This window comes from Oncorhynchus gorbuscha, linkage group LG02 (assembly GCF_021184085.1).
Source record: "Oncorhynchus gorbuscha isolate QuinsamMale2020 ecotype Even-year linkage group LG02, OgorEven_v1.0, whole genome shotgun sequence".
In the NCBI taxonomy this organism is placed as follows: domain Eukaryota; kingdom Metazoa; phylum Chordata; class Actinopteri; order Salmoniformes; family Salmonidae; genus Oncorhynchus; species Oncorhynchus gorbuscha.
Genome location: NC_060174.1, coordinates 101,093,503 through 101,237,681, shown reverse-complemented (window position 1 = coordinate 101,237,681; position 144,179 = coordinate 101,093,503). Strand labels below are relative to the sequence as shown.

At 45.4% G+C, this 144,179-nt stretch overlaps 4 protein-coding genes across 12 annotated transcripts in view; 1 reads left to right on the top strand and 3 right to left on the bottom strand.

Annotated features, from left to right (window-relative positions):
• The window catches only part of LOC124014299 (RING finger protein 145-like), a 25,177-nt gene extending 18,544 nt beyond the window's left edge, over window positions 1–6,633 (bottom strand). For 2 of the 4 annotated variants that reach the window (XM_046329129.1, XM_046329147.1), the window contains exons 1-2: window positions 6,474–6,633; window positions 4,588–4,804 (exon numbers count right to left, since the gene is read on the bottom strand). In XM_046329129.1, coding sequence (XP_046185085.1) covers window positions 4,588–4,771 — 184 coding nt within the window. In that variant the 5' untranslated portion in view covers window positions 4,772–4,804; window positions 6,474–6,633. Of the gene's footprint in view, window positions 1–4,587; window positions 4,805–4,948; window positions 6,356–6,390 lie in introns of those variants that run through there. The other 2 variants (XM_046329138.1, XM_046329157.1) reach the window with 2 other exon arrangements.
• A 989-nt stretch (window positions 6,634–7,622) lies between these two features.
• LOC123995057 (ubiquitin-like domain-containing CTD phosphatase 1) lies at window positions 7,623–14,847 on the top strand. Of its 5 annotated transcripts, none has more exons than XM_046298346.1 (12): window positions 7,623–7,771; window positions 9,628–9,804; window positions 9,977–10,068; window positions 10,278–10,363; window positions 10,533–10,648; window positions 10,856–10,954; window positions 11,029–11,066; window positions 11,331–11,429; window positions 11,537–11,653; window positions 12,661–12,687; window positions 14,092–14,219; window positions 14,351–14,847. In XM_046298346.1, exons 1-12 carry the CDS (start codon window positions 7,642–7,644, stop codon window positions 14,376–14,378), a joined length of 1,137 nt encoding a protein of 378 aa, XP_046154302.1. In that variant the 5' UTR covers window positions 7,623–7,641; the 3' UTR covers window positions 14,379–14,847. The 5 variants fall into 5 exon arrangements, with proteins under 5 accessions (XP_046154302.1, XP_046154310.1, XP_046154337.1 ...); XM_046298381.1 differs by lacking the exon at window positions 7,623–7,771 and adding an exon at window positions 8,970–9,164 and having other exon boundaries at window positions 9,636–9,804; XM_046298364.1 differs by lacking the exon at window positions 7,623–7,771 and adding an exon at window positions 8,970–9,164.
• Window positions 14,848–16,854: 2,007 nt separating this feature from the next.
• Window positions 16,855–27,540, bottom strand: LOC123995050 (interleukin-12 subunit beta-like). Of its 2 annotated transcripts, none has more exons than XM_046298322.1 (9): window positions 26,806–27,540; window positions 26,567–26,663; window positions 26,082–26,366; window positions 25,705–25,810; window positions 24,326–24,504; window positions 23,951–24,102; window positions 23,584–23,708; window positions 17,278–17,308; window positions 16,855–17,172 (listed from the first exon to the last, which is right to left on the bottom strand). In XM_046298322.1, the coding sequence occupies exons 2-8, from the start codon at window positions 26,661–26,663 to the stop codon at window positions 17,281–17,283; spliced, it is 972 nt and encodes a 323-aa protein (XP_046154278.1). In that variant the 5' UTR covers window positions 26,806–27,540; the 3' UTR covers window positions 16,855–17,172; window positions 17,278–17,280. The 2 variants fall into 2 exon arrangements, with proteins under 2 accessions (XP_046154278.1, XP_046154288.1); XM_046298332.1 differs by having other exon boundaries at window positions 16,855–17,165.
• Window positions 27,541–39,185: 11,645 nt separating this feature from the next.
• LOC124014290 (ubiquitin domain-containing protein 2-like) lies at window positions 39,186–112,300 on the bottom strand. Its single transcript, XM_046329118.1, has 3 exons — window positions 112,114–112,300; window positions 61,504–61,740; window positions 39,186–40,363 (listed from the first exon to the last, which is right to left on the bottom strand). Exons 1-3 carry the CDS (start codon window positions 112,181–112,183, stop codon window positions 39,894–39,896), a joined length of 777 nt encoding a protein of 258 aa, XP_046185074.1. The 5' UTR covers window positions 112,184–112,300; the 3' UTR covers window positions 39,186–39,893.
• Window positions 112,301–144,179: the final 31,879 nt, after the last annotated feature.

Sequence of the window (144,179 nt, the reverse complement as noted above, 5' to 3'; positions counted from 1 at the left end):
ACTTGTCTTTAGGCCAATTGAATAAATAAGGGATCAAAATGGCTAAAGTAATCTACTTCAAAGTGGAGGAAAACTGGTTTGAGTAATCAGGCAGAATTAATTTATCAACAATAAGATGTTTTTTCGAGTAGTTGAAGGATTCAAGGAAGACCATGCTCGGGACAGGGAGCCCTCGGGACATTGATTATTTACAAGTATATATATATACACACTCTACCTTCACAAAGAGCTGCTTACCCCTCAGAGGGAAGTAAGCCTACATGAGAAATAAGGGGTAATTAGCTCTACCCCCCCGTAGCATACAACTAACAAAAACCTGTTCTAACCTGAGCTTTAGAGCCCAAACAGACAGAAGAATTAAAGCTGTCTGGCTTCGTGCCCAGAGATAAGGAAGAAAAACAAACCACTCCTTTGTGTGGTGTATGAAGAGGTTACTGGAGAGATTTGGAAAATGATAAGTGACTAGTAATGTTCAACTCAAGCATTTACACAGCATTAGATTTAACGAAACCATTTCACACCCACAAAAAAGGCAACTAAAACAAGTTAATCTACAAACTTCAGTCAAGTTTCTGGGGAGATCTATTGACATCATGTTAGAAATATTCTGATTGGCTAATGTTGTCAGAATGACATGGCCAATGACGAATTGAAGGGAATCCCAGTTTTCCAACAGTGTCAGATTGTTTCATCAACTGCCAATATGAAGCACTCGAAGGGCGATTCTACAACAGGAGTAGCCTTATTTGGTACTGGTTTATTAATGTTCCTGTTTATCAATTTGCGAGTGCCGGTAGAGAAGTTTAGAACATCGGACAGGACAATGACATGAATAGATGCTGTGAAAACTAGTCAGGGTACACTATATGTTTTGATTTGGCTACGTAGTTAGTCTATGAAACAGACTAGCCGAACTGCTGCAGCAAAGACCATCTCCTCAGGCCCACCTGCACATACAGTGTCTTCAGAAAGTATACACACAAACACCCTGCTACTATTCCCACATTTCATTGTGTTACAGCCGAATTTAAAACGGATTAAACTGACCATCACTGGCCTACACACACACACACACACACACACACACACACACACACACACACACACACACACACACACACACACACACACACATACACTACTCCATAACGTAAAAGTAGAATTATACAATATACAATTATCTGTAAGGTCCCTTAGTAGAGCAGTGAATTTCAAAACACGAAGGCCAGGGAGTTTTTCCAATGCCTCGCAAAGCGCACCAATTGGTAGATGTGTAAACATGTAATATCCCTTTAAGCATGGGGGAAGTTAATTACACGTACAGCAGCCGACGTCACAGGAAGGCCAAAAAGATCAAGGACAACAACCACCACACGAGCCACTTCCTGTTCACCCCGCTATCATCCAAAAGGGGAATACCTAGTCAGTTGTTTAACTGAATGCCTACAACTGAAAATTGTCTTCTGTATTTAACCCAAGCTCTCTGAATCAGAGGTACCGGAGGGGGGGGCTGTCATAATTGACATCCACGTAGTCGGGCCCCCCCTGGAACAATTGATTAAGTGCCTTCCTCACAGGCAAAACGACAGATTTGTACCTTGTCAGGCAGGGGATTTGATCAAGCAACGTTTCTGTTACTGGCCCAACGCTCTAACCACTAGCGAGGTCAGTACAGGTGCATCAAAGCGGGGACAGAGAGACTGAAAAACAGCTTCTATCTCAAGGCCATCATACTGTTAATGAGCCATCACAAGCACATTAGAGGCTGCTGCCTATATACACAGACTTGATATCATTGGCCACTTTAATAAATGGAACACTAGTCACTTTAATGTTTACATGTATTGGATTACTCATCTCGTGTTTACTGTATCTTAGTCTGTCACGCTGACATTGCTCATCCATATATGTATATTCTTAATTCCAGTCCTTTACTTAGATGTGTTTGTATTAGGTATTTGTTGTGAAATTGTTTGATATTACTTGTTAGAGGTTGCTGCACTGTCGGAACTAGAAACAAAGCATTTCGCTACACTCGCAATAACATGTGCTGAACACATATGTGACCAATAAAATTTGAATTACATTTTGGATGGTGTATCAATACACCAAGTCACTACAAAGGTACAGGCGTCCTTCCTAACTCAGTTGCCCGAAAGAAAGAAAACCTCTCAGGGATTTAACTGAGGCCAATGGTGACTTTAAAGTAGTTTGAGTTTAATGGCCGTGAGAAAACTGAAGATGGATCAACATTGTAATTACGCCACAATACTAACCTAAATGACAAGAAGGAAGCCTGCATAGAAAAAAATAAAAAGGTGGCAAAGAAATTAACATCATGTCCTGAATAAAATTGTTGTTTGGGACCAATCAAACACAGCACCACTTCATATTTTAAAGCAAGGTGGTGACTGCATCATGTTATGGGTATGCTTGTCATCGGCAAGGACTATGGAGTTTAGGATAAAAAGAAACAGAATAGAGCTACGCATGAGTTAAATCCTAGAGGAAAACCTGGTTCAGTCTGCTTTCCAACAGACACAAATTCACCCTTGAGCAGGACAATAACCTAAAACACATGACCAAATATACACTGTAGGTGCATACCAAGATGACATTGAATGTCCGAGTGGCCTAGTCACATATTCAACTTAAAAACGTACTTGAAAATCTATGGAAAGACTCGAAAATGGCTGTCTCTAGCAATGATCAACCACCAACTTGACAGAGCTTAAAGAATTTTAAAAAGACTGTGCAAATATTGTACAATCCAGGTGTGCAAAGCTCTTAACCCAGAAACACTCACAGCTGTAATCACTGCCAAAGGTGATTCTAACATGTTTTGATTCAGGGGTGTTAATACTTAAGTAAATTATATCCATTTTATTTTCAAGACATTTGCAAAAATGTCTTAAAAACACTTGCCACTGTCATTATGGGATATTGTTTGTAGATGGGTGAGAAACAAATCAATCCATTTTGAATTTAGGCTGGAATAAATGATAGAATAAGGGGTATGAATACTTTCTGAAGGCACTGTACTCAGGATTCACATACCATGACCGTACAAACTCAGTTCTCTGACCAAAAAGTAACCTATAACTGGTCAAATAACTTACTAACTAGCAAGTAATATCAACACGTGCACACGTGGCGACACACGGGTCTGCGCTTTGATTGTAAAAGAGCATTTTGAGACTGCAGGTGATTGAAAGACTGCCCGTCCAGGCCGAAATCTGAGGTGAGCAACACTTGGCATCTGGAGGACACTTCTCTAATGATGATGTAATTGTTTGATATTGTGATTTCAATCTATATTCCGCTTATCCAATTGTTATTCTGACTTGCCCCAGACAAGTAATATGAGATGTCAAGCCCTGCCTCCACTGAGCTCTTAGTAAAAGGCCAGGCCCACTCAACCAGAACATAGCCATACTGCATTTGTTTTTTTAAACTAGGCAAGTCAGTTAAGAACTCTTACTTACAATGACGGCCTACCCCTGACCAAACCTGGACGACGCTGGGCCAATTGTGCGCCGCCCTATGGGCCTCCCAATCACAGCCGGTTGTGATACAGCCTCGAATCAAACCAGGGTCTGTAGTGACGCCTCTAACACTGAAATGCAGTGCCACTCGGGAGCCCAAAATTAGCAATATTGTGTGTCTGTGTTAATGTGCCATTATAAATACAAAAGTCACCTGTATAAATTGCAGAGGTGATGCTGACATGCATGAATCATAGACATTACAGCAATTATGCAAATTCGGAGTACAAACAATGTCAGTCATCCTTTGTATCATTCATTTTATCCCGTCTCAGCTTTGAACCTGAAAACATTTATAAACACAAAGCAAGACAATTCAAGACTTAGTAGGTTCAAAACTGCCGAACATAAACTATATTAATGTATTCCATAAATTAAATTCTATGGATGAGAACCAAGCATGAAAAACAGGCACCTAGTTACAGGCTACAACTGCAGTGTTTTTCTTGGTCAGGGCACACTAGCGATAGATTATTTTGAGTGTAGTGCTGAACTATTGGCTAACACTGCAAGCCTGTTTGATAGTTTGGATATGATCATCGTAATGTACAGTGTTTGTTAAAGCATGTGATAGTTTTTATTCTTCACAATGTCACTGGAGAGTTCATCTACTCTGAGGTGAAAAGCCCCCAAGCAGTCTTTTTAAAAATCACTGCATGTCTAAATCCCATTTTGTGTAAGAGCCATCTATCTACAAAATCACATTAACTGCACTGCTCCTTTAACAGTTCATGGCCACTCAAAAAAGTGCAAACTTCTGTTGTAGCCAAGAAAATTCACAACTAATCTGACATTTACAACACCATTAAATTAATTAGTAAGCATTACATTTACCTTGGGGGGGGGGGCAGTTTAAAATATGTTTATCATAAGATGAACCAATAGAAATGTCTTGTAAGTGTATGGGTGCATTTGTCAAAATGTGCTGCTTAAAAATGTACAGTTGCTATAAAATGAGAACTTAAAGGGCTGCAGAAATGGCATGACCAATTGCAGTAAAAAAAAAAAAGGTGAGGGGTGTGTGTGCGCGCGAGATACTGACCTACATAGTGCAGGTAGAGAGCCAGGTACTTGTACTGGAAGAGGGGGTTGTTGTTGAGACTGCTCCTCTGGATCTTCTGGAAAAAGGAGCTGACATCCCAGCGGTAGAGTATCTCCAGCAGCATGATGCTGGGGACACGCAGCCCCACGTTCAGCACCGCTTCCAGCTTGTCCTTCAATGCCATGGCCCTGACACAGCACACTACAACCTACTAAGACTGGACAGGGGAGGGATAAGGAGTAGGGAGAAGAAAGCAAAACGGTGAGATGTCTCAAGTGCTATAACATGTAGGCTAAATACTTGTTTTTATCAAACAGCAGCAAAATTCTGTTTTCTCAGAGTTCCAATTCCATAGATTCACCGATGTGGTGTTTCATAAGCCCATTCCCAGGTAGACATGCACAAGTTGCTGTAAAGGATAGAAACACAGTTGCATTTGACCAAGAAGAACTGTTAACACTTCAAGCCTCTGCCTGCATGTTCAGACAAATCGAGTCGAACGAGGCAGGAAGGAACTATATACACTAAAAGTGCCTGCACAGAATGTGTTGTAATTCCACAAGTCAAGCCTGAAGTACAGGAAATGAGACCATATTAGGTAACATGGGGGCAGATGTCACTTTCACAATAAACTATTTTTTTTAAAGGAAAAATACTTATGGGAATATAGATGTAGTAAAAGTAATTTGCTGACAAAAAATGTGTGAATTTCTGCATTTCATTTGTCGTCACCTCTCACTATGGGTCTACATTGTGGCTATTTTCCCAAGAATCCTACATGCTTGGTTGAGCAGGATCAATGTGAATGAAAATTAAATGTTATCCATTAGCCAAACATCCCAACTGGTCCCTGCATCCACCTGAACTACTGTAAACATTCCTTCCCATAGCCGGAAGTTATCATGATGCTGCTTGCCTTCACCCTTTCACACGATCTGTATTACAGATTGGTTGTTGACCCATCAAGTAAAAAACATTATAATAAAGACAGACACTGATGTTGAGTATATTCCATAGAATTAAATATAGAACTGATTCAATGTAGATCGGAGATCCCATCCCCCCGGCCCTCATTTTCAGATAGTCCACGGTAAAAACAACAACAAAACAATAGTTTAAACACTGTACTTGTGAGTAAACTGGCTAGCTAACGTTAGCTACATCACTTTGTAATTCACATTTATCAGTCATGACTGACTGTCCGGAAACGTTTTATTAGCTAACGTGACCACTTCTAATTATAATGACATGACTGTATCACATAATTTCGGTTATACCACCACCAGTTACAATTACAACCAGTTACAGGATCACGTTTTGTTGAGGGCGTCTAACTACGCTACATGAATGGCTTGTTGTGGCTTGGCTCTGAGCGTCATGACATTAACTTTAGTTACATCGCCTAACGTTAGCCACGGCTAGTTAACCCCGACACCACTTGTGCCCCGCAAGAAGGGTGCTGAATAAACACATCTTTATCATAATCTTATGTAACTTAGAGATCTACAATCATGTAAAAAAAAAATCGGGTCGTAAAATGAGACAATATGCTAAAAGTGACTGCATGGGATGGGCAGAGGTAGGACTCAGAAACGACACGTCAATAGCTAACATTAGCTAGCTGCTAAAAAAAAACATCCTAAACTAGCTAGTTAACGTTAGCAATACCATAGGTTTGTAATGGAAAGTACCACCATGCATAGTTAGCAAACTAAAAACGTAACATCAACAGCTGCTCACGATTAAAAATGGATCTAAGTTAGCAACAGTTGGCTAGAAGCATTGCTAGTTACGCCTTATTACCGCATGTGACGTGTAGCTAGCTAAGTTAGCTTGCTGTCGCGTTATCAACGTTGTCCCCACGGGAAAAAAAGCAAAGAACCTACATTGCGAGAACGACGTTAAACTCAATTTGATGATGTTTCTCCGGTCTAATATCAAACATTTTTTTTTAACTAGGCGTCTCCCAAATGAACGGTTTAAACGATGTCATTTTGTCGGTGAGTCGAACCGTCAGCTCTCCTCTCACTCAGCCAGGTAACGGCTTCGTAATGAAGACGTGGCTATTGCGCATGCGCCGCAGCTCTTAATTAGAGAACAACTCCTGGCTGGGCTGAGAGAGATGCTGTATTTTTTTGGGGGGGTTATTTTTAAAAAATTGTTAACAGCATCTAAATTTGTTCGTTACGTTTGCAATGCTCAACAGAAAATACGATATGAGCGCAAGCTTATTCCAGAGGTCTAGGCGTCTCATTTGGGATTACGCCTAGACAGACGTCTGGAATCAGGTAATTACAGGGGGAATATGCTAAAGTCGCTCTGCCATTTAATTGAATGTTGTTCTTATAATTCGCCTAATTTGACCAAAAATGTTGTATATTCAGCTGTTTGAAGCCAAAAGTAAAATACGCAAAAACGAAATGTAAGTAAGGGAAGTATAGGAATAGCACCCATATAACATATCTACTGCTTCTTAGACTTCCTTTCATTGATAATTACAGTTCTTATAACTAATATTTCTATGTGGATTTTGTCCGGGTAAACTAAAAAGTTACATATTGCAGTTTTAAACATGGTATTTTACATATTCCTCACTGTTTGTTTGATGTACACATGATGTGAGTATATAAACATTCAGCCCTAGTACCTTTACTCCGAGGGGCCTGGTCATTTACAGAGGTAGACTTCTCTGTTAGCCAAAACAGCCAAAAACTCCATGTAAACATGAATTTATTCTCAATTGCAATTAGGTTCTACAAACATCAAGCCCTTTTCTTTCATATCAAAATAAAATAATTCATGAATTTAAAAAAATCTAAATATACACTCACTGTATTCTGTTTTAATGGCTTTATCACAGTTGCAGTCAACATCATTTTTCAGTGACAACACGTTTCTGGCGGCCTTCTTCCATTATGAGCATGCTACAAAAATGTAAACGCAACATGTAAAGTGCTGGTCCCATGTTTCATAAGCTGAAATAAAAGATCCCATACATTTTCCATATGCACAAAAAGCTTATTTCCGGTCCGGACCAAAAATCAATGTCCGTGGATGTGGAAATCAAGGCCGTTCTGGACTCAACCAAAACAAAGATGTCCAAAAGGCGTCAGCGTCGTTACATGCTTACTAAGATGCCTAGAGTGTTGGCTGAAATTGAATTGTATGATCGCCCATCTATATGGTAAGCCTACCTTTTGTCAAACACCAGAAAACGACACCCAAAAGACATCGGCTCGTGCTTACTGGGGTGTAGCCTACCATATCTGCCAGAAATTGAATTTTATGAATGCCCATCCATGTGGTAGGCCCACTGTTTGTAAAACGGCCCGTTGCATTGGTTTATTAGTCCTGATTCCTATAATGAATCAATTTGGCAATTTAAGCACTGAGTATCAGCTACCCAACTGTATCAGGAGTTATTATGATTATATGTGCAATGTGTTTACACAACGGGAAATGCAGAGGTATATTATGTTTCACTATGATCAGCTTGTCAAAAATGGATGGATACAAACTTGAAACCACTGATCATGACAATGGGGTGAAACTCCTGGACAACAGTTGTGATTGTCCATTTCATATGGTCCATTTTACTTCGACCTGTCCAGTTTTTAGGATATGTTTGATAACATGACTTCGCATGTTTGTTTGATTGAGCGTCATTTAGGTTTGACTATTAGATCGAAGAAACCTGATGTAAAAAGTGTCCGTCTCATTACATTGTCATCCATTTTATCTCTAACCTGTAAGCTACAGAAAAGGCCACATACTATTTCTGCCATATCCTATATGTGCTACAGGATTTATATTAGGTACATTTTTTTGACAAAACGTTGGTGGAGTTGCAGCGATGAGTCTCTCCAACATCACCCTAGAGAGGAGCACTGGGAATGGACAAGCACAATATTACCCATTCCTGCTTTTGACAAAGTGGGCCCTGCTTATCACAGGGCGGTATCAGCTCTCACCTAAAAAGCCCATATGCCACTGGTTAAGAGAAATTGTCATTGTTTTTGGACAGCATATGTGAGGTTGTATGTGTTGTTGGAGGTGCGTCTTTGGTCGGTTTAGCTCAGAAAATACCTGTCTAATGAGCGGTGAGAAGACTCCTTCTGTCCAATGACTCTTATGTGTAACGTAATGGAACTGAGAAGCATGATTGAAGGGCTCTAAAATACTTCAATAGAGTTGAAAATAAATGTAACTTTTTAGACTAAATAAAATTACATACTACAGCACAAAGCCTACATTTAGGTGAATAACTTCAAGTATATTATTCGGTGACTGTGTAGTTACAAATGGGATAAATCAATGCATTTGCAAGCGCTGGCTATTATCCCTTGCTATTTGTCTCCATCTGTCGGTATTTTAGTAGTACACCACCCACAGGAAGTTATAAACGAAGCGCGCTTGGTAACAAACCGGGCGACAGAAACGACTGCTGATTATTAAACAACACTGAATCAAACTGAGTTTTAAGAAAGCACTTACATTACACAGTTATTATACTTCGTAGCACGTGTTCCTGCACACCACAGAAACGAAGGGAATTGTGGCACACCGCAATTTTTTAGGTATGAATGCGCATCTGATTGTCTTGACTCTTGTATAAATAACAGGCCATGGTTGGCAGGCCATTGATGTAGCTCGCTAGCTAGCTCGATCTGGATGAATGAGAGACACGCAAGTCATTTTTTTTTCTTAGTAATGCCAGACATGATGTACAGTTTTTCATCATTTGATCAGATTGCATCTGAGTGATTTGATAAATTGCGGATAATAACTAGCTTGCTAACGTTTGCTAGCTAGCTAATTTACTGAGTGGCGTGAGCTGAATCTATCTACGAAGATAATACTATGCCAACCCTAACCTAGGTAGCTAACTAACAAACCATATGGTAGCCATATTCAACTTTAATTTATAACTTGTTTTCATTGCAAAGTACTGGAAGCAATGACTCTCCAATAAGATTGCTTTGCTGTTATGTTTTCTGGATGTGTAGCTAGCTGGGAGTTATTATTCTGATCTCGTACAAGTGTTGCAGGAGGTTCGCGCCAGCATGTCTGTGTCTGTGATCATTAAATGGGGAGGGCAGGAGTACTCCATCAGGACACTCTCCGAAGAGGACACTGTGCTGGACCTCAAGCAGTCCATCAAGTCCCTGACAGGGGTTCTCCCAGAGAGGCAGAAACTCCTAGGTTTAAAGGTCAAAGGTAAAAAGCCAATAACTGTTTTACTGCATTTGAGAGTTAATTGGCACGTGCAGCACAGATTGTATGGAAGTATTTTCCCTCTCACGCTTCACACCGTTGTGGATTTCTGCCCTTTTCTGAGTTGTCTGGATATCTGATTCATCACGTCTTAATGGTTCTGTCTCTCTCCCAGGCAAACCAGCAGAGGACCAAGTGAAGCTTGGTTCACTAAAGCTGAAACCCAATACCAAGATCATGATGATGGGCAGCAGGGAGGAGAGTCTGGTGGGTTCCTCTTCCTTCTGCTCTTGTACTAAACAGTACAGTTGAACCATTCCACACCTAGGACTGTGATTGGTGGAGCCTGCTTCCAGCTGTTTACCAGAAGCAATGTCACAACAAGCACAGACTTGTAGAGTGTTGATGTTTCTAACTTTAGCATGTCAAAGACCTAGGCCTCATAACACTCAATCGCTTTGTTTTGTTTTGTGAAGGAAGACGTTTTAGCACCTCCCCCAGAGAATGATGACGTTGTCAATGACTTTGACATTGAAGAAGAGGTGATTGAAGTACAGAACAGGTGCAGTAGGACTTTGCAGATCCAAATCATTTCTAGCGCAGTTTCAGTCATACAAGTAATGAATTGATTCGGCTCCAACTTCGCTTTGCACTCTACGATATGTTTTCTAAGATCACATAGTCAGTCCAATGTCTTGTTTTAACTTAATGCCCTTTTTTGTTTTCTTTAGAGAGGAGAACTTGGCCAAGATAGCCCGCCGTGTGAAAGACTACAAAGTGGAGGGGATGAACCCACCCAGGGTAGGAAAGAGTCTGTTGGTACTAGATGTGGACTACACGTTGTTTGGTGAGTAAGAAGACTATTAAAACTGCACTGGGCACTGCTGTTTGCCTAGTTAAGTGATTTAATAATTTCACCATTTTCTAAATATGAAACATATTTTAGATTTTTAAGAATGTAGAATATTGTTGAAAGATGTTATACACTTGTCCTTATGCTGTTCTTTTTTTCCACACGTTTGAGCATGTTTCTCTGTGATTTGTTTCATTCCAGATCACAAGTCATGTGCCGAGACGGGACAGGAGCTCATGAGGCCTTTTCTCCATGAGTTCCTGACCTCGGCGTATGAGGACTATGACATCGCCATCTGGTGTAAGTACCAAACTGCTTGTTTTGATGTACAGTTGAAGTTAACTGGCCCTAATTTGTGTTTTAATTTGTTCTAGCTGCCACGAGTATGAAGTGGATTGATGCTAAAATGAAAGTAAGTATTCTCTTCTGATAAGTTTATTATTATGATTTTTTTTATCAGTCTCAATTTGTTGACTCTTCATGGCCAGAAAGAGGCAGTGTTCCCCAAAAATATTTTTCACAACATGTAAACTTCCATTGAGAGCACTATACACATGCATATTGAGCAGCAATGATTTAATATGCGCTATTGACCTGTAGTATAGAATGTCAGATCAGATGGTGCCTTCCTGTTGTGGTGTATGTGACTGTCTCACCGTGCCCTCTGGTTTCTCAGGAGCTGGGAGTGACAGACAACCCTAACTACAAGATCACCTTCATGCTGGACAGTGCAGCCATGATCACCGTGCACACGCCTAAGAGGGGTGTAGTGGAGGTGAGTGGGCCTACACTGGAGCAGACAACCTCCTCAATCCCACTGATTCGTGTCCCAGTTGCCTGAACGAACTGTCTCCAGACAGTGTTGTGATGGATGTGTTACAGGTCAAGCCTCTCGGGGTAATATGGGGAAAGTACAGTGAGTTCTACAGCAAGAGGAACACTATCATGTTTGACGACATTGGCAGAAATTTCCTAATGAACCCACAGAACGGACTGAAGGTAAGTTCTGGTGGAACTTACATTACATACATGGTGTTACTTTGCTTCACTTGCGGTTGTTTGAGACACCATTTATTACCATTGGAGGTGGGCATTTAAAAATATATATTTAACTAGGCAAGTCAGTTAAGAAAAACATCTTATTTACAATGACATCCTACCAAAAGACCTGTGGGGACGAGGGCTGGGATTTCAAATAAAAATTGTGTGTGTGTGTGTGTGTGTGTGTGTGTGTGTGTGTGTGTGTGTGTGTGTGTGTGTGTGTGTGTGTGTGTGTGTGTGTGTGTGTGTGTGTGTGTGTGTGTGTGTGTGTGTGTGTGTGTGTGTGTGTGTGTGTGTGTGTGACAAAACCCACATCACGACAAGAGAGACAACACTACATAAAGAGAGAACTAAGACAACAACAGAACGGCAGCAACAGATGACAACACAGCATGGTAGCAACATGACAATAACATGGTAGCAGCACAACATGACAATAACATGGTAGCAGCACACATGACAATAACATGGTAGCAGCACAACATGGTAATAACATGGTAGCAACACAACATGGTAGCAATATGACAATAACATGGTAGCAGCACAACATGGTAATAACATGGTAGCAACACAGCATGGTAGCAATATGACTAACATGGTAGCAGCACAACATGGTAATAACATGGTAGCAACACAACATGGTAGCAGCACAAAACATGGTACAAACATTATTGGGCCCAGACAACAGCACAAAGGGCAAGAAGGTAGAGACAACAATAAATCACGTGAAGCAGCTACAGCTGTCAGTCAGAGTGTCATGATTGAGTCTTTGAATGAAGAGATGGAGATAAAACTGTCTAGTTTGAGTGTTTGTTGCAGCTCTTTCCAGTCGCCAGCTACTTTCAATAGTCTTGAGTAAAATCTGCTCCGTTTCTGAGGTCGTGGTACTTTCTGGATGGAGGATAAAAAGGGAGGGCGAGAGACCAGCTCACCCCGTTATGATGAGTTTTTTTTTTACTCTACAGGTTGATAACCACATTGTCGTCCATCAGGTCAGTTTGATACTTAGAACATATATTGCATTTAGAACGCGTTGCAAAAATGTCACTAAGGGAGAGAACTAGTCAGCTCTCCTCACTGGTTACATGGACAGACGTGTGTATTGACCGAGGTGCTGTGGAATCCATTGGAGCAGACCAGTAAAATGTCACTAAGGGAGAGAACTAAATCAGCTCTCCTCACTGGTTACATGGACAGACGTGTGTATTGACCGAGGTGCTGTGGAATCCATTGGAGCAGACCAGTAAAATGTCCACACGTGTAATTACTCTTCTATGGACCCTGACACTAATTAGAGACTGGCATAATATTTGCTCAAATGTGATGGCCGGCCATTCTAAGAGACCAGCGTTTGTTTGAGAGTCTGGGCTATTTTAACAAACCTAACGTAATGCTACCGTAGCGCAGTAAGTCCAGCCATCGTTACCACTAAGACCACATTTTGGTTGGGTTTTAAATATCCGCACCAGTGCTGCCTGAATTTGGTGTGATTTTTAAGAACACACCTCAGATATGACCACCCCTCCCACCTCCTCAGATATGACCCCCCCCTCCCACCTCCTCAGATATGACCACCCCTCCCACCATCTCAGATATGACCACCCCTCCCACCATCTCAGATATGACCACCCCTCCCACCACCTCAGATATGACCACCCCTCCCACCACCTCAGATATGACCACCCCACCCACCTCCTCCCACCCCTCCCATCTCAGATATGACCACCCCTCCCACCACCTCAGATATGACCACCCCACCCACCTCCTCAGATATGACCACCCCTCCCACCTCAGATATGACCACCCTCCCACCACCTCAGATATGACCACCCCTCCCACCACCTCAGATATGACCACCCCTCCCACCACCTCAGATATGACAACCCCTCCCACCACCTCAGATATGACCACCTCACCCACCACCTCAGATATGACCATCCCTCCCACCTCAGATATGACCACCCCTCCCACCTCAGATATGACCACCCCTCCCACCACCTCAGATATGACCACCCCTCCCACCACCTCAGATATGACCACCCCTCCCACCACCTCAGATATGACAACCCCTCCCACCACCTCAGATATGACCCCACCTCCCACCACCTCAGATATAACCATCCCTCCCACCTCAGAGTTCCTATAAGAGAGGTACATTATCAATCCTGGGCTAGGGTTGGAAAACAGACGTGTGAAGGCTTTAACAGGTCAATTGAAAACTAGCATATGTTTTGACAATAGTGATGGCTTAAGGCCAGATGAAAATAGAGCCCTCTGCGTTTTAATGTCAGTTTTCAATAAGTAACCTTACCAAAGCCTCCTTGAGTCTTCGAGTTGTCAGCTGTCATTATGGTGTTTATTTTGATACAACTCATTTTCAATGTCTCCCCCTTTAGATTCGTCCATTCATGAAAGCGCACTTAAACCGTGAGAAAGACAAAGAGCTCTTCAAACTCTCTCAGTATCTTAAAGAGATTGCCAAACTGGAGGACTTCTCAGGTCTCAACCATAAGCACTGGGAGAGGTAAGGTGACTGATTCTGCAACTAACTTCATCTTAACGTACGTTTCTGTCGTTTTTCTGCTTCTGTCCTGACCTTTTTCTACTAGATGATCATAACTGTGACCATTGCTGTGTTGTGGTGTATGTCTGCAGGTATCGTGCAAAGAAACAAAGCCAGTGAGAGCAATGTTGTGGATATGTGAAGGGATGGTCATTCCTCAACCAGGAACAGTGCTGGACACTCAAGCCCTCACAAAACTACTACTGCCTGTTTCTGACTGGGAGCTGTTTCCTATTGTTTGGCTTTTAAACAAACTTCTGTTCTTCCCTCATCTATGTCTTTCTCTGTTGACTTTAGTCTGAGAGACAGTAAATACTATACACCCATCAGTACTCGGTTTACATGCAATGGTTTTTATGTTAGGTTTCACCCAATCGTTCTTTCAGATCAGTGACTGTCATCTGTAGCTATGAAACTTAACCTCAGAGTTATACGAACATGAGTTTGTTCTGTACTGATAGTGTTCTGTATTCTCTATTCTCTCCTCTTCCCCCTGCGGCTCTCTCCTCTTCCCCCTGCGGCTCTCTCCTCTTCCCCCTGCGGCTCTCTCCTCTTCCCCCTGTGGCTCTCTCCTCTTCCCCCTGCGGCTCTCTCCTCTTCCCCCTGCGGCTCTCTCCTCTTCCCCCCCCTCCTGGCTCTCTCCTCTCTCTCCCCTCCTGGCTCTCTCTCTCTTCCCCCCTGGCTCTCTCCTGGCTCTCTCCTCTTCCCCCTGTGGCTCTCTCCCTGGCTCTCTCCTCTCTCTCCTGGCTCTCTCCTGGCTCTCTCCTCTCTCTCCTCTCTCTCCTGGCTCTCTCCTCTCTCTCCTCTTCCCCTGGCTTGCAGCTCTCTATGACACCACCATACCAAGTAGATATAGCGAAGCTGGCACAGTCACTGAGTGAAGCTGGCACAGTCACTGAGTGTTACCGAGTGCACGGTTTGACACTGAGGTGTATTAGGCCTTTATTAGGATGCTGCTGCTGGTCAGAGGTCACAGAGGTCATTTCAGAAGGAGACGGGTGACGACATCCATCAGGCAGTCTTTAGTTTTTCCTCATTGTCTGTTGACATCAGCTATGCCTGGAAACCAAATATATCTCTGCACCTGGTTACACTATGTTTTTATATTACTCATTTGACACAACTTTGATTTGAACTGAACATTTCTTTCATATTCTCAGGCAATTGTTAGGTCCACTGAACCAAAAAATAGGTGTTGTAGTGGAGTGACTGAAAATAAATGGGGGAAAGGCACTTAGTTTTTTTTGTGTGTGTGTGGGGGGGGCAATTAGAGGCATTGTTTGGCATACTCAGCCCAAGCGCTAGACACTAAAGTCAGAACAGAGTTCTCCGGTTTTATGAGGTTTATTTGTAAATAGAATTGTATATTTTCAGTTGGAAGAAGGGATATGGTTCAGAGCCAGACAGCTTTTTATCCCTTTCTCTTTAAAAGGAACAGCGATTCAGTATTTACTTCCATTTGCTTTATCCATTGGCAGTAACACTAGAGTGTTCATTCTCTCACGCCATCTTGCAGAGTTATGCAATAAGCTGAAGATCAACTGCTATAATAATAATAATATCAGAGGAAATTAATACATGTCGGGGTTTACATAATATTTTAAACTGTCTGTTTTGGATTGTCAAATATTTATTTTACACCGACTTCCTTACAACTTTGTTTTCTTGTAAACAATGTTTTGTTACCTTCTTGTCGGGTATCAAAGGTGAATGAATAAATATGCTTTCAGTTGTTAAATAAAGGTACTATCATTTATTTAACTAGACATGTCAGTTAAGAACAAATGGTTATTTACAATGACATTTAACAAGCTGTGTATATCTACCCTTGCATCCCAGACACACGTGGATGACTGACTATAGTAAATCATGTCTGTTGTTTAAGCAGCAGCACTTAAAAACATGTTTTTATTGTTTCTATTTTTTATTGTTGAATGTTAAAACGTACAACCCACCTGCAGTGAAGCCGCTCAACATTGTCATCTAACAGACTCAACCTATTATTGGTTTAGGTGTCAGTTTTGTCATATTGTTACCTCAGTTTTCTTCACAATAACTTGGCTCCCTCATCTTTTACAAATAACTTGGCTCCCTCATCTTTTACAAATAACTTGGCTCCCTCATCTTTTACAAATAACTTGGCTCCCTCATCTTTTACAAATAACTTGGCTCCCTCATCTTTTACAAATAACTTGGCTCCCTCATCTTTTACAAATAACTTGGCTCCCTCATCTTTTACAAATAACTTGGCTCCCTCATCTTTTACAAATAACTTGGCTCCCTCATCTTTTACAAATAACTTGGCTCCCTCATCTTTTACAAATAACTTGGCTCCCTCATCTTTTACAAATCAACACATTAGTTGTGTCCTGTTGTATGTCAGACAACATGACCATGTTTTAACAAGTGGACACTATTGTGAACATATCCCAACTGTAAATTAAATATTTTCTACAAAAGCTCCTTTACCAGTCTGATTATTATACAGGCAGTTACATTAGTGTAACCATTATAAAAAATGAACTAATTCTAGTGCCTTAAAGTGATCATTAAAAAACATATACAAATGAGGATTTGCTGATTCAGACGTATGGCTAACACATGAGCAGGGGCATGTATCTGAGTGCAGGGCTTTTATTTTTGATCTATTTGATTATTTAGACAAATCTTCATGCTACAGTAATGAAACATACAAGATAAATAACATAAACCATGGTTACATTTGAGAACTATTGCAAATTAATAAATAACTTTCCTTACATTCGAATTACAACAATCATAATATACTACATTGCATTTCATTCTCTTCGGTATAATGTAAAACCAAACATCTGTTCAGTGACGAGACATTTGGATGTGATGGTTGAGGCTGAGTGATGGTAAGTTGTCTCATCTGGGTGGGTTTTCCTTTTTATTATAAAGAGAAAGAAATTAGATAATTTTCTAGAAACTTCACATTAACTGAAAAATTATGATGAAATAACATGCAATTCAAATGTTATAGGTTGAGCCATCATACCTGTCAATGTTTCTTATGTTGATGCTTTACCCTGTTGTACAAAGACAGTCACAAACCTTTCGTCTATGCACAGTTTAACACTGAAAGTTTGACACTCCTAAACTTCTCACAAAGCTGTGTGTTAGAGCTAATCAAATGGTATTTGTCCAATGTGCCGAATACAACAGGTTTAGACCTTACAGTGAACTTCTTCCTTACAAGCCCTTAACCAACAAAGCAGTTTTAATAAGAAAACAAAAACGTTGTAAGAAAGTATTTACTAAAACAAACTGAAGAAATAAAGCAAATGAAAAAGCTAGAGATCTGGTGAAAAAGATAGAGATCAGGTGAAAAAGCTAGAGATCAGGTGAAAAAGCTAGAGATCAGGTGAAAAAGCTAGAGAGCAGGTGAAAAAGCTAGAGATCAGGTGAAAAAGCTAGAGATCTGGTGAAAAAGCTAGAGATCAGGTGAAAAAGCTAGAGAGCAGGTGAAAAAGCTAGAGATCAGGTGAAAAAGCTAGAGATCAGGTGAAAAAGCTAGAGAGCAGGTGAAAAAGCTAGAGAGCAGGTGAAAAAGCTAGAGATCAGGTGAAAAAGCTAGAGATCAGGTGAAAAAGCTAGAGATCAGGTGAAAAAGCTAGAGATCAGGTGAAAAAGCTAGAGATCAGGTGAAAAAGCTAGAGAGCAGGTGAAAAAGCTAGAGATCAGGTGAAAAAGCTAGAGATCAGGTGAAAAAGCTAGAGATCAGGTGAAAAAGCTAGAGATCAGGTGAAAAAGCTAGAGAGCAGGTGAAAAAGCTAGAGATCAGGTGAAAAAGCTAGAGAGCAGGTGAAAAAGCTAGAGATCAGGTGAAAAAGCTAGAGATCAGGTGAAAAAGCTAGAGATCAGGTGAAAAAGCTAGAGATCAGGTGAAAAAGCTAGAGATCAGGTGAAAAAGCTAGAGAGCAGGTGAAAAAGCTAGAGATCAGGTGAAAAAGCTAGAGATCAGGTGAAAAAGCTAGAGATCAGGTGAAAAAGCTAGAGATCAGGTGAAAAAGCTAGAGATCAGTGAAAAAGTGAAAAAGCTAGAGAGCAGGTGAAAAAGCTAGAGATCAGGTGAAAAAGCTAGAGATCAGGTGAAAAAGCTAGAGATCAGGTGAAAAAGCTAGAGATCAGGTGAAAAAGCTAGAGATCAGGTGAAAAAGCTAGAGATCAGGTGAAAAAGCTAGAGATCAGGTGAAAAAGCTAGAGAGCAGGTGAAAAAGCTAGAGATCAGGTGAAAAAGCTAGAGATCAGGTGAAAAAGCTAGAGAGCAGGTGAAAAAGCTAGAGATCAGGTGAAAAAGCTAGAGATCAGGTGAAAAAGCTAGAGATCAGGTGAAAAAGCTAGAGATCAGGTGAAAAAGCTAGAGATCAGGTGAAAAAGCTAGAGATCAGGTGAAAAAGCTAGAGATCAGGTGAAAAAGCTAGAGATCAGGTGAAAAAGCTAGAGATCAGGTGAAAAAGCTAGAGATCAGGTGAAAAAGCTAGAGATCAGGTGAAAAAGCTAGAGATCAGGTGAAAAAGCTAGAGAGCAGGTGAAAAAGCTAGAGATCAGGTGAAAAAGCTAGAGATCAGGTGAAAAAAAGCTAGAGATCAGGTGAAAAAGCTAGAGATCAGGTGAAAAAGCTAGAGATCAGGTGAAAAAGCTAGAGATCAGGTGAAAAAGCTAGAGAGTGAAAAAGCAGGTGAAAAAGCTAGAGATCAGGTGAAAAAGCTAGAGATCAGGTGAAAAAGCTAGAGATCAGGTGAAAAAGCTAGAGATCAGGTGAAAAAGCTAGAGATCAGGTGAAAAAAGCTAGGTGAAAAAGCTAGAGATCAGGTGCTAGAGAGCAGGTGAAAAAGCTAGAGATCAGGTGAAAAAGCTAGAGATCAGGTGAAAAAGCTAGAGATCAGGTGAAAAAGCTAGAGATCAGGTGAAAAAGCTAGAGATCAGGTGAAAAAGCTAGAGATCAGGTGAAAAAGCTAGAGATCAGGTGAAAAAGCTAGAGATCAGGTGAAAAAGCTAGAGATCAGGTGAAAAAGCTAGAGATCAGGTGAAAAAGCTAGAGATCAGGTGAAAAAGCTAGAGATCAGGTGAAAAAGCTAGAGATCAGGTGAAAAAGCTAGAGATCAGGTGAAAAAGCTAGAGATCAGGTGAAAAAGCTAGAGATCAGGTGAAAAAGCTAGAGAGCAGGTGAAAAAGCTAGAGATCAGGTGAAAAAGCTAGAGATCAGGTGAAAAAGCTAGAGATCAGGTGAAAAAGCTAAGCAGGTGAAAAAGCTAGAGATCAGGTGAAAAAGCTAGAGATCAGGTGAAAAAGCTAGAGATCAGGTGAAAAAGCTAGAGATCAGGTGAAAAAGCTAGAGAGCAGGTGAAAAAGCTAGAGATCAGGTGAAAAAGCTAGAGATCAGGTGAAAAAGCTAGAGATCAGGTGAAAAAGCTAGAGATCAGGTGAAAAAGCTAGAGAGCAGGTGAAAAAGCTAGAGAGCTGCTAGTGAAAAAGCTAGAGATCAGGTGAAAAAGCTAGAGATCAGGTGAAAAAGATAGAGATCAGGTGAAAAAGCTAGAGATCAGGTGAAAAAGCTAGAGATCAGGTGAAAAAGCTAGAGATCAGGTGAAAAAGCTAGAGATCAGGTGAAAAAGCTAGAGATCAGGTGAAAAAGCTAGAGATCAGGTGAAAAAGCTAGAGATCAGGTGAAAAAGATAGAGATCAGGTGAAAAAGCTAGAGATCAGGTGAAAAAGCTAGAGATCAGGTGAAAAAGCTAGAGATCAGGTGAAAAAGATAGAGATCAGGTGAAAAAGCTAGAGAGCAGGTGAAAAAGCTAGAGAGCAGGTGAAAAAGCTAGAGAGCAGGTGAAAAAGATAGAGAGCTGCTAGTGAAAAAGCTAGAGATCAGGTGAAAAAGCTAGAGATCAGGTGAAAAAGCTAGAGATCAGGTGAAAAAGCTAGAGATCAGGTGAAAAAGATAGAGAGCTGCTAGTGAAAAAGCTAGAGATCAGGTGAAAAAGATAGAGATCAGGTGAAAAAGCTAGAGATCAGGTGAAAAAGATAGAGAGCTGCTAGTGAAAAAGCTAGAGATCAGGTGAAAAAGATAGAGATCAGGTGAAAAAGCTAGAGATCAGGTGAAAAAGATAGAGATCAGGTGAAAAAGCTAGAGATCAGGTGAAAAAGATAGAGAGCTGCTAGTGAAAAAGCTAGAGATCAGGTGAAAAAGATAGAGATCAGGTGAAAAAGCTAGAGAGCAGGTGAAAAAGATAGAGAGCAGGTGAAAAAGCTAGAGATCAGGTGAAAAAGCTAGAGAGCAGGTGAAAAAGCTAGAGAGCAGGTGAAAAAGCTAGAGAGCAGGTGAAAAAGCTAGAGAGCAGGTGAAAAAGATAGAGATCAGGTGAAAAAGCTAGAGATCAGGTGAAAAAGATAGAGATCAGGTGAAAAAGCTAGAGATCAGGTGAAAAAGCTAGAGATCAGGTGAAAAAGCTAGAGATCAGGTGAAAAAGCTAGAGAGCAGGTGAAAAAGATAGAGATCAGGTGAAAAAGATAGAGATCAGGTGAAAAAGATAGAGATCAGGTGAAAAAGCTAGAGATCAGGTGAAAAAGATAGAGATCAGGTGAAAAAGATAGAGATCAGGTGAAAAAGCTAGAGATCAGGTGAAAAAGCTAGAGATCAGGTGAAAAAGATAGAGATCAGGTGAAAAAGCTAGAGATCAGGTAAAAAAGCTAGAGATCAGGTGAAAAAGATAGAGATCAGGTGAAAAAGCTAGAGATCAGGTGAAAAAGCTAGAGATCAGGTGAAAAAGATAGAGAGCTGCTAGTGAAAAAGCTAGAGATCAGGTGAAAAAGATAGACATCAGGTGAAAAAGATAGAGATCAGGTGAAAAAGCTAGAGATCAGGTGAAAAAGCTAGAGAGCAGGTGAAAAAGATAGAGATCAGGTGAAAAAGATAGAGATCAGGTGAAAAAGATAGAGATCAGGTGAAAAAGCTAGAGATCAGGTGAAAAAGCTAGAGATCAGGTGAAAAAGCTAGAGGTCAGGTGAAAAAGCTAGAGATCAGGTGAAAAAGCTAGAGATCAGGTGAAAAAGCTAGAGAGCAGGTGAAAAAGATAGAGATCAGGTGAAAAAGCTAGAGATCAGGTGAAAAAGCTAGAGAGCAGGTGAAAAAGATAGAGATCAGGTGAAAAAGCTAGAGATCAGGTGAAAAAGCTAGAGATCAGGTGAAAAAGCTAGAGATCAGGTGAAAAAGCTAGAGATCAGGTGAAAAAGCTAGAGATCAGGTGAAAAAGATAGAGATCAGGTGAAAAAGCTAGAGATCAGGTGAAAAAGCTAGAGATCAGGTGAAAAAGCTAGAGAGCAGGTGAAAAAGATAGAGATCAGGTGAAAAAGATAGAGATCAGGTGAAAAAGATAGAGATCAGGTGAAAAAGCTAGAGATCAGGTGAAAAAGCTAGAGATCAGGTGAAAAAGATAGAGATCAGGTGAAAAAGATAGAGATCAGGTGAAAAAGCTAGAGATCAGGTGAAAAAGCTAGAGATCAGGTGAAAAAGCTAGAGATCAGGTGAAAAAGATAGAGAGCTGCTAGTGAAAAAGCTAGAGATCAGGTGAAAAAGATAGAGATCAGGTGAAAAAGCTAGAGATCAGGTGAAAAAGCTAGAGATCAGGTGAAAAAGCTAGAGATCAGGTGAAAAAGCTAGAGATCAGGTGAAAAAGCTAGAGAGCAGGTGAAAAAGCTAGAGATCAGGTGAAAAAGCTAGAGAGCAGGTGAAAAAGCTAGAGATCAGGTGAAAAAGCTAGAGAGCAGGTGAAAAAGCTAGAGAGCAGGTGAAAAAGCTAGAGATCAGGTGAAAAAGCTAGAGATCAGGTGAAAAAGCTAGAGATCAGGTGAAAAAGCTAGAGAGCAGGTGAAAAAGATAGAGATCAGGTAAAAAGATAGAGATCAGGTGAAAATATAGAGAGCAGGTGAAAAAGCTAGAGATCAGGTGAAAAAGCTAGAGAGCAGGTGAAAAAGCTAGAGATCAGGTGAAAAAGCTAGAGATCAGGTGAAAAAGCTAGAGAGCAGGTGAAAAAGCTAGAGATCAGGTGAAAAAGCTAGAGAGCAGGTGAAAAAGCTAGAGAGCTGCTAGTGAAAAAGCTAGAGATCAGGTGAAAAAGCTAGAGATCAGGTGAAAAAGTTAGAGAGCAGGTGAAAAAGCTAGAGATCAGGTGAAAAAGCTAGAGAGCAGGTGAAAAAGCTAGAGAGTAGGTGAAAAAGCTAGAGATCAGGTGAAAAAGCTAGAGAGCAGGTGAAAAAGCTAGAGAGCTGCTAGTGAAAAAGCTAGAGATCAGGTGAAAAAGCTAGAGATCAGGTGAAAAAGTTAGAGAGCAGGTGAAAAAGCTAGAGAGCAGGTGAAAAAGCTAGAGATCAGGTGAAAAAGCTAGAGATCAGGTGAAAAAGCTAGAGATCAGGTGAAAAAGCTAGAGATCAGGTGAAAAAGCTAGAGATCAGGTGAAAAAGCTAGAGATCAGGTGAAAAAGCTAGAGAGCAGGTGAAAAAGCTAGAGATCAGGTGAAAAAGCTAGAGAGCTGCTAGTGAAAAAGCTAGAGATCAGGTGAAAAAGCTAGAGAGCAGGTGAAAAAGATAGAGATCAGGTGAAAAAGCTAGAGATCAGGTGAAAAAGCTAGAGATCAGGTGAAAAAGCTAGAGATCAGGTGAAAAAGCTAGAGATCAGGTGAAAAAGCTAGAGAGCAGGTGAAAAAGCTAGAGAGCAGGTGAAAAAGCTAGAGATCAGGTGAAAAAGCTAGAGAGCAGGTGAAAAAGCTAGAGATCAGGTGAAAAAGCTAGAGAGCAGGTGAAAAAGCTAGAGATCAGGTGAAAAAGCTAGAGATCAGGTGAAAAAGCTAGAGATCAGGTGAAAAAGCTAGAGATCAGGTGAAAAAGCTAGAGATCAGGTGAAAAAGCTAGAGATCAGGTGAAAAAGCTAGAGAGCAGGTGAAAAAGCTAGAGATCAGGTGAAAAAGATAGAGATCAGGTGAAAAAGCTAGAGATCAGGTGAAAAAGCTAGAGATCAGGTGAAAAAGCTAGAGAGCTGCTAGTGAAAAAGCTTAGAGATCAGGTGAAAAAGCTAGAGATCAGGTGAAAAAGCTAGAGAGCAGGTGAAAAAGCTAGAGAGCAGGTGAAAAAGCTAGAGAGCTGCTAGTGAAAAAGCTTAGAGATCAGGTGAAAAAGCTAGAGAGCTGCTAGTGAAAAAGCTTAGAGATCAGGTGAAAAAGCTAGAGATCAGGTGAAAAAGCTAGAGATCAGGTGAAAAAGCTAGAGATCAGGTGAAAAAGATAGAGATCAGGTGAAAAAGACGACTCACTCGTAATCGGTCCACTGACCCCAGGGACGGTCAACCAGTTCATCCTTCGCCCGCAGGCAGAAACGATACCTCTTGGAGCTGTGAACGACGGTAAACTTTGTTTCTTTGGTTTCCTTTAGAAGGACCTATATATCAAGAGAGGAGAGATGGTACCCTCATCTTAGAATTTCATCCCTGGTGACAATGTTCTTCTACACATTAATACATGTATGAAGTCACAATTACAGAGTGCCATGTTTTAAAAGTAATGATTGTAAAGATTGACATAGTATCACAGACCAGATTAAATGGTTAATCAAGACATTATCACAAATCGCAATATTGATGATTTCAAGAACAAAATTGTTGTATAAAAATGGGCTTATACCTGTTTTTCAGAGTCACAGCTTTCCCTGGCGTGGACCACTTTGACCTGGAATGTGAGGGGGTAGTAAGAGCATGGGAGGCTCCACGTGGCAGGGTACCCCCACTGAAAGGTGTTCCCCTCCACCTTGGTGATGTGGATCTTGTCTGTCTCCACTGACGAGGGAGAGAAGGAGACCAGACAGAACCAATATTACTGAAGGTTAAAATTTGAATGAAGCGGTGGCCATATGAATCCCATGATGTACTGCACAACAGAAAGCATGTCTACATGAAACAAGGATGGAATGAGATGTAGGGTATATTAACCTGAATGATGTGACGATGCTAATTCCAGTGAATGAGTGTGGAGGACATGTTTTCCTTGGCCTTACTGTACCTATTTCTCGTATGTAGAATGGTGTAACGGTGTAGTCCTCTAGGAGGTAGTTGCTCCTGAAGTAGACGGTCAGGTCGATACGGGACACCTCCTCAGCAAAGGAACAGCTGTCCAGGTCCTCACAGGTCAAACCTGCACCATCACTGTGAACGGAGCAGGAGAAGTTTCTGCCAGAGAACCTGGATGAGGGACACAAATCTCCTGGTTAGCCTTGGGCCTTCTCACTCTCTGAAAGAAGACTCATTTTCAAACATAACAACAAATCAAAAGCTCTTCACGGAGAGTCAGTAGAGAGTCAGTAGAGAGTCAGTGGAGAGTCAACGGAGAGTCAGTAGAGAGTCAGTAGAGAGTCAACGGAGAGTCAGTGGAGAGTCAGTGGAGAGTCAGTGGAGAGTCAGTGGAGAGTCAGTGGAGAGTCAGTAGAGATTCAGTAGAGAGTCAGTGGAGAGTCAGTGGAGAGTCAGTGGAGAGTCAGTGGAAAGTCAGTGGAGAGTCAGTGGAGAGTCAGTAGTCAGTGGAGAGTCAGTAGAGAGTCAGTGGAGAGTCAGTAGAGAGTCAGTAGAGAGTCAGTGGAGAGTCAGCGGAGAGTCAGTGGAGAGTCAGTAGAGAGTCAGTGGAGAGTCAACGGAGAGTCAGTAGAGAGTCAGTAGAGAGTCAACGGAGAGTCAGTAGAGAGTCAGTAGAGAGTCAGTGGAGAGTCAGTGGAGAGTCAGTGGAGAGTCAGTGGAGAGTCAACGGAGAGTCAGTGGAGAGTCAGTGGAGAGTCAGTGGAGAGTCAGTGGAGAGTCAGTGGAGAGTCAGTAGAGAGTCAGTGGAGAGTCAACGGAGAGTCAGTGGAGAGTCAGTGGAGAGTCAACGGAGAGTCAGCGGAGAGTCAGTAGAGAGTCAGTGGAGAGTCAGTAGAGAGTCAGTGGAGAGTCAGTAGAGAGTCAGTGGAGAGTCAGTAGAGAGTCAGTAGAGTCAGTAGAGAGTCAGTAGAGAGTCAGTGGAGAGTCAGTAGAGAGTCAGTAGAGAGTCAGTAGAGAGTCAGTAGAGAGTCAGTGGAGAGTCAGTAGAGAGTCAGTAGAGAGTCAGTAGAGAGTCAGTAGAGAGTCAGTGGAGAGTCAGTAGAGAGTCAGTAGAGAGTCAGTAGAGAGTCAGTGGAGAGTCAGTAGAGAGTCAGTGGAGAGTCAGTAGAGAGTCAGTGGAGAGTCAGTAGAGAGTCAGTAGAGAGTCAGTAGAGAGTCAGTAGAGAGTCAGTAGAGAGAGCGTTTGCACTGTTGTAGTATTACCTTCGACTAGCATCACTCCTGTGACAAGATCAAATAATGTAACCATCAGTACATGAGATCAGCCCATTGGTCATACGTATTTAATCTACTGTATGTTTGATGACTTACTGTCCTACTTGGACCAGAGCAACAACAGCTGACGTCCGATAGGTGGTCTTCTTCCAAAAACAATGAAATGTTCCATTGTAATTTTTTGCCAAACATCTTAAGTACTCTGGGTAAAAAGAGAAACAGAATGAGAGAGGGTGGAAACTCTCTCTCTCTCTCTCTCTCTCTCTCTCTCTCTCTCTCTCTCTCTCTCTCTCTCTCTCTCTCTCTCTCTCTCTCTCTCTCTCTCTCTCTCTCAGTCACACACACACACACACACACGCACACACACGCACAAACGCACACACGCGCACACACAAACACACACACGCGCGCACACACAAACACACACACGTGCGCACACACACACGCACACACAAACACACACACACACACACCATCTTCATCTGCATCACGTGACTTCTCCAGGACGCGTCTCATTCTGTTGGGTGATGGTATGTCCTGCACCAGCACCAGAGTGTGGTTGAGGTAGTCTCCAGCAGTGTTGTGGCAGCTGTAGTTCGCTCCCATCATCTCCTCCACTTTCACCTGGATCTGGTTCCCTTGTCCTTCACGCACACTGTCCTTCAGCCAGATCACCTCTGTGTCCTGATAGGAGTCCCCACAGAGCAGAGGGACCTGCGTCTCAGTGAAGATCCTCAGATCCACCTTCACCACCTTCACTGGGAACCACATGGCCACCACTCTTTTTAGTACATCGTTCATGTCGAACGTTTGTTTTACACAAATGTTTTGAATTTCATTAATCTCCCGACATAGGAATATTATGACGTCGTAAGTTATTCAACCAGAAGTAGATAGTGTATATGTCAAGAGGAGAAGATGGGTAAAGATAAGATTATATATAGCCTGAAACATTCACCATTTGGCATGAGAGTCTCGATGGTCTCTGTCCCATACTGGCTGCTTGACACCACGTGAAGGATGAGACACAGGACATGGTGTAGTAACATGTTCATCTGGCAGACAGAGAAAACAACAACAGTACTTTAAAGTTCATTTCTATGTATTGTATCTAAATGTTAATGACCGCTCTCCCGAACCAGACAAAGTTAAATAGACTTTAATCAACAAGGTTGTAGAAGTACGTTTATGTCTTACCTTGATAATGAGATGTGAGCAGAGAGTTTCTCCTGGCTGTAGTATTGTCAGGTGGACCCAGACAGTATTTATAGATCAGTGGAACAGAAGTGAATCCTGACAAGGAAGAGGAACTGATCACCTATCAGTCTCATTTTTTTTGATGATCAGAGTTTGAGAATGTATAGTCAGTCAAGGTAAGCACTAGACTACTGAATGGAAGGCCCTGTTTTCGGGACTTCTGTGGAATGGTGACTGATGTCACTACCAACGTAGTGGTGATGCAATCCAGAAATCAGCTAATAACCTGGTCACAAGTCCCGTGACATCAGCAGTGGTATGGGGGAACTCATTCCCACTTTGGTCTAAGATGGACAGGAGAGCATTGTTATGTGTGGTTAGGGTTCCACGTGGTTCAGTATAAAATATGTGTGCACACTTAAATCCACTAAATACATTTCACTAGAGCAGGATTCAGGAAGCATGTGCTTTTTCTTTTTAATTTCTGCATGATCTGTCCTTCCTTATAATGAAAATATGAATGAAGGTCAGTTCTTTCCTGATGGAAATGTACTTTGTCAGCACATACAAAACCTCTATTGACCTCTGCTCCGCTATACAGTACTGCAGCGTGAATACATCATCCCAATATCCCACACAGGCTACATTAACCAGCTAGGCCAGTTGAGAACAAGTTCTCATTTACAACTGCGACCTGGTCAAGATAAAGCAAAGCAGTGCGACACAAACAACAACACAGAGTTACACATGGAATAAACAAACATACAGTCAATAATACAATTTAAAAAAGTCTATATACAGTGTGTGCAAATGGAGTAAGGAGGTAAAGGCAATAAAAAGGCCAATAGTAGCGAAGTAATTACAATTTAGCAAATGAACACTGGAGAGAAAGATGTGCAGATGAGGATGTGCATGTAGAAATAGTGTTGTGCAAAAGAGCAACAAAAAAAGTAAATAAAAACAATATGGTGATGAGGTATGTAGTGGCCTAGCTGTGCCATATAACACGACAGGTTTACACCCAGACTTTACAGAACATTTGTGTGAATTGAGGTTAGGATAGCAACCCAGGAAGTAGAACACTGAGACTAAGCAATACAAAGAGACTAAAGGGAACTGGAAATGGGTGGGTTGAAGTGAGAATCATGTGCCTACCTAGTATCTACCAACACTTGAGTCGTGTAGTCTGCATTAGGGAACTCTGTGTGAAGGGGGTTCTTAGATGTGTAGCTAATAGCTGTATATAGTACATTTGGTAACTATACATGTGGCTAAGAATTCATAGATTGTGAGGAAAAAGAGGAAGTAGATAAAGAGTGTGAAAGTGGATTGGGAAAGCGGATTTCCATTCAGGGGTTTACTGTACCACAGGTGGAAAACCTCCGTCTAAATGTCCAATTTATGAAAGACTATTTTCAGGGATTTCCACAAAATGAATTGCCCTTTAATATATTTTGATGGAGAATTAATCAAATCTACATTACCACACAGTTCCCCTTCAGTTCCCCCTCATCTATCAAACTCTTTAGTCACACAGCTCTCACATGGGTTACATCAGCAAGGGATACTGGTTACAAAGATTCCACATCCACACTGATAATATCTCAAATATGTTCATTTTAGTTTTCTTCACTTAAACACGCTTTTGAGTGATTTATTTTTGAATATCTTATCCAGTGACATTCACCCATTTGGAGTCGAATGAACTTAATCCAAGTTTGTGTTTTTACAGTAAAGACCCCTGACAAATAAAATCGTAATTGTTTCATAAAATAATCTGGGGAATTAATATCACTCTGTGCTTCCTTTGACTCTTCCATTATGGCTCTATGTTGGAACCATTATGGCTCTATGTTGGAACCATTATGGCTCTATGTTGGAACCATTATGGCTCTATGTTGGAACCATTATGGCTCTATGTTGGAGGCTGTATGTTGGAACCATTATGGCTCTATGTTGGAACCATTATGGCTCTATGTTAGAACCATTTTGGCTGTATGTTGGAACCATTATGGCTCTATGTTGGAACCATTATGGCTCTATGTTAGAACCATTTCGGCTGTATGTTTGAACCATTCTGGCTCTATGTTGGAACCATTATGGCTCTATGTTGGAACCATTATGGCTCTATGTTAGAACCATTTCGGCTGTATGTTTGAACCATTATGGCTCTATGTTGGAACCATTTAGGCTCTATGTTGGAACCATTATGGCTCTATGTTAGAACCATTTCGGCTGTATGTTTGAACCATTCTGGCTCTATGTTGGAACCATTTCGGCTGTATGTTTGAACCATTCTGGCTCTATGTTGGAACCATTATTGTAAGGGTTTTCCTGTGGTGAAGGAGAAGCGGACCAAAACGCAGCGTGGTGGTTATTCATGTTCTTTAATAAAGGAACGATACATGAATTAACTAACAAAACAATAAATGTGCGAAAACCTAAATAGTTCTATCTGGTGCAAACACAGAAACAGGAACAATCACCCACAAACACACAGTGAAACCCAGGCTACCTAAGTATGATTCTCAATCAGAGACAACTAATGACACCTGCCTCTGATTGAGAACCATACTAGGCCGAAACATAGAAATACCCAAATCGTAGAAAAACAAACATAGACTGCCCACCCCAACTCACGCCCTGACCATACTAAATAATGACAAAACAAAGGAAATAAAGGTCAGAACGTGACAATTATGGCTCTATGTTAGAACCATTATGGCTCTATGTTAGAACCATTTTGGTTCTATGTTAGAACCATTATGGCTCTATGTTGGAACCATTTTGGCTCTATGTTGGAACCATTTTGGCTCTATGTTAGAAACATTTTGGCTGTATGTTGGAACCATTATGGCTCTATGTTGGAACCATTTTGGCTCTATGTTGGAACCATTTTAGCTCTATGTTGGCACCATTATGGCTCTATGTTGGAACCATTTTGGCTCTATGTTGGAACCATTTTGGCTCTATGTTGGAACCATTTTGGCTCTATGTTGGAACCATTTTGGCTCTATGTTGGAACCATTATGGCTCTATGTTGGAACCATTTTGGCTCTATGTTGGAACCATTATGGCTCTATGTTAGAAACATTTCGGCTGTATGTTGGAACCATTATGGCTGTATGTTGGAACCATTATGTCTCTATGTTGGAACCATTATGGCTGTATGTTGGAACCATTATGGCTCTATGTTGGAACCATTATGGCTCTATGTTGGAACCATTTTGGCTCTATGTTGGAACCATTTTGGCTCTATGTTGGAACCGTTTTGGCTCTATGTTGGAACCATTATGGCTCTATGTTGGAACCATTTTGGCTCTATGTTAGAAACATTTTGGCTGTATGTTGGAACCATTATGGCTCTATGTTGGAACCATTTTGGCTCTATGTTGGAACCATTTTGGCTCTATGTTGGAACCATTTTGGCTCTATGTTAGAACCATTTTGGCTGTATGTTGGAACCATTATGGCTGTATGTTGGAACCATTATGGCTCTATGTTAGAAACATTTCGGCTGTATGTTGGAACCATTATGGCTCTATGTTGGAACCATTTAGGCTCTATGTTAGAACCATTTCGGCTCTATGTTGGAACCATTATGGCTGTATGTTGGAACCATTATGGCTCTATGTTGGAACCATTATGGCTCTATGTTGGAACCATTTTGGCTCTATGTTGGAACCATTTTGGCTCTATGTTGGAACCGTTTTGGCTCTATGTTGGAACCATTATGGCTCTATGTTGGAACCATTTTGGCTCTATGTTAGAAACATTTTGGCTGTATGTTGGAACCATTATGGCTCTATGTTGGAACCATTTTGGCTCTATGTTGGGACCATTATGGCTCTATGTTGGAACCATTTTGGCTCTATGTTGGAACCATTATGGCTCTATGTTGGAACCATTTTGGCTCTATGTTAGAAACATTTTGGCTGTATGTTGGAACCATTATGGCTCTATGTTGGAACCATTTTGGCTCTATGTTGGGACCATTATGGCTCTATGTTGGAACCATTTTGGCTCTATGTTGGAACCATTTTGGCTCTATGTTGGAACCATTTTGGCTCTATGTTAGAACCATTTTGGCTGTATGTTGGAACCATTATGGCTGTATGTTGGAACCATTATGGCTCTATGTTAGAAACATTTCGGCTGTATGTTGGAACCATTATGGCTCTATGTTGGAACCATTTTGGCTCTATGTTAGAACCATTAGGATGCAGGGTAGAGCTCAGTAGCAGCAGTAGAATCCTCCCCCAGATGAGATGGCCTACTAATTAGCCTAGCGTTGGAATGTTGATTAGATATGGCATCCGTTTACAAAGGAGTGGATTACACCATCAGACTAATTGCAAGGAAGAGGCGAGCTGAGAGCATTATAATCTTTCCCAATGATTTCCTCTGAGGTGTCCCTGTAGCTGTCAGAGGGCCTCTCTCAATGTCATACAATCCAATTAATGTCACATTTGATAAATTCATAATAATATAATAATATATGCCATTTAGCAGACGCTTTTATCCAAAGCGACTTACAGTCATGTGTGCATACATTCTACGTATGGGTGGTCCCGGGGATCGAACCCACTACCCTGGCGTTACAAGCGCCATGCTCTACCAACTGAGCTACAGAAGGACCACCGTAACAGACTACATTGTTCGGCTTCATATAGCCATATTCAGGGACATTTGACCTGTCGCCCCATTGTTGCAGAGGTGTCATATGGGGTGAATGTGTTGTGGCACGTGTTGTTTTGGGTCTCCTGAGAAATATAAAATAGTTTTAATTGTGAGCTCAACACCCCTGACTGTACACTGAGTGTGCAAAACATTAGGAATGCGTTCGTAATATTGAGTTGCAACCCCTTTGCCCTCAGAACAGCCTCAATTCGTCGGGCCACGGACTTTACAAGGTGTCAAAAGCGTTCCACAGGGATGCTGGCCCATGTTGACTCCAATGCTTCCCACAGTGGTGTCAAATTGGTTGGATGTGGATCTTGATACACAAGGGAAACTGTTGAGCATGAAAAACCCAGCAGCGTTGCAGTTCTTGACACACTCAAACCAGTGTCCCTGGCACCTATTACCATACTAGTAGACATAAACAACAGGTGTGGAGCCAGTGGAGGCTGCTGGGATGGGGGACGGCTCGTACTGGAACGAAGTTCCAACATACAGCCAAAATGGTTCTAACATAGAGCCAAAATGGTTCTAACATAGAGCCATAATGGTTCCAACATAGAGCCATAATGGTTCCAACATAGAGCCATAATGGTTCCAACATAGAGCCATAATGGTTCCAACATAGAGCCAAAATGGTTCCAACATAGAGCCAAAATGGTTCTAACATAGAGCCATAATGGTTCCAACATAGAGCCATAATGGTTCCAACATAGAGCCAAAATGGTTCCAACATAGAGCCATAATGGTTCCAACATAGAGCCATAATGGTTCCAACATAGAGCCAAAATGGTTCCAACATAGAGCCATAATGGTTCCAACATAGAGCCATAATGGTTCCAACATACAGCATACACATGGAAACCATGTGTTTGATGTATTTAATACCATTCCACCTATTCCGCTCCAGTCATTACCACGAGCCTGTCCTCCCCAATTAAGAAGCCACCAACCTCCTGTGTACCATACTCTGTTCAAAGACACTTAAATCTTTTGTCTTGCCCATTCACCCTCTGGATGGCACACATACAAAATCCTTCTTTAACCTGTCACTTTCCCTTTATCTACACTGATTGAAGTGGATTTAACCGGTGACATCAATAAGGAATCATAGTTTTCACCTGGTCAGTCTATGTCATGGAAGGAGCAGGTGTTCCTAATGTTTTGTACACTCAGTGTAAGTATGTACCAGATCATTTATATATACACTAGATGGATAACAGGGGGCACTGTTTTGAAGCCACTGCACCTCCATCTTGGAACTCCCCCACCGTTGTAAAAAAATATTCTGGAAGCTCTATCAATGCATTTATTAACATCTACATTTGTTTTCACAGACAACTGAACTTTAAAACTATTTTATGTGAGTGAAATTGAAAGTTCTAATGTTTCTGTCCCCACTACAAAAGAATACATGTCATTTTGTCCTTGAAACATTTACTTGAAATACTGTAGAATTCCATTCATTACTATGGAACACTGCTCCTACTGGGGAGTACCAATATGGCCGACCGGTGGTTTCAAAGCCTCTTAATGGCCAATACATAGCATTACCAATCCAGGGCTTATTTATTGTACATCATTGGTATGTGCCAGTACAGCGTGAAAAAAAACATAATCATTGACGAGAACAAACCTCCAACAATATTGCTTTAATATATAAAAATGTGTTTGTTTTTTTACATCCTTGCATTTTTGTGAACTAACACTCACACTTTCTTTCCCCACTAGCACTGACTTTGCTGATAGCTACTTTACTTACTATGTCCCACCTAGCTATCTTAAGATGAATGCACTCAGTCGCTCTGGATACGAGTTAAATGACTGAAATGTAAATGTAATATCAGATCATGTTCTCTGGTTTTCCCTCCACCAATACATCCTATCAGGCTTTCACATGGGCAGGGGAAATCCCTGAATGCATTTCATCTGACAAATAATAGGATGTATTTATAAAGTATGAAAATATTATGAGGGCAGGGGTTCACAAGCTAAACAACTGATAATTTATAGCTGACAGCTGAGTTCCTCTTGCAGGAAATTACCTGACCTTATTACTGTAAACGATCAAACATAAGCCAGTTAGATTTGTAAACAGTTTGGTATAGTTCAAACCTTTTTTTAATATCCAGAATTACAGTGCTTTCAGAAAGTATTCAGACCCCTTGAGTTTTTCCACATTTTGTTACGTTACAGCCTTATTCTAAAATAGATTATATAGTGTTTTTCCCCTCATCAATCTACACACAATACACCATAATGACAAAGCAAAAAGGTTGTAGAAATGTTTGACCAAATAACATTTAAAATAAACTGAAATATCACATTTACATAAGTATTCAGACCCATTGTTGAAGCACCTTGATATCTGCAGATCCTCTCCAGCTCTGTCAGGTTGGATGGGGAGCGTCGCTGCACAGCTATTTTCAGGTCTCTCCAGAGATGTTTGATCGGGTTCAAGTTCGGGTCTCTGGCTGGGCCACTCAAGGACATTCAGACTTGTCCCGAAGCCACTCTTGTGTTGTCTTGGCTGTGTGCTTAGGGTCATTGTTCTGTTGGAAGGTGAACCTTCGCCCCAGTCTGAGGTGCTGAGTGCTCTGGAGCAGGTTTTCATCAAGGATGTACTTTGTTCCTTTCAACTTTCCCTCGATCCTGACTAGTCTCCCATTCCCTGCAGCTGAAAAACATCCCCACAGCATGATGCTGCCACCGCCATGTTTCACCGTAGGGATGGTGCCAGGTTTCCTCCAGACGTGACGCTTGGCATTCAGGCCAAAGAGTTCAATCTAGGTTTCATCAGAACAGAAAATCTTGTTTCTCATGTTCTGAGAGTCCTTTGGGTGCCTTTTGGCAAACTCCAAGCGGGCAGTCATGTGCCTTTTACTGAGGAGTGGCTTCTGTCCCTCCACTCTACCATAAAGGCCTGATTGGTGTCGTGCTGCAGAGATGGTTGTCCTTCCGGAAAGTTTTCCCATCTCCACAGAGGAACTCTGGAGCTTTGTCAGGCTGACCATCGGGTTCCTGGTCACATCCCTGACCAAGGCCCTTCTCCCATGATTTTTCAGTTTGGCCAGGTGGCCAGCTCTAGGAAGAGTCTTGGTGGTTCCAAACTTCTTCCATTTAAGAATGATGGAGGCCACTGTGTTCTTGGGAACCTTAAATGCTGCAGACATTTTTTGGTACCCTTCCCCAGATCTGTGCCTCAACCCAATCCTGTCTCGGAGCTCTACAGACAATTCCTTCGACCTCATGGCTTGGTTTTTGCTCTGACATGCACTGTCAACTATGGGACATTATATAGACAGGTGTGTGCCTTTCCAAATCATGTCCAATCAATTTAATTTACCACAGGTGGACTCCAATCCAATAGGATGTACCGGAGCTCAATTTCGAGTCTCATAGCAAAGGGTCTGAATACTTATGTAAATATATTTAAATTATGATAATTTTTAAAAATACATTTGCAAACATTTCTACAAACCTGTTTTCGCTTTGTTATCATGGGGTACTGTGTGTAGATTGATGAGGAAATGAATTCGATCCATTTTTGAATAAAGCTTTAACTTAACAAAATGTGGAAAGAAGTAAAAGGGTTTGAATGCACTGGAGGTCCACAGGCAGACTCATGACCAGCAGAGTGGATGGGGGTTTACGTGCCTCGGGTATCCAGGCTAATGTGTAAACAGGCAGACTCATGACCAGCAGAGTGGATGGGGGTTTACGTGCCTCGGGTATCCAGGCTAATGTGTAAACAGGCAGACTCATGACCAGCAGAGTGGATGGTGGTTGGCGTGCCTCGGGTATCCAGGCTAATGTGTAAACATGCAGACTCATGACCAGCAGAGTGGATGGGGGTTTACGTGCCTCGGGTATCCAGGCTAATGTGTAAACATGCAGACTCATGACCAGCAGAGTGGATGGGGGTTTACGTGCCTCGGGTATCCAGGCTAATGTGTAAACATGCAGACTCATGACCAGCAGAGTGGATGGGGGTTTACGTGCCTCGGGTATCCAGGCTAATGTGTAAACATGCAGACTCATGACCAGCAGAGTGGATGGGGGTTTACGTGCCTCGGGTATCCAGGCTAATGTGTAAACATGCAGACTCATGACCAGCAGAGTGGATGGGGGTTTACGTGCCTCGGGTATCCAGGCTAATGTGTAAACATGCAGACTCATGACCAGCAGAGTGGATGGGGGTTTACGTGCCTCGGGTATCCAGGCTAATGTGTAAACATGCAGACTCATGACCAGCAGAGTGGATGGGGGTTTACGTGCCTCGGGTATCCAGGCTAATGTGTAAACATGCAGACTCATGACCAGCAGAGTGGATGGGGGTTTTCGTGCCTCGGGTATCCAGGCTAATGTGTAAACATGCAGACTCATGACCAGCAGAGTGGATGGTGGTTGGCGTGCCTCGGGTATCCAGGCTAATGTGTAAACATGCAGACTCATGACCAGCAGAGTGGATGGGGGTTTACGTGCCTCGGGTATCCAGGCTAATGTGTAAACATGCAGACTCATGACCAGCAGAGTGGATGGGGGTTTACGTGCCTCGGGTATCCAGGCTAATGTGTAAACATGCAGACTCATGACCAGCAGAGTGGATGGGGGTTTACGTGCCTCGGGTATCCAGGCTAATGTGTAAACATGCAGACTCATGACCAGCAGAGTGGATGGGGGTTTACGTGCCTCGGGTATCCAGGCTAATGTGTAAACATGCAGACTCATGACCAGCAGAGTGGATGGGGGTTTACGTGCCTCGGGTATCCAGGCTAATGTGTAAACATGCAGACTCATGACCAGCAGAGTGGATGGGGGTTTACGTGCCTCGGGTATCCAGGCTAATGTGTAAACATGCAGACTCATGACCAGCAGAGTGGATGGGGGTTTGCGTGCCTCGGGTATCCAGGCTAATGTGTAAACATGCAGACTCATGACCAGCAGAGTGGATGGGGGTTTACGTGCCTCGGGTATCCAGGCTAATGTGTAAACATGCAGACTCATGACCAGCAGAGTGGATGGGGGTTTACGTGCCTCGGGTATCCAGGCTAATGTGTAAACATGCAGACTCATGACCAGCAGAGTGGATGGGGGTTTACGTGCCTCGGGTATCCAGGCTAATGTGTAAACATGCAGACTCATGACCAGCAGAGTGGATGGGGGTTTACGTGCCTCGGGTATCCAGGCTAATGTGTAAACATGCAGACTCATGACCAGCAGAGTGGATGGGGGTTTACGTGCCTCGGGTATCCAGGCTAATGTGTAAACATGCAGACTCATGACCAGCAGAGTGGATGGGGGTTTACGTGCCTCGGGTATCCAGGCTAATGTGTAAACATGCAGACTCATGACCAGCAGAGTGGATGGGGGTTTTCGTGCCTCGGGTATCCAGGCTAATGTGTAAACATGCAGACTCATGACCAGCAGAGTGGATGGTGGTTGGCGTGCCTCGGGTATCCAGGCTAATGTGTAAACATGCAGACTCATGACCAGCAGAGTGGATGGGGGTTTGCGTGCCTTGGGTATCCAGGCTAATGTGTAAACATGCAGACTCATGACCATCAGAGTGGATGGGGGTTTGCGTGCCTCGGGTATCCAGGCTAATGTGTAAACATGCAGACTACTTAGTCTTCCCAACATGGACAAAAGGTCCATCTCTCTCTACAGTGATGCAAAAAAAGGATGTATTCTCTGTCAGCAGATGAGAGGAAATATGGAACTACGCTCACAAAGCTGCTTCCCTGTTTTTCATTGTCTTTCCAAAGGGTGGAAACCCCACAAAGGAAGTGTAGAGCACATGTTCCTCCTCTGCTACAGACTAGGGCCAACATCCTGTAAAGCCACAACAACACAATGCCAGTGTGCTTTGACTCTGAACTCCAAATAGGGGTCATGGTCAGTAGGTACAAAAACAGGAGAAAAATATATGTTTTGTTCCTTCTGAACATGACTGTTCTTCACATCTGTGTTTGTATAGAATCTATAGATAGATTCATAGCCGAGGGAAGTAGGGGTACTGACACCCTCTGAAAAATCACGATTAAAAAATATATAGTATATAATTATTTTTACAAAGGTAGTGCACTGTAATAGTCTAATATCAGCAGATATATCCATCTATAGCACCAGCGCGGGCAAAAATACATGCCCCCCCCCACTCCCCATTGGCGAAATAAATGACAGCACCCCCACCCCCAATACTACTTCCCTACTTCTATGGTAATCAAGGTGTTTTTGACTGTACAGTAACCTCTGTATGGGACAGGTTATACTACAGATGGAATTCTGCTAGTTCACTTTGCCATTCCATTTATCCCCGACTGAAACCCCAGCGCCACTTCTATTCCCATCAACTGGTCCAATGAAATGAGAGAGACACAGAAATTGTGGCGTACAAATGTTGGTCAATTTAATTAAAAACATTCTATTTCATCAAAATATGCAACTGGGTTTCTGAAATTCATTTTTTTCCCCCCATGAATACGTCTCAATGTACCTTAAAAACACACTCAAACACACCGCGAGAGATACAGAGGAAGTCAGCTGCTGGAGTAAAGGTCAAGACGACTGGTGTGACTTAGTCTGTCCACAGTACAACCTCTCTCTCTCTCTCTCTCTCTCTCTCTCTCTCTCTCTCTCTCTCTCTCTCTCTCTCTCTCTCTCTCTCTCTCTCTCTCTCTCTCTCTCTCTCTCTCTCTCTCTCTCTCTCTCTCTCTCTCTCTCTCTCTCTCTCTCTCTCTCTCTCTCTCTCTCTCTCTCTCTCTCTCTCTCTCTCTCTCTCTCTCTCTCTCTCTCTCTCTCTCTCTCTCTCTCTCTCTCTCTCTCTCTCTCTCTCTCTCTCTCTCTCTCTCTCTCTCTCTCTCTCTCTCTCTCTCTCTCTCTCTCTCTCTCTCTCTCTCTCTCTCTCTCTCTCTCTCTCTCTCTCTCTCTCTCTCTCTCTCTCTCTCTCTCTCTCTCTCTCTCTCTCTCTCTCTCTCTCTCTCTCTCTCTCTCTCTCTCTCTCTCACACACACACACACACACACACACACACACACACACACAAATGATTTCGCAATGCTAAATACATTGCTCTGATAAGTATCTTAAAGTACAGTGAAGCAGAATTTCTAAACATTAATGTCATTAAAAACTTTGCAATGACACTTCATCCCAGCACATTCAGTTTGTACAACATTGTAGTTTTTTAAGTTCTGCGGAAACCTCCAGTAGTTCATCTCAAGATAATATCAGGTATGAATAGACAACAGGACATGATGGGATGTTTACTGGGGAATGAGAAGGGAACTAATCCGACGCAGTGGCGGCCTACTAACTTCACAAACCAAGATCACAACTAAAAGGTAGGCTCCCGGGGGAGGAAGGAGGCTCCCGGGGGAGGAAGGCTCCCGGGGGAGGAAGGAGGCTCCCGGGGGAGGAAGGCTCCCGGGGGAGGAGGAGGCTCCCGGGGGAGGAAGGCTCCCGGGGGAGGAAGGCTCCCGGGGGAGGAAGGCTCCCGAGGGAGGAAGGCTCCCGGGGGAGGAAGGCTCCCGGGGGAGGAAGGCTCCCGGGGGAGGAAGGCTCCCGAGGGAGGAAGGCTCCCGGGGGAGGAAGGAGGCTCCCGGGGGAGGAAGGCTCCCGGGGGAGGAAGGAGGCTCCCGGGGGAGGTAGGCTCCCGGGGGAGGAAGGAGGCTCCCGGGGGAGGAAGGCTCCCGGGGGAGGAAGGCTCCCGAGGGAGGACGAGTTGACTGGCAGAGCGACATGTAACGTCTGCAGAAAGAGGCTACAGGTCAGGTCAAGGCTACTACGGGGGGGGGGGGGGGGGCAATAGAAGGACTGACAGCTGGTTGACTAGAAGCTACAGAGGAGATGAAGAACAGGCAGGGGGTTCTGGAACATGGTTTGTAACAACATGGGCTGTTACTGTATATTCCTATAGTTTCCTCAGATCTTATTTTTTGGTTGTTCAGTTTCCACTAAAAACAAGACAAGTTTTTTTTAAAGAGTTTTTGTAAAAGGTAGATTTTTGAAATGACAGGTTAGCAGGCGTTCCTGTCCTGTGGTGGAGTCTCTTGCTGCTCCTGGTTAGTTGTCTTCAGTCACGGAGGCGGAGTCCTCCTGCTCTGGCTGAGGCACAGAGACACCCCTGCTGCTATCCCAGCATGCCTTGCAGAAACACCTCCCCGTCTCGTGGAGGAGAGAGGAGAAGAGAGAGGGAGGGCACACAGCTTAACAAACCCTCACACAACTCTAAACAAACACTTTACATGACCACCTAGCTCGGCTCGGTTCTCCAGGACTGTTCCTTCACCTGCTGAGACACGTGTCTGCCTCACAACCGCACCCAAATCTCCACTTGTCAAAAGCTGGTCTTCCCTTGGTGGTCTGTCTTTTCCTGCATGCGTGCCCTCTCCAGGTGCCAGGCACTAGTTCTCTACGGGCGTGGGGTCCTGGGGCAGTGTGGCGGGCATGGACGTGGGTGTGGTTGGGGTGAGGACGGGCGGTGCCTGGGTGGGCAGGGGGGCGGGCGGCTGGCTGATGATCACCTGCACCACGTAGTCCCTGGAGATCTTCAGCTCCTCCAGCTTCATCTTGTCTGTGAGCGGCCGGCCTGAGAAGAACCAGCGCTGGGTGGCCGCCGACACGCCCTCCACCGCCTGCAGCTGCCTCTTCATGTGCTGCACCGTGTCCGTGGTCCTCACCGCCAGGCGCAGGTCCCGGCCCGTGGACAGACGCAGGCGTAGCTGGCACTCCTGACCCTCGCCGGGGGGGGGCTCGCTGACCTCAAGGCTCTCAAGGTCACTCTTCTCCTCGATCATGTTGACGGGTGGGGACAGGCAGTAGACTGGCAGCTGGTAGCGATTCCCCAGCTCATCATAGCACTCCGTCAGCGCGCCTGCAGGGACACACACAGAGGGACAGAGGAACAAAGTCAATTACTAAACAGGACAGACCAATGACATCTGGTTAATTACGCAGTCTGACCTTCTAGTCATTTCAATAGATTCCCCAATATTCAGGTCTGTCTACTACCTCTGCTCTGACTCTCTCTCTCTGCTCTTATTTATATATATATCATATATCAGGCCATATTACTCTTCTATATGTTCATCTTGATGGAATGTTGACGAGATGGATAGAATAGAGAGAGAATAGACAGAGAGGAGAGAGAGAGGGGAGGGAATAGACAGAGAGAGAGAGAGAATAGACAGAGAGAGAGAGAGAATAGACAGAGAGAGAGAGAGAGAGAGAGAGAGAGAGAGAGAGAGAGAGAGAGAGAGAGAGAGAGAGAGAGAATAGAGAGAGAGAGAATAGACAAAGAGAGAGAGAGAGAGAGAATAGACAAAGAGAGAGAGAGAATAGACAGAGAGAGAGAGAGAATAGACAGAGAGAGAGAGAGAATAGACAGAGAGAGAGAGAGAATAGAGAGAGAGAATAGATAGAGAGAGAGAGAGAGAGAGAGAGAGAGAGAGAGAGAGAGAGAGAGAGAGAGAGAGAGAGAGAGGGGAGAGAATAGACAGAGAGAGAGAATAGACACACAGAGAGAGAGAGAGAGAGAGAGGGGAGAGAATAGACAGAGAGAGAGAGGAGAGAGAGAGGGGGAGAGAGAGAGGGGAGAGAATAGAGAAAGAGAATAGACAGAGAGAGAATAGACAGAGAGAGAGGAGAGAGAGAGAGAGAGAGAGAGAGAGAGAGAGAGAGAGAGAGAGAGAGAGAGAGGGGAGAGAATAGACAGAGAGAGAGAGAGGGGGAGAGAATAGACAGAGAGGAGAGAGAGAGAGAGAGAGAGAGAGGGGAGAGAGTAGACAGAGAGAGAGAGAGAGAGAGAGAGAGAGAGAGAGAGAGAGAGAATAAACAGAGAGAATAGAGAGAATAGACAGCGAGAATAGACAGAGAGAGAGAGAGAGAGAGAGAATAGAGAGAATAGACAGCGAGAATAGACAGAGAGAGAGGAGAGAGAGAGAGAGGAGAGAGAGAGGGGATATAATAGACAGAGAGAGAGGAGAGAGAGAGGGGAGAGAGAGGGGAGAGAATAGACAGAGAGAGGAGAGAGAGAGGAGAGAGAGAATAGACAGAGAGAGAGGAGAGAGAGAGGAGAGAGAGAATAGACAGAGAGAGAGGAGAGAGAGAATAGACAGAGAGAGAGGAGAGAGAGAGGGGATATAATAGACAGAGAGAGAGGAGAGAGAGAGGGGAGAGAGAGAGGGGAGAGAATAGACAGAGAGAGAGGAGAGAGAGAGGAGAGAGAGAATAGACAGAGAGAGAGGAGAGAGAGAGGAGAGAGAGAATAGACAGAGAGAATAGAGAGAATAGACAGAGAGAGAGGAGAGAGAGAGGGGATATAATAGACAGAGAGAGAGGAGAGAGAGAGGGGAGAGAGAGAGGGGAGAGAATAGACAGAGAGAGAGGAGAGAGAGAATAGACAGAGAGAATAGAGAGAATAGACAGAGAGAGAGGAGAGAGAGAGGGGATATAATAGACAGAGAGAGAGGAGAGAGAGAATAGACAGAGAGAATAGAGAGAATAGACAGAGAGAGAGGAGAGAGAGAATAGACAGAGAGAATAGAGAGAATAGAGAGAGAGAGAGGAGAGAGAGAGGGGATATAATAGACAGAGAGAGAGGAGAGAGAGAGGGGAGAGAGAGAGGGGAGAGAATAGACAGAGAGAGAGGAGAGAGAGAGGAGAGAGAGAATAGACAGAGAGAGAGGAGAGAGAGAGGAGAGAGAGAATAGACAGAGAGAGAGGAGAGAGAGAATAGACAGAGAGAATAGAGAGAATAGACAGAGAGAGAGGAGAGAGAGAGGGGATATAATAGACAGAGAGAGAGAGAGAGAGAGGGGAGAGAGAGAGGGGAGAGAATAGACAGAGAGAGAGGAGAGAGAGAATAGACAGAGAGAATAGAGAGAATAGACAGAGAGAGAGGAGAGAGAGAGGGGATATAATAGACAGAGAGAGAGGAGAGAGAGAGGGGAGAGAGAGAGGGAGAGAATAGACAGAGAGAGAGGAGAGAGAGAGGAGAGAGAGAATAGACAGAGAGAGAGGAGAGAGAGAGGAGAGAGAGAATAGACAGAGAGAGAGGAGAGAGAGAATAGACAGAGAGAATAGAGAGAATAGACAGAGAGAGAGGAGAGAGAGAGGGGAGAGAGAGAGGGGAGAGAATAGACAGAGAGAGGGGAGAGAATAGAGAGAATAGACAGAGAGAGAGGAGAGAGAGAGGGGAGATAATAGACAGAGAGAGAGGAGAGAGAGAGGGGAGAGAGAGAGAGGGGAGAGAATAGACAGAGAGAGAGGAGAGAGAGAGAGAGGAGAGAGAGAGGGGAGAGAATAGACAGAGAGAGAGGAGAGAGAGAGGGAAGAGAATAGACAGAGAGAGAGAAAGAGAATATATAGAATAGACAGAATAGAGAGAATAGACAGAGAGAATAGACAGAGAATATATAGAATAGACAGAGAGAATAGACAGAGAGAATAGATAGAATAGACAAAGAGAATAGAGAGGAGAGAGAATAGAGAGGAGAGAGAATAGAGAGAGGATAGAGAGGAGAGAGGAATAATATAGAGAGAAGGAGAGATAATAGAGAGAGAATAGAGAGAAAGAATAGAGAGGAGAGAATAGAGAGGAGAGAGAATAGAGAGGAGAGAGAATAGAGAGAGGATAGAGAGGAGAGAGGAATAATATAGAGAGAAGGAGAGATAATAGAGAGAGAATAGAGAGAAAGAATAGAGAGGAGAGAATAGAGAGGAGAGAGAATAGAGAGAAAGAATAGAGAGAAGAGAGAGAATAGAGGAGAGAGAATAGAGAGAAAGAATAGAGAGAAGAGAGAGAATAGAAAGAAGAGAGAAGAGAGAGAATAGAGAGAGTATAGAGGAAGAATAGAGAGAGAAGGAGAGATAATAGAGAGAGGAGGGAGAATAGAGATGGAGGGAGAAAAAAAAGAAGGAGAAAGGGAGAATAGAGGAGAGAATAGAGAGAGAGAACAGAGAGGAGGGAGAATGGAGAGAAGGAGAGGGAGAATAGAGAGAAGGAGAGGAAGAACAGAGAGGAGGGAGAATAGAGAGAAGGAGAGGGAGAATAGAGAGAAGGAGAAAGAGAACAGAGAGGAGGGAGAATAGAAAGGAGGATGTTTCACTGACCTATGACACGGGAACACACTTGTCATTGACTCATCTCTACTCTCTATTTGTGTGGTATTCAGGAAGGATGAGGGAGTAGCGGTTTCATGCTGTTTGTTCGTCACACTACACCTGTTTCACCACAACACGACGACTGTGGTTTCACTGTCTGTCTGCGCCCCCCCCCCCCGCCCCCCACACCTTTTATTAGCAGATGCAGGGACACACACACGCAATCTACTTCAGCGCAGAGGAACAATGACAGAATTGTGGTAATAAAATGTGTGTTGGTGATGTGATATGGATTGACAGATGTCTTTTAGAGAATAGGCCAGTACTGTACGTGTCCCAGCCATAAAGGACAGTCCTTTACGTGTCCCAGCCATAAAGGCCAGTCCTTTACGTGTCCCAGTCATAGTCCCCAACACATCCATTCTTAAGGCTACTTCCCAACACACTCAATAATGTCACCACAATAAACAGTCATTTCTGCAAATAAAATAACTTATTTCAATGTAGAGCAGGAAAGTCAATGAAAATGTGATTAATTGTGCGAGAGCACGTGAAGAATCTCTGCATGCTGAATGTTGATGTGACGAGGAGCATCAGGGCTTTCTGATTTCAACAGCTCTTATGTGAGTGAGTGAGTGAGTGAGTGAGTGAGTGAGTGAGTGAGTGAGTGAGTGAGTGAGTGATTGATTGAGTGAGTGATTGAGTGATTGAGTGATTGAGTGAGTGAGTGAGTGATTGAGTGATTGAGTGAGTGATTGTCCAAATTGATGCCAAAATGTGTACAGATGTGCAAGACGGAATATTGGAACATTGAGGGAGGCAACCCATCTTTACTGAGGCCCAGAAATCAGAAGCCCGTCAGTCAGCCAGCCAGTCAGTCAGCCAGCCAGTCAATCAGCCAGCCAGTCAGTCTGCCAGTCAGTCAGTCTGCCAGTCAATCAGTCTGCCAGTCAGTCAGCCAGTCAATCAGCGTGCCAGTCAGTCAGCCAGTCAATCAGCGTGCCAGTCAGTCAGCCAGTCAATCAGCGTGCCAGTCAGTCAGCCAGTCAATCAGCGTGCCAGTCAGTCAGCCAGTCAATCAGCGTGCCAGTCAGTCAGCCAGTCAATCAGCGTGCCAGTCAGTCAGCCAGTCAATCAGCGTGCCAGTCAGTCAGCCAGTCAATCAGCGTGCCAGTCAATCAGCGTGCCAGTCAGTCAGCCAGTCAATCAGCGTGCCAGTCAGTCAGCCAGTCAATCAGCGTGCCAGTCAGTCAGCCAGTCAATCAGCGTGCCAGTCAGTCAGCCAGTCAATCAGCGTGCCAGTCAGTCAATCAGTCAGCCTCTTTAGACCAGACCAGTCAGTCACTACAGTCAGTCAGTCAGTCAGTCAGTCAGTCAGTCAGTCAGTCAGTCAGTCAGTCAGTCAGTCAGTCAGTCAGTCAGCCTCTTTAGACCAGACCAGTCAGTGCAGTCTGTCAGTCAGTCAGCCAGTCCCCACACAGCTAGCAGGCAGTGAGAGAGGTATAAAGAGAACATCTTCTTTAGTCCAATACAGAGGCTTCACAAATCACTTAGAAGCACATTTTATCGGTCTAAAGGTGCAGTGTGAAGAGGAAGTGATTGTGAAGGATACAACAGACGGGACTGGAGACTAATGCTCTCCATTAATCTCCTCCTCTCAGAGGAGGCCCGTCTACTGACCTCTCATTAATACTGCCTTCCTTTAGAGGTTTCTCTACACCGGCCACAGTACTGAACCACCTCCCTCTCTCTCCTACTTCATCCTCCCATCATCACTCAGATTCCTCCGAATGGGACAGATAGAGTTGAGAGAGAAAGAGAGATAGAGATTGAGAGAGAAAGAGAGAGGGGGGAGAGAGGGGAGGAGAGAAAGCAGAGGTCAGGCAGAGAGAGAGTGAGAGCGGGGAGTACGAGGGGGTGGGAGAGAGAGAGAGAGAGGGGATGGGAGAGAGAGAGCGAGAAAGAGAGGGAGAAAAAGGGGAGGAGAGAATGCAGAGGTCAGGCAGAGAGAGAGGGGGAGAGAGAGGGAAGAGAGAGAGAGAGAGAGAGAGAGAGAGAGAGAGAGAGGGAGAGAGAGAGAGGGGAGGAGAGAGAGGGGGAGGGGAGGGGAGAGAGAGGGGGAGGAGAGAGAGAGGGGAAGAGAGAGAGAGAGAGAGAGAGAGAGAGGGGGAAGAGAGAGAGAGGGGATGAGAGAGAGAGGGGAAGAAGAGAGAGAGAGAGAGAGAGAGAGGAGGAGGAGAGAGAGAGAGAGAGAGAGGGGGAAGAGAGAGAGAGAGAGAGGGGAGGAGAGAGAGAGGGAGGGAGAGAGAGAGAGGGGAGGAGAGAGAGAGAGAGAGGGGGAGAGAGAGAGAGAGGGGTGGGGGAGAGAGAGAGAGCGAGAAAGAGAGGGAGAAAAGGGGAGGAGAGAATGCAGAGGTCAGGCAGAGAGAGAGGGGGGAGAGAGGGGGGAGAGAGGGAAAGAGAGAAAGAGAGGGAGGGGAGAGAGAGAGGGGGAGAGAGAGGGGGAGAGAGAGGGAAAGAGAGAAAGAGAGGGAGGGGGAGGGAGAGAGAGAGAGAGAGAGAGGGGGAAGAGAGAGAGAGAGAGGGGAGGAGAGAGAGGGGGAGGAGAGAGAGAGAGAGGGGGAGGAGAGAGAGAGAGAGAGAGAGAGGGGGAAGAGAGAGAGAGGGGGAGAGAGAGAGAGAGAGAGAGAGAGAGGGACGAGAGAGAGAGGGGAAGAGAGAGAGAGGGGGAAGAGAGAGAGAGAGGGGAGGAGAGAGAGAGAGAGGGGGGGAAGAGAGAGAGAGGGGAGGAGAGAGAGGGGAGGGGAGAGAGAGAGAGAGAGAGAGAGAGGGAGAGAGAGAGAGAGAGAGGGAGGAGAGAGAGAGAGAGAGGGGAAGAGCGAGAGAGAGAGAGAGAGGGGTGGGGGAGAGAGAGAGAGAGAGCGAGAAAGAGAGGGAGAAAAAGGGGAGGAGAGAATGCAGAGGTCAGGCAGAGAGAGAGGGGGAGAGAGGGAAAGAGAAAAAGAGAGGGAGGGGGAGAGAGAGAGAGGGGAGGAGAGAGAGAGAGAGAGGGGGTGGGGGGAGAGAGAGAGCGAGAAAGAGAGGGAGAAAAAGGGGAGGAGAGAATGCAGAGGTCAGGCAGAGAGAGAGGGGGGAGAGAGGGAAAGAGAAAAAGAGAGGGAGGGGGAGAGAGAGAGAGGGGAGGAGAGAGAGAGAGAGGGGGGGGGATGCACCACCTCTCTAAAAATACAGTATATTGCCCAACCTACATTACACTCAGCGCTACAACAGCCCTGAATGACACCAGATGGATGGGAACAATCTGTCGACAGGCTGCTCAACTACCACCCTCATCACCCTCACTGTTCACTGCACTGTAAAGCAGCAGTGTCCAGGGCCACACCATGCCCATCTCTCTCACAGGCCCGCTACACAGTAAAGTGGGTTATCTCTCTCTCAGGCCCACTACACAATAAAGTGGGTTATCTCTCTCTCAGGCCCACTACACAGTAAAATGGGATATCTCGCTCACAGCCACTACACAGTAAAGTGGGTTATCTCTCTCTCAGGCCCACTACACAGTAAAGTGGGTTATCTCTCTCACAGCCACTACACAGTAAAGTGCGTTATCTCTCTCACAGGCCCACTACACAGTAAAGTGGGTTATCTCTCTCTCAGGCCCACTACACAGTAAAGTGGGTTATCTCGCTCACAGCCACTACACAGTAAAGTGGGTTATCTCGCTCACAGCCACTACACAGTAAAGTGGGTTATCTCTCTCACAGCCACTACACAGTAAAGTGGGTTATCTCTCTCACAGGCCCACTACACAGTAAAGTGGGTTATCTCTCTCTCAGGCCCACTACACAGTAAAGTGGGTTATCTCTCTCACAGCCACTACACAGTAAAGTGGGTTATCTCTCTCTCAGGCCCACTACACAGTAAAGTGGGTTATCTCTCTCTCAGGCCCACTACACAGTAAAGTGGGTTATCTCTCTCTCAGGCCCACTACACAGTAAAGTGGGTTATCTCTCTCTCAGGCCCACTACACAGTAAAGTGGGTTCTCTCGCTCACAGCCACTACACAGTAAAGTGGGTTCTCTCTCTCTCAGGCCCACTTCACAGTAAAGTGGGTTATCTCGCTCACAGCCACTACACAGTAAAGTGGGTTATCTCGCTCACAGCCACTACACAGTAAAGTGGGTTATCTCTCTCTCAGGCCCACTACACAGTAAAGTGGGTTATCTCGCTCACAGCCACTACACAGTAAAGTGGGTTATCTCTCTCTCAGGCCCACTACACAGTAAAGTGGGTTATCTCTCTCTCAGGCCCACTACACAGTAAAGTGGGTTATCTCTCTCACAGACCCACTACACAGTAAAGTGGCTTATCTCTCTCACAGCCACTACACAGTCAAGTGGGTTATCTCTCTCACAGGCCTCATCAATCCACTTTAGATACACTGCTGTTGCTGCTTATAAAATGTTGACGAGCAGGAAAACCAGCCCCAGCCAAGTGGAATATGTAATGTAGTGGTCAGCCTGTATAATGGCTGCATGTTGCTACAGTATTGTAACTCAATAAGGTCTCCATATTTGTATTTATTTAACTAGGCAAGTCAGTTAAGAACACATGTTTATTCACAACGACGGCCTACCCCCGGGCCAAACCCTCCCCTAACCCAATGGTGCACCACCCTATGGGATTCCCGATCACGGCCGGTTGTGATACAGACAGGGATCAAACCCAGATCTCCATAGACTAGTTATGTTACGGTTACAGCAGCTTGGACACGTCTCCTTCCCATCCAGTTTATATTGTTATATTATAGGTCTGTATAGATCCAGACCACAGAAGAAGGGAGGACCAGAGGTATCAGGTGCTTTCAGTTCAGTCTGTCTCCTGTGTTCCTGTGTGATAGGCTCCCTTCACTGCAGTACTGAAATGTTTATTCTGTCATAATACGAAGTGACCACTAACAGACGTGAGGTTACCAACAAGTTAAACCTGGACCCGGTAAATGTAAAAACACTATCATCCTAAATCAAACCTCCCGTATCGCTCAAGAATTTTTTGAAAAATCTGTTTGCGCAGGAACTCACTGCCTTCCTGAAGACAAACAATGTACACGAAATGCACTGAGACGGTACTGGTGAAGGTGGTACATGACCTTCCAGTGGACCGAGGCTCTGCGTCTGTCCTCGTGCTCCTACATCTTAGTGCTGCTTTTGAGACCATCGAACATGACATTCTTGTGGAGAAATTAGAAACCCTAATTGGTCTACGAGGACAAGTTCTGACCTGGTTTAGATCTCATCTGTCGGAAAGATATCAGTTCGTCTCTGTGGATGGTTTGTCCTCTGACAAATCAATTGTACGTTTTGGAGTTCCTCAAGGTTCCGTTTGGTTGTTTTCACTATATATTCTACCTCTTGGTGATGTCATTCGGAAATACACTGTTCATTTTCACTGCTATGCAGACTACACACAGCTGTACATTTCAATAAAACATGTTGAAGCACCAAAATTGCCTACCCTGGAAGCCTGTGTTTCAGACATACGGAAGTGGATGGTGGCAAATGTTCTACTTTTAAACTCGGACAAAACAGAGATGCTTGTTCTCGGTCCCAAGAAACAAAGAGATCTGCTGTTGAATCTGACAATTCATCTTGATGGTTGTACAGTCGTCTCAAATAAAACTGTGAAGGACCTCGGCGTTACTCTGGACCCTGATTTTTGACGAACATATCAAAACTGTTTCATGAACAGCTTTTTTTCCATCTACGTGTCATTGCAAAAATCTGAAACTTTTTGTAACAAAATAACGCAGAAAAGCTAATCCATGCTTTTGTCACTTCTAGGTTAGACTACTGCAATGCTCTACTTTCCGGCTACCCGGATAAAGCACTAAATACACTTCAGTTAGTGCTAAATACGGCTGCTGGAATCCTGACTAGAACCCCAAAATTTGATCATATTACTCCAGTGCTAGCCTCCCTACACTGGCTTCCTGTTACGACTAGGGCTGATTTCAAGGTTTTACTGCTAACCTACAAAGCATTACATGGGCTTGCTCCTACCTATCTGTCCGATTTGGTCCTGCCTTGCATACCTACACACATGCTACGGTCACAAGGCGCAGGCCTCCTTACTATATCGGGGCGCAGGTAGCCTAGTGGTTAGTGTGTTGGGCCAGTAACCGAAAGGTTGCTGGATCTAATCCCTGAGCTGACAAGGTAAAAATCTGTCATTCTGCCCCTGAACAAGGAAGCTAACCCACTGTTCCCTGGTAGACTTTCAATGTGAATAAGAATTTGTTCTTAACTGACTTCCCTAGTTTAACAAAAAAATTATCCCTGGAATTTCTAAGCAAACAGCTGGAGGCTGTGCTTTCTCCCATAGAGCTCCATTTTTATGGAATGGTCTGCCTATCCATGTGAGAGACGAAGACTCGGCTGTGCTTTGGCAAAGTGGGTAGGGTTGCCTGGTTGGCCCTGTCCGGGGGTATAGTCGGACGGGGCCACAGTGTCCCCCGATCCACCCGTCTCAGTCTCCAGTATCTATGCTGCTATAGTCTATGTGCCGGGGGGACTAGGATCAGTCTGTTATATCTGGTGTAATTATCCTGTCTTATCTGGTGTCCTGTGTGAATTTAAGTATGCTCCCTCTAATTCTCTCTCTCTCCCTCTGTCCGTCCCCTTGCGGAGGACCTGAGCTCTAGGATCAGGCCTCAGGTCCCCAGTCCAATTGGTCGAGCTGCTGCTCCTGTTCTGCCTGCGGCCAAGGAACCCTGACCTGTTCACTGGATGTGCTTCCTGTCCCAGACCTGTTCACAGGATGTGCTTCCTTGTCCCAGACCTGTTCACAGGATGTGCTTCCTGTCCCTGACCTGTTCACTGGATGTGCTTCCTGTCCCTGACCTGTTCACTGGATGTGCTTCCTGTCCCAGACCTGTTCACAGGATGTGCTTCCTGTCCCAGACCTGTTCACAGGATGTGCTTCCTGTCCCTGACCTGTTCACTGGATGTGCTTCCTGTCCCAGACCTGTTCACAGGATGTGCTTCCTGTCCCAGACCTGTTCACAGGATGTGCTTCCTGTCCCAGACCTGTTCACAGGATGTGCTTCCTGTCCCTGACCTGTTCACTGGATGTGCTTCCTGTCCCAGACCTGTTCACAGGATGTGCTTCCTTGTCCCAGACCTGTTCACAGGATGTGCTTCCTTGTCCCAGACCTGCTGTTTTGGACTCTCCCTCTACCCCACCTGCTGTCTCGATCTCTGAATGATCGGCTATGAAAAGCCAACTGACATTTACTCCTGAGGTGCTGACCTGGTGCACCCTCTACAACCACTGTGATTATTATTATCTGACCCTGCTGGTCATCTATGAACGTATGGACATCTTGAAGAACAATCTGGCATTAAATGGCCATGTTCTGTTATAATCTCTACCTGGCAATGCCAGAAGAGGACTGTCCACCACTCAGAGCCTTCTCTGTCCACCTATCCGAGCCTTCTCTGTCCACCCCTCAGAGCCTTCTCTGTCCACCCCTCAGAGCCTTCTCTGTCCACCTCTCAGAGCCTTCTCTGTCCACCCCCTCAGAGCCTTCTCTGTCCACCTCTCAGAGCCTTCTCTGTCCACCCCTCAGAGCCTTCTCTGTCCACCTCTCAGAGCCTTCTCTGTCCACCCCTCAGAGCCTTCTCTGTCCACCCCTCAGAGCCTTCTCTGTCCACCCCCTCAGAGCCTTCTCTGTCCACCCCTCAGAGCCTTCTCTGTCCACCTCTCAGAGCCTTCTCTGTCCACCCCTCAGAGCCTTCTCTGTCCACCCCTCAGAGCCTTCTCTGTCCACCCCTCAGAGCCTTCTCTGTCCACCCCTCAGAGCCTTCTCTGTCCACCCCTCAGAGCGTTCTCTGTCCACCTCTCAGAGCCTTCTCTGTCCACCCCTCAGAGCCTTCTCTGTCCACCCCTCAGAGCCTTCTCTGTCCACCCCTCAGAGCCTTCTATGTCCACCTCTCAGAGCCTTCTCTGTCCACCTCTCAGAGCCTTCTCTGTCCACCCTCAGAGCCTTCTCTGTTCACCCTCAGAGCCTTCTCTGTCCACCTCTCAGAGCCTTCTCTGTCCACCCGGCACAGCCAGAAGAGGACTGGCCACCCCTCAGAGCCTGGTTCCTCTCTAGGTTTCTACCTAGGTTTCTGCCTTTCTAGGGAGTGACATCGGCTGATGTAAAAAATGGCTTAATAAGTTAAATTTGATTGATTGATTGATTGCAGTGTGCTGTGAGGGGACTGTTTCTGGTGCTGTAGTGAGGGGACTGTTTCTGGTGCTGTAGTGAGGGGACTGTTTCTGGTGCTGTAGTGAGGGGACTGTTTCTGGTGCTGTAGTGAGGGGACTGTTTCTGGTGCTGTAGTGAGGGGACTGTTTCTGGTGCTGTAGTGAGGGGACTGTTTCTGGTGCTGTAGTGAGGGGACTGTTTCTGGTGCTGTAGTGAGGGGACTGTTTCTGGTGCTGTTGAGTTTACTGCAGTGTAATGCTCAGTGTAGTCGGGGGACTGCTATATAGGCCTACTGTGTGAATACAGGGAACAGGAGGGTTCTGTTACAGTGTGAATACAGGGAACAGGAGGGTTCTACTACTGTGTGAATTCAGGGAACAGGAGGGTTCTACTACAGTGTGAATACAGCGAACAGGAGGGTTCTACTACAGTGTGAATACAGGGAACAGGAGGGTTCTACTACAGTGTGAATACAGGGAACAGGAGGGTTCTGTTACAGTGTGAATACAGGGAACAGGAGGGTTCTACTACAGTGTGAATACAGGGAACAGGAGGGTTCTGATACAGTGTGAATACAGGGAACAGGAAGGTTCTACTACAGTGTGAATACAGGGAACAGGAGGGTTCTACTACAGTGTGAATACAGGGAACAGGAGGGTTCTACTACAGTGTGAATACAGGGAACAGGAGGGTTCTACTACAGTGTGAATACAGGGAACAGGAGGGTTCTACTACAGTGTGAATACAGGGAACAGGAGGGTTCTGTTACAGTGTGAATACAGGGAACAGGAGGGTTCTACTACTGTGTGAATTCAGGGAACAGGAGGGTTCTACTACAGTGTGAATACAGGGAACAGGAGGGATCTACTACAGTGTGAATACAGGGAACAGGAGGGTTCTGTTACAGTGTGAATACAGGGAACAGGAGGGTTCTACTACTGTGTGAATTCAGGGAACAGGAGGGTTCTACTACAGTGTGAATACAGGGAACAGGAGGGTTCTACTACAGTGTGAATACAGGGAACAGGAGGGTTCTACTATAGTGTGAATACAGGGAACAGGAGGGTTCTACTACAGTGTGAGTACAGGGAACAGGAGGGTTCTGTTACAGTGTGAATACAGGGAACAGGAGGGTTCTACTACTGTGTGAATTCAGGGAACAGGAGGGTTCTGTTACAGTGTGAATACAGGGAACAGGAGGGTTCTACTACAGTGTGAATACAGGGAACAGGAGGGTTCTGTTACAGTGTGAATACAGGGAACAGGAGGGTTCTACTACTGTGTGAATTCAGGGAACAGGAGGGTTCTACTACAGTGTGAATACAGGGAACAGGAGGGTTCTACTACTGTGTGAATACAGGGAACAGGAGGGTTCTGATACAGTGTGAATACAGGGAACAGGAGGGTTCTACTACAGTGTGAATACAGGGAACAGGAGGGTTCTACTACTGTGTGAATACAGGGAACAGGAGGGTTCTGATACAGTGTGAATACAGGGAACAGGAGGGTTCTACTACTGTGTGAATTCAGGGAACAGGAGGGTTATGTTACAGTGTGAATACAGGGAACAGGAGGGTTCTACTACAGTGTGAATACAGGGAACAGGAGGGTTCTGTTACAGTGTGAATACAGGAAACAGGGGGGTTCTACTACAGTGTGAATACAGGGAACAGGAGGGTTCTACTACTGTGTGAATACAGGGAACAGGAGGGTTCTGCTACAGTGTGAATACAGGGAACAGGAGGGTTCTACTACAGTGTGAATACAGGGAACAGGAGGGTTCTACTACAGTGTGAATACAGGGAACAGGAGGGTTCTGATACAGTGTGAATACAGGGAACAGGAGGGTTCTACTACTGTGTGAATTCAGGGAACAGGAGGGTTATGTTACAGTGTGAATACAGGGAACAGGAGGGTTCTACTACAGTGTGAATACAGGGAACAGGAGGGTTCTGTTACAGTGTGAATACAGGAAACAGGGGGGTTCTACTACAGTGTGAATACAGGGAACAGGAGGGTTCTACTACTGTGTGAATACAGGGAACAGGAGGGTTCTGCTACAGTGTGAATACAGGGAACAGGAGGGTTCTACTACAGTGTGAATTCAGGGAACAGGAGGGTTCTACTACAGTGTGAATACAGGGAACAGGAGGGTTCTGATACAGTGTGAATACAGGGAACAGGAGGGTTCTACTACAGTGTGAATACAGGGAACAGGAGGGTTCTACTACTGTGTGAATACAGGGAACAGGAGGGTTCTGATACAGTGTGAATACAGGGAACAGGAGGGTTCTACTACAGTATGAATACAGGGAACAGGAGGGTTCTACTACAGTGTGAATACAGGGAACAGGAGGGTTCTGTTACAGTGTGAATACAGGGAACAGGAGGTTTATACTACTGTGTGAATTCAGGGAACAGGAGGGTTCTACTACAGTGTGAATACAGGAAACAGGAGGGTTCTACTACTGTGTGAATACAGGGAACAGGAGGGTTCTGATACAGTGTGAATACAGGGAACAGGAGGGTTCTACTACAGTGTGAATACAGGGAACAGGAGGGTTCTACTACTGTGTGAATACAGGGAACAGGAGGGTTCTGATACAGTGTGAATACAGGGAACAGGAGGGTTCTACTACTGTGTGAATTCAGGGAACAGGAGGGTTATGTTACAGTGTGAATACAGGGAACAGGAGGGTTCTACTACAGTGTGAATACAGGGAACAGGAGGGTTCTGTTACAGTGTGAATACAGGAAACAGGGGGGTTCTACTACAGTGTGAATACAGGGAACAGGAGGGTTCTGATACTGTGTGAATACAGGGAACAGGAGGGTTCTACTACAGTGTGAATACAGGGAACAGGAGGGTTCTACTACAGTGTGAATACAGGGAACATGAGGGTTCTACTACTGTGTGAATACAGGGAACAGGAGGGTTCTACTACTGTGTGAATTCAGGGAACAGGAGGGTTATGTTACAGTGTGAATACAGGGAACAGGAGGGTTCTACTACAGTGTGAATACAGGGAACAGGAGGGTTCTGTTACAGTGTGAATACAGGAAACAGGGGGGTTCTACTACAGTGTGAATACAGGGAACAGGAGGGTTCTGATACTGTGTGAATACAGGGAACAGGAGGGTTCTACTACAGTGTGAATACAGGGAACAGGAGGGTTCTACTACAGTGTGAATACAGGGAACATGAGGGTTCTACTACTGTGTGAATACAGGGAACAGGAGGGTTCTGATACAGTGTGAATACATGGAACAGGAGGGTTCTACTACTGTGTGAATTCAGGGAACAGGAGGGTTCTGTTACAGTGTGAATACAGGGAACAGGAGGGTTCTACTACAGTGTGAATACAGGGAACATGAGGGTTCTGTTACAGTGTGAATACAGGGAACAGGAGGGTTCTACTACTGTGTGAATTCAGGGAACAGGAGGGTTCTACTACAGTGTGAATACAGGGAACAGGAGGGTTCTACTACTGTGTGAATACAGGGAACAGGAGGGTTCTGATACAGTGTGAATACAGGGAACAGGAGGGTTCTACTACAGTGTGAATACAGGGAACAGGAGGGTTCTACTACTGTGTGAATACAGGGAACAGGAGGGTTCTGATACAGTGTGAATACAGGGAACAGGAGGGTTCTACTACTGTGTGAATTCAGGGAACAGGAGGGTTATGTTACAGTGTGAATACAGGGAACAGGAGGGTTCTACTACAGTGTGAATACAGGGAACAGGAGGGTTCTGTTACAGTGTGAATACAGGAAACAGGGGGGTTCTACTACAGTGTGAATACAGGGAACAGGAGGGTTCTACTACTGTGTGAATACAGGGAACAGGAGGGTTCTGCTACAGTGTGAATACAGGGAACAGGAGGGTTCTACTACAGTGTGAATACAGGGAACAGGAGGGTTCTACTACAGTGTGAATACAGGGAACAGGAGGGTTCTGATACAGTGTGAATACAGGGAACAGGAGGGTTCTACTACTGTGTGAATACAGGGAACAGGATGGTTCTGTTACAGTGTGAATACAGGGAACAGGAGGGTTCTGTTACAGTGTGAATACAGGGAACAGGAGGGTTCTACTACAGTGTGAATACAGGGAACAGGAGGGTTCTACTACTGTGTGAATACAGGGAACAGAAGGGTTCTACTACTGTGTGAATACAGGGAACAGGAGGGTTCTACTACTGTGTGAATACAGGGAACAGGAGGGTTCTACTACTGTGTGAATACAGGGAACAGGAGGGTTCTGTTACAGTGTGAATACAGGGATGCAGTGGAGGACTGTTTCTAATCGGGCAGTGTTGTGACCTCTCAGCGGGGTCCTATATTTAGCGGAGACGACGAGGTGGTCTTTGATCCACCTGTGCTGCTGACACTTAGAAGTGGAACCCGGGAGAGAACTAACCTTTCAGCTAGCAGTTTGTTTCGCTGCTATAAACACACACACACACACAGACACAGACACACACACACCACCCGCCGGGCCACAGGGGTACACATGAAAGAGGAGAGACTGTCCCCCACAGGGGCTGTCCTCCACGAGGCTGTCTCCCACGAGGCTGGCTGTCCTCCACGAGGCTGTCCTCCACGAGGCTGTCCTCCACGAGGCTGGCTGTGCTCCACGAGGCTGTCCTTCACGAGGCTGTCCTCCACGAGGCTGTCCTAAACAGGGGCTGCGTTCTACTCTCACATTCAGCGCCAGACCACCTCACAGCCTCCACCACGACTCTGAATTACTCAGTAAAAGTCACCATTTACACTGTGAATGATTTGATATTAAATGTTACAGGTGAACCATGGTGAATGTGACTCCGTTCCAGGAAGGTGTCATTGTTCTACCTTGTTATGTTTAGTGCTACATTAAAATTGATTACCACATTGTTGGGTTTATAGTTTGCAAGGAAGGCATTTCATTGTACTTGTGCACGTCACATTAAAAGTTGAAAGTTGACTGAGTCAGAGCTTCAGGCCTGGCCCCAGAGCCCCCACAGATCTGTTGAGATGAAGCGTAGTGCTCTGCTCGTCCATTCCTCCAGGTGGCGTAAGAGAACATGACAGCAGAGCAGACAGCTCAAGTGTCCTGGGCTCCTCTTGGTTCACACCAACTGCAGTCATCAGAAAACACTGAGCCACAGCTTGCACCTGGAAACATACATGTCACAAGCTGTCTGTCAGTCCATCTGTCATTCTGTGTGTCTGTCTGTCCCGTTTGCCCGCCTGTCTCCCTGACAGCCTGTCTGTCTCCCTGCCTCCCAGTCTCTCTGACAGCCTGTCTGACTCCCTGACAGCCTGTCTGACTCCCTGACAGCCTGTCTGACTCCCTGACAGCCTGTCTGTCTGTCTCCCTGACTGCCTGTCTGACTCCCTGACAGCCTGTCTGACTCCCTGACAGCCTGTCTGACTCCCTGACAGCCTGTCTCACTCCCTGACAGCCTGTCTGACTCCCTGCCTGTCTGTCTGTCTCCCTGACTGCCTGTCCGACTCCCTGCCTGTCCGACTCCCTGCCTGTCTGACTCCCTGCCGGTCTGTCACCACGCCTGCCTGTCTGTCTGTCACCCTACCTGCCTGCCTGACTCCTTGCCGGTCTGTCACCCCGCCTGCCTGCCTGTCTGCCTGCCTGCCTGTCTGTCTCCCTGTCTGTCTGTCTGTCACCCTACCTGCCTGCCTGTCTGTCTCCCTGCTTGTCTGTCACCCTGACTGCCTGCCTGTTACCCTGACTGCCTGTCTGCCTCTCTCTCTCCCTCCCCACCTCTCTCTCTCTCTCCCTCCCCACCTCTCTCTCTCTCTCTCCCTCCCCACCTCTCTCTCTCCCTCCCCCACTCTCTCCCTCCCCCACTCCCCCACCTCTCTCTCCCTCCCCACCTCTCTCTCTCCCTCCACCCCACTCTCTCTCTCTCTCTCCCTCCCCACCTCTCTCTCTCCCTCCCCCCACCTCTCTCTCTCCCTCCCCCACTCTCTCTCTCTCCCTCCCCCACTCTCTCTCTCTCCCTCCCCCACTCTCTCTCTCCCTCCCCCACTCTCTCTCTCCCTCCCCCACTCTCTCTCTCCCTCCCCACCTCTCTCTCTCTCCCTCCCCCTCTCTCTCTCTCCCTCCCCCCTCTCTCTCTCTCCCTCCCCCACTCTCTCTCTCTCCCTCCCCCACTCTCTCTCTCTCCCTCCCCCACTCTCTCTCTCTCCCTCCCCCACTCTCTCTCTCTCCCTCTCTCATGAGCATACCCTAAATAGCCAGGCCTCATTTCAGCATCCGTGTCAGACAGCAGTTCTGGAGGGGGGATGATGTGCTGGGTTGTACAGGTGTAACTCATAATCATGTCAAGCCATATTTAACTTTGTAGTTCCAGCCAATTCATTGTAGAACGAGGCCCGTATCCACAAAGTGTCTAATAGTGGGCGTATTGATCTAGTATCTGTCAATACCTCTGTCCATACAATCTGATTCATTTAAAGGCTAAACTGTTCCTAGATCAGTACTTCTACTACACTCTAACCACTAGGCTACCTACCACCCCTAAATTCTAACCACTAGGCTACCAACCACACCTACACTCTAACCACTAGGCAACCTACCACCCCTACACTCTAACCACTAGGCTACCTACCACCCCTACACTCTAACCACTAGGCTACCAACCACGCCTACATTCTAACCACTAGGCTACCAACCACCCCTACACTCTAACCACTAGGCTACCTACCACCCCTACACTCTAACCACTAGGCTACCTACCACCCCTACACTCTAACCACTAGGCAACCTACCACCCCTACACTCTAACCACTAGGCTACCTACCACCCCTACACTCTAACCACTAGGCTACCTACCACCCCTACACTCTAACCACTAGGCTACCAACCACCCCTACACTCTAACCACTAGACTACCTACCACCTCTACACTCTAACCACTAGGCTACCTACCACCCCTACACTCTAACCACTAGGCTACCTACCACCCCTACACTCTAACCACTAGGCTACCTACCACCCCTACACTCTAACCACTAGGCTACCTACCACCCCTACACTCTAACCACTAGGCTACCTACCACCCCTACACTCTAACCACTAGGCTACCTACCACCCCTACACTCTAACCACTAGGCTACCTACCACCCCTACACTCTAACCACTAGGCTACCTACCACCCCTACACTCTAACCACTAGGCTACCTACCACCCCTACACTCTAACCACTAGGCTACCTACCACACCTACACTCTAACCATGTTAGTTTGTTGGTGATGTGGACACCAAGGAACTTGAAGCCCTCAGCCTGCTCCTCTACAGCCCCATCGATGAGAATGTCTGTCTGCCAGTGAATGCTGTGTAATAGATGCGGTTTTCCTCTGCTGTCTCAGGAGACACCGACAGCAGGCCTCGGCACCCAACCCAGCTAATCTGGACAAGAGGGAAATACACATTTTTGATTTACACCAAACCAGTGACACCCTGTCTGAGCCAAAAAGGCCACCGATTGGCGGGGGAGATAAAGAGGTCTCGGTGCACAATGGAGTGACTGTGGCAGAGAACGGGCTCTGGAGAGATTAACAATACACCTCTTGGCCAAATCCATTTTCTGATAAGACAGCACTCTGGTAGCGTAGATAACCTTGCTGAGAGCTTCCAGACCCTATCTAAAAGCTGCTGTACAACTGTGAAACAGGAAAACTGTGCGTTAACCATATTGCATTACTGGTGATATGTCAACTTTATAAAGAGGTGTGTGTGTGTGTGTGTGTGTGTGTGTGTGTGTGTGTGTGTGTGTGTGTGTGTGTGTGTGTGTGTGTGTGTGTGTGTGTGTGTGTGTGTGTGTGTGTGTGTGTGTGTGTGTGTGTGTGTGTGTGTGTGTGTGTGTGTGTGTATGTGTGTGTGTGGTGCGCATCAAGGCAGCTCCACAGATACACCAGGAAACATTCGTAATGTTATGCCTCTCAGCAGTAAAGTCCATCTAGAAAGGGTATACATTCACCAACACTATTCCAAACAAACAGCCGGAGATCTGTGCTCCTGTCATTAGTTAGGTACGCTGTCTGTGAAGATGAACAGGGTTGGTCCGGTCGAGAGACCGCCTGTGAAGATAAACAAGGTTGGGCCGGTCGAGAGACCGCCTGTGAAGATAAACAAGGTTGGGCCGGTCGAGAGACCGCCTTCCTCTGGTCTACTCTAAGGAGAATCCAATGCCCCTGCCCAGGATAGTAACAGGGACCCTGCCCAGGATAGTAACAGGGACCCTGCCCAGGATAGTAACAGGGACCCTGCCCAGGATAGTAACAGGGACCCTGCCCAGGATAGTAACAGGGACCCTGCCCAGGATAGTAACAGGGACCCTGCCCAGGATAGTAACAGGGACGCTGCCCAGGATAGTAACAGGGACCCTGCCCAGGATAGTAACAGGGACCCTGCCCAGGATAGTAACAGGGACCCTGCCCAGGATAGTAACAGGGACCCTGCCCAGGATAGTAACAGGGACCCTGCCCAGGATAGTAACAGGGACCCTGCCCAGGATAGTAACAGGGACCCTGCCCAGGATAGTAACAGGGACCCTGCCCAGGATAGTAACAGGGACCCTGCCCTGTAGATCCCGTAGGATGAGATGTTCAACCCAGGTTCTGTGGTCACCAAAGATCTCACTGTACTTCTCTCTCTTTCCAAAAATGGCCACCATTGCCGATGGACAAAATGACTCCCTCCCAATATAAAGACCTCTGATTGGTGAAAGGAAGCACAGTAAATGCAACTCATTACTACGCTTCTACTTTTACCAAAAAGAAAAGAGAGAGAGAGAGAGAGAGAGAGAGAGAGAGAGAGAGAGAGAGAGAGAGAGAGAGGGAGAGAGAGACACAGAGAGAGAGAGAGAGAGAGAGAGAGAGAGAGAGAGAGAGAGAGAGAGAGAGAGAGAGAGAGAGGGAGAGAGAAGGAGGTAATGGAAAAGAAAAGAGGACATAGCGCAAGAGAGAGGAAGTAGATGAAGAGATGACAGAGAGATAAAGGTCTGGATGTGACGTTGATAGAGAGTCACACTGAAGAGAGAGATGTCTGTGTGTCTTATCGTGTGTCAGTGTTACACTTTGACAGAGAGGGGACAGATAAAGATATGTCTGTGTGTCTTATCGTGTGTCAGTGTTACACTATGACAGAGAGGGGACAGATAGAGAGATGTCTGTGTGTCTTATTGTGTGTCAGTGTTACACTATGACAGAGAGGGGACAGACAGAGAGATGTCTGTGTGTCTTATCGTGTGTCAGTGTTACACTATGACAGAGAGGGGACAGACAGAGAGATGTCTGTGTGTCTTATTGTGTGTCAGTGTTACACTATGACAGAGAGGGGACAGACAGAGAGATGTCTGTGTGTCTTATTGTGTGTCAGTGTTACACTATGACAGAGAGGGGACAGACAGAGAGATGTCTGTGTGTCTTATCGTGTGTCAGTGTTACACTATGACAGAGAGGGGACAGATAGAGTTTATAGAGGTCAGGGGTCGATGGAGTGTGTTATGTATTGTGTGGTAGCGTTACGGTGGACCCGCCTGGGCCACTTCATGGCAGTGTTATGTTACAGGCTAACAGACATACAGAAAAGATAGATAAGAGACATAGAGATGATAGAGGAGCAGATGTGTGTGTGGTGTGTGTCGTACCGTGTGGCAGTGTTATGCTGGCCCCGTCGATGATGGCCTGGGCCAATTCATGGTCGTTGCTCTCAAAGGCTTGGGCGGCGGCCTTGAGCGCGTCCCAGATCTCCTTGCGTCCCTCGAAGGCGGGCGCCGTGTCCCAGAACTCATCCCGCTTACTGCGCAGCTGGCCGTCCGTCATGGGATAGTCACTCTTCCATTTGGGCTTCTCTCTCTTCAAGGCCTGGTTACGCCCCAGAGCCACTGAGAGAGAGATAGATAGAGGGAGAGACAGAACCCGAGAGAGAAAGAGACAGAAACCGAGAGAACGAGAGAGAAGAGACCGAGAGAGAGAGTGAGAGAGAACGAGAGAGAGAGAGAGAACGAGAGAGAGAGACCGAGAGAGAGAGAGAGAGAGAGAGAACGAGAGAGAGACATGGTTCAAATGAAAGAGTAATGATTGGACATAACCTTCAGAAAACATTCTCAGTTTAAATCACAGCTGTTCAAGTCCTCTCTGTGAAGCATTCCACTATCAGGGTGATGTGTTGGCTTTGTGCCATCACTGCAATGCACAGGAGGTTGGTGGCACCTTAATTGGGGAGAACCGTCTCGTGTTACTGACTGGATCGGAATCAGTGGAATGGAATCAATTACATCAAACACATGGTTTCCATGGTTTCCATTCCATTTGCTCTGCTCCCATTCATTATTGAGCCGTTCTCCACTCAGCAGCCTCCTGCGCTGTAATGTCATTCTAATGTTAAACACTACGTACAAATGTTCACTTGTGACAAAATGCTGCTTAAATTCCACTGAGGTCAGCTAAAGTGCAATTTAATGGTTTATCAAATAAAAAAATTAACAACTATTTCCAGAGCCTTCAGAAAGTACTCAGACCCCTTGACTTATTCCACATTTTGATGCGTTACATCCTGAATTCAAAATGTATTAAATGTTAAAAATTCTCTCACCCATCTACACACAATACCCCATAATGACAAACTGTATTTATGGGTAAGTCTCGAAGAGCTGTGTGAGTCTTTCGGGGTAAGTCTCTAAGAGCTGTGAGTATTTCTGGATAAGTCTCTAAGAGCTGTGAGTATTTCTGAGTAAGTCTCTAAGAGCTGTGTGAGTCTTTCTGGGTAAGTCTCTAAGAGCTGTGAGTATTTCTGGGTAAGTCTCTAAGAGCTGTGAGTATTTCTGGGTAAGTCTCTAAGAGCTGTGAGTATTTCTGGGTAAGTCTCTAAGAGCTGTGCGAGTCTTTCGGGGTAAGTCTCTAAGAGCTGTGTGAGTCTTTCGGGGTAAGTCTCTAAGAGCTGTGAGTATTTCTGGATAAGTCTCTAAGAGCTGTGAGTATTTCTGGGTAAGTCTCTAAGAGCTGTGTGAGTCTTTCTGGGTAAGTCTCTAAGAGCTGTGAGTATTTCTGGGTAAGTCTCTAAGAGCTGTGAGTATTTCTGGGTAAGTCTCTAAGAGCTGTGATTATTTCTGGGTAAGTCTCTAAGAGCTGTGAGTATTTCTGGATAAGTCTCTAAGAGCTGTGAGTATTTCTGGATAAGTCTCTAAGAGCTGTGTGAGTCTTTCGGGGTAAGTCTCTAAGAGCTGTGTGGGTCTTTCTGGGTAAGTCTCTAAGAGCTGTGTGGGTCTTTCTGGGTAAGTCTCTAAGAGCTGTGTGGGTCTTTCTGGGTAAGTCTCTAAGAGCTGTGAGTATTTCTGGGTAAGTCTCTAAGAGCTGTGTGAGTCTTTCGGGGTAAGTCTCTAAGAGCTGTGTGAGTCTTTCGGGGTAAGTCTCGAAGAGCTGTGTGGGTCTTTCGGGGTAAGTCTCTAAGAGCTGTGTGGGTCTTTCTGGGTAAGTCTCTAAGAGCTGTGTGGGTCTTTCTGGGTAAGTCTCTAAGAGCTGTGAGTATTTCTGGGTAAGTCTCTAAGAGCTGTGTGAGTCTTTCGGGGTAAGTCTCTAAGAGCTGTGTGAGTCTTTCGGGGTAAGTCTCTAAGAGCTGTGTGAGTCTTTCGGGGTAAGTCTCTAAGAGCTGTGTGAGTCTTTCGGGGTAAGTCTCTAAGAGCTGTGTGAGTGTTTCTGGGTAAGTCTCTAAGAGCTGTGAGTATTTCTGGGTAAGTCTCTAAGAGCTGTGTGAGTCTTTCTGGGTAAGTCTCTAAGAGCTGTGAGTATTTCTGGATAAGTCTCTAAGAGCTGTGTGAGTATTTCTGGGTAAGTCTCTAAGAGCTGTGAGTATTTCTGGGTAAGTCTCTAAGAGCTGTGTGAGTCTTTCTGGGTAAGTCTCTAAGAGCTGTGAGTCTTTCTGGGTAATTCTCTAAGAGCTGTGTGAGTCTTTCTGGGTAAGTCTCTAAGAGCTGTGTGAGTATTTCTGGGTAAGTCTCTAAGAGCTTTGCACACCTGGATTGTACAATCCACAGGAGGGGTGGGGAGGAGAGAGGAGGGGAGAGGAGGGGTAGGGAGGGGAAGTGGAGGGTGGGTGGGGAGAGGAGGGGTGGGAAGGGGAAGTAGAGGGTGGGTGGGGAGGAGAGAGGAGGGGAGGGGTGGGGAGAGGAGGGGTAGGGAGGGGAAGTGGAGGGTGGGTGGGGAGAGGAGGGGTGGGAAGGGGAAGTAGAGGGTGGGTGGGGAGGGGAGAGGGAGAGGAGGGGTGGGGAGAGGAGGGGTAGGGAGGGGAAGTGGAGGGTGGGTGGGGAGGGGAGAGGAGGGGTGGGGAGAGGAAGTGAAGGGTGGGTGGGGAGGGGAGAGGGGAGAGGAGGGGTAGGGAGGGGAAGTGGAGGGTGGGTGGGGAGGGGAGAGGAGGGGTGGGGAGAGGAGGGGTAGGGAGGGGAAGTGGAGGGTGGGTGGGGAGGGGAGAGGAGGGGTGGGGAGGGGAAGTGGAGGGTGGGTGGGGAGGGAGAGGTGGGGAGGGGGGAGAGGAGGGGTAGGGAGGGGAGAGGTAGGGAAGGGAAGTGGAGGGTGGGGAGGGGAAGTGGAGGGTGGGGAGGGTTGGGGAGAGGGAAAGGAGGGGTGGGGAGGGGAGAGGAGGGGTGGGGAGGGGTAGGGAGGGAAAGTGGAGGGTGGGGAGGGGAGAGGGAGAGGAGGGGTGGGAAGGTTTACTGGGGAAACCATCTGACTGCCATTATCCACAAACCTCTGCTCTGGGACTGACGAGAGAGAGAGATAGAGAGATAGAGAGATAGAGAGAGAGAGAGAGAGATAGAGAGAGAGATAGAGAGAGAGAGAGATAGAGAGAGAGATAGAGAGATAGAGATAGAGAGAGAGATAGAGAGAGAGAGATAGAGAGAGAGAGAGAGAGAGATAGAGATAGAGAGAGAGATAGAGAGAGATAGAGAGAGATAGAGAGTCTCTCTGCTCTCCTAGGGTGGTGCTGCTGATGATGTGGGTTCCATCCACATGTCTCTCTCACAGCACAGCAGATGCATTGAGAAATACTTTAAGAAATGAGGAGATGGGACACTCCATTCAATTATTATTAACGTCCATTGTGTTGCCGGTCCGTTGTCAATGGGCCGCGTGGTGCATTCTGGGTATATTTCCACGAAGAGCACACTCCTTGAAGGAGTCAACAGGGGTAAAACCACAAATTAGCATGAATTACATGAATAATATTGTTTAGCTTTGAAATCATGACATTACGTAATTTCGAAGAAAATAGGCAGGTTTCTCAACTCATACCCTGACTTCTAGAAGGGATTAGGGCTGGGTGATATGGCCAAATTATTTGATGGTATTTTATGTTTTTTTGAATAATAAAAGCTCTACATTTCCTTCATGAGTAGTGAGTGATCCTAGGGTGCTTTATGAGTAGTGAGTGATCCTAGGGTGCTTTATGAGTAGTGAGTGATCCTAGGATGCTTTATGGGTAGTGAGTGATCCTAGGATGCTTTATGAGTAGTGAGTGATCCTAGGATGCTTTATGAGTAGTGAGTGATCCTAGGATGCTTTATGAGTAGTGAGTGATCCTAGGATGCTTTATGAGTAGTGAGTGATCCTAGGATGCTTTATGAGTAGTGAGTGATCCTAGGATGCTTTATGAGTAGTGAGTGATCCTAGGGTGGAAACACATATATTCTAAATGATGTCAATGGGTCTTTCTCCATTCTGATTGTTTTATATTGTTCAATTCAACTTCAACTAAAAATAATTTCCTATATTTCCATCAATTGATCATTTCCTGCACTCATTTGAGATCATTTCCACACACTGCCACGTAGGGCTGCACTATATTTGCCAAAAAAACAAACAATGCCTTTTTTTTTTAAACTTGCGATTTAGATAAAAACACTTGGATGAACTGTTGGAATCATGGAAATATAATGTTTATTATAATTCTATAGTTAGAATATAAATAATAGTGGGCACTTTGAATACAGTGTTTGACATGACAACGAATGAAAATCCCAGAGTTATTGTGACAGGATAGGAACCAAAGTGATGGTCAGTGTTTCCTCGGGGACCCTATATACTTTGGCGACATTAAAATGTTTCTTCATGAAGCCAACATATTCATGCTTCGACTATACCTCTTTAAATTATAAGATACTGTTGCACAAACAACATGCTGATTTAGGCTTACACCAGCATTGGTATCAGGCTCTATCAGCTAGCTACGTTTGATCTGACTCAGTACTTTTATTAGCTAGCCAGCTAACTAGCGATTAGCATTATCGTGCTTTTACACCTGCATTGTTTGCTGTTTGGGGTTTTAGGCTGGGTTTCTGTACAGCACTTTGAGATATCAGCTGATGTACGAAGGGCTATATAAATACATTTGATTTGATTCATTAGTGGCCAACACGATTTAGCTAAAACTTGCTAAGAAAAAACAAACTAGATGTTTGCTGATTTAAGCAACACATACTAATAGTGCAATTCTAGAACGCTAGTGGATTTATATTAAGAAGCAAAGTGGAAACAACATTGTCATCAACATTTAATGTACGACTGAATGCACGTGTCAAAGACCCCAACCACCCCAGTCATAGACTGGTCTCTACTACCGCATGGCAAGCGGTACCGGAGTGCCAAGTCTAGGACAAAAATGCCTCTCAACAGTTTTTACCCCCAAGCCATAAGACTCTGAACAGGTAATCAAATGGCTACCCAGACTATTTGCATTGTGTGCCCCCCCCCACCCCTCTTTTACGCTGCTGCTACTCTCTGTTTATCTTATATGCATAGTCACTTTAACTATACATTCATGTACATACTACCTCAATTGGCCCGACCAACCAGTGCTCCCGCACATTGGCTAACCTGGCTATCTGCACTGTCTCCCACCACCCATCAACCCCTCTTTACGCTGCTGCTACTCTCTGTTCATCATATATGCATAGTCACTTTAATCATATCTACATACTACCTCAATCAGCCTGACTAACCAGTGTCTGTATGTAGCCTCGCTACCCTTATAGCCTCGCTACTGTATACAGCCTGTCTTTCTACTGTTGTTTTATTTCTTTACCTACCTATTTTTCACCTAATACCTTTTTTGCACTATTGGTTAGAGCCTATAAGTAAGCATTTCACTATAAGGTGACAAATAAACGTTGATTTGGTCAAGTAACAACAAATGCACTCTTTGAGTGACATAGAGCGGGACTGGGTCTGTGAGGAAAGCCACTTGGAATCAGAGCAGAGAGGGATGACTCAAGTAGAGGTATAAACAATAAAAATGGACGTTAAACACGACACAAACATTCAAATACCACTATAGAAGGTAAAGTAAAAACTCAAACCGATCCGTGCATCAATACCGGTATATAGTAAAATATGGTACATCGACCAGCACTAGATTGCGTGGCGATTAGCTTAGCAACTGTGGGCTCCCGAGTGGAGCAGCAGTTTAAGACACTGCATCTCAATGCAAGAAAAGTCACTACAGTCCCTGGTTTAAATCCAGGCTGTATCACATCCGGCCGTGATTGGGAGTCCCATAGGGCGGCACACAATTGGCTCAGCGTCGTCCGGGTTTGGCCGGGGTTAGGCCGTCATTGTAAATAAGAATGTGTTCTTAACGGACTTGCCTAGTTAAATTTAAAAAATGTAACTAGTGAACGACCGATATTGGCCTTTTCTAGTTCATTCTCTAGTGGCTTTGCCAATAGTCCTTCTACGTAGCAAAACTACTACTATGCCAGCCACCACTCACCTCCTGAGCCATGAACACTGCCGTCATTGTCAATAAGAATTTGTTCTTAACTGACTTGCCTAGTTAAATAAAGGTTCAATAAATAAAAACTATATACACTTTATTTTTTTTAAATGAGCACTGCACAACGCTGAGTTATGCATGCAATAAGCAAGCTAACTAGCTAAGCAGATAGCTATCTGACACGTTAGCCAAGAGTACGGATAACTAACCCTTCATGTGTGGTGTTAGCTAGCTATATTAGCTACAATGCTAGCTAGCTGTCCAGGTAAACATGGTGCCAAGATATCAGATAGGAGCTAATAGCCAACATAGCAACAAGCCATCTGACTTGCGGTGTAACCACAGTTTCTTTGGTGTAAATTAGCTATTTACTGGTATGCTGATCTGACCAGTCACAATTGTGTCTGTAAATTGACAGCTGACAGTCAGATCAAATGTTTGATGTAAAAGGGGGAAGAAGGAAGTGTTTTAAAAGGCCTAAATAAAGATTGGCAATAGGTTTAGCTAGCTAAGAATCTTCCTGCATGTTTATGGACTAAGAAAGCTGTAGAAGCGTTCTCACTTCTCAAACTATGGACAGATTTAAGTCAATCAAGACAGAACTTGCATCGTCGTTAAATCTTTTTTTCCTTTTCTACCATCACTCTATAGTCAAACTAAAAGCAGTGCCTATATGATGTCCTTCCATACAGGCCTGACATGGAGTGATGCTTCTATGTAAACGTTGTTGACCAGTAGGCTAGTCGAAGGCCCACATGAAAGGAATACAGAATGTCATCTGTAGAACCTTAGACACTGGTCATCTGTAGAACCTTAGACACTGGTCATCTGTAGAACCTTAGACACTGGTCATCTGTAGAACCTTAGACACTGGTCATCTGTAGAACCTTAGACACTGGTCATCTGTAGAACCTTAGACACTGGTCATCTGTAGAACCTTAGACACTGGTCATCTGTAGAACCTTGTTATGCAGGTGAATGAGGACCCAAAAGCGACTTGGCGAAAACAGAGTTTTTAATCCAGTAAGAAACTTTACAAAACAAAAAGCATAATACTACTCGTAAAGACGAGAACAGACTGGAGACTTGATCGAGAACTGCAGGTTGCCTCGGGAAGGCACTTGAACCTAGCAGACTCAGACACCTGCTCACCACGCAGCATCTGAGGGAAACACGACACGACAGGGCAAAACATAGACACAGCACGGTGAATTATAGATAAGGATCCGACGGGGCAGGAACGGAAAACAAGGAGAGAAATAGGGACTCTAATCAGGGAAAAGGATCGGGAACAGGTGTGGGAAGACTAAATGATTGATTAGGGGAATAGGAACAGCTGGGAGCAGGAACGGAACGATAGAGAGAAGAGAGAGCGAGAGAGTGAGAGAGGGAGGGGGAGAGAGGGATAGAAAGAGGGAAAGAACCTAATAAGACCAGCAGAGGGAAACGAATAGAAGGGGAAGCACAGGGACAAGACATGATAATTAATGACAAAACATGACAGTACCCCCCACTCACCGAGCGCCTCCTGGCGCACTCGAGGAGGAACCCTGGCGGCAACGGAGGAAATCATCAATAAGCGAACGGTCCAGCACGTCCCGAGACGGAACCCAACTCCTCTCCTCAGGACCGTAACCCTCCCAATCCACTAAGTATTGGTGACCCCGTCCCCGAGAACGCATGTCCATGATCTTACGTACCTTGTAAATAGGTGCGCTCTCGACAAGGACGGGAGGGGGAGGGAAGACGAACGGGGTGCGAAGAAAGGGCTTGACACAGGAGACATGGAAGACAGGATGGACGCGACGAAGATGTCGCGGAAGAAGCAGTCGCACAGCGACAGGATTGACAACCTGGGAGACACGGAACGGACCAATGAACCGCGGAGTCAACTTACGAGAAGCTGTCGTAAGAGGAAGGTTGCGAGTGGAAAGCCACACTCTCTGGCCGCAACAATACCTTGGACTCTTAATCCTGCGTTTATTGGCGGCTCTCACAGTCTGTGCCCTGTAGCGGCAAAGTGCAGACCTCACCCTCCTCCAGGTGCGCTCACAACGTTGGACAAACGCTTGAGCGGAGGGAACACTGGACTCGGCAAGCTGGGATGAGAACAGAGGAGGCTGGTAACCCAGACTACTCTGAAACGGAGATAACCCGGTAGCAGACGAAGGAAGCGAGTTGTGAGCGTATTCTGCCCAGGGGAGCTGTTCTGCCCAAGACGCAGGGTTTCTGAAAGAAAGGCTGCGTAGTATGCGACCAATCGTCTGATTGGCCCTCTCTGCTTGACCGTTAGACTGGGGATGAAACCCGGAAGAGAGACTGACGGACGCACCAATCAAACGACAGAACTCCCTCCAAAACTGTGACGTGAATTGCGGGCCTCTGTCTGAAACGGCGTCTAACGGGAGGCCATGAATTCTGAACACATTCTCGATAATGATTTGTGCCGTCTCCTTAGCGGAAGGAAGTTTAGCAAGGGGAATGAAATGTGCCGCCTTAGAGAACCTATCGACAACCGTAAGAATCACAGTCTTCCCCGCAGACAAAGGCAGACCGGTAATGAAGTCTAGGGCGATGTGAGACCATGGTCGAGAAGGAATGGGGAGCGGTCTGAGACGACCGGCAGGAGGAGAGTTACCCGACTTAGTCTGCGCGCAGTCCGAACAAGCAGCCACGAAACGGCGCGTGTCACGCTCCTGAGTCGGCCACCAAAAGCGCTGGCGAATAGACGCAAGAGTGCCTCGAACACCGGTATGACCAGCTAACTTGGCAGAGTGAGCCCACTGAAGAACAGCCAGACGAGTGGAAACAGGAACGAAAAGGAGGTTACTAGGACAAGCGCGCGGCGACGCAGTGTGCGTGAGTGCTTGCTTAACCTGTCTTTCAATTCCCCAGACTGTCAACCCGACAACACGCCCATAAGGAAGAATCCCCTCGGGATCAGTAGAAGCCACAGAAGAACTAAACAGACGGGATAAGGCATCAGGCTTGGTGTTCTTGCTACCCGGACGGTAAGAAATCACAAACTCGAAACGAGCGAAAAACAACGCCCAACGAGCTTGACGGGCATTAAGTCGTTTGGCAGAATGGATGTACTCAAGGTTCTTATGGTCTGTCCAAACGACAAAAGGAACGGTCGCCCCCTCCAACCACTGTCGCCATTCGCCTAGGGCTAAGCGGATGGCGAGCAGTTCACGGTTACCCACATCATAGTTGCGCTCAGATGGCGACAGGCGATGAGAAAAATAAGCGCAAGGATGAACCTTATCGTCAGACTGGAAGCGCTGGGATAGAATGGCTCCCACGCCTACCTCTGAAGCGTCAACCTCGACAATGAATTGTCTAGTGACGTCAGGAGTAACGAGGATAGGGGCGGACGTAAAACGTTCTTTTAGAAGATCAAAAGCTCCCTGGGCGGAACCGGACCACTTAAAACACGTCTTGACAGAAGTAAGAGCTGTGAGAGGGGCAGCAACTTGACCGAAATTACGAATGAAACGCCGATAGAAATTAGCGAAACCTAAAAAGCGCTGCAACTCGACACGTGACCTTGGAACGGGCCAATCACTGACAGCTTGGACCTTAGCGGAATCCATCTGAATGCCTTCAGCGGAAATAACGGAACCGAGAAAAGTAACGGAGGAGACATGAAAAGAGCACTTCTCAGCCTTTACGTAGAGACAATTCTCTAAAAGGCGCTGTAGAACACGTCGAACGTGCTGAACATGAATCTCGAGTGACGGTGAAAAAATCAGGATATCGTCAAGATAGACAAAAACAAAGATGTTCAGCATGTCTCTCAGAACATCATTAACTAATGCCTGAAAAACAGCTGGCGCATTGGCGAGACCAAACGGCAGAACCCGGTACTCAAAATGCCCTAACGGAGTGTTAAACGCCGTTTTCCACTCGTCCCCCTCTCTGATGCGCACGAGATGGTAAGCGTTACGAAGGTCCAACTTAGTAAAGCACCTGGCTCCCTGCAGAATCTCGAAGGCTGATGACATAAGGGGAAGCGGATAACGATTCTTAACCGTTATGTCATTCAGCCCTCGATAATCCACGCAGGGGCGCAGAGTACCGTCCTTCTTCTTAACAAAAAAGAACCCCGCCCCGGCCGGAGAGGAAGAAGGCACTATGGTACCGGCGTCAAGAGACACAGATAAATAATCCTCGAGAGCCTTACGTTCGGGAGCCGACAGAGAGTATAGTCTACCCCGAGGAGGAGTGGTCCCCGGAAGGAGATCAATACTACAATCATACGACCGGTGAGGAGGAAGGGAGTTGGCTCGGGACCGACTGAAGACCGTGCGCAGATCATGATATTCCTCCGGCACTCCTGTCAAATCGCCAGGTTCCTCCTGAGAAGTGGGGACAGAAGAAATGGGAGGAATGGCAGACATTAAGCACTTCACATGACAAGATACGTTCCAGGATAGGATAGAATTACAAGACCAATTAATAGAAGGATTATGACATACTAGCCAGGGATGACCCAAAACAACAGGTGTAAAAGGTGAACGAAAAATCAAAAAAGAAATAGTCTCACTGTGGTTACCAGATACTGTGAGAGTTAAAGGTAGTGTCTCAAATCTGATACTGGGAAGATGACTACCATCTAAGGCAAACATGGGCGTAGGCTTGTCTAACTGTCTGAAAGGAATGTTATGTTTCCGAACCCATGCTTCGTCCATGAAACAACCCTCAGCCCCAGAGTCAATCAAGGCACTGCATGTAGCACCCGAACCGGTCCAGCGTAGATGGACCGACATAGTAGTACAGGATCTAGATGAAGAGACCTGAGTAGTAGCGCTCACCAGTAGCCCTCCGCTTACTGATGGGCTCTGGCCTCTTACTGGACATGAATTAACAAAATGTCCATCAAATCCGCAATAGAGGCACAGGCGGTTGGTGATCCTCCGTTCCCTCTCCTTAGTCGAGATGCGAATCCCTCCCAGCTGCATGGGCTCAGTCTCAGAGCCAGAGGAGGGAGATGGTTGCGATGCGGAGCAGGGAAACACCGTTGATGCGAGCTCTCTTCCACGAGCCTGGTGACGAAGATCTACCCGTCGTTCTATGCGGATGGCGAGAGCAATCAAAGAGTCCACACTGGAAGGAACCTCCCGAGAGAGAATCTCATCTTTGACCACTGTGTGGAGTCCCTCCAGAAAACGAGCGAGCAGCGCCGGCTCGTTCCAGTCACTAGAGGCAGCAAGAGTACGAAACTCTATAGAGTAATCCGTTATGGATCGATCACCTTGGCATAGGGAAGCCAGGGCCCTAGAAGCCTCCCCACCAAAAACTGAACGGTCAAAAACCCGAATCATCTCCTCTTTAAAGTTCTGGTAATTGTTAGAACAATCAGCCCTTGCCTCCCAGATAGCTGTGCCCCACTCTCGGGCCCGGCCAGTAAGGAGTGAAATGACGTAAGCAACCCGAGCTCTCTCACTAGAGTATGTGTTGGGTTGGAGAGAGAACACAATATCACACTGGGTGAGAAAGGAGCGGCACTCCGTGGGCTGCCCGGAGTAGCAAGGTGGGTTATTAACCCTAGGTTCCGGAGGCTCGGCAGGCCAGGAAGTAACAGGTGGCACGAGACGAAGACTCTGGAACTGTCCAGAGAGGTCGGAAACCTGAGCGGCCAGGTTCTCCACGGCATGGCGAGCAGCAGACAATTCCTGCTCGTGTCTGCCGAGCATGGCTCCTTGGATCTTGACGGCAGTGTTACGAGCCTCTGTAGTCGCTGGGTCCATTCCTTGGTCGGATCCTTCTGTTATGCAGGTGAATGAGGACCCAAAAGCGACTTGGCGAAAACAGAGTTTTTAATCCAGTAAGAAACTTTACAAAACAAAAAGCATAATACTACTCGTAAAGACGAGAACAGACTGGAGACTTGATCGAGAACTGCAGGTTGCCTCGGGAAGGCACTTGAACCTAGCAGACTCAGACACCTGCTCACCACGCAGCATCTGAGGGAAACACGACACGACAGGGCAAAACATAGACACAGCACGGTGAATTATAGATAAGGATCCGACGGGGCAGGAACGGAAAACAAGGAGAGAAATAGGGACTCTAATCAGGGAAAAGGATCGGGAACAGGTGTGGGAAGACTAAATGATTGAGTAGGGGAATAGGAACAGCTGGGAGCAGGAACGGAACGATAGAGAGAAGAGAGAGCGAGAGAGTGAGAGAGGGAGGGGGAGAGAGAGGGATAGAAAGAGGGAAAGAACCTAATAAGACCAGCAGAGGGAAACGAATAGAAGGGGAAGCACAGGGACAAGACATGATAATTAATGACAAAACATGACAAACCTTAGACACTGGTCATCTGTAGAACCTTAGACACTGGTCATCCCAAACAAGCTCAAATACTCCTGTTGAATATGCATTCACCTGTATTGAGAGTAAGCCGTTGCCATCTTAATTTACCCAGTTTATCAAAAGATTTACCATTCAAATAAAATGATCACCGTTATGTAGTTAGGTTGGTAAAAACAAAGTAAAATGTATTGTTTGATTCAAAAATAGATGCATAAATGGCTGTCTGGAAAATGTTATCGTAATTGTTTTTAAATGTAATGATATTGAATATCTGTCATTGGCCTCCTTGACCCCCCCCCCCCCCCCCCCCAAAACATCCATATCGGTCGTTCTCTAATGACAATGTGAACTTGGTCGTTAGTCTGCTGTGCGGTACGTTATACGTTCCTCATTTCATTGGTCAATGAGTTTCCCCATCTCCTAATTACTTAAACTATTTCTGGTGTGTTCCACAACCGTTGTCATGGATACCCAGCTTCTTGGCAGAGAGAGGCCGCCCGGTTGCTGTCAGTCGATTAATAGGGACTTATAGTGTTCTCACACGGAGAATGGTCTACATAGGTTTAGTGGTCACACACACACACACACACACACACACACACACACACACACACACACACACACACACACACACACACACACACACACACACACATGGTTACACCCAATCTTTGTTGTGACTAGGGGAGTGGAATTTGGTAGGTTAAAGTGGGTGGGTAACAGGGTTTCCATTAGCTGGTAATAGCCGGCTTTTGTTAGATTTAAAAAAATTGAAAAGCTGATAAATAAAATTGTTGCCGGCCAATATTGCCCAGGAGAAGAAGAAGACAAAGCCTTTGTGAAGTAATGCCTTGTAGCCTATTCATGGATTGAAATACCACTTGACTGGTCATTCTAAATCGGTCTATAGGTTAATTAGCATAACTTAGTAGAATTATTATTATATTATTATATTATTATTATTAGAATTACGTTTGTAATTTACTCTTCCTGGGGTCCAGCAAAATGAAGGCAGTTTATACAATTTTAAAAACATTACAGTACATTCATAGATTTCACAACACACTGTGTTCCCTCAGGCCCCTACTCCACCACTACCACATATGTACAGTCCTAAATCCATGTAGTGCGTATGTTATTGTGTGTGTGTGTGTGTGTGTGTGTGTGTGTATACATGTGTCTGCGCCTATGTTTGTGTTGCTTCACAGTCCCCGTTGTTTCATAAGGTCTATTTTGTTCATGTTTTTGAAACCTAATTTTACTGCTTGGTGGGTGTGAACAGTATATTCCTTATCTTATTTATCACATGCATACAGCATATAGCCTTAGAGTGGAAAATCTGCCACAAGAGCTGGGTGGGGTAATGTATCTGTCAGTCTGAACACAGTTTGGTAGGTTAAAGTGGGTGGGGATAATGTATCTGTCAGTCTGAACACAGTTTGGTAGGTTAAAGTGGGTGGGGTAATGTATCTGTCAGTCTGAACACAGTTTGGTAGGTTAAAGTGGGTGGGGTAATGTATCTGTCAGTCTGGACACAGTTTGGTAGGTTAAAGTGGGTGGGGTAATGTATCTGTCAGTCTGAACACAGTTTTATAGGTTAAAGTGGGTGGGGTAATGTATCTGTCAGTCTGAACACAGTTTGGTAGGTTAAAGTGGGTGGGGTAATGTATCTGTCAGTCTGAACACAGTTTGTTAGGTTAAAGTGGGTGGGGTAATGTATCTGTCAGTCTGAACACAGTTTGGTAGGTTAAAGTGGGTGGGGTAATGTATCTGTCAGTCTGGACACAGTTTGGTAGGTTAAAGTGGGTGGGGGTAATGTATCTGTCAGTCTGAACACAGTTTGGTAGGTTAAAGTGGGTGGGGTAATGTATCTGTCAGTCTGAACACAGTTTGGTAGGTTAAAGTGGGTGGGGTAATGTATCTGTCAGTCTGGACACAGTTTGGTAGGTTAAAGTGGGTGGGGGTAATGTATCTGTCAGTCTGAACACAGTTTTATAGGTTAAAGTGGGTGGGGTAATGCATATGTCAGTCTGAACACAGTTTGGTAGGTTAAAGTGGGTGGGGGTAATGTATCTGTCCATCTGAACACAGTTTGGTAGGTTAAAGTGGGTGGGGTAATGTATCTGTCAGTCTGAACACAGTTTGGTAGGTTAAAGTGGGTGGGGGTAATGTATCTGTCCATCTGAACACAGTTTGGTAGGTTAAAGTGGGTGGGGTAATGTATCTGTCAGTCTGAACACAGTTTGGTAGGTTAAAGTGGGTGGGGGTAATGTATCTGTCAGTCTGAACACAGTTTGGTAGGTTAAAGTGGGTGGGGTAATGTATCTGTCAGTCTGAACACACAGTCCCAGTGTACAGTAAGAGAGGAGAGAGAGCTCATAGGTTGTCAGGCCACTCCACATGCATCAATAATTCAGTCATAGACGATGAAGCAGTTTCTTCCCTTCCTCATAGCTGACCCAGAAACTACCAGTCTATACTGAGTGAGAGACTCCTGCCAAATATTACAGCCACATATTTCCCTCAGATCTCACAGACCAACAAAGAATTTGAAAACAAACCAGATATTGAAGAATTCCCTTATCTGTTAAGACAAAAGACAGCAGTGTGCCTTCACATCAGCCAGATGTGTTGTGACCTGTTACCTCGAGAAAAGGGCAACCAGTGAATAACAAACACCTTTGTAAATACAACCAATATGTGTATGTTTATACAGAGAAGAAGAGAGGAAAGACAGAATGAGAAATGGAGACAGAAAGAGAGGCGAGATAGTTAGCTGACATACAGAGAGAGAGAGAGAGAGAGAGAATGAATGAGAGATCGAAAGAGAGGATAGTTAGCTGACACAGAGAGAGAGACAGAGGGAAAGAGAGAGAGAAAAAGAGGGAGGGAGAGAGGGAGAGAGAGAGACCGAGAGAGACAGAGAGAAAGAGAGAGAAGGAGACAGAGAGAGAGAGAGACAGAGGGAGAGAGAGAGAGAGAAAAAGAGGGAGGGAGAGAGAGAGACCGAGAGAGATAGAGGGAAAGGGAGAGAAGGAGACAGAGAGAGAGAGAGACAGAGGGAGAGAGAGAGAGAGAAAAAGAGGGAGGGAGAGAGAGAGACCGAGAGAGACAGAGAGAGATAGAGGGAAAGGGAGAGAGAGACAGAGGAAGAGAGAGGGAGAGACAGAGGGAGAGAGAGGGAGAGACAGAGGAAGAGAGAGGGAGAGACAGGGAGAGGGAGGGAGAGAGAGAGGGAGAGAGAGAGGGAGAGGAAGGGAGAGACAGAGACAGAGTATTCAGTATTGTTGTAATTATCATTATTACAAATAAAAATAAAATTGTCCGATTAATCGGTATTGGCTTTTTTGGTCCTCCAATAATCGGCATCGGCATTGAAAAATCCTAATCGGTCGACCTCTCATACATACTCATGGATTTAGTACTGTAGATATGTGCTAGTGGTGGAGTAGGGCCCTGGGGGCACACAGAGTGTTGTGAAATGTTGTAAAATTGTATAAACTGTCACGTTCTGACCTTAGTTATTTTGTTTTCTGTCTTTGTCTATATGAGATAGTTAGCTGACAGAGAGAGGGGGGGAGAGAGAGGGAGAGAGAGCGAGAGAGAGAGACAGAGAGAGAGAGAGACAGAGAGACTGACCCAAACTTAAGGAAAGCTTTGACTATATACAGACTTAGTGAGCATAACCTTGCTATTGAGAAAGGCCGCCGTAGGCAGACATGGCTCTCAAGAGAAGACAGGCTATGTGCTCACTGCCCACAAAATGAGGTGGAAACTGAGCTGCACTTCCTAACCTCCTGCCAAATGTATGACGATATTAGAGACACATATTTCCCTCAGATTACACAGATCCACAAAGAATTCGAAAACAAATCCAATTTTGATAAATTCCACAGTGTGCCATCACAGCAGCAAGATTTGTGACCTGTTGCCACGAGAAAAGGGCAACCAGTGAAGAACACACACCATTGTAAATACAACCCATATTTATGCTTATTTATTTTATCTTGTGTCCTTTAACCATTTGTACATTGATACAACACTGTATATATTTATATATAAATATATATATAATATGACATTTGTAATGTCTATTGTTTTGAAACTTCTGTATGTGTAATGTTTACTGTTAATTTTGATTGTTTATTTCACTTTTGTATATTATCTACCTCACTTGCTTTGGCAATGTTAACACATGTTTCCCATGCCAATAAAGCCCCTGGAATTGAATTGAGAGAGAGAGAGTGAGAGAGAGACACAGAGAGAGACACAGAGAGAGAGAGACACAGAGAGAGAGAGAGAGAGAGAGAGAGAGAGAGAGAGAGAGACACAGAGAGAGAGAGAGAGAGACACAGAGAGAGACACAGAGAGAGAGAGAGAGAGAGAGAGAGAGTGAGAGAGAGAGAGAGAGACAGAGACAGAGAGAGACAGAGAGAGACACAGAGAGAGAGACACAGAGAGAGAGACACAGAGAGAGAGAGAGAGAGAGAGAGAGAGAGAGAGACAGAGACAGAGACAGAGACAGAGACAGAGAGAGAGAGAGAGAGACAGAGAGGGAGAGACAGAGGAGTCAGTGTCTGACTGATGCATGGACAGTAAAAGGTTGAAATAATAACAGACAGACAGAGGCCTTGCCTGCGTATCACCTGATCTAGATTGACCCAGTCTGAGCACCCCACCCCCCACCCCCCCACGCAGCCCACTGTTTATAGGCAGGTCCAATGAATGAGCTATTTCCTCATCTGCGTCACCATCTTCCATTCTCATTTCCTGCCACAGGCAGACCAGTGACGCAGATAGCAAACCTTTGCTTTGACAGACACACACAGCTGCCCCCTTAAGTCTACCTCCTTTAATGAGAAGCCCTTCCTGTAACTTACAGAGGAGTGGCGGCCGACAGCATTCACCAGTCAGTGTACTGTTCAACAGTGTAATAAACACAACTGATGGTTAGCAGATGTTATTACGAGTGTAGTGAAGTGCTTGTGCTTCTAGTTCCGACAGTGCAGCAATATCTAACAAGTAATCTAACAATTCCCCAACAACGACCTCATACACACAAATCTAAAGGGGTGAATGAGTTGTTGTGAAATTGTTAGGTTAGATTACTTGTTAGATATTACTTCACGGTCGGAACTAGCAGCACAAGCATTTCGCTACACTCGCATTAACATCTGCTAACCATGTGTATCTTTAAGGAATACCTAGGATAGGATCAAGTAATCCTTCTCACCCCCCCCCCTTAAAAGATTTAGATGCACTATTGTAAAGTGGCTGTTCTACTGGATGTCATAAGGTGAATGCACCAATTTGTAAGTCGCTCTGGATAAGAGCGTCTGCTAAATGACTTAAATGTAAATGTAAATAAGATTTGATTTGAGAATATGTACATGTAAGTATATGGATGAGTGATGGCCGAGCGGCATAGGCAAGATGCAGTAGATGGTATAAGATACAGTATGTACATATGATATGAGTAATGTCAGTTATGTAAACATTATTAAAGTGGCATTGTTTAAAGTGACCAGTGATTGATTGGCACTTTAAATAATAATGTTTACATATCTTACATCACTCATTTCACATTGTGACGACCCTCCCACTCTGTCTGCCGTATTCTCTCTTTCCTCTTGTTTTCCTTATTAGGATGCCGGTGGGCGGAGTTGGGAGGGTCGTCAGCTACATGGGGAAACACCTGGGCCCGGTGTCTCCTAGGATAAATACACCACTTCCCTATTCATGGAGGAGACTCTCTCCATGCAGACACACCTGGGCCCGGTGTCTCCCAGGATAAATACACCACTTCCCCATTCATGGAGGAGACTCTCTCCATGCAGACACACCTGGGCCCGGTGTCTCCCAGGATAAATACACCACTTCCCCATTCACGGAGGAGACTCTCTCCATGCAGACACACCTGGGCCCGGTGTCTCCCAGGATAAATACACCACTTCCCCATTCACGGAGGAGACTCTCTCAATGCAGACACACCTGGGCCCGGTGTCTCCCAGGATAAATACACCACTTCCCTATTCATGGAGGAGACTCTCTCCATGCAGACACACCTGGGCCCGGTGTGTCCCAGGATAAATACACCACTTCCCCATTCACGGAGGAGACTCTCTCCATGCAGACACACCTGGGCCCGGTGTCTCCCAGGATAAATACACCACTTCCCTATTCATGGAGGAGACTCTCTCCATGCAGACACACCTGGGCCCGGTGTGTCCCAGGATAAATACACCACTTCCCTATTCATGGAGGAGACTCTCTCCATGCAGACACCTTTATAGATTTTGTTGTGTTTCTTGGTGGTTTTTGGTTGTTTGTTTTAGCATTTTTCAACACCCTGCATTATCACATTCATGCATGCAAAACACTCACTTACACTACTGATTACTGATTACACACACACCATTGTATATTATACTTAGTTACTTATGTAATAAATATATACTTTGTTATTCCCTATCTCCACGTTGTCTTCCTTTTGTTACGGGCTTTGAGCCGGTTCATGACAATATACTGTATTTTATACCATCTATTGCACCTTGCCTATGCCGCTCGGCCATCGCTCATCCATATATTTATAAGTACATATTGTTTAACTACAACTGTTTAAAAGACATAGCCTGAATACATCTACTACCCAAGAATAGTAAAGCCCCCTTTACTGGCTCAAATAGCCAACCAAGCAACCTGTTACCAACCCTTAGTACACTTCTGGACAAAATGGTGTTTGACGAGATACAATGCTATTTTACAGTAAACAAATTGACAACAGACTTTCTTTCAGCATGCTTATAGGGAAGGACACTCAACAAGCACAGCACTTACACAAATGACTGATGATTGGCTGAGAAACTGGTGATAAAATGATTGTGGGGGCTGTCTTGTTAGACTTCAGTGCAGCTTTTGACATTATTGATCATAGTCTGCAGCTGGAAAAACATGTGTGTTATGGCTTAACACCCCCTGCTATAATGTGGATAAAAAGCTATTTGTCTAACAGAACACAGAGGGTGTTCTTTAATGGAAGCTTTCAAATATAATCCAGATAGAATCAGGAATTCCCCAGGGTAGCTGATTAGGCCCATTGCTTTTAAAAGTTTTTACTAACGACATGCCACTGACTTTGAGTAAAGCCAGAGTTTCTACGTATGCGAATGACTCAACGCTATACACGTCAGCTACTACAGCGACTGAAATGACTGCAACACTCAACAAAGAGCTGCAGTTAGTTTCAGAGTGGGTGGCAAGGAAGTTAGCCCTAAAACTAAAAGCATTGTATTTGGAACAAAATACTCACTAAACCCTAAACCTCAACTAAATCTTGTAATAAATAATGTGGAAATTGAGCAAGTTGAGAGAACTAAACTGCTTGGAGTAAAACTAGATTGTAAACTGTCATGGTCAAAACTGTATAATAAAGTGATGCTCTGCCTTAACACTACTATCAACAAGGCAGGTCCTACAGGCCCTAGTTTCTACCTTCATAACAACACTATCAACAAGGCAAGTCCTACAGACCCTAGTTTCTACCTTCATAACAACACTATCAACAAGGCAGGTCCTACAGGCCCTAGTTTATACCTTCTTAACACTACTATCAACAAGGCAGGACCTACAGGCCCTAGTTTCTACCTTCTTAACACTACTATCAACAAGGCAGGTCCTACAGGCCCTAGTTTCTACCTTCTTAACACTACTGTCAACAAGGCAAGTCCTACAGGCCCTAGTTTTGTCACACCCTGACTACTGTTCAGTCATGTGGTCAAGTGCCACAAAAAAAGAACTTTGCAATTGCAAAAATTGCAATTGGCTCAGAACAGGGCAGCACGGCTAGCACTTGGATGTACACAGAGAGCTAATATTAATAATATGAATGTCAATCTCTCCTGGCTGAAAGTGGAGGAGAGATCGACTTCCACACAAATTTTATTTATGAGAGGTATTGACATGTTGAATGCACCAAGCTGTCTGTCTAAACTACTGGCACACAGCTCGGACACCCATGCATACCCCACAAGACATGCCACGAGGTATCTTCACAGTCACCAAGTCCAGAACAGACTATGGCAGGCACACAGTACTACATAGAGCTACACAGAACTACATGGAACTCTATTCCACATCAAGTGACTGATACAAGTAGTAGAATCAGATTTTAAAAACAGATTTAAAAAACACCTTATGGAACAGTGGGGACTGTGAAGCAACACAAACATTGGCACAGACACATATTTATTTAACTAGGCAAGTCAGTTAAGAACACATTCTTATTTTCAATGATGGCCTAGGAACGGCGGGTTAACTGCCTTGTTTAGGGGCAGAACGATAGATTTTCACCTTGTCAGCTCGGGGGATAATCTTGCAACCTTACAGTTAACTAGTCCAACGCAATAACGACCTGCCTCTCTCTCGTTGCACTCCACAAGGAGACTGCCTGTTACGCGAATGCAGTAAGCCAATGTAAGTTGCTAGCTAGCATTAAACTTATCTTATAAAAAACAATCAATCATAATCACTAGTTAACTACACATGGTTGATGATATTACTAGATATTATCTAGCGTGTCCTGCGTTGCATATAATCTGACTGAGCATACAAGCATACAAGTATCTGACTGAGCGTAGTAGGCAGAAGCAGGCGTGTAAACATTTATTCAAACAGCGCTCTTCATTGTGCATCAAGCATTGCGCTGTTTATGACTTCAAACCTATCAACTCCCGAGATGAGGCTGGTGTAATCGAAGTGAAATGGCTAGCTAGTTAGTGCGCGTTAATAGTGTTTCAAACATCACTCGCTCTGAGCCTTCTAGTAGTTGTTCCCCTTGCTCTGCATGGGTAATGCTGCTTCGATGGTGGCTGTTGTCGTTGTTGCTGGTTCGAGCCCAGGGAGGAGCGAGGAGAGGGGCGGAAGCTATACTTTTACACTGGCAATACTAAAGTGCCTATAAGAACATCCAATAGTCAAAGGTTAATGAAATACAAATGGTATAGAGGGAAATAGTCCTATAATTCCTATAATAACTCAAACCTAAAACTTCTTACCTGGGAATATTGAAGACTCATGTTAAAAGGAACCACCAGCTTTCATTGGTTCTCATGTTCTGAGCAAGGAATTGAAACTTTCGCTTTCTTACATAGCCCATATTGCACTTTTACTTTCTTTTCCAACACTCTGCTTTTGCATTATTTAAACCAAATTGAACATGTTTCACTATTTACTTGAGGCTAAATGGATTTTATTGATGTATTATATTAAGTTAAAATAAGTGTTCATTCAGTATTGTTGTAATTGTCGTTATTACAAATAAATGAAAAATCGTCCGATTAATCGGTATCGGCTTTTTTGGTCCTCCAATAATCGGTATTGGCGTTGAAAAATCATTATCGGTCAACCTCTTAATACACACTCATGGATTTAGTACTGTAGATATGTGGTAGTGGTGGAGTAGGGGCCTGCGGGCACACAGAGTGTTGTGAAATGTTTTAAAATTGTATAAAGTGTCACGTTCTGACCTTAGTTCTTTTGTCTTCTGTCTTTGTGTATGTCACCAGACAGGACTGTTTCGTTTCTTGTCATTCTCTTTCTTATTTTTGTTTTAGTGTTCTGTGTTTAATAAATTCATCATGAACACATACCACGCTGCGCATTGGTCCTCCGATCCTTCAGAATCCTCAGACGAGGACGACAAACGTTACATAAACGGATTTCATTTTGCTGGACCCCAGGAAGCGTAACTGCTGCTTTGGCAGCATCTAATGGGGATCCATAATAAACCCCAGGAAGAGTAGCTGCTGCTTTGGCAACATCTAATGGGGATCCATAATAAACCCCAGGAAGAGTAGCTGCTGCTTAGGCAGCATCTAATGGGGATCCATAATAAACCCCAGGAAGAGTAGCTGCTGCTTTGGAAGCATCTAATGGGGATCCATAATAAACCCCAGGAAGAGTAGCTGCTGCTTTGGCAGCATCTAATGGGGATCCATAATAAACCCCAGGAAGAGTAGCTGCTGCTTTGGCAGCATCTAATGGGGATCCATAATAAACCCCAGGAAGAGTAGCTGCTGCTTTGGAAGCATCTAATGGGGATCCATAATAAACCCCAGGAAGAGTAGCTGCTGCTTTGGAAGCAGCTAATGGGGATCCATAATAAACCCCAGGAAGAGTAGCTGCTGCTTTGGCAGCATCTAATGGGGATCCATAATAAACCCCAGGAAGAGTAGCTGCTGCTTTGGCAGCATCTAATGGGGATCCATAATAAACCCCAGGAAGAGTAGCTGCTGCTTAGGCAGCATCTAATGGGGATCCATAATAAACCCCAGGAAGAGTAGCTGCTGCTTTGGAAGCATCTAATGGGGATCCATAATAAATACAAATACAAAAATACTGTATGAGCAATATGTGCTACATTAACTCTCAACTCAATCCCTCCTGCAATAGAGCTCACCAGCTTGTAGTCCTAAAACCCGGAACTGATTCCCCTCTGGTTTGTTCAGCCATCCCTATGGGAAGGAAGGTCTGAGGCTAACAGGCCTCTGGTTTGTTCAGCCATCCCTATGGGAAGGAAGGTCTGAGTGTAACGACGTTCGTCTGTTGTAAGAAGAGAGTCAGACCGAAATGCAGCGTGTAGGATACTCATGACATTAATGAAAGTATCGCGGTACATGAAATAACTGATATAAGAAAACAACAAACGAAACGTAAAACTAATTACAGCCTATCTGGTGACACAACACAGAGACAGGAACAAACACCCACAAAATACAACGCGAACTCAGGCTACCTAAATACGGTTCCCAATCAGAGACAACGAAAATCACCTGACTCCAATTGAGAATCGCCTCAGGCAGCCAAGCCTAACTAGACACACCCCTAATCATACACAATCCCAATTAATACAAACCCCAATACGAAACACAACATATAAACCCATGTCACACCCTGGCCTACCCAAACATATACCAAAAACACAAAATACAATGACCAAGGCGTGACACTGAGGCTAACAGGCCTCTGGTTTGTTCAGCCATCCCTATGGGAAGGAAGGTCTGAGGCTAACAGGCCTCTGGTTTGTTCAGCCATCCCTATGGGAAGGAAGGTCTGAGGCTAACACAGGCCTCTGGTTTGTTCAGCCATCCCTATGGGAAGGAAGGTCTGAGGCTAACAGGCCTCTGGTTTGTTCAGCCATCCCTATGGGAAGGAAGGTCTGAGGCTAACAGGCCTCTGGTTTGTTCAGCCATCCCTATGGGAAGGAAGGTCTGAGGCTAACAGGCCTCTGGTTTGTTCAGCCATCCCTATGGGAAGGAAGGTCTGAGGCTAACAGGCCTCTGGTTTGTTCAGCCATCCCTATGGGAAGGAAGGTCTGAGGCTAACACAGGGTTATACGTTTTTCTCTTATCACGTCTAATCCTGCTCCCCCCTCTCCGGCGCTCCACGTCGCCGGTCTACTAACCACTGGCTGTCAACCATCATTACGCACACCTGGTACCATCATTACGTGCACCTATAACGTATAAGATCTCCTGAGACTGTGTTTACCACAGACCTTACAGTGAGGGAAAAAAGTTTTTGATCCCCTGTTGATTTTGTACGTTTGCCCACTGACAAAGAAATGATCAGTCTATAATTTGAATGGTAGGTTTATTTGAACAGTGAGAGACAGAATAACAACAAAAGAATCCAGAAAAGCGCATGTCAAAAATGTTATAAATTGATTTGCATTTTAATGAGGGAAATAAGTATTTGACCCCTCTGCAAAACATGACTTAGTACTTGGTGGCAAAACCCTTGTTGGCAATCACAGAGGTCAGACGTTTCTTGTAGTTGGCTACCAGGTTTGCACACATCTCAGCAGGGATTTTGTAGATCTTCTCCAAGTCATTAAGGTTTCGAGGCTGACTTTTGGCAACTCAAACCTTCAACTCCCTCCACAGATTTTCTATTAAGGTCTGGAGACTGGCTAGGCCACTCCAGGACCTTAATGTACTTCTACTTGAGCCACTCCTTTGTTGCCTTGGCCGTGTGTTTTGGGTCATTGTCATGCTGGAATACCCATCCACGACCCATTTTCAATGCCCTGGCTGAGGGAAGGAGGTTCTCACCCAAGATTTGACGGTACATGGCCCCATCCATCGTCCCTTTGATGCGGTGAAGTTGTCCTGTCCCCTTAGAAGGAAAACACCCCCAAAGCATAATGTTTCCACCTCCATGTTTGATGGTGGGGATGGTGATCTTGGGGTCATAGGCAGCATTCCTCCCCCTCCAAACACGGCAAGTTGAGTTGATGCCAAAGAGCTCAATTTTGGTCTCATCTGACCACAACACTTCCACCCAGTTGTCCTCTGAATCATTCAGATGTTCATTGGCAAACTTCAGACGGGCATGTATATGTGCTTTCTTGAGCAGTGAGACCTTGCGGGCGCTGCAGGATTTCAGTCCTTCACGGCGTAGTGTGTTACCAATTGTTTTCTTGGTGACTATGGTCCCAGCTACCTTGAGATCATTGACAAGATCCTCCCGTGTAGTTCTGGGCTGATTCCTCATCGTTCTCATGATCATTGCAACTCCACGAGGTGAGATCTTGCATGGAGCCCCGGGCCAAGGGAGATTGACAGTTCTTTTGTGTTTCTTCCATTTGCGAATAATCGCATCAACTGTTGTCACCTTCTCACCAAGCTGCTTGGCGATGGTCTTGTAGCCCATTCCAGCCTTGTGTAGGTCTACAATCTTGTCCCTGACATACCTGGAGAGTTCTTTGGTCTTGAAGCCCATTCCAGCCTTGTGTAGGTCTACAATCTTGTCCCTGACATACCTGGAGAGCTCTTTGGTCTTGTAGACCATTCCAGCCTTGTGTAGGTCTACAATCTTGTCCCTGACATACCTGGAGAGCTCTTTGGTCTTGTAGACCATTCCAGCCTTGTGTAGGTCTACAATCTTGTCCCTGACATACCTGGAGAGCTCTTTGGTCTTGTAGACCATTCCAGCCTTGTGTAGGTCTACAATCTTGTCCCTGACATACCTGGAGAGCTCTTTGTTCTTGGCCACCGTGGAGAGATTGGAATCTGATTGATTGATTGCTTCTGTGGACAGGTGTCTTTTATAAAGGTAAGAAACTGAGATTAGGAGCACTCCCTTTAAGAGTGTGCTCCGAATCTCAGCTCGTTACCTGTATAAAAGACACCTGGGAGACAGAAATCTTTCTGATTGAGAGGGGGTCAAATACTTATTTCCCTCATTAAAATGCAAATAAATTTATAACATTTGTGACGTGTTTTTCTGGATTTTTTTGTTGTTATTCTGTCTCACTGTTCAAATAAACCTACCATTAAAATTATAGACTGATCACTTCTTTGTCAGTGGGCAAACGTACAAAATCATCAGGGGATCAAAAACTTTTTTCCCTCACTATATGTTCAGCAGTTATCCAAAAACCCTACAAAAAACGCTGTTCATTTTCCCTATAGACTTTGGTCAAACGAACCATGGCGGAGATAGTGCCTACAAAAAGACGCCATTACTATTTCTCTCTATATAATCCAGAATGACCCTTAAACTGTGGCCTCATCCGTCTGTAGCGCCACTATTTCCTCTCCTTTGGGTCACCTGTTGGCATTTGGATGATCTGAGCTTAAAGTGCACTTTTAGAAGACAACGCCCAACCTAGAAAAGCCCGGAAGCTGCCCAGTGAAGTGCGTAGAATCCTCTGTTAATCGTGGGGTTTAAAGAGGAGCAGAAGGAGAAGTCCCAGATAAGGAATGTCCTGCATGCCTCACTACCTCCCTGCTGCCTGCCACGTGGTGGGACCCTGTCCCTGACGACCAGCGTTCCTCTCACAGACACCATCAGTCCCATTTCCTCTATGTGCCTGCCTGCCTCCAGGCTATCTTCTATCAGCTCATCTCAAGAGCCTTTGATAAGTTTACCACGAGAGAGAGAGAGAGAGAGAGTGACAGAGCTGCTGTCTGTGCATATCAACCCTCATTTAACCAGCTTCATCCCATGTTTCAGTCATTAGTCATTTCAAAAGATCCAAACGACACACAGGAAGGCAAGCTGGAAAAATAACAGCAGGCCAGGCAGCTCACTGAGACAGACTAACACCCAGGCAGCTCACTGAGAGACTAACACCCAGGCAGCTCACTGAGAGCCTAACACCCAGGCAGCTCATTGAGACAGACTAGCACCCAGGCAGCTCACTGAGAGACTAACACCCAGGCAGCTCACTGAGAGACTAACACCCAGGCAGCTCACTGAGACAGACTAACACCCAGGCAGCTCACTGAGACAGACTAACACCCAGGCAGCTCACTGAGACAGACTAACACCCAGGCAGCTCACTGAGAGACTAACACCCAGGCAGCTCACTGAGACAGACTAACACCCAGGCAGCTCACTGAGAGACTAACACCCAGGCAGCTCACAGAGAGACTAACACCCAGGCAGCTCACTGAGAGACTAACACCCAGGCAGCTCACTGAGAGACTAACACCCAGGCAGCTCACTGAGACAGACTAACATCCAGGCAGCTCACTGAGACAGACTAACACCCAGGCAGCTCACTGAGAGACTAACACCCAGGCAGCTCACTGAGACAGACTAACACCCAGACAGCTCACTGAGAGACTAACACCCAGGCAGCTCACAGAGAGACTAACACCCAGGCAGCTCACAGAGAGACTAACACCCAGGCAGCTCACAGAGAGACTAACACCCAGGCAGCTCACTGAGACAGACTAACACCCAGGCAGCTCACTGAGACAGACTAACACCCAGGCAGCTCACTGAGAGACTAACACCCAGGCAGCTCACAGAGAGATTAACACCCAGGCAGCTCACAGAGAGACTAACACCCAGGCAGCTCACTGAGACAGACTAACACCCAGGCAGCTCACTGAGACAGACTAACACCCAGGCAGCACACTGAGACAGACTAACACCCAGGCAGTTCACTGAGACAGACTAACACCCAGGCAGCTCACTGAGACAGACTAACACCCAGGCAGCTTTTGTCTGTAGTCTCTGGACTGACACAGTGTGACACAATGAGATTCCCATTAGAGTGTAGGGAGGGCATGACAGACAGTATACTACTGCGGTACACACACACATCATGTCATCAGAGTAGTCTTCTGGGGAGTTCTGAAGGGCAGTCAGGGAGCTTAAGTAGGTCCCCTTCTCTCACAGAGTCGCAAAATTAAGCAATATGTCCCGAGGGGGTGTGGTATATAGCCAATATACCATGGCTAAGGGCTGTTCATAGGACTAAGTCCTTAGCTGTGGTATATTTGCCATATATCACAAACCCCCGAGGTGCTTTATTGCTATTATAAACTGCTACCAACGTAATTAGAGCAGTAAAAATAAATGTTTTGAAATACCCATGGTATTCGGTCTGATATACCACGGCTTTCAGCCAATCAGTATTCAGGGCTGGAACCACCCAGTTTAGAATATAGAATGCTCTTCTAAATAGACCTATGTTTTCTTCCTACTGATTTTAGCTCAAAGCTTAGCATGGTTAAGGTTATATTCCTTTTCTAGTTCTCTCTGGCTAGGCCTCAATGGCAATACGGTTGTATGACTTCGCTATGCAAAACCCTATGATCTTACAAATAATGATACTATGTTTTTCAGACTGTGTGTCTGGAAATGACAGTGCAACGGACCCCTAATAGCACTGTGGGGTATAAATAACTATTTAATAGACATATGAGAATAAATCAATAACATGATGACAGAGGAAGACCGTTACCAAGAAGTCTCACCGTCGCACTGGCTCCTCCAACACAGTATCAATGCAGCCAGGACACAACACATGTATCTACTACTAGAACCATTAGGCCTGCTACTACTACTACAACCATTAGGCCTGCTACTACTACAACTACTACTACAACCATTAAGCCTGCTACTACTACTACAACCATTAGGCCTGCTACTACTACAACTACTACTACAACCATTAAGCCTGCTACTACTACTACAACCATTAGGCCTGCTACTACTACAACTACTACTACAACCATTAAGCCTGCTACTACTACTACAACCATTAGGCCTGCTACTACTACAACTACTACTACAACCATTAGGCCTGCTACTACTACAACTACTACTACAACCATTAAGCCTGCTACTACTACTACAACCATTAGGCCTGCTACTACTACAACTACTACTACAACCATTAAGCCTGCTACTACTACTACAACCATTAGGCCTGCTACTACTACAACTACTACTACAACCATTAAGCCTGCTACTACTACTACAACCATTAGGCCTGCTACTACTACAACTACTACTACAACCATTAGGCCTGCTACTACTACAACTACTACTACAACCATTAAGCCTGCTACTACTACTACAACCATTAGGCCTGCTACTACTACTACAACCATTAGGCCTGCTACTACTACAACTACTACTACAACCATTAAGCCTGCTACTACTACTACAACCATTAGGCCTGCTACTACTACAACTACTACTACAACCATTAAGCCTGCTACTACTACTACAACCATTAGGCCTGCTACTACTACAACTACTACTACAACCATTAAGCCTGCTACTACTACTACAACCATTAGGCCTGCTACTACTACAACTACTACTACAACCATTAGGCCTGCTACTACTACAACTACTACTACAACCATTAAGCCTGCTACTACTACTACAACCATTAGGCCTGCTACTACTACAACTACTACTACAACCATTAAGCCTGCTACTACTACTACAACCATTAGGCCTGCTACTACTACAACTACTACTACAACCATTAAGCCTGCTACTACTACTACAACCATTAGGCCTGCTACTACTACAACTACTACTACAACCATTAGGCCTGCTACTACTACAACTACTACTACAACCATTAAGCCTGCTACTACTACTACAACCATTAGGCCTGCTACTACTACAACTACTACTACAACCATTAAGCCTGCTACTACTACTACAACCATTAGACCTGCTACTACTACAACTACTACTACAACCATTAAGCCTGCTACTACTACTACAACCATTAGGCCTGCTACTACTACAACTACTACTACAACCATTAAGCCTGCTACTACTACTACAACCATTAGGCCTGCTACTACTACAACTACTACTACAACCATTAGGCCTGCTACTACTACAACTACTACTACAACCAATAAGCCTGCTACTACTACTAAAACCATTAGGCCTGCTACTACTACAACTACTACTACAACCATTAGGCCTGCTACTACTACTACAACCATTAGGCCTGCTACTACTACAACCATTAAGCCTGCTACTACTACAACTACTACTACAACCATTAAGCCTGCTACTACTACTACAACCATTAGGCCTGCTACTACTACAACCATTAAGCCTGCTACTACTACTACAACTACTACTACAACCATTAAGCCGGCTGCTACTACTACAACCATTAAGCCGGCTACTACTACAACAACTACTACTACAACCATTAAGCCTGCTACTACTACAACTACCATTAGGCCTGCTACTACTACAATTACTACGACAACCATTAAGGCTGCTACTACTACAACTACTACTACAACCATTTAGCCTGCTACTACTACAACTACTACAACAACCATTACACCTGCTACTACTACAACTACTACTACAACTATTAGGCCTGCTACTACTACAACTACTACTACAACTATTAGGCCTGCTACTACTACAACTACTACAACTACTACTACAACCATTAGGCCTGCTACTACTACAACTACAATTGTTATGTCTACTACTACTACTACAACTACTATTAGCTCTACTACTGCTACTACAACTATTAGGTCTACTACTACTACAACTATTACATCTACTACTACAACTATTATGTCTACTACTGCTACTACAACTATTAGGTCTACTACTTTTTGCTGTTAAAATAGGGCTCCTGAATTTTCTGATTATTTTTCTCAATATTATGAGGTCAGTCAGTCAGTCCCAATATGAGCAGCAGAGGACAGCAGCAGGGGACAATGGGACAGCAGCAGAGGACAGCAGCAGAGGACAGCAGAATGGGACAGCAGCAGAGGACAGCAGAATGGGCCAGCAGCAGAGGACAGCAGCTTAGGACAGCAGAATGGGACAGCAGCAGAGGACAGCAGCAGAGGACAGCAGAATGGGACAGCAGCAGAGGACAGCAGCAGAGGACAGCAGAATGGGACAGCAGCAGAGGACAGCAGCAGAGGACAGCATAATGGGACAGCAGCAGAGGACAGCAGCTTAGGACAGCAGTATGGGACAGCAGCAGAGGACAGCAGCAGAGGACAGCAGAATGGGACAGCAGAAGAGGACAGCAGAATGGGACAGCAGCAGAGGACAGCAGCTTAGGACAGCAGAATGGGACAGCAGCAGAGGACAGCAGAATGGGACAGCAGCAGAGGACAGCAGAATGGGCCAGCAGCAGAGGACAGCAGCTTAGGACAGCAGAATGGGACAGCAGCAGAGGACAGCAGCAGAGGACAGCAGAATGGGACAGCAGCAGAGGACAGCAGCAGAGGACAGCAGAATGGGACAGCAGCAGAGGACAGCAGCAGAGGACAGCATAATGGGACAGCAGCAGAGGACAGCAGCTTAGGACAGCAGTATGGGACAGCAGCAGAGGACAGCAGCAGAGGACAGCAGAATGGGACAGCAGAAGAGGACAGCAGAATGGGACAGCAGCAGAGGACAGCAGCTTAGGACAGCAGAATGGGACAGCAGCAGAGGACAGCAGCTTAGGACAGCAGTATGGGACAGCAGCAGAGGACAGCAGCTTAGGACTGCAGCAGAGGACAGCAGAATGGGACAGCAGCAGAGGACAGCAGAGGACAGCAGAATGGGACAGCAGCAGGGGACAGCAGAGGACAGCAGAATGGGACAGCAGCAGGGGACAGCAGAATGGGACAGCAGCAGAGGACAGCAGAGGACAGCAGAATGGGACAGCAGCAGAGGACAGCAGCAGGGGACAGCATCAGGGGACCAAGTCCCACTGATAGAGACCTACTACATGGAGAAATGACAAGGGACCGGAGTTATTCCTTAACCTGACCAGAAGAAACCAGGCCTATAGTGATAGGAAAACCTCAGGACTCAGGAAATGACTGACACAAACTAAGATACACCTAATACAAAGAATGTGATTCTTCTATATCCATAGATTATATATAATAATAATATAATATATGCCATTTAGCAGACGCTTTTATCCAAAGCGACTTACAGTCATGTGTGCATACATTCTACGTATGGGTGGTCCCGGGGATCGAACCCACTACCCTGGCGTTACAAGCGCCATGCTCTACCAACTGAGCTACAGAAGGACCACACGACTCTGGTCTGGACTTAGCCGCTGTTAGTCATGCTGACACTATCATAGGATCTTGAGTGGTTTGTGTCCTCTTAGTCTCCCTGACCACTGATCATTAGGATCAGCTATAATGGCTGCTGTCATTGTCTGTGCAAGAGAGCCGAGTGAGATTGCAAATACAGCAGTGTTCTCTTTCACCGGCTGTGTCCATACACATGTACACAGGTCACATGACACGTGTCAAATGACACAAACTCCAACTGCAAGGCACAGATCGGAGTGTACATCTGAGGTCGAACATGGCAGTAAGCTTGCCAGCCAGTGAAGTATAGAGTCAGTCAGCTTAGGGCTGTGTTTGGCTGTCACATACAGGATACGGTCACTCACCATTGGCTCCATATGACTAAAGCCCAATTCAAATTCTCCCCAAAATGTGCATTCATTCAAGAATGTCAAAGCATTGGATTGGTGTAAGACATTAGGTAGGAACTCCATCTTCACCAATCCAGTGTTGTTTTTTCCATCCTCGAGGGTGAGTGAATGAGTGAACAATCCTGTGTCACCCCCCCCCCATCTCTAATCACCATGGCAACAGGGCCGGACAGGTGAGGCAGGGATGTCGTGAGGAGGAGGTCTGAGATCTCACACACTGCATTATGCAGCACAGGCATGTGTTTCTGGTTTCACCTCCCAACACACACGCAGTACCCCCACGGACACACACACACACACCTGGGTGCCTTGCTCTGCCAACCTGAGCTCTTCAACGGTAGTGTGAACTGTGACACAGGGCCTGTCTGTGAAGGTGGGCCCTATCAGCCTGCTGCTGCTGCTGAGGGCAGACATTATGACTAGCTAGGAGAAGGAGACACTGGCTAGCATACAACTGTGGGGTCACTGGGATGTGCCATGCATCAGCTGATCCTGGATTTGTTCTGTCCTGTCGCCTGGCTCTTTCCAGTGAAGCGCCTGAGGAGGGGGGCCAGGGGTCAGCTGATCCTGGATTTGTTCTGTCCTGTCGCCTGGCTCTTTCCAGTGAAGCGCCTGAGGAGGGGGGCCAGGGGTCAGCTGATCCTGGATTTGTTCTGTCCTGTCGCCTGGCTCTTTCCAGTGAAGCACCTGAGGAGGGGGGCCAGGGGTCAGCTGATCCTGGATTTGTTCTGTCCTGTCGCCTGGCTCTTTCCAGTGAAGCACCTGAGGAGGGGGGCCAGGGGTCAGCTGATCCTGGATTTGTTCTGTCCTGTCGCCTGGCTCTTTCCAGTGAAGCACCTGAGGAGGGGGGCCAGGGGTCAGCTGATCCTGGATTTGTTCTGTCCTGTCACCTGGCTCTTTCCAGTGAAGCGCCTGAGGAGGGGGGCCAGAGGTCAGCTGATCCTGGATTTGTTCTGTCCTGTCGCCTGGCTCTTTCCAGTGAAGCGCCTGAGGAGGGGGGCCATGCATCAGCTGATCCTGGATTTGTTCTGTCCTGTCGCCTGGCTAGTGAAGCGCCAGAGGAGGGGGGCCAGGGGTCAACGGCAAATGAGGAGGCAATTTTGAAGATAATTCTTCCTCTAATGGGATCAGTGACTTGAGGGCAAAGCAAAGCAAGTAGGAAAGCTGTAATGAATTTGGGGATGAACAAATGGAGAATATTACTCAACTAAATATTTGTATTCCTCAGTTGGAAATGTAATGGTTTAAATGGCTTACAGTAAAAAGCATTTATAAGTGCTAAGGCCATTGACTAAAAGGAAATTGGTGTTAGTTGGAATTTAGATACAGTAAGAAACCGTAGTATTGATTTCCTTTTTTTAAAGAAATAATAGCACAGGCACATCAATAACTCGGACAGTTGTGAAGCTAACCCAACAGACAGGCTACTCCAATATCTTATTATCCATGTTGTTCGCAAACACAAACAACCGCTGAGGGAGAGGCTCTTGTTTTTTGTTTTTTTATCAAAAAAATGTAAAACAGAAAAGTGGTGTGTGCATATGTTTTCACCCCCTTTGATATGAAACACCTAAATAAGATCTGGTGCAACCAATTACCTTCAGGAGTCACATAATTAGTTAAATAAAGTCCACCTGTGTGCAATCTAAATGTCACATGATCTGTCACATAATCTCAGTATATATACACCTGTTCTGAAAGGCCCCAGAGTGCAACACCACTAAGCAAGGGGCACCACCAAGCAAGCGGCACCACCACCACCACCACCACCACCACCACCACCACCACCACCACCACCACCACCACCACCACCACCACCACCACCACCACCACCACCACCACCACCACCAAGCACCACCACCACCACCACCACCACCACCACCAAGCAAGCGGCACCACTGTGACGACCCTCCCACTCTGTCTGCCGTATTCTGTCTTTGTTCTTGTTTCCTTATTAGGATGCCGGTTGGCGGAGTTGAGAGGGTCGTCAGCTACATGGGAAACACCTGGGCCAGGTGTCTCCCAGGATAAATAGACCTCTTCAACATTCATGGAGGAGACTCTCTCCATGCAGACACCTGTTGTAGATTGTGGTGTGGTTCTTGGTGGCCTTTTGTTTGTGTGCTTTGGCACCTTTCAACACCCTGCATTATCACATTCATGCATGCAAAACACTCACTTACACTACGGACTACTGATTACACACACCATTGGATATTTTCCTTAGTTGCTTTAGTTAATAAATATATCTTTTGTTACTCCTTATCTCCACGTTGTCTCCCTTTGTTACGGGCTTTGAGCCGGTTCGTGACAAGTGGGGGCTCATCCGGGATCTTTGAACTATTGGTTTGGGAGACCGTGGAGGTACGTGTTTAGTTTGAATATGGTGTTTGAGTGTGATCGGCCCAGTATTGGTTGCCTTTGTTGTTTGGTTTGTGTGCTGCGTTGGAGAGAGTATAATGGTTAGTTTCCAGGCCCTGCCTAGCCTGAACTCTTGTTCTACTTTCTGTTGGGACGTCAGTCTGAAGTGAGTAATCTGCTGTGTACCTCGGTGGGAGATTTGGGTAGGGTAGTGGAACTTGCTACCCGGAGCTATAGCCTTTTTCCCCTGATAGGTTTAGCGACGTGTTTCATTTTTTGGAATATGTTGGGCATGGTTAATGTTTGTTATTTTTGTGGTGTCTGTGGACTGAGCAGTTGTCTCGGGGGCACATCCGTGGCTTGGTGGAATTTGCCAGCATGCTGGGGAGTTCCCACCGCAAATCTGCACGAAGACTAGGGTTGAGTTATTGTAGGTTTTGGGGAAGCTCCATATCTCATCTCTCTTCTGTGGTGCTCAGGGTGATTGTCAATTCTCGGGTTGTGTTCTGGTGTGCTCAGCAGAAGGGAAGAGCGAGAATTGTTTTTTGTGTGATTATGGCGTCTTATGTAGATAAGTTCATTCGCTCTCCATCAGAGGAATTGTTAGATTTAGGTACTAAAGAACAGCTGTTGAAGGTCGCGGAACACTACAAGGTTGAGATTAGTGATAAACGTCTAAAGAATTCTATTAGGTTGATATTGAAAGCCAATCTGATGGAGAGTGGTATTCTTGAAGTTACCACCGGGCCAGCCTCTGCTGAGGATTTGTTGTCTCCCCATAACGTTACAATGGCCATTCCATCGGTTAGTCCTAGTAGCCTTCTTTTTGAACAGCAGAAAGAACTGCTTTTGTTACAGCTAGAGCATGATCGTGAGAAGCTAGAGCATGATCGGCAGCATGATCGTGAGAAGCTAGAGCATGATCGTGTGAAATATGAAAAGGAATTGGCATTTAAACAAGATATGGAGCGTGCTAAAATCAAGTTGCAACAAGAACGTATAGAGTTGGTTAGGGAAGGAAAGATCTCAGGGGAGAGTTTGTTTTGGGAAGGTGACCCAGATTTACCTAGGGGTAGTTCCGCTTTTGGTCGTGCCCCAGAGACATTTGATATTGTTGGGAACTTACGGTTATTGCCTCGGTTTAATGAAAGGGACCCCGAGACATTCTTTTCGTTGTTTGAGCGGGTTGCTAACGCTAGGAGTTGGCCTGATTCTGACCGCACTTTAATGTTGCAGTGTGTGCTGACTGGTAAAGCGCAGGAAGCATATTCAGCTCTTAGTGTACACGACAGTGCCAGTTATGATAAAGTTAAAACAGCTGTGTTACAGATTTATGAATTGGTCCCTGAGGCTTACCGCCAACGATTTAGAACTTTAAAAAGGGACGATAACCAGACTCATGTTGAGTTTGCGCGACAGTTATCTTTACAGTTTAATCGCTGGTGTTCTGCCTCTGCAGTTGTGACTTTCCAAGGGCTGTGTGATCTGATTATGTTAGAGCAATTTAAGGACACAATTCCTGATCGTATTGCCACTTATATTAATGAACAGAAAGTAAAGAATGTTGCTGAAGCTGCGGTTTTGGCGGACGAGTATGTGTTGACTCACAAAAGTGTCTTTGCAAAACCCCGTATTCGGAAAGAGTGGGGGTGTTCGGATAGATTTGGGCTTCGCTCACCGAGATACTTTGATTCTCGGGCAGAGTTCTATTCAACTAGGGTTGAACCTGACTCCCATGGTAAGGCTGACTTTGGGCAGGAGTGTCACTACTGTCAAGGTTCAGGTCATTGGAAAAACGAATGTCCACTTCTCAGGTCAAAGGGTGCTTACGCTAAATCTAAGCCTGCTGCGTTAGCTGCACCTGTTCCACATCAGTTCATTCTTGACTCATTTCCTCAGGCCCAGGAGAATGTGAAAGTCCATATTGATCCAGACTATTTACCTTTCATTACAGAAGGTTTTGTGTCTATGTTAGGAAGTAAAGACCTAGTGCCAGTGAAGATCCTGAGAGACACAGGTGCCTCTGAATCATTTGTGTTGGAGTCTGTGTTACCCTTTTCTGCTGAGACTGATTCGGGGAATAGTGTTCTAATTAGGGGAATAGGTTTGAACACTCTGTCAGTTCCATTGCATAAACTGATGTTGGATTGTGGGCTGGTGAAGGGTGAAGTTGTTGTGGGGGTGCGTCCTTCGTTGCCTATTGAGGGTATCGACGTTATCCTTGGGAATAACTTAGCAGGTGAGCGGGTATGGCCAGTTGTGTTTCCATCTCTAGTGGTTTCCACTAAGCCGTCATTTGTTGGGATTCCTGATGAGAGTGTACAGAGTTTCCCAGAGGTGTTCTCTGCGTGTGCAGTGACACGTTCTATGAGCCGTGGCGAACTAGTCACTGCGCCGACTAATGATAATAATACAAAGTATGTCACTGTTTTCCCTGTTATCCCGTTATCTGTAACCCGCTCAGATCTAATCAATGCTCAACGGGATGACCCCACGTTGGAAGAGTTGCGTGATCAAATTGTGCCTATAGAACAGTTGGGAGATGTCGCCCATGGCTATTTTCTCCAAGAGGATGTCCTGATGAGAAAGTGGGTGTCTCATGATAGTGTTTTTCTGGGGAGGCAATTAGTCAGGTTGTTGTACCAGTTAAGCTTCGTGAGTTGGTGTTGGAAACTTCTCACAGTGACGTTGCTGGACATATGGGGGTGAGGAAAACCTACAATCGCATATTAAGACATTTCTTTTGGCCTAGATTAAAGAGGGATGTTTCTGATTTTATCAAAACTTGTCACGAACCGGCTCAAAGCCCGTAACAAAGGGAGACAACGTGGAGATAAGGAGTAACAAAATATATATTTATTAACTAAAGCAACTAAGGAAAATATCCAATGGTGTGTGTAATCAGTAGTCCGTAGTGTAAGTGAGTGTTTTGCATGCATGAATGTGATAATGCAGGGTGTTGAAAGGTGCCAAAGCACACAAACAAAAGGCCACCAAGAACCACACCACAATCTACAACAGGTGTCTGCATGGAGAGAGTCTCCTCCATGAATGTTGAAGAGGTCTATTTATCCTGGGAGACACCTGGCCCAGGTGTTTCCCATGTAGCTGACGACCCTCTCAACTCCGACCCTCTCAACGCCCACCTAATAAGGAAACAAGAACAAAGACAGAATACGGCAGACAGAGTGGGAGGGTCGTCACACCACCACCACCAAGCAAGCGGCACCACCACCACCAAGCAAGCGGCACCACCACCACCAAGCAAGCGGCACCACCACCACCAAGCAAGCGGCACCACCACCACCAAGCAAGCGGCACCACCACCACCACCACCAAGCAAGCGGCACCACCACCACCACCACCAAGCAAGCGGCACCACCACCACCACCACCAAGCAAGCGGCACCACCACCAAGCAAGCGGCACCACCACCAAGCGGCACCACCACCACCAAGCAAGCGGCACCACCACCAAGCGGCACCACCACCACCAAGCAAGCGGCACCACCACCAAGCAAGCGGCACCACCACCACCAAGCGGCACCACCACCACCAAGCGGCACCACCACCACCAAGCGGCACCACCACCACCAAGCGGCACCACCACCACCAAGCGGCACCACCACCACCAAGCGGCACCACCACCACCAAGCGGCACCACCACCAAGCGGCACCACCACCAAGCAAGCGGCACCACCACCAAGCGGCACCACCACCACCAAGCGGCACCACCACCAAGCGGCACCACCACCACAAAGCAAGCGGCACCACCACCAAGCGGCACCACCACCAAGCGGCACTATGAAGAACAAGGACGTCTCCAAACTCATAAAAGACACACCCTCCTCCACTTACCCTCGCCTTATGCCCTTGGGGGAATCCTCGTCACCATCTTGGCCGTCGGTCCAAACGATTAGCCAAACAAGGGAAGTTCTCAACATAAGACCCTCAGCCCTCGTTTGTGATGGAGTTTGCGAGTGTACAACTATGTTCACTTCGAAGCCTGAAACGCCCCATAATTACATTTGCGACGATTTTACATCCGCTAAGAAAAGTCAGTCGAAACTTAAAACCTCAACATCAATATAGAGAAGTCAACATACAAGTGTAAGTAAAAATGAATGTAAATAAGTTCGAAATTGTGTTACTAATGCACATAACAGGACAAACAAGTCTAATAAAAGTAATGATGTTTTTGTTTGGTTAGCTTTTGGAAGTTGTAGAACTAAAACATTTTCCTCCTTCAGAAGTTCCAGCTAGGCAGGTTAACGTTATTTAGCTAATTAATTAGCAAGCTATCATACAGTAGGCGTATATTAATAATGATATTGTTAATATAAGTAGACATGCAATCTTAATTGACTGTAGAGCATATAACGCACCCACAAGCTACCGGTGGCTGACAACACAATCGTCGTGGGACATTTACATTTACATTACATTTAAGTCATTTAGCAGACGCTCTTATCCAGAGCGACTTACAAATTGGTGCATTCACCTTATGACATCCAGTGGGACAGTCACTTAACAATAGTGCATCTAAAACTTAGGGGGGGGGGGTGAGAGGGATTACTTATCCCTCTCACCGAGACGAATTTCCGGTCCATTTAAAATGAATTCCTCCCTCCCTCCCTCGCCCTGCAAGTGTAAACTCGTTAGACTTCATGATACATCATCAGAAGTGTCCACTTAATTTGAGGGCTGAGGGTGTGTCCAGCCCCCCCACACACACTGACTGAGGGTGTGTCCAGCCCCCCCACACACACTAACTGAGGGTGTGTCCAGCCCCCCCACACACACTGACTGAGGGTGTGTCCAGCCCCCCACACACACTGACTGAGGGTGTGTCCAGCCCCCCACACACTGACTGAGGGTGTGTCCAGCCCCCCACACACACTGACTGAGGGTGTGTCCAGCCCCCCACACACACTGACTGAGGGTGTGTCCAGCCCCCCACACACACTGACTGAGGGTGTGTCCAGCCCCCCACACACACTGACTGAGGGTGTGTCCAGCCCCCCACACACACTGACTGAGGGTGTGTCCAGCCCCCCACACACACTGACTGAGGGTGTGTCCAGCCCCCACACACACTGACTGAGGGTGTGTCCAGCCCCCCCCACACACACTGACTGAGGGTGTGTCCAGCCCCCACACACACTGACTGAGGGTGTGTCCAGCCCCCCACACACACTGACTGAGACTGAGGGTGTGTCCAGCCCCCCACACACACTGACTGAGACTGTGTCCAGCCCCCCACACACACTGACTGAGGGTGTGTCCAGCCCCCCACACACACTGACTGAGGGTGTGTCCAGCCCCCCACACACACTGACTGAGGGTGTGTCCAGCCCCCCACACACACTGACTGAGACTGAGGGTGTGTCCAGCCCCCCACACACACTGACTGAGGGTGTGTCCAGCCCCCCCCACACACACTGACTGAGGGTGTGTCCAGCCCCCCCACACACACTGACTGAGGGTGTGTCCAGCCCCCCACACACACTGACTGAGGGTGTGTCCAGCCCCCCACACACACTGACTGAGGGTGTGTCCAGCCCCCCACACACACTGACTGAGGGTGTGTCCAGCCCCCCACACACACTGACTGAGGGTGTGTCCAGCCCCCCACACACACTGACTGAGGGTGTGTCCAGCCCCCCACACACACTGACTGAGGGTGTGTCCAGCCCCCCCACACACACTGACTGAGAGTATCTCTCTCTAAGATTCCAACTGCTGATTCATGTTTATTCATAAATACTGTAAATCTACCAAAGAAAGGTCTGTTAATTGCTCACTTGAATATATGCAGTTCAAGGAACCAAATTCATGAAAGATGTTGTCTAGTACAGTCAAACAATATTCATGTATTGGCAATATCAGAGACTCACATCAAATCAAATTTTATTTGTCACATACACATGGTTAGCAGATGTTAATGCGAGTGTAGCGAAATGCTTGTGCTGCTAGTTCCGACAATGCAGTGATAACCAACAAGTAATCTAACTAACAATTCCAAAACTACTGTCTTATACACAGTGTAAGGGGATAAGGAATATGTACATAAGGATATATGAATGAGTGATGGTACAGAGCAGCATACAGTAGATGGTATCGAGTACAGTATATACATATGAGATGAGTGTGTAGACAAAGTAAACAAAGTGGCATAGTTAAAGTGGCTAGTGATACATGTATTACATAAGGATGCAGTCGATGATGTAGAGTACAGTATATACATATGCATATGAGATGAATAATGTAGGGTAAGTAACATTATATAAGGTAGCATTGTTTAAAGTGGCTAGTGATATATTTACATCATTTCCCATCAATTCCCATTATTAAAATGGCTGGAGTTGGGTCAGTGTCAATGACAGTGTGTTGGCAGCAGCCACTCAATGTTAGTGGTGGCTGTTTAACAGTCTGATGGCCTTGAGATAGAAGCTGTTTTTCAGTCTCTCGGTCCCAGCTTTGATGCACCTGTACTGACCTCGCCTTCTGGATGATAGCGGGGTGAACAGGCAGTGGTTCGGGTGGTTGATGTCCTTGATGATCTTTATGGCCTTCCTGTGACATCGGGTGGTGTAGGTGTCCTGGAGGGCAGGTAGTTTGCCCCCGGTGATGTGTTGTGCAGTCCTCACTACCCTCTGGAGAGTCTTACGGTTGAGGGCGGAGCAGTTGCCGTACCAGGCGGTGATACAGCCCGCCAGGATGCTCTCAATTGTGCATCTGTAGAAGTTTGTGAGTGCTTTTGGTGACAAGCCGAATTTCTTCAGCCTTCTGAGGTTGAAGAGGCGCTGCTGCGCCTTCTTCACGACGCTGTCAGTGTGAGTGGACCAATTCAGTTTGTCTGTGATGTGTATGCCGAGGAACTTAAAACTAGCTATCCTCTCCACTACTGTTCCATCGATGTGGATAGGGTGTGTTCCCTCTGCTGTTTCCTGAAGTCCACAATCATCTCCTTAGTTTTGTTGACGTTGAGTGTGAGGTTATTTTCCTGACACCACACTCTGAGGGCCCTCACCTCCTCCCTGTAGGCCGTCTCGTCGTTGTTGGTAATCAAGCGTGCGTGTTGGAGGCGTGCGTGGCCACGCAGTCGTGGGTGAACAGGGAGTAGAGGAGAGGGCTCAGAACGCACCCTTGTGGGGCCCCCATGTTGAGGATCAGCGGGGAGGAGATGTTATTGCCTACCCTCACCACCTGGGGGCGGCCCGTCAGGAAGTCCAGTACCCAGTTGCACAGGGCGGGGTCGAGACCCAGGGTCTCGAGCTTGATGACGAGCTTGGAGGGTACTATGGTGTTGAATGCCGAGCTGTAGTCGATGAACAGCATTCTCACATAGGTATTCCTCTTGTCCAGGTGGGTTAGGGCAGTGTGCAGTGTGGTTGAGATTGCATCGTCTGTGGACCTATTTGGGCAGTAAGCAAATTGGAGTGGGTCTAGGGTGTCAGGTAGGGTGGAGGTGATATGGTCCTTGACTAGTCTCTCAAAGCACTTCATGATGACTGAAGTGAGTGCTACGGGCGGTAGTCGTTTAGCTCAGTTACCTTAGCTTTCTTGGGAACAGGAACAATGGTGGCCCTCTTGAAGCATGTGGGATCAACAGACTGGTATAGGGATTGATTGAATATGTCCGTAAACACACCGGCCAGCTGGTCTGCGCATGCTCTGAGGGCGCGGCTGGGGATGCCGTCTGGGCCTGCAGCCTTGCGAGGGTTAACATGTTTAAATGTCTTACTCACCTCGGCTGCAGTGAAGGAGAGACCGCATGTTTTCGTTGCAGGCCGTGTCAGTGGCACTGTATTGTCCTCAAAGCGGGCAAAAAAGTTATTTAGTCTGCCTGGGAGCAAGACATGGACTCTTCTATTGAGGATGCTGAGATCTCTATACATGGAGACAGGAATAGATATGGAGGTGGAGGTGCAGTTTACACCCAGAGTCATATTCCAGCAAAACAACGTAAGGATGTAATGTTGAATGGATTAGAGCCACTATGGGTACAGGTGCATTTACCACATTTGAAACCTATACTAGTTGGTTCCTGCTATAGGCCACCTAGTGCTGATGTGAAATATATTGATATAATTTGTTAAATGTTGGATAAGTTATCTGATGAAAATAGGGAAATATATTTTTGGGAAGACATGAATATTGATTTTTTTTTAAATACCAACTGTCCAATGAGAAATAAATGTATTTCTGTTGCCAATGTATGTAACCTGACCCAAGTTATGACATCATCAACCAGAACGTTCACTAATAAGTCCGGTATTACATCAACTTGTATCAATCACATGTTTACTAACATGGCTAAACACTGTTCTAAAGCTGTATCAGTGTCATTAGGTGATCGTAATGTGGTTGCACTCACTAGGAAAACTAAAATACCAATGGCTGGCCCTAAGGTAATCTACTGCAGGTCCTGCAGAGGGTTCAATCAGGACTCACTCACTAGGAAAACTAAAATACCAATGGCTGGCCCTAAGGTAATCTACTGCAGGTCCTGCAGAGGGTTCAATCAGGACTAATTTGTGGATGAGATTAAGAATGTGCAATGGTTAGAAGTGAAATGTCACTAAGTTTGTTTCTGAAATGATTTATGAGTATAGCTGATAAGCATACCCCTTTAACCAAAATGCACTGTGAGGTCAAACAGTGGCCCCATAGATTGATGAGGAGCTGAGAAATGTAATGATTCATTGTTATGATGCCAAAAAAGTAGAAGATACATCTGGAAAGTTATTGTAAATGAAGAAATAGTGTGACCAAGCTCAACAAAGGAAAGAAGAAGGGATTCTATCAGCACAAAATTGATGAAGTAAAGGGTGATTGGAGAAACTGTGGAGAAAGTTGAACACTATTATGGGTAGGAATTCAAACATGTCTGCCTGTTTCATTGAATCAGAGGGTATATTTATTACAACTTCACACGACATCGAAAAAACTACTTTAATGGATATTTTACCGGCAAAGTGGACAAGTTCGGGAATGATATGATTCCAACTGCTTCAGCAGTACTGTATCATTTTTAATAATTTTAGTCAATAAGATTCTTGCTACGTAAGCTTAACTTTCTGAACATTCGAGACGTGTAGTCCACTTGTCATTCCAATCTCCTTGCATTAGCGTAGCCTCTTCTGTAGCCTGTCAACTATGTGTCTGTCTATCCCTGTTCTCTCCTCTCTGCACAGACCATACAAACGCTCCACACCGCGTGGCCGCTGCCACCCTAATCTGGTGGTCCCAGCGCGCACGACCCACGTGGAGTTCCAGGTCTCCGGTAGCCTCTGGAACTGCCGATCTGCAGCCAACAAGGCAGAGTTCATCTCAGCCTATGCCTCCCTCCAGTCCCTCGACTTCTTGGCACTGACAGAAACATGGATCACCACAGATAACACTGCTACTCCTACTGCTCTCTCTTCGTCCGCCCACGTGTTCTCGCACACCCCGAGAGCTTCTGGTCAGCGGGGTGGTGGCATAGGGATCCTTATCTCTCCCATGTGGTCATTCTCTCTTTCTCCCCTTACCCATCTGTCTATCGCCTCCTTTGAATTTCATGCTGTCACAGTTACCAGCCCTTTCAAGCTTAACATCCTTATCATTTATCGCCCTCCAGGTCCCCTCGGAGAGTTCATCAATGAGCTTGATGCCTTGATAAGCTCCTTTCCTGAGGACGGCTCACCTCTCACAGTTCTGGGCGACTTTAACCTCCCCACGTCTACCTTTGACTCATTCCTCTCTGCCTCCTTCTTTCCACTCCTCTCCTCTTTTGACCTCACCCTCTCACCTTCCCCCTACTCACAAGGCAGGCAATACGCTCGACCTCATCTTTACTAGATGCTGTTCTTCCACTAACCTCATTGCAACTCCCTCCAAGTCTCCGACCACTACCTTGTATCCTTTTCCCTCTCGCTCTCATCCAACACTTCCCACACTGCCCCTACTCGGATGGTATCGCGCCGTCCCAACCTTCGCTCTCTCTCCCCCGCTACTCTCTCCTCTTCCATCCTATCATCTCTTCCCTCTGCTCAAACCTTCTCCAACCTATCTCCTGATTCTGCCTCCTCAACCCTCCTCTCCTCCCTTTCTGCATCCTTTGACTCTCTATGTCCCCTATCTTCCAGGCCGGCTCGGTCCTCCCCTCCCGCTCCGTGGCTTGACGACTCAATGCGAGCTCACAGAACAGGGCTCCGGAAGGCCGAGCGGAAATGGAGGAAAACTCGCCTCCCTGCGGACCTGGCATCCTTTCACTCCCTCCTCTCTACATTTTCCTCCTCTGTCTCTGCTGCTAAAGCCACTTTCTACCACTCTAAATTCCAAGCATCTGCCTCTAACCCTAGGAAGCTCTTTGCCACATTCTCCTCCCTCCTGAATCCTCCCCCCCCTCCTCCCTCTCTGCAGATGACTTCGTCAACCATTTTGAAAAGAAGATCGACGACACCCGATCCTCGTTTGCTAAGTCAAACAACACCGCTGGTTCTGCTCACACTGCCCTACCCTGTGCTCTGACCTCTTTCTCCCCTCTCTTTCCAGATGAAATCTCGCGTCTTGTGACGGCCGGCCGCCCAACAACCTGCCCGCTCGACCCTATCCCCTCCTCTCTTCTCCAGACCATTTCCGGAGACCTTCTCCCTTACCTCACCTCGCTCATCAACTTATCCCTGACCGCTGGCTACGTCCCTTCCGTCTTCAAGAGAGCGAGAGTTGCACCCCTTCTGAAAAAACCTACACTCGATCCCTCCGATGTCAACAACTACAGACCAGTATCCCTTCTTTCTTTTCTCTCCAAAACTCTTGAACGTGCCGTCCTTGGTCAGCTCTCCCGCTATCTCTCTCAGAATGACCTTCTTGATCCAAATCAGTCAGGTTTCAAGACTAGTCATTCAACTGAGACTGCTCTTCTCTGTATCACGGAGGCGCTCCGCACCGCTAAAGCTAACTCTCTCTCCTCTGCTCTCATCCTTCTAGACCTATCGGCTGCCTTCGATACTGTGAACCATCAGATCCTCCTCTCCACCCTCTCCGAGTTGGGCATCTCCGGCGCGGCCCACGCTTGGATTGCGTCCTACCTGACAGGTCGCTCCTACCAGGTGGCGTGGCGAGAATCTGTCTCCTCGCCACGCGCTCTCACCACTGGTGTCCCCCAGGGCTCTGTTCTAGGCCCTCTCCTATTCTCGCTATACACCAAGTCACTTGGCTCTGTCATAACCTCACATGGTCTCTCCTATCATTGCTATGCAGACGACACACAATTAATCTTCTCCTTTCCCCCTTCTGATGACCAGGTGGCGAATCGCATCTCTGCATGTCTGGCAGACATATCAGTGTGGATGACGGATCACCACCTCAAGCTGAACTTCGGCAAGACGGAGCTGCTCTTCCTCCCGGGGAAGGACTGCCCGTTCCATGATCTCGCCATCACGGTTGACAACTCCATTGTGTCCTCCTCCCAGAGCGCTAAGAACCTTGGCGTGATCCTGGACAACAAACTGTCGTTCTCAACTAACATCAAGGCGGTGGCCCGTTCCTGTAGGTTCATGCTCTACAACATCCGCAGAGTACGACCCTGCCTCACACAGGAAGCGGCGCAGGTCCTAATCCAGGCACTTGTCATCTCCCGTCTGGATTACTGCAACTCGCTGTTGGCTGGGCTCCCTGCCTGTGCCATTAAACCCCTACAACTCATCCAGAACGCCGCAGCCCGTCTAGTGTTCAACCTTCCCAAGTTCTCTCACGTCACCCCGCTCCTCCGCTCTCTCCACTGGCTTCCAGTTGAAGCTCGCATCCGCTACAAGACCATGGTGCTTGCCTACGGAGCTGTGAGGGGAACGGCACCTCAGTACCTCCAGGCTCTGATCAGGACCTACACCCAAATAAGGGCACTGCGTTCATCCACCTCTGGCCTGCTCGCCTCCCTACCACTGAGGAAGTACAGTTCCCGCTCAGCTCAGTCAAAACTGTTCGCTGCTCTGGCTCCCCAATGGTGGAACAAACTCCCTCACGACGCCAGGACAGCGGAGTCAATCACCACCTTCCGGAGACACCTGAAACCCCACCTCTTTAAGGAATACCTAGGATAGGATAAAGTAATCCTTCTCACCCCCCTTAAAATATTTAGATGCACTATTGTAAAGTGGTTGTTCCACTGGATGTCATAAGGTGAATGCACCAATTTGTAAGTCGCTCTGGATAAGAGCGTCTGCTAAATGACTTAAATGTAATGTAAATGTAACTGATGGCTCCATGTCATATACCCTTATAAAAGACTGGATCATGAAGGTGAGAAAATGCATGTTCACATTTCATGAAGTAGAAAGGGAAGCGGTAGAAAGGATGCTGTTGTCTCTTTTGGGTTACAAGTCACCTGGTCCAGATCATCTTGATGCCAAATTGCCTTGAGTTACAGCTAACCAAATATTTACCCTAACCTCTCATATTTGTAATAAGTGTGCCCAGAAGTCTGGAAAGAGTCAAAAGGTTATTCCACTACCTAAGTATAAAAAATATGTGCATTCACTGGTCCTAATGGTCATCCTATAAGCTTGCTGCCTGTGTTAAGTAAATTATTGGAAAAATTGTATCTGTAAAAATCAAGGATAATTTCTCATGTTATGGTCTGATAACACGTTTCCAGAATCCAGCATACAAAGAAGGGGATTCTACGAGTACGGCCTTAGCACAAATGACAGAAGATTGGTTAAAGAGTATGGATGACAGGAAGTTAGTTGGTGCAGTGTTGCCAGATTTCAGTGCTGCTTTTGATATAATTGATCATGAACTGTTACTAGGTAAACTCAAATGTTATGTTTTTAAGTCTGCGGCTCTATGCTGGATGGAAAGCAATCTATCCAGGAGAAGGCAAAAAGTGTTATTTAATGGTAGCATTTCAAGCAGTAAAGATATACACTGTGGTGTTCCTCAAGGAAGCTGCCTAGGCCCACTTCTCTACTCTCTTTACTAATGATTTACCATCAGTAATGAACAAAGCAAGAGTGGTCATGTATGCTGACGACTACAATGTATAGCACCGCATCAGAATGTAATGAGCTAACAGATGTACTGAGCAGTGAATGAAGAATGGTGTATGAGTGGGTTGATATGAACAAATTGGTATTGAACATTTCTAAAATGAAATGTATTGTATTTGGTTCAAGATATACACCTAGGTATTTGTAGTTGTCCACATATTCTAAGTCAGAACCGTAGAGAGGAGTGATGCTAGTCGGGCGAGCGCGGGCAGCGATCGGTTGAAGAGCATGCATTTAGTTTTACTTGCACTTAAGAGCAGTTGGAGGCCACGGAAGGAGAGTTGTATGGCATTGAAGCTCGTCTGGAGGTTAGTTAACACAGTGTCCAAAGAAGGGCCAGAAGTATACAGAATGGTGTCGTCTGCGTAGAGGTGGATCGCAGAATTACAAGCAGCAAGAGAGACATCATTGATACATACATACAGAGAAAAGAGTCGGCCTGAGAATTGAATTGGCAGGATAGATATAGGTCTGTAACAGTTTGGGTCTAGAGTGTCTCCCCCTTTCAAGAGGGGGATGACCGCGGCAGTTTTCTAATCTTTAGGGATCTCAGACGATACGAAAGAGAGAATGAACAGGCTTGGAATAGAGGTTGCAACAATTGTGGCGGATAATTTTAGAAATTGAGGGTCCAGATTGTCTAGCCCAGCTGATGACTGGAAGTCTATAGGCACGATAGCATCCCTTTAAGCACTACTGAACAAAAGAGACATTTGGGTGCCAAATGAATGGCTAATTTAGGTGAGAGGAGCCAAAAGATCTCTCACTGAAAAGACTCGTAATGCCCATTAATACAAGGGAAGATATACATTGAAACCTTCATCAAAGCAGTAATCTCTTGCTCAGTAACAGGCAATGGCTGAGAGTCAAGGTAACAATGAGTGTCCAAAATACTTATAAGCTGATACTTTCTCCTGAGCTACAGTCTGCTGGCTTTATTCTCGTGTGAAAAGTCAAAAACCATTGAGACAAATGGAGTGTAATAACTAGCCGCTCCCTGGAGGAATCAAATCACATTTTAGTTGTCACATACACGTGTTTAGCAGATGTTATTGCGGGCGTAGCGAAATTCTTGTGTTTCTAGGTCCAACTGTGCAGTAATATCTAACAATTTCACAACAACACACACAATAAACACAAATCTAAAGTAAAGGAATGGAATTAAGAATATATAAATATTTGGAAGAGCAATGTCAGAGCGGCATAGACTAAGATACAGTAGAGTAGTATAGAATACAGTATTTGAGATGAGTAATACATAGACTAAGATACAGTAGAATAGTATAGAATACAGTATTTGAGATGAGTAATGCAAAACATGTAAACATTATAAAAAGTGACTAGTGTTTCAGTATAAAAGTGGCCAGTGATTTCAAGTCTATGTTCTCTCTCTCGGCCAAGAGAGAGTTATTTTGTTATTTTGTAGAATCTTGTGAGTGAGTTCTAGAAGCTCGACACACGTTCAGCAATGTGCATGCAGTCAGTCCACATTTGGTTACAGCTGTAAAGGTTTTTGTTGGTGGAAGGAGAGGAGGACCAAAGTGCAGCATGGTACGTATCCATAATTCCATCATACTTTTCATCCAGATGAATACACCAACAAACCGATTAATGAACAGTTCTGACAGGAGCAACAAACACCAACCAGAGAATAATCACCCTCACCTCATAGTGGGAAAACAGGCTACCTAAGTATGGCTCTCAAGCAGAGACAACGATTGACAGCTGCCTCTGATTGAGAACCATACCAGGCCAAACACATAGAAAAAGAAAACCTAGACCTACAACATAGAATACCCACCCACGTCACACCCTGACCAAACGAAAAATAGAAACCTACAAAGCAATCTACGGTCAGGGCGCGACAACAGCACTGCCTGGTAATAGCAATATAATGGTGTGTAGACCTAACAACGTGATATACCAGTGACCTCGGGACACTGTTGCATTGGGAGGACCACCTCAAGGGACACAGGACAAAGGTACATTTTTGCCACGTGCATTGCCTAGGTGTGCATATGCAATAACTGCAATGTAAACATGAAGAAGATCAATACCGGTTATCTATCACAGACTTATTTGTGTACATGTACAAGCCCCTACCCCTCAAACCCAAACTGAATCACACCAGCTAAAATCATAACAACAACATCTGTAACATTACACATCTGAAATCCCGCCGCGGCGAGGAAATAACAGTGTGAATTAACCACCTAAGGGGTCGCAGTTAAGAGCCAAACATTATATAAACACCCGTCTTTCTCATTCACAAAGCACTGGATACATACATTATATACTATTGGAATGAAAACGGTGGGTTTACATAATATCCATTAAATTATGCTCGTCAATGAGATGTGATATGCAACTCTGGGTTATTATTGAATACAGTATAATTGTTGGACATGTCAACGACATGTCAACGAACCATGTTAGTTATTTAAAGCAAGTTTCGGTGCAACTCCCCCATCCTCCTGCAGCTGCGAATTAAAAATGTCACGCTCCCCCACTTTAGAATGTCGACCCCCAAGAAAATACGCATTAAATGAAACATAATTAGGTTATATGATTGCAAAAATGTGTCTGTGAACACAACAAAGCATCATTTGAGTTAGAACATTTTATAACAGCATGTAACGTTAGGATGTTCTGCATTCCTGAGACAAACAGTGACCCACATTTATTGTGTAGAAAGATGGCTATAGCTAGCATGCTAGCAGGATGACTAACTACAACATTAAACGCCTTTATTCAAAACAGACAAAAGCAGTCATTTAACACGGAACAGTACGAATTTTCAAGATCATAAAATGTTGCCTAAATAGCTAACTATTATTCGCATGAGGCCGGATGGGGCTATAGACGTGGCCGCCACGATGTTATAGGCGGCTGCAATAAAGGGAAGACACAAGGGGGGAACAAGGCGCATGAAGTCAGCATGTAACTAAAAACCACCAATCATCGACCAAAAACCACCCCGAAGGTATGAAACTCATTTCTTACCTCCAGTTCCGTCAGAATTTTCGTTTAAACTGCCTGAAGAATCATGGTGACTACCCACACAACCACCCATGGATGTTTTAACTGCGCTACCCCCGCAGACCCCTCTTGCTAAAGTCTTCCTCTTAGAATAGAAATTGAAAGGACGCGAGCATCAGCTGCGAAGAGGCGGAGTGAACACACATCACAAGGTGCCCGCTTCTAAAAGGGAAAGAAGGGGGTACGGAGAGGGAGGAAATAGAGGTAAAGAATGGGCGGATGAGAAGGGAGGACGGGGAGAACACAACTCAGCAAAGTGTAACTGAGATGAGAACAGTTTCTAGTATAATGCCTTGTCCCCCATACATACCAGGGCAATTTCAAGCACATGGGTGAAAATCAGATGTGAAATAAGATGTGAAACCATTATGTTCTATTCTATTCTGTTATTCTCTAGTTTACTATATCATGTTATACTCTATTCTACTCTATTCCACTCTTTCTCTATCAAATGCTATACTTTATTATTGTGGTTCTAAAGGCTACACACCGCTGGGTTTTCAAGGTCACCTTATGCAGACTAATAATCCATGCTACAACTACTCATACTTTATACACTTTTAAAACATCTGTTTTTTCCAGGAAAATGTTCCCAATTTCGATGATAAGTTTAGTATTTCCTTGAATATACTGACTCTATTGCTATCGTTTTTATAGTTGAGTATTTCCTCTAATTTACTGACTCTAATACTACCGTATCCCAATACGTCCCAGAAGTGTAACATTGCGTGATCAGTATCTAGTGTCTACACCTTCACCAGTGTATAGGCAGGCCCTCTTGGGTGTTGTGGCCACAGATACGCACATCGAACAACTGCAAGACCTGGAGTCCTTTTACATTATACTCTGGTGGCTAAAAGAGAGCCTGCCATAATAAGTAAATACATTACTCATAGTCTCAGCATGGGCCTTTATCTTCAGCCTCATTGGATTTTCAAGCTGTTCTGTCTGTTAATTTTGACAAGTTAAGATGTTAGGCATTTCCCTCCTAAAATGGAAGTAATCTTAACCAAATAATACACCAGTGCCTCTCTTCTTCAACTCTCTCCTCCAACTCTCTCCTCCAACTCTCTACTCCAACTCTCTACTCCAACTCTTTCCTCCAACTCTCTTCTTCAACTCTCTTCTCCAACTCTCTTCTTCAACTCTCTTCTTCAACTCTCTCCTCCAACTCTCTACTTCAACTCTTTCCTCCAACTCTTTCCTCCAACTCTCTCATCCAACTCTCTCTTCCAACTCTCCACTCCAACTCTCTCCTCCAACCCTCTCCTCCAACTCTCTACTCCAACTCTCGCGTCCAACTCTCGCCTCCAACTCTCTTCTCCAACTCTCTCCTCCAACTCTCTTCTCCAACCCTCTCCTCCAACTCTCTTCTCCAACTCTCTTCTCCAACTCTCTTCTCCAACTCTCTCCTCCAACTCTCTTTTCCAACTCTCTTCTCCAACTCTCTCCTCTAACTGTCTTCTCCAACTCTCTCCTCCAACTCTTCTCCAACTCTACTCCAACTCTCTCCTCCAACTCTCTCCTCCAACTCTCTTCTCCAACTCTCTCCTCCAACCCTCTCCTCCAACTCTCTTCTCCAACTCTCTTCTCCAACTCTCTCCTCCAACTCTCTCCTCCAACTCTCTACTCCAACTCTCTCCTCCAACTGTCTTCTCCAACTCTCTCCTCCAACTCTACTCCAACTCTCTCCTCCAACTCTCTTCTCCAACTCTCTCCTCCAACCCTCTTCTCCAACCCTCTACTCCAACTCTCTACTCCAACCCTCTCCTCCAACTCTCTACTCCAACTCTCGCCTCCAACTCTCTTCTCCAACTCTCTCCTCCAACCCTCTCTTCCAACTCTCTTCTCCAACTCTCTTCTCCAACCCTCTCCTCCAACTCTCTTCTCCAACTCTCTTCTCCAACTCTCTCCTCCAACTCTCTTTTCCAACTCTCTTCTCCAACTCTCTACTCCAACTGTCTTCTCCAACTCTCTCCTCCAACTCTTCTCCAACTCTACTCCAACTCTCTCCTCCAACTCTCTCCTCCAACTCTCTTCTCCAACTCTCTCCTCCAACCCTCTCCTCCAACTCTCTTCTCCAACTCTCTTCTCCAACTCTCTCCTCCAACTCTCTCCTCCAACTGTCTTCTCCAACTCTCTCCTCCAACTCTACTCCAACTCTCTCCTCCAACTCTCTTCTCCAACTCTCTCCTCCAACCCTCTTCTCCAACCCTCTACTCCAACTCTCTACTCCAACCCTCTTCTCCAACCCTCTACTCCAACTCTCTACTCCAACCCTCTCCTCCAACTCTCTACTCCAACTCTCGCCTCCAACTCTCTTCTCCAACTCTCTCCTCCAACCCTCTCTTCCAACTCTCTTTTCCAACTCTCTTCTCCAACCCTCTCCTCCAACTCTCTTCTCCAACTCTCTTCTCCAACTCTCTCCTCCAACTCTCTTTTCCAACTCTCGCCTCAAACTCTCTACTCCAACTCTCTACTCCAACTCTCTACTCCAACTCTCTACTCCAACTTTCTCACCATCTGAGTATGGAGGAAAAACACAACAGCCACTTATTCTGTCTTGTTTTAAACACAATGACAGCTACTTATTCCATCCTGTTTTAAACACAATGACAGCTACTTATTCCATCTTGTTTTAATTGAGTGTTCACTGCTGCCCCATTGTGCATCAAAAGACCACTACAAGGACTTGACATCAGACCTACTAGCCTATTTTTTTAAAGGAGCAATCTGGAATGATAAATTAATGATATGTACCCATTGATTCTTCAAGACCATCTGTTATATATGCCCCTGCCACGCCCCCTACTTCTTATCCTGTGTCTCCCTAACCTGCTGCCACTCCCCCAGTACACTCTCCCTCTTCTTCTGTGTGTGTGATTGTGTGGGTGAAGACAGGTGTGCTGGAGGCAGAGCATATCCCCACCAGCTGCAAACTGTTCCATAATCAAGAACTCTACAAATACTCAGCCCTGCCACTTCCACGCTGCCAGATTGTAACCTCTGTGCAGTCAGTCTGCATTTGTATCTGTTTGTTCCTGCTTAGAACCTGTTTTCATGCTGTGCCTGTTTTCGCTTGCCTAATGCTGTTTTCCTCTCTGCTACAGTTCTACCCGCTCTGACTTTGGCCCCTGTCTCCAGTCCCACGTCTCGTCAGTCCTGCTATTCTGTACTGGACCCCCCACTCCACTGCGTCCTTGAATTCCTCTCCGGACCTGCTTACCCAGTCCCAACTTCCCTCGCTCCAGCGTCATCCTCCGCACCTGACTTCCTGCAGCCCATCTCCCCCCTGTGCTTCAATAAATAACTCGGTTACCTTATCCCAGTCTCCCCGTCTGAGTCTGCTCTTGGGTTCCGCTCCACACGACACCATCAGGACCCAAAATACAAGGTTGTTTTACTCCAATGTTTGTAAACAAACTAAATGTAAACACATACTATGGTTAAACATGGTTAAAACTGTAATTTTGATATCATGGATGGTCCGTCCTTGCATCCCTTAGCTTTTTCCCAAAACAGTGGTGGGGATAATGCTCTGTTACAGTTTCAACTGCTGATTGATTGTTTTAAGGCATGGGAAAATCTATGAAATATCCTGCAGGCTTTTAAATGTAAAGAGCAGCATAATGTATGTCAGGAAATACTAGTGTGGGAGACATGGCCACGCACAAGTCCAACACCAAGTTTGCTGATGACACGACGGTGGCAGGTCTGATCATTGACGACGATGAGACCGTCTACAGAGAGGAGATCAGTGACCTGTCAGTGTGGTGCCAGAACAACCACTCCCTCAACGTCAGCAAGACAAAGGAGCTGACCGTGGACTACAGGAAACGGAGGGCCGAGCCACGCCCAAATCCACATGGTTGTTTAGGTAGTTTTACCTTAACGACTGTTACTAATGGACTAATCAGATTACTGAGTGGTTGTTTAGGTAGATGTACCTTAACGACTGTTACTAATTGACTACGACGGGGTTGTAATGGAACGTTCATGTTTTTAGGTGTCCATAAAACTAGGGAATTAACATGGTCCACAAACACAGTCGTGAAGCAGTTAGTTACAGACTGTTGTCTCTGCTACTGCACGGTAAGCGGTACCGATGCACCAAGTCTGGAACCAACAGGACCCTGAACAGTATTTCCTGCTAAGATAAGCCTACTAAATAGTTAACCAATTAGCTACCCGGACTATCTACATTTACCCTCTTTGAGCTAACTCTTTTGACTCATCACGTATGCTGCAGCTACTGTTTATTATCTATCCTGTTACCTAGGTACTTCACCTCTACCTATATGTACATATCTACCTCAATTACCTCGTACCCCTGCACATCGCTTCGGTACTGGTACCCCGTCCCGTGTATAAAGCCAAGTTACTCATTGTGTATTTATTCCTTGTGTTATAATTCCTTCTATCTTTTTCTCTCTGCATTGTTGGTGAAGGACCCCGTAAGTTAGAATTTCACTGTTAGTCGACCCCAATTTACAAAGCAAATAACAGTTGATTTAATTACAACTACAGAAGCATGGAGCAGCCAGAGGCTGAAAAAGTAGGAGGAATCTAGAATAGTAAACTCTAGGAAAATCCTGGAGTGTTGGTTCAGTCTTCTAACCTTCTCTGAGCCAGGATCAACTGATTCTTTGCCGTAGCAACTAAAGAAAATAGACTGTTGAATTCACTGGGAGATTCCGTGTTAGAATTGGCCCTGAAGAAGGCACAGTGATGCTGAAACTTTGGTGTTTTACCCAATAAATGACTGGGAGTTTATACATAGAGTGTGCGACTCTCTTTGTTTATTGTTATAGATACAGTTAATTCGCAGATTGTCAACACTTCTACACAAAATATTTCTGGGTGCTCCTGCTATGCTTTTTATAGCACTTCTAAAACCAACACAACTGATAGGATAATGTCAAATTCCTTGAAGTGACTTATACTACATGACCAAAAGTATATGGACACCTGCTTGTCTCATTCCAAAATTATAGCTGCTATAGCAAGCCTCTACTCTTCTGGGAAGGCTTTCCACAAGATGTTGGAACATTGCTGCTATAACAGCCTCTACTCTTCTGGGAAGGCTTTCCACAATATGTTAGAACATTGCTGCAAGGACTGGATCCCATTCAGCCACAAGAGCATTAGTGAGGTCGCGCACTGATGTTGGGCGATTAGGCCTAGCTCGCAATCAGCGTTCCAATTCATCCCAAAGGTGTTCGATAGGGTTGAGGTCAGGGCTCAGTGCAGGTCAGTCAAGTTCTTACACACTGATCTCGACAAACCATTTCTGTATGGACCTCGCTTTGTGCACGGGGGCATTGTCATGCTGAAACAGGAAAGGGCCTTCCCTAAACTGTTGCCACAAAGTTGGAAGCACAGAATTGTCTAGAATGTCATTGTATGCTGTAGCGTTAAGATTTCCCTTCACTGTAACTAAGGGGCCTAGCCCGAAACATCAACAACAGCTCCAGACCATTATTTCTCCCCCACCAAACTTTACAGTTGGCACTATACATTCACGCAGGTAGCATTCCCCTGGCAAACACAGACTCGTCCGTCGGTCTGCCAGGTGCTGAAGCATGATTCATCACTCCAGAGAACACGTTTCCACAGCTCCAAAGTCCAATGGCGGCAAGCTTTACAACACGCCAGGCGTGTCATTGCACATGGTGATCTTAGGCTTGTGTGCGGCTGCTCGACCATGGAAACCCATTTCATGAAGCTCCCAATGAACAGTTCTTGTGCTGATGTTGCTTCCAGAGCCAGTTTGAAACTCAGAAGTGAGTGTTGCACTACACGCATCAGCACTCGGCGGTCCCGTTCTGTGAGCTTGTGTGGCCTACCACTTCGCGCCTGAGCCGATGTTGCTCCTATATGTTTCCACTTCACAATAACAGCACTTACAGTTAGTTGACTGGGGCAGCTCGATCAGAGCAGACATTTTACGAACTGACTTGTTGGAAAGGTGGCTTATGCTGGCGCCACATTTAAAATCACTGAGCTCTCCCGTAAAGCCATTCTACTGCCAATGTTTGTCTATGGAGATTGCATGGCCGTGTGTCTGATTTTATACACTTGTCAGCAACGGCTATGGCTGAAATAGCCAAATCCACTAATTTCAAAGGGTGTCCACACACGTTTGTATATGAACTCTGCCAAAAAAGAAACGTCCTCTCACTGTCAACTGCGTTTATTTTCAGCAAACTTAACATGTGTAAATATTTATGTGAACATAACAAGATTCAACAAGTGAGACATAAACTGAACAAGTTCCACAGACATGTGACTAATAGAAATGGAATAATGTGGCCCTGAACAATGGGGGGGGGGGGTCAAAATCAAAAGTAACTGTCAGTATCTGGTGTGGCCACCAGCTGCATTAAGTACTGCAGTGCATCTCCTCCTCATGGACTGCACCAGATTTGTCCGTTCTTGCTGTGAGACGTTACCCCACTCTTCCACCAAGGCACCTGCAAGTTCCAGGACATTTCTGGGGGGGAATGGCCCTAGCCCTCACTCTCCGATCCAACAAGTCCCAGACGTGCTCAATGGGATTGAGATCCGGGCTCTTCGCTGGCTATGGAAGAACACTGACATTCCTGTCTTGCAGGAAATCACGCACAGAACGAGCAATATGGCTGGTGGCATTGTCATGCTGGAAGGTCATGTTCGGATGAGCCTGCAGGAAGGCACAGCGTTGAGATTGCCTGCAATGACAACAAGCTCAGTCCGATGATGCTGTGACACACCGCCCCAGACCTATAAAAAAAATAGATCCCGCTCCAGAGTACAGGCCTCGGGGTAACGCTCATTCCTTCGACGATAAACACGAATCCAACCACCACCCCTGGTGAGACAAAACCGTGACTCGTCAGTGAAGAGCAATTTTTGCCTGTCCTGTCTGGTCCAGTGACAGTGGGTTTGTGCCCATAGGCGACGTTGTTGCCGGTGTTGTCTGGGGAGGACCTGCCTTACAACAGGCCTTACAAGCCCTCAGTCCAGCCTCTCTCAGCCTATTGTGGACAGTCTGAACACTGACGGAGGGATTGTGTGTTCTTGGTGTAACTCGGGTAGTTGTTGTTGCCATCCTGTACCTGCCCCGCAGGTGTGATGTTCGGATGTACCGATCCTGTGCAGGTGTTGTTACACGTGGTCTGCCACTGCGAGGATGATCAGCTGTCCGTCCTGTCTCCCTGTAGCTGTCTTTAGGCGTCTCACAGTACGGACATTGCAATTTATTGCCCTGGTCACATCTGCACTCCTCATGCCTCCTTGCAGCATGCCTAAGGCACGTACACGCAGATGAGTAGGGACCCTGGACATCTTTCTTTTGGTGTTTTTCAGAGTCAGTAGAAAGGCCTTTTTTGTGTCCTAAATTTTCACAACAGTGACCTTAACTGCCTACCGTCTGTAAGCTGTTAGTGTCTTAACAACCGTTCCACAGGTGCATGTTCATTTATTGTTTATGATTCATTAAACCAGCATGGGAAACAGTGTTTAAACCCTTTACAATAAAGATCTGTGAAGTTATTTTGATTTTTATGAATTATCTTTGAAAGACAGGGTCCTGAAAAGGTAGGTTTCTTTTTTGCCAAGTTTATATGCTGTATGTTTAGTCTCTTTAGAGGTGACACGTTCAGAATTAACAGCAGTGAACAGAAATTATGTTCCCAAGGTTTATTTAAAACCAAATACTTTTAGACTTTTACTCAAGTAATATTTTACTGGGTGACTTTCACATTTACTTGAGTCATTTTCTATAAAAGGTATCTTTACTTTTACTCAAGTATGACACTTGGGTACTTTTTCAACCAATGGATCTATCAGACATGGGGACTTTATTTAGGAGACATAAAATCATATTGTTGTGTCTGCTCATGCTGCAAATGCAGTTGGCATTTCTTCAGCTGCAAAGATAACGCCTCCACCAAACTGTAAAGATTGTCGTTGGTGGAAGAAGGTGAGGATCAAGGTGCAGCGTGGTACGTGTTCGGCATTTTATTAAATACAACTGAACACTAGATAACAAAGTAACAAAAGGCACAACCAAAACAGCTCCGTCAGCTGCAACATAGAAAATAACTACCCAAAACCCATAGTGGGATAAGAGGCTGCCTAAGTATGGTTCTCAATCAGAGACAACGATCGACAGCTGCCTCTGATTGGGAACCATACCAGGCCAAACACAGAAATACAAAACATAGAACAAAACATAGAATGCCCACCCCAACTCACGCCCTGACCAACCTAAAATAGAGACATAAATAAAGGAACTAAGGTCGAGACGTGACACCAACGTAAACAACAACCCCTCCATTACCACAGAAAGTGCAAATCTTCTGTTCCCAGTGCCAGTGGACATTTTACACCAAACCTGTGATTTTTGTGTCTGTATTTGTATTTATTATGGATCCCCACTAGCTACTCTTCCTTGGGTCCAGCAAAATTAAGGCAGTTTATACAATAATGATCAGTACATGGAAGGGATTCTGAATTTGCTATATGGCGCCCTCTTGTGTGTGTCCTGAGGCAAACACTGGTGATAGAGTAATCTGCATGTCTGTCTCCTCTATGTAAAGAGAAACCTGGATTGATGGATGACAAAAACCTGATCTAAAACTAATTGAAGTGACAGAATACAGAATACCAAGTGAGAATACACAATACCAAGTGAGAATACAGAATACCAAGCGAGAATACAGAATACCAAGTGAGAATACAGAATACCAAGTGAGAATACATAATACCAAGTGAGAATACAGAATACCAAGTGAGAATACAGAATACCAAGTAATCCGTGTAGAAGTGAATCAATGGACAACAGTTGGAACCCTGGCCTCAAAGGATAACTGATATCATATTTCACAGACAAAAAGTCCAGAAAACCCCAATAAAACCCTGATATTTCTTACAGCCCGGTGAAACTGAAGCCTATTTGAGAAGGAAAGGTATAAACCATAGACATGCTGTGGCTCAATGGCATGTTGTGTCTGTCTGGCTTCATGAACCATATCCTGTCACATTCATATGGTATAAGTGTTCATAGAACCACAAGTAGAATCCCTTCAGAGAAATCAAGGATGGTCATCACTGTTTATTGATTTTCTAGTGAGACAGGTACCAAAATAAGAATATGTAGGAAATATGCTTTCTAAACAGCAGATGGCAGCAGAGTGTTAGAGTGTTGGCTAGACCTGAGACAGGTGATTGCGTTTGTCTTTCTTCTTCCCCATTAGTGGAGCAGGAAAAATGTACACATCTTTTGTCGTCCATAATTTAAAGAGAATGTCTGTCTAGTCCCATAGAAAGAAGGATGTACTGAACAGTGTGGTTCAATCCTAGAGGGACAGAGAGACAGGGGTTAAAAGACACTTTGTCATTCACACGTATTGATCAGTTCCACTTTAACCACAATCTCAAAGTAACCATTAACTACAAACCTCTTCTCAGTTGACGATTAACACATAATCAATGGAAGTGTTGATTTGAGACCTTTCAGCGATTTAAGGAGACGTGAGGCTCTTTGCTGCTGCTGTTCAGACAGCCCATACTTGTTTACCAGTCCATAAAAGACAGTCAGAGCCGGCGTCTTGTTCCAATTTGATAGTCCTCTCATTGATTTACCATTATCCCTGCAAGCGCGTCTCAGCCAGGCCAGAGCACTACACTGCCACATTGATCTCTTGTGTGTGTCCAAATAAATATATGGATGGGAGTCGTAATGTCGTAATGCCTCGGCTGAAGAACTGCTAGGACCACTTGTGTTAGGCAGTGTTCACAAAGCTGTTATCTCCTTTTCCAGCAGCGCAGAGAGAGAGAGAGAGAGAGACACTCGTATCGAACTGAAAAGAAGGTACACATGACAATCAGAGGTGATTATCATCATGATGCTCATTACTATGGCACTCAGAAGATTGCAAATGTCATCCTGGTCTAATACCTCGTGCTTGATCTTTGCTACATAATAAGAATTCAGCATTCAGCCTTTTTAATCCGTAAGTGACTCATTTTATTATTCTCACTGTATCCTCACTGCCTGTCAATCTCCTTTTTTTGTTGTTGTTGCATATTCATATCCAAAGACATTATGGGAAGTGTAACGGATGTGAAATGGCTAGCTTAGTTAGCGGTGTGCGCTAAATAGCGTTTCAATCGGTTACGTCACTTGCTCTGAGACCTTGAAGTAGTAGGTCCCCTTGCTCTGCAAGGGCCGCGGCTTTTGTGGAGCGATGGGTAACGATGCTTCGAGGGTGACTGTTGTCGTTGTGTGCAGAAGGTCCCTGGTTCGCGCCCGGGTATGGGCGAGGGGACGGTTTAAAATTATACTGTTACAGAAGCACCAGTTTCAGCTGTATTGAGATGTGTGTGAGTAGCGTGTATCAGGTCCTTGGGTTCGGGAGTTGAGGGCTCATGTCCATTATGTCAGTTAGTCACCTTCTGTGTTATGATGAATGGCTGAATGAGTGTGGATAATGGGATGAGGGGGGGGTCTCTGTTACACACCAAGAGTTTTACTGCTTTCAGCATTACTCCTGAGCCCAGAGGAGAAATAATAGTCAGTCATTAACCTTCACAAAAACCACTGACATCTCAATTTGTGAATAACCGTGACAGTATTTAGAGGACTAAAGAAACAAGAGGGCTCAAATAAAACAAAGTCCAGCCAATTGGATATAGATTCTAGCCATGACATAAAGCAAGACAGGAAGTGAAAGTAGAAGAAGAGAAGTGAGGGGCAGCAGGGTGTTGTCATGTATTGCCCAAATAGCCAGAGATCATAGTGAGTGAACTGAATCTCCTACATGCTGAGACAACTACCGGATCCAATGCTGTTTAGCTTTGCTTTCATTTCCCCTGTGGACGACTGTGGGCAAAGCAGAGTGTTTGAATGATGTGGTCATCCTGTGATCCAATCCTTTGTGTACATTATCCTGACCATGTAGACTAGGCCTAAAGTAAATGTCCTTATCTTTTGGTTGCCATTTTCCATCATTGGTTTTCAAGCTCTTGAATGTATAATTCAATTCAAATGTATTTATAAAGCCCTTCGTACATCAGCTGATATCTCAAAGTGCTGTACAGAAAACCAGCCTAAAACCCCAAACAGCAAGCAATGCAGGTGTAGAAGCACGGTGGCTAGGAAAAACTCCCTAGAAAGGCCGAAACCTAGGAAGAAACCTAGAGAGGAACCAGGCTATGTGGGGTGGACAGCAAGAAGTCATCATGTCAGGTAGTCCTGAGGCATGGTCCTAGGGCTCAGGTCCTCCGAGAGAGAGAAAGAAAGAGAGAAAGAGAGAATTAGAGAGAGCACACTTAAATTCACACAGGACACAGAATAGGACAGGAGAAGTACTCCAGATATAACAAACTGACCCTAGCCCCCCGACACATAAACTACTGCAGCATAAATACTGGAGGCTGAGACAGGAGGGGAGGAGACACTGTGGCCCCATCCGAGGACACCCCCGGACAGGGCCAAACAGGAAGGATATAACCCCACCCACTTTGCCAAAGCACAGCCCCTACACCACTAGAGGGATATCTTCAAGCACCAACTTACCATCCTTAGACAAGGCCGAGTATAGCCCACAAAGATCTCTGCCATGGCACAACCCAAGGGGGGGCGCCAACCCAGACAGGAAGATCACATCAGTGACTCAACCCACTCAAGTGATGCACCCCTCCTAGGGACGGTATGAAAGAGCCCCAGTAAGCCAGTGACACAGCCCCTGTAATAGGGTTAGAGGCAGAGAATCCCAGTGGAAAGAGGGGAACCGGCCAGGCAGAGACAGCAAGAGCGGTTCGTTGCTCCAGAGCCTTTCCGTTCACCTTCCCACTCCTGGGCCAGACTACACTCAATCATATGACCCACTGAAGAGATGAGTCTTCAGTAAAGACTTAAAAGTTGAGACAGAGTTTGAGTCTCTTACATGGGTAGGCAGACCATTCCATAAAAATGGAGCTCTATAGGAGAAAGTGCTGCCTCCAGCTGTTTGCTTAGAAATTCTAGGGACAATTAGGAGGCCTGCATCTTGTGACCGTAGCCTACGTGTAGGTATGTACGGCAGGACCAAATCAGAGAGATAGGTTGGAGCAAGCCCATGTAATGCTTTGTAGGTTAGCAGTGAAACCTTGAATTCAGCCCTTGCCTTGACAGGAAGCCAGTGTAGGGAGGCTAGCACTGGAGTAATATGATCCATTTTTTTGGTTCTAGTCAGGATTCTAGCAGCCGTATTTAGCACTAACTGAAGTTTATTTAGTGCTTTATCCGGGTAGCCGGAAAGTAGAGCATTGCAGTAGTCTAACCTAGAAGTGACAAAAGCATGGATTAATTTTCTGCATCATTTTTGGACAGAAAGTTTCTGATGTTTGCAATGTTACATTGATGGAAAAAAGCGGTCCTTGAAATGGTCTTGATATGTTCTTCAAAAGAGAGATCAGGGTCCAGAATAACGCCGAGGTCCTTCACAATTTTATTTGAGACGACTGTACAACCATTAAGATTTAATTGTCAGATTCAACAGAAGATCTCTTTGTTTCTTGGGACCTAGAATAAACATCTCTGTTTTGTCTGAGTTTAAAAGTAGAACGTTTGCAGCCATCCACTTCCTTATGTCTGAAACACATGCTTCTAGCGAGGGCAATTTTGGGGCTTCACCATGTTTCATTGAAATGTACAGATATGTGTCATCCGCATAGCAGTGAAAGTTAACATTATGTTTTCGAATGACATCCCCAAGAGGTAAAATATATAGTGAAAACAATGGTGGTCCTAAAACGGAACCTTGAGGAACACCGAAATTTACAGTTGATTTGTCAGAGGACAAACCATTCACAGAGACAAACTGATATCTTTCCGTATATAGGTCATGTAGTCATTTGGTTGTACAAAACCAAAGCACCTGTGTCAGACAATTTCAGTGTCCCCGTGGTGAAAATAAGCCCATACATCACTTATCTCTCATTTATTCACCGTCTTCCTGCAGAACGGTTAGGATCCTCAGTGAGAGAGAGCAGATTCCTTCCACACACACACACACACACACACACACACACACACACACACACACACACACACACACACACACACACACACACACACACACACACACACACACACACACACACACACACACACACACACACACACACACACACACACACACACACACACCATTTAGCGGACACTTTTATCCAAAGCGACTTACAGTCATGTGTGCATACATTCTACGTATGGGTGGTCCCGGGAATCGAACCCACTACCCTGTCATTACAAGCGCCATGCTCTACCAACTGAGCTACAGAAGGACATACATACATACATACATACATACATACATACATACATACATACATACATACATACATACATACATACATACATACATACATACATACATACATACATACATACATACATACATACATACATACATACATACATACATACATACATACATACATACATACATACATACATACATACATACATACATACATACATACATACATACATACATACATACATACATACATACATACATACATACATACATACATACATACATACATACATACATACATACATACATACATACATACATACACATATATATATACATACATACACATATACATATATATATACATACATACACATATATATACACACATACATACACATATACATACACATATACATACATACACAAATACATACATACACATATACACACATACACATATACATATACATATATATACACACATATATACACATATACATACACATATATACACATATATATACACATGTATACACATATACATATATATATATACACACCTACCTCGGCCTAAACATGAGGACCACGGGTAACTTCCACAAATCTGTGAACGATCTGAGAGGCAAGGCAAGAAGTTCATTCTACGCCATCAAAAGGAACATAAAATTCAACATCAAGCAAAAATACTTAAATCAGTTATAGAACCCATTTGCACTATATGGTTGTGAGGTCTGGGGTCCGCTCACCAACCAGTAACCACCTAAAAGGAAGTGTTTACCAAACCTTCCACAACAAAATCGTTGCCTACAGAGAGATGAACCTAGAGAAGAGTCCCTTAAGCATGCTGGTCCTTGGGCTCTGTTCACAATTAGACCCAACCAAATTATGAGAATTACATGACAGGTTGGAAAGAATTTACCAAAAAAAACAAGCAAACTGGAATGCTATTTGGCCCTAAACAGAGAGTACACCTGACCATTGTGACTGACAAAAAATGAAGGAATGCTTTGACCAGCACGTCTCAAGGTATGACCCAGATGCAGACAACGTCGATTTAACAACAGTTTATTCATCCAACCAGGCAATATACCGGTCAAGGACAGGCAGGGGTCAATAATCGAGATAGTTGGACACTCCCATCAGAGATGTTACCCAGAAAGGGGATGGTGGAGCGATGGAACTCACACTTCTCCACCTTCACAAACAGCTGATTCTCCAGATGGCATTGAAGAACCTGCCTGACGTGGAGCATGTGTTCTTGGGGGGAGCGGGAGAAGACGAGGATGTCATCAATGAAGACGAACCGGTTCAACATGTCACAGAGAACATAATTTACCAGAGCCCAGAACACAGCAGGGGCATTGGTGAGGCCAAAAGGCATGACCAGATTTTCGTAGTGGCCGCTGGCCATGTTGAAGGTAATCCCCCTCTCGTATCCACACCAGGTGGTAGGCATTCCATAGATCCAGCTTGGAAAACACTGTGGCCACCTGGAGCGGCTCGAAGGCCGAGGAAATTAGTGGTAGGTTCTTCAAATCAAATCAAATTTATTGATGTAGCCCTTCGTACATCAGCTGATATCTCAAAGTGCTGTACAGAAACCCAGCCTAAAACCCCAAACAGCAAGCAATGCAGGTGTAGAAGCACGGTGGCTAGGAAAAACTCCATAGAACTCCCTAAAAACTCCATAGAACTCCCTAAAAACTCCCTAGGTTCTTAACAGTAATGTCATTGAGTCCCCGGTAGTCAATGCATGCACGGGCACATGGTCTTGTCCTTTTTCTCCACAAAAAACAACCCTGCGGCGGGAGAGGGACGGATAAATCCTGCAGCTAGGGAGTCCCCAATGTAGGTCTCCATAGCCTTGGTCTCCGGTCCCAACAGAGAGTACAGACGTCCCTGAGACAGCGTGGTGCTAGGGAGAAGGTCAATCCCGCCGTCATAGGCTCGGTGCGGCGGGAGCGAAGTGGTCCGGCCTTGCTGAACACCTCTCAGAGGTCCTGGTACTGCGCTGGGATGGCGGAAAGGTCTGGGGAACCTTCCAAACCAACCTGGAAGACGCCCCGGGGCAGGTTGCGCTGACTTCAGACAATGGGCGTGGAAGAACGGACTCCAGCCCATGATGGCACCGTAGACCAGTTGATGAGGGGATTGTGCCACCAGAGTACTCGCTCCTACCGGTGAGCCTGGTCTCTGTAAAAGGACACAAAATGAGCAAGAGTCCCGCAATAGAGACAACTCTGTATTGATCCTGTATTGCCATTGGGGCGGCAGGGTAGCCTAGTGGTTAGAGAGTTGGACTAGGACCCGGAAGGTTGCAAGTTCAAACCCCCGAGCTGACAAGGTACTAATCTGTTGTTCTGCCCCTGAACAGGCAGTTAACCCACTGTTCCTAGGCCGTCATTGAAAATAAGAATTTGTTCTTAACTGACTTGCCTGGTTAAATAAAGGTAAAATTAAAAATTCCGCTGGAGACAGCCCAGTTCTGCCTAGTTGCATAGGCTCGGGAAGCGGTGACTCAGCCGTCTTCGGCGACTCTACGGGGAGATCAGGAAGCCTCGAGTTCCTCGGAAACGGGACCGTCAGGGATTTCCAGGATGACTCGGAGGCCAGGAGGAATCCCTGGACGTGCGGGTGAAATTGAATTTCCTCTCCCTCCATCATTCCAGCAATCACCCATTGATGCAGATGGCCAACGCGATGAAGGAATTGAGATCCGTAGGGAACTCTCGAGTTGCAAGCTCATCCTTGACCTCCTCCGAGACACCGTACAGGAACATATCGAACAGCGCCTCCTGTTCTCCGCTGCCAACATGCAGATACATGTGGAAATACACTGCATGGTCTGCCACACTGCGGGAGTCCTGCCAAAGATGGTTTAGCTTCCCGGGTAGCTTCTCTCCTGGAAAATGGGGCATCAAAAACATTCTTCACCTCTCCCACGAACCCCTCCAAACTAACACATATGGCAGGCTGTTGTTCCCATACAGCAGTAGCCCATGTGAGAGCCCTCCCGAACATCAGCGTGATGAGGTAGGCTATCTTAGAGAAATCCGAGGAGAAAGAGGAGGGCTAAAGTTTGAAGACGAGGGCACTCTGAGCCAGAAACGCCTGGCTCTCCATTGAAGCGTTCCGGGGGAGGTAAACGGGGCTCCCGAAAAGATGGAGTGACTGATGAGATGACGCTGCTAGCAGCTGAGTTACTGAGGGGCTGTGGGGGTGCCACCATGATAGGCAACCCAGACAACCTGCAGATTGCTCCAGCAAAATGTCCAACGCCCAGTCATGGCGTTCAGCCAACGTTTGGACCCTGTCCATAAGGCCACGAAGTAATTCATTGTGCCTAACGATGGTGGCTTCTTGGGAGGAGATGGCGTTGCGCAGCTGGGCCGGGTCTGCCGGGTCATGGCCAGTTTGTAATATAACTTTTCAAGGTAAGACCCAGATGCTGACAACGTCGAATGAACAGTTTATTAATCCAACCGAAGCATTCAAAAGACAGGTCAAGGAGAGGCAGAGGTCAATAATCCAGATACCTGGAGAAAGGCAGGCTCAGGGCAGGCAGAAAAGGTCAAACTGGGAAAACTAGAGAACAGGAACAATCAAGAGACGGGGATAGAGGGGAAAACGCTGGTAGGCTTGACGAAACAAAACAAACTGGCAACAGACAAACAGAGAACACAGGAAGAAATACACAGGGGATAAATGGGGAAGATGGGTGACACCTGGAGGGGGGTGGAGACAATCACAAAGACAGGTGAAACAGATCAGGTTGTGACATTGACGATGTACAGACTCGGTGAGCATAGCCTTGCTATTGAGAGAGGCTGCCGTAGGTAGACTTGGCTCTCAAGAGAAGCCCGGCTATGTGCACAATGACCACAAAATTAGGTGGAAACTGAGCTGCACTTCCTAACCTTCTGCCAAATGTATGACCATAGAGACATAATTCCCTCAGATATCACAGACCCACAAAGAATTCAAAAACAAATAAAAATGTTGGTTAACTCCCATATCTATTAGATGAAATACCACAGTGTATTAAGGCACAAGGTCAGACCCAGATGCAGACACAGGAGGAAGATGGTGGGAGTCTTACAATGTTGAATAATCCAAAGGGGAAGGCAAGAGAATGGTCTGTGACAGGCTAAAGGTCAAAACCAGATCAGAGTCCAGGAACTACAGAGTGGCAGGCAGGCTCCTGGTCAAGGCAGACAGGCTCCTGGTCAAGGCAGACAGGCTCCTGGTCAAGGCAGACAGGCTCCTGGTCAAGGCAGACAGGCTCCTGGTCAAGACAGACAGGCTCCTGGTCAAGGCAGACAGGCTCCTGGTCAAGGCAGACAGGCTCCTGGTCAAGGCAGATAGGCTCCTGGTCAAGGCAGACAGGCTCCTGGTCAAGGCAGACAGGCTCCTGGTCAAGGCAGGCAGGCGGGTACAGAATCCAGAAACAGGAAAGAGGAAAAAGGAGAAGAGCAAAAGAAGTACGGGAAAAACACACTGTTGACTTGACTAACATACAAGACGAACTGGCACAGAGAGACAGGAAACACAGGGATAAATACACTGGGGGAAATAAGTGACACCTGGAGGGGGTGGAGACAATCACAGGAACAGGTGAAACAGATCAGGACGTGACACAGTGTGCCATCACAGCAGCAAAATTTGTGACCTGTTGCCACAAGGAAAGGGCAACCGGTAAAGAACTTAAACTATTTGGCAATTGAAGCAACACAGTGCATAGCCATAATATGACATTTGAAATGTCTCTATTCTTTTGAAACTTTTGTGAATTAAATGTTTACGGTTCATTTCTGATTGTTTATTTCACTTTTGTTTATTATCTATCAACTTGCTTTGGCATAAACATATGTTTCCCATGAAAATAAAGCCCTTTGAATTGAATAGAGAGAGAGAGAGAGAGAGAGAGAGAGAGAGAGAGAGAGAGAGAGAGAGAGAGAGAGAGAGAGAGAGAGAGAGAGAGAGAGAGAGAGAGAGAGAGAGAGAGAGAGAGAGAGAGAGAGGGAGAGAGAGAGAGAGAGAGGGAGAGAGAGAAGGAGAGAGAGAAGAGAGAGAAGGAGAGAGAGGGAGAGAGAGAAGAGAGAGAGAGGGAGAGAGAGAGAGAGAGAGAGAGAGAGAGAGAGAGAGAGAGAGAGAGAGAGAGAGAGAGAGAGAGAGGGAGAGAGAGAGGAGAGAGGGAGAGAGAGAGAGAGAGAGAGGGAGAGAGAGAGAGAGAGAGAGAGAGAGAGAGAGAGAGAGAGAGAGAGAGAGAGAGAGAGAGAGAGAGAGAGAGAGAGAGAGAGAGAGAGAGAGGAGAGAGAGAAGGAGAGAGAGAGAGAGAGAGAGAGAGAGAGAGAGAGAGAGAGAGAGAGAGAGAGAGAGGGAGAGAGAGAGAGGAGAGAGAGAGAGAGAGAGAGAGAGAGAGAGAGAGAGGGAGAGAGAGAGGGAGAGAGAGAGAGAGAGAGAGGAGAGAGAGAGAGAGAGAGAGAGAGGGAGAGAGAGAAGAGAGAGAGAGAGAGAGAGAGAGGAGAGAGAGAGAGAGAGAGAGAGAGAGAGAGAGAGAGAGAGAGAGAGGGAGAGAGAGAGAGAGAGAGGGAGAGAGAGAAGGAGAGAGAGAGAGGGAGAGAGAGAGAGGGAGAGAGAGAAGGAGAGAGAGGGAGAGAGAGAGACAGAGGGAGATATATATATATATAGAGAAAGAGAAACAGAGAGAGAGAGAAGGAGAGAGAGGGAGAGAGAGAGAGAGAGAGGGAGAGAGAGAAGGAGAGAGAGGGAGAGAGAGAGACAGAGGGAGATATATATATATAGAGAAAGAGAAACAGAGAGAGAGGAGCTGCGACACAGAGGCTGTAGGATACTTTTACAGCTTTATTCAGGGCTGCTGCAGAATTCGTGGGTGGTATTTGAGAGTCATGAAAGTTTTTTTCATTTCAATGGCCTCATTCTTGAAAAGCTTTTCATTCAGTTATATTCATCTACGGGTACAATTTTGAACTAAATCCTTGATCCTATAGAAGTTCCAGGGTGTGCGATCTCTGTACTTTTTGACCACTTAACCCTCTTATCAGCCTATTGTCAGTTATTTACAGGACAGAAACCTACATTCCGTACAGGCTAGGAATATGTACTGCTTATGATAACAGTAATAGTTTACTACTTTATCCGTTTACTACTTTATCCGTTTACTACTCAAATCAAATCAAATTTTATTTGTCACATACACATGGTTAGCAGATGTTAAATGCGAGCGTAGCGAAATGCTTGTGCTTCTAGTTCCGACAATGCAGTGATAACCAACAAGTAATCTAACTAACAATTCCAAAACTACTGTCTTATACACAGTGTAAGGGGATAAGGAATATGTACATAAGGATATATGAACGAGTGATGGTACAGAGCAGCATACAGTAGATGGTATCGAGTACAGTATATACATATGAGATGAGTGTGTAGACAAAGTAAACAAAGTGGCATAGTTAAAGTGGCTAGTGATACATGTATTACATAAGGATGCGGTCAATGATGTAGAGTACAGTATATACATATGCATATGAGATGAATAATGTAGGGTAAGTAACATTATATAAGGATGCAAATAGTGATGCAAATAGTGAAAGTACAAAACGGAAAACAAATAAACATAAATATAGGTTTTTATTTACAGTGGTATTTTTTCTTCACTGGTTGCCCTTTTCTTGTTGCAACAGGTCACACATCTTGCTGCTGTGATGTCACACTGTGGTATTTCACCCAGTAGATATGGGAGTTTATCAAAATGGGGTTTGTTTTCGAATTCTCTGTGGGTCTGTGTAATCTGAGGGAAATATGTGTCTCTATTATGGTCATACATTTGGCAGGAGGTTAGGAAGTGTCTGACATTAGAGACGCTTCCATTAAAGAACCATTCGAGTTCTATTAGATATGTAGCTCTGAATCCACGATATGGCAGAGGTTGAAAAGCCATAGTACATACATTTTTTCAACAACAGGTTATAGTCAATAATATCAAAGGCTGCACTGAAATCTAACAGTACAGCTCCCACAATCTTCTTATTTTCAATTTATTTCAACCAATCATCAGTCATTTGTGTCAGTGCAGTATGTGTTGAGTGCCCTTCACTGTAAGCATGCTGAAAGTCTGTTGTTAATTTGTTTACAGAGAAATAGCATTGTATTTGGTCAAACACAATTTTTTCCAACAGTTCGCTAAGAGCTGGCAGCAAGCTGATAGGTCTGCTGTTAGAACTAGTATAGGCCACTTTACCACTCTTGGGTAGCAGAATGACTTTGGCTTCCCTCCAGGCCTGAGGACAAAGACTTTCCTCTAGGCTCAGATTAAAGATATGACAGATAGGAGTGGCTATAGAGTCAGCTACCATCCTCAGTAGCTTTCCATCTAAGTTGTCAATGCCAGGAGGTTTGTCATCATTGATCGTTAACAATAAATTTTCCACCTTACCCACAATAACTTTACAAAATTCAAACTTGCACTGCTTCCCTTTCATTATTTGTTTTTTTATGAATGAATATAATTTCTCACTATTTGTCATGGTCATTTCCTACCTACGTTTGCCAATTAAATTATCATTAAATCATTATAATAATTGTCAACATCAAATGGTTTTGTGATGAATAAGCCATCTGATTGGATGAAAGATGGAGTTGAATTTCTCTTTCTGCCCATCATTTCCAACGTTTTATTTCCATCATTCTTTATATCATTGATCTTGGCTTCAAAATACTGTTTCTTCTTCTTCTTCTTGAGTTTAGTCACACAATTTCTCAGTTTGCAGTAAGTAAACCAGTCAGATGTGCAGCCAGACTTATTAGCCACTGCTTTTGCCCCATCTCTTTCAACCATACAGTTTTTACATTCCTTATCAAACCATGGATCCTTACAGTTCTAACAGTCAGTTTATCAATAATTGGAAGAAGCAATTTCATAAATTCATTAAGTGCAGCATCTGGATGGTCGTCATTAATCACATCAGACCAACAAATATAATTAACATCTTTCACATAAGGGTCACAGCAAAATCTTTTGTATGATCTCTTATACACTATTTTAGACCTGCTGTTGGAACTTTGTCTTTCCTGGATATGGCCACTATATTGTGATCACTGCATCCAATGGGTACGGATACAGCTTTAGAACAAAGTTATTGGGTCCACAGGAAATCACGGACTACAAAAACAAAAACAGCCACGTCACAGACACCAACATCACGCTTCCAGACGAACTAAACACCTTCTTTTGCCCGCTTTGAGGATATTACAGTGCCACCGTCGTGGCTCGCTAACAAACACTGCCCCCCCCTCCCTTCTCCATGGCTGACGTGAGTAAAACATTTAAACTTGTTAACCCTCATAAGGCTGCTGGCCGGGCATCCCTAGCCGCGTCCTCAGAGCATGCGCAGACCAGCTGGCTGGTGTGTTATGGACATATTCAATGGCTCCCTATCCCAGTCTGTTGTCCCCACATGCTTCAAGATGGCTACCATTGTTCCTGTACCCAAGAAGGTGAAGATAACTGAACTAAATGACTACCGCCACGTAGCACTTACTTCTGTCATTATGAAGTGCATTGAGAGGCTCGTCAAGGATCATATCACCGCCCCCTTACTGGCCACCCTAGACCCACTCCAATTTGCTTACCGCCCAAATAGGTCCACAGACGATGCAATCTCAACCACACTGCACACTGCCCTAACCCACCTGGACAAGAGGAATACCTATGTGAGAATGCTGTTCATCTACTACAGCTCGGCATTCAACACCATAGTACCCTCCAAGCTCGTCATCAAGCTCGAGACCCTGGGTCTCGACCCCGCCCTGTGCAACTGGGTACTGGACTTCCTGACGGGCCGCCCCCAGGTGGTGAGGGTAGGCAACAACATCTCCTCCCCGCTGATCCTCAACACGGGGGCCCCACAAGGGTGCGTTCTGAGCCCTCTCCTGTACTCCCTGTTCACCCACGACTGCGTGGCCACGCACGCCTCCAACGCAATCATCAAGTTTGCGGACGACACAACAGTGGTAGGCTTGATTACCAACAACGACGAGACGGCCTACAAGGAGGAGGTGAGGGCCCTCGGAGTGTGGTGTCAGGAAAATAACCTCACACTCAACGTCAACAAAACTAAGGAGAGGATTGTGGACTTCAGGAAACAGCAGAGGGAACACCCCCCTATCCACATCGATGGAACAGTAGTGGAGAGGGTAGCAAGTTAAGTTCCTCGGCATACACATCACAGACAAACTGAATTGGTCCACTCACACTGACAGCGTCGTGAAGAAGGCGCAGCAGCGCCTCTTCAACCTCAGGAGGCTGAAGAAATTCGGCTTGTCACCAAAAGCACTCACAAACTTCTACAGATGCACAATCGAGAGCATCCTGGCGGGCTGTATCACCACCTGGTACGGCAACTGCTCCGCCCTCAACCGTAAGGCTCTCCAGAGGGTAGTGAGGTCTGCACAACGCATCACCGGGGGCAAACTACCTGCCCTCCAGGACACCTACACACCTACACCACCCGATGTTACAGGAAGGCCATAAAGATCATCAAGGACATCAACCACCCGAGCCACTGCCTGTTCACCCAACTATCATCCAGAAGGCGAGGTCAGTACAGGTGCATCAAAGCTGGGACCGAGAGACTGAAAAACAGCTTCTATCTCAAGGCCATCAGACTGTTAAACAGCCACCACTAACATTGAGTGGCCGCTGCCAACACACTGACACTGACTCAAGTCCAGCCACTTTAATAATGGGAATTGATGGGAATGATGTAAATATATCACTAGCCACTTTAAACAATGCTACCTTATATAATGTTACTTACCCTACATTATTCATCTCATATGCATACGTATATACTGTACTCTATATCATCGACTGCATCCTTATGTAATACATGTATCACTAGCCACTTTAACTATGCCACTTTGTTTACATACTCATCTTATATGTATATACTGTATTTGATACCATCTACTGTATCTTGCCTATGCTGCTCTGTACCATCACTCATTCATATATCCGTATGTACATATTCTTTATCCCTTTACACTGTGTATAAGACAGTAGTTTTGGAATTGTTAGTTAGATTACTTGTTGGTTATCACTGCATTGTCGGAACTAGAAGCACAAGCATTTCGCTACACTCGCATTAACATCTGCTAACCATGTGTATGTGACAAATACAATTGGATTTGATTTGATTTTTTGATTTGATAGACCAGAGTGAGAGAGAGAGAGACCAGAGTGAGAGACCAGAGTGAGAGAGTGAGAGACCAGAGTGAGAGAGAGAGAGACCAGAGTGAGAGAGAGAGAGAGACCAGAGTGAGAGATAGACCAGAGAGAGAGATAGACCAGAGAGAGACCAGAGTGAGAGATCAGAGTGAGAGAAAGAGACCAGAGGGAGAAAGAGCGACCAGAGAGGGAGAAAGAGTGACCAGAGAGAGAGAAAGAGAGTGGGAGAGAGACCAGAGTGAGAGATCAGTGAGAGAAAGAGACCAGAGGGAGGAGAAAGAGTGACCAGAGAGAGAAAGAGAGGGGGAGAGAGACCAGAGTGAGAGAAAGAGACCAGAGGGAAGCTAAGTGCAGATTCTACAGACCGGGAGAAGTGTCTGTATAATGAGAGACATGCTTATTTTCTTTCCAATCTACCAGTCCATTTCAAAATACACCCAGGTGTCCATTAGAGCCATTAAGTATTGCTACAAGAGAAGGATTGTGACCAATAATTAGGAAATTGGGAGGTGGTAAAATGTGTTTATTTTTCACCAACCTAATGGAAGACAATCTAGACTAGACTGTACTTTTCCTCATCTAACCATTCTAGCTTGAAGTTGAAGTGAAAATCTTCAGTTGTTTTAATGGCTGTCCTAAAAGGCACATGCATGGTCAAAAACACGCCTCCCTTTTTTAAGGCCACTGCCTTTTGTTCATGTCCTCTCTTCTTCCAAACCCCCTTTTTTTCTTGCTTATAGACTAATCTCGGCTAAACTACCTACTAGCGACTAGCCAACCAAAAAGGCTCTCTTTGAGTGTTAGAATCCATTACCCCCCCCCCCCCACACACACAAAAAGTAGATGTAATAAGCAACATCCATTCCCAGAGGAGACATCAGAGAAAAAAGGGGTGGCAAAGTGCCTTTTCTCTGGCATGGGTTCATGATGGGTGACAGTACTGTGCCCCACTCTGCAGCCTGCTGTTTTCAACCCTTTTCTCCTCTTCATGACTCACCACCTTTTCACCTTGTTTTCACCTTGTTCCGTTTTTCTGATGTCATCTTTGTCCTGGAGGACAGCACATTCAGATGAACATTTCACTCTACATCTTCGTTACAGTATGTGTGTGTATGTATACACGTGCATATGGGTGACTTTGTGCAGTTATTCTTGCAGTTAAACCTGTGTGGGTGGCTTTGGGTAATGTCAAGTCCACTCCGGCACCCCCTCCTCTCCGGTCTACTAACCAACGGTCCTGGCAACCTTCATTACTCACACCTGGTAACCTTCATTACTCACACCTGGCAACCTTCATTACTCACACCTGGTAACCTTCATTACTCACACCTGGTAACCTTCATTACTCACACCTGGTAACCTTCATTACTCACACCTGGCAACCTTCATTACTCACACCTGGTAACCTTCATTACTCACACCTGGTAACCTTCATTACTCACACCTGGTAACCTTCATTACTCACACCTGGTAACCTTCATTACTCACACCTGGCAACCTTCATTACTCACACCTGGTAACCTTCATTACTCACACCTGGCAACCTTCATTACTCACACCTGGCAACCTTCATTACTCACACCTGGTAACCTTCATTACTCACACCTGGCAACCTTCATTACTCACACCTGGCAACCTTCATTACTCACACTTGGTAACCTTCATTACTCACACCTGGTAACCTTCATTACTCACACCTGGTAACCTTCATTACTCACACCTGGTAACCTTCATTACTCACACCTGGCAACCTTCATTACTCACACCTGGTAACCTTCATTACTCACACCTGCACCTCATCATGAGGCACACCTGGACTTCAACACTTCACTGATTACTCCCCCTTTATTTAGCATTCCATTTTTTTCACCCATCATGCAGTATTGTTTCTGTGTTTATGGTCAGATGCTACACTTGTTTGTTTATTCACTATGTTCGTTCTTATTAAACTCACCGACTGCACCTGCTTCCTGACTCCCTGCATCTTCGTTACAGGTAGCCAGACTGGCAAGGAAGTTACTGGTGTCACTTGAAAAGGTCAACAATATACTGTAGATTTCTAAATGATATGTTTCATATCAATAAAACTTATTTTGTGAGCTCTGTGTCAACACAGAAACTGGAGAATATATATTGTACCTGTGCACTGTCGCTGTCACTGGACTCAGACCCAGCAGCCAGTCACCGGACTCACAGACCCAGCAGTGGTAGGCACAGTTTGTCCCATGAATGAATCACAAAAATTAAGGATTAACTGGTAACTACAAAACAAACATTCTGGATAATAATAAGAATCTGGAACCATTTATTGATCAGCATTTTTTATATGCTCGAAAAATAAACCTTTTCTCGAGTTTCGAGTGAAATGAGAGTGAAGCCACTGTCTAAAATATCACATTTAACATTAGAGGGTGACGGTTTTATAACTATGTCTCCAGAAGATAGAGCATTGCTTACAAGCATGAGAGAACAGTTTACAAAAACTGGATCTATTGCCTGGGCTACAGGCGGAGGTTGAGGCCTTAAAAACAGGAATGGATTACAGTGATAAAATGATAGAAGAAATACGAGTGGAAAATAAGATATTGAAAACTACCGTGGACTCCCTAAAAGACACTTCAGAGAGGCTACGGTATGATAATAAAACAATGAAAGCCGAATGACTTGATCTAAAGTGCAGAAGTATGAGAAATATAAATCAGTTAACAGAGGTGTTGTAACTTTACTGGGTTACAGAGGTAATGTTTACAGTTAATTCATTGAGCTGTATCTACAGATATTTTCTTTAGAGTTATTTACATATGTAATTGTATTAGTGTGTTGGCGATTGAGAGAACTACATACATATTTCTGTTGTATTGGTTAGTATTGGATTATGCTATTGACTGCAAGTTCCAGAATGCCTTGCAAAAGGAGGTAGAGAGAGAAAACGCACCAGTTATGCACAAGTGACAAGTGACTATCCTGACTTTTGCTAGCAACTTTTACTGTTTTGTAGAATCTAAAGTTGTTAAATGTAACATGAACAAGTATTATTACTAAAAGAAGCTTTAATTTCAAACCCGACGTCCCGAGTCATTACTTTGAAGATAGTTATTCTATATTCTGGTGCCGAAGCCCGGGAAAAGTATGAGCTGCAACGAAGATTGTAGGGAGGAAGCAGCTGAAATGGCTGAGGAGGAACGTCCGGTGTGAAGCAGAAAGAATGAGACGAAAGCGGGATACCATTCGAGGTGACACAACACGGATTTTGAATCAGATTCACCTGGAAATAACCCAGTCAAATTCGGATAGCGATCACTTGAGTATATTGTTGGAATTGCTGTCAGCTAAGGAGGAAAGCTTGTTTGAACTTGATCGTGGAATTGAACAGTTAACTCCATTGGACGGATTGGAGGCAGAGATTGCATGCACGGAGGATTACAAAGAGTGCGTTATCATGCTGAAGTGCCGTGCACAATGAGTGATAAAGGAAAAAAACAGGATGTCAATCCACTATCCGTATGGGTGAGTGACGCTAACTCAAACAGATCACAGAGACAATCAGTAAGGCTACCAAAGTTGATTATTGAGAAATTCTATGGAGATGCCTGTATGTGGCAGGAGTTGGAGCCAGTATGAGACTGCTATTCACAACAATGATTCACTGTGTAATAAAGATAAGTTTACCTATCTGAAAACATATCTCACTGGACCAGCTGCAAAGGCAGTAGCAGGACTGATGTTAACAGACAGTAACTATGATGATGCAATAGCTCTGCTCAAGAGCAGATTTGGACGGAGAGATCTTGTGATTAGTTCTCACATGTCAAAGCTGCTGAATCTCACTCCTGTGAAGAAATCCTCTGTTCTAAATGCATTGAGGCGGCTATATGAGGAATGTGAAATTCAGATTAGGAGCCTGGAATCACTGGGTGTGGTGTCAGAAACCTCTGGAAGCCTTCTATGCCCAATCTTACTGCAGATGATTCCAGAGGACATAGCTCTTGAATATAGTCGTCAGAGGGGAGTAGATGATGAATGGAAAGTGTCTGAGATTATCAGTTTCCTACAGAAAGAGGTTCAGAGCAGGGATAGAGCGCTACAAATGACAAGATCATACAACCAACAGAAAGAGAGCAAACCATGGAACAAGTCATGCTTCTCCAATGAAATGAAAACAAAAAGACCCAACATGCCCTCTGCTGCAGCACTGCATACAGCCAGCCAGAAGGAGCAAAACTCTCTATTCTGTGACCGTGCAGACCACAAATCACAAAACTGCCCTGACCACAATATTGCTAAACGCAAAGAGAAACTAAAGAATATGGGAAGATGCTTTGTATGTTTAGGACAGAAACACAGCAAAATTCTGTAAAGTCAAATATGTGTCATGTGCAACATGTGGAAGCAGACATCACATTGCTGTGTGTACCCGGTCGCGGAGTGAAGTGCAACTCCCTACTGTTTCTGCTGTTGTTTCCTCAGTTATTCCTCATTCAGTGAAGATGAAACCAGATGGACAGAACACTGTGTTGCTACAAACGGCAAAGGCATGGGTAGAAGGCCCATCGGGCAGGAAGATACCCCGTTGCTGGCTAGATGGAGGCAGTCAGAGAAGCTTCATACATGAACACCTTGTGAAGGGCTTGAAGACACCAGTAATCAGACAAAGAGGCACTCACTCTTCACACGTTTGGCTCCTCTGCTCCAGTAATGTCCCAACGCAACACAGTGAAAGTCATCTTGGAGAATGTCTGGGACAAACCGCAGAGAATAGAGATAGAGGCAATTCAAACCCCACAAGTGTGCACAGCTGTGATGAAGGTTCCTGGTGAACAGATTCAACATGAACTCAATAGAAAGGACTGCAGCTCGCAGACTTTCCAGGAGATGACAATGATCCTGAACTCTCTGTCCTGATAGGAGCAGACTACTACTGGCAGATAGTATCAGGCAGAGTGGAGCGACTGACGGAGACGCTAGTTGCTTTAGTGAGCACCTTTGGATGGTCGGTGCAGGGACCCGTGTCCATGTCAAGTGTCGCCGAGGCAACATGCATGTTCATCCCACTTGATGAAGACACACTAGTCTCCAAACCACTGCATGCATTCTGGGAGCTTGAGTCTCTGGGTATTATAAGCGAGAAAACACACAACCCAGAAGAAAACAAGGCTCTACAGAGGTTCTAGAAAACAATAATTTTCAAAGCTGAACGATACCATGTGGAGTTGCCATGGAAATGAGAAATGCCAGAACTCCAAGACAACTATAGAATCGCCAAAAAACGGTTTGACCGTCGGAAGAAAAGACTGAAGAAGGATGTGACGTTGCACAGCAGATACAATGAAGTAGTAGAGGACTACTTACAACAGGATATGGCAGAGGACGTGCCCAAAGACAACGCATCAAGCGCAGACAACGTAAAATACTACTTACCTCACCATGCAGTACTCCGAGAAGATAAGGTGACAACAAAACAGAGTGGTGTTTGATGCCTCGTCCCATGAAGATGGCTGTCCATCCCTCAATGACTGTCTACTCACAGGACCGAACCGGAATCCGGATCTGCTCAGCGTTCTGATAAAGTTCAGATTACATGAGATCCCATGAAGATGGCTGTCCATCCCTCAATGACTGTCTACTCACAGGACCGAACCTGAATCCGGATCTGCTCAGCGTTCTGGTAAGGTTCAGACTACATGAGATCGCATTCATGGCAGACATCAAGAAGGCTTTCCTGCAGATATCCCAGAGAGAGACAGACGTCGTGAGATTCCTATGACTCAAAGGGGAGAAATGAAGAGGAGCTGCGTGTGCTGAGGATGAAAAGAGTGGTATTTGGAGCTTCCCCAAGTCCATTTTTGCTGGCAGCTACAACGAGGAAGTACCTGAAACAATATGAAACAGAACAACCAAAAGTTGTAGAGATATTGAGAGAGTCACTCTATGTAGAAGACTTCATTGCAAGTTCACACAATGTTGAAGAGGCTTACCTTGTGACAACAACTGCAAAGCGAATGCTGTCGATTACAGGCATGGACCTCTGCAAGTGGATGACAAACACTCCGAAACTGAAAACAAAATGGGAGGAGAGTACGACAACTGACCACCTGTTGATGCTAGAAACACTAGGAGTAGTGCTGAAGGTTTTAGGTTTAGTATGGAGACCGGGATCAGATGACTTTGTGTTGTACCTCAGGCCGCTAATGAGCATTCTAAAGTAAAAGGAAAACACAAAGAGAAGTGTTCTGCAGTCGTCTGCACGTATCTTCGACCCTCTTGGTTTCTTAACTCCCTTCACCATCAGGATCAAGTGCATGTTCCAGGAAATGTGGGAGAGGGGACTCAGCTGGGACGAAGAATTACCACCTGATCTGACACGAGAATGGCAACAGTGGTGTTCAGAACTACCCCAGTTAAACCAGCTCGCCATACCAAGGTGGTACGAACAGACATGCGGCCACAGAACTGTTACACCCTGGAAATACACGTGTTCTGTGACACAAGTGAAAGGGCTTACGGTGCAGTAGCTTCCTTGCAACGTGAATCACAAGACAGGGAAACAACGACAAGTCTAGTCGCATCCAAGTCCAGGGTCACCCCACCCAAGAAAGTGGTGCTGCCACGCCTGGAGCTCATGGGAGCTGTGATTGGAGCGAGACTAGCAAACAATCTGATGACCACACTGAAAATAGAAGAAAAACAAATTGAAATGTGGACAGACTCGATGATCGTGTTGCATTGGATTTGCAGCTCAGCTCAGTAATGGAAACGGTTTGTCGCGAACAGAGTGACCGAGATCCAGTCCTTGACCAATCCAGAGTCATGGTTACATATTGAAGGGAAAACTAATCCAGCCGACATCCCTACAAGATGACAAAATGTTCGAAACTTGACACAGAGCCAGCTATGGTGGAATGGACCCAGAAATTTGACATCACCCAATCAGTCCGAGGAGACTGATGATAACAAGGTTCCGGAAGAAGTAAATACAGAACTCAAGTCCAGTCGCCAGGTTACTGTACAACCTGCAGCAAACAGCACAGACATCACTGAATCTGTGTTGGAGCTTGAAAGGTACAGCAAACTGAAAAGAGTGTGAAACTGTTCTTGGACGAACACGAACTACTCAGTGTAGGAGGAAGACTACAACAGTCCAACTTCACATTCAGAGAGCAGCACCCATGGGTTCTGTCCAACATGTACAGATGAAATTCTGATACAGTGCCACCATGAGAAGGTGATGCATTCTGGAGCAAGAGACACTCTAGTACAAATCGAAGAGCGATACTGGATCTTGAGTGCTAGGCAGCTAGTCAAGAGCACAGTGGCAAGATGTATAGTGCACAAGAAATTCAAGGCAAGGGCCGGACAGCAGGTTACTGCGCCTTTACCAAAAGACAGAATAACTGAATCGCCACCATTCGAAGTCACAGGTGTGGATTTTGCAGGACCGATCTATGTGAAAGAAAATGGTTCTGTGAAGAAGTCATACCTTGCACTGTTCACTTGTGCTGTAAACAGAGCAGTGCATTTGGAACTGGTCTCAGATCAGTCAACAGACATTCCTGTTAGCTCTAAAAAGATTCATCTCAAGGAGAGGATTATGCAAGGTAATCTACTCAGGCAATACAAAAACATTCAAGAGAGCTGATCAGGACTTGAAAGCGCTGTGGAAAGCAATCGAAGAGCCCCTTCTCAGAAAGGGGCATCACCTGGAGGTTAATCGCCGAGCGAGCAGCCTGGTGGGGCGGATTCTGGGAAAGACTCATCAGGTCAGTGAAAACATGCCTGAGAAAGGTTCTTGGGAGAGCTTCACTGAACGTTGAAGAGAAGTGCACAGTCCTGACAGAGGTTGAAGGTATCCTAAATTCTAGGCCTCTGACCTTTGTGCACAATGAAGTGGATGAACCACAACCCCTGACTCCAGCACACTTCCGGCTGAGACTCAGCACCCAATGCTAAACAAGGAGGAAATGACACGCAGATGGAAGTACAGGCAAAGACCTGTGACCAGTTTCTGGAACAGTTGGTGAAGAGACTACTTGCTGGATCTAAAGTCAGGACACCGCTGTGACACACCACAGCCCACCCCACTGAAAGCGAGTGACGTTGTACTCATTGGAGAAGATAACACACCCAGACAAACCTGGAAACTAGGAAAGATTGAGGAACTGTTTCCAGGCCGAGATGGCCTAGTTAGATCATGTTCAGTTCGTACTGCTTCAGGGACTTTGTTGAGGAGACCTATTCAGTTGATATACTGCTTAGAGATTTAGATTAACTTTGTTCATCTGGGGGAGGAAGTTGTAACTTTACTGGGTTACATAGGTAATGTTTACAGTTAAATCATTGAGCTGTATCTACAGATATTTTCTTTAGAGTTATTTAGATATGTAATTGTATTAGAATTCGTGTGCTGGCGATTGAGAGAACTACATACATATTTCTGTTATATTGGTTAGTATTGGATTATGCTATTGACTGCAAGTTCCAGAATGCCTTGCGGC

Bases quoted from the DNA above. Each gene is read 5' to 3' on its own strand.
- LOC123995057 (XM_046298346.1), top strand. From the start codon at position 7,642: ATGTGGAAATCAAGGCCGTTCTGGACTCAACCAAAACAAAGATGTCCA. The intron at 11,654-12,660 runs GTAAGTTCTGGT...TTTACTCTACAG, and splicing joins ACCCACAGAACGGACTGAAG to GTTGATAACCACATTGTCGT. The intron at 12,688-14,091 runs GTCAGTTTGATA...CTCCCCCTTTAG, and splicing joins ACCACATTGTCGTCCATCAG to ATTCGTCCATTCATGAAAGC.
- LOC123995050 (XM_046298322.1), bottom strand. From the start codon at position 26,663: ATGAACATGTTACTACACCATGTCCTGTGTCTCATCCTTCACGTGGTG. The intron at 26,367-26,566 runs GTGAATGTTTCA...TGTGGTTCCCAG, and splicing joins CGAGACTCTCATGCCAAATG to TGAAGGTGGTGAAGGTGGAT. The intron at 25,811-26,081 runs GTGTGTGTGTGT...CTTTTTACCCAG, and splicing joins ACGTGATGCAGATGAAGATG to AGTACTTAAGATGTTTGGCA.
- LOC124014290 (XM_046329118.1), bottom strand. From the start codon at position 112,183: ATGGGTGGTTGTGTGGGTAGTCACCATGATTCTTCAGGCAGTTTAAAC. The intron at 61,741-112,113 runs GTAAGAAATGAG...TCTCTCTCTCAG, and splicing joins AAATTCTGACGGAACTGGAG to TGGCTCTGGGGCGTAACCAG. The intron at 40,364-61,503 runs GTACGACACACA...GTGTCCCTGCAG, and splicing joins CAGCATAACACTGCCACACG to GCGCGCTGACGGAGTGCTAT.